Source organism: Ostrea edulis, chromosome 1 (genome assembly GCF_947568905.1).
Source record: "Ostrea edulis chromosome 1, xbOstEdul1.1, whole genome shotgun sequence".
NCBI lineage: Eukaryota > Metazoa > Mollusca > Bivalvia > Ostreida > Ostreidae > Ostrea > Ostrea edulis.
In genome coordinates, this window is record NC_079164.1 from 25,911,462 (window position 1) to 26,054,316 (window position 142,855).

At 35.0% G+C, this 142,855-nt stretch overlaps 4 protein-coding genes and 5 long non-coding RNA genes across 18 annotated transcripts; 5 read left to right on the forward strand and 4 right to left on the reverse strand.

Annotated features, from left to right (window-relative positions):
• Window positions 1-6,117: 6,117 nt before the first annotated feature.
• LOC130046823 (uncharacterized) lies at window positions 6,118-14,600 on the forward strand. Its single transcript, XM_056140006.1, has 6 exons — window positions 6,118-6,233; window positions 7,956-8,005; window positions 8,157-8,408; window positions 13,250-13,373; window positions 13,478-13,509; window positions 13,615-14,600. Exons 1-6 carry the CDS (start codon window positions 6,154-6,156, stop codon window positions 14,259-14,261), a joined length of 1,185 nt encoding a protein of 394 aa, XP_055995981.1. The 5' UTR covers window positions 6,118-6,153; the 3' UTR covers window positions 14,262-14,600.
• Window positions 14,601-23,514: 8,914 nt separating this feature from the next.
• On the reverse strand, window positions 23,515-24,640 carry LOC130046885 (uncharacterized). The gene is made up of 3 exons (XR_008795972.1): window positions 24,487-24,640; window positions 23,858-23,984; window positions 23,515-23,648 (listed from the first exon to the last, which is right to left on the reverse strand). It is a non-coding gene; the product is annotated as an uncharacterized LOC130046885 (long non-coding RNA).
• Window positions 24,641-30,220: 5,580 nt separating this feature from the next.
• Window positions 30,221-35,586, reverse strand: LOC130046943 (uncharacterized). Its single transcript, XR_008796049.1, has 4 exons — window positions 35,463-35,586; window positions 33,561-33,620; window positions 31,792-31,927; window positions 30,221-30,557 (listed from the first exon to the last, which is right to left on the reverse strand). It is a non-coding gene; the product is annotated as an uncharacterized LOC130046943 (long non-coding RNA).
• A 5,444-nt stretch (window positions 35,587-41,030) lies between these two features.
• Window positions 41,031-43,039, forward strand: LOC130047000 (uncharacterized). The gene is made up of 3 exons (XR_008796124.1): window positions 41,031-41,155; window positions 41,967-42,016; window positions 42,168-43,039. It is a non-coding gene; the product is annotated as an uncharacterized LOC130047000 (long non-coding RNA).
• An 849-nt stretch (window positions 43,040-43,888) lies between these two features.
• On the forward strand, window positions 43,889-50,290 carry LOC125674321 (uncharacterized). Of its 6 annotated transcripts, none has more exons than XM_056142003.1 (3): window positions 43,931-44,899; window positions 45,790-48,092; window positions 48,302-50,290. In XM_056142003.1, the coding sequence occupies exons 2-3, from the start codon at window positions 46,655-46,657 to the stop codon at window positions 49,297-49,299; spliced, it is 2,436 nt and encodes an 811-aa protein (XP_055997978.1). In that variant the 5' UTR covers window positions 43,931-44,899; window positions 45,790-46,654; the 3' UTR covers window positions 49,300-50,290. The 6 variants fall into 6 exon arrangements, with proteins under 6 accessions (XP_055999095.1, XP_055999476.1, XP_055997978.1 ...); XM_056141654.1 differs by having other exon boundaries at window positions 43,931-44,233; XM_056142759.1 differs by having other exon boundaries at window positions 44,062-44,899; window positions 45,790-46,135.
• Window positions 50,291-50,407: 117 nt separating this feature from the next.
• On the forward strand, window positions 50,408-67,391 carry LOC125672632 (uncharacterized). Of its 5 annotated transcripts, XM_056144106.1 has the most exons (8): window positions 50,408-50,766; window positions 51,183-51,275; window positions 51,407-51,509; window positions 61,803-61,852; window positions 62,004-62,255; window positions 65,999-66,122; window positions 66,227-66,258; window positions 66,364-67,391. In XM_056144106.1, exons 3-8 carry the CDS (start codon window positions 51,421-51,423, stop codon window positions 67,014-67,016), a joined length of 1,200 nt encoding a protein of 399 aa, XP_056000081.1. In that variant the 5' UTR covers window positions 50,408-50,766; window positions 51,183-51,275; window positions 51,407-51,420; the 3' UTR covers window positions 67,017-67,391. The 5 variants fall into 5 exon arrangements, with proteins under 5 accessions (XP_056000081.1, XP_056001254.1, XP_056000509.1 ...); XM_056145279.1 differs by lacking the exons at window positions 50,408-50,766; window positions 51,183-51,275 and adding an exon at window positions 60,812-61,203 and having other exon boundaries at window positions 51,415-51,534; XM_056144534.1 differs by lacking the exons at window positions 50,408-50,766; window positions 51,183-51,275 and adding an exon at window positions 60,812-61,203 and having other exon boundaries at window positions 51,445-52,287.
• Window positions 67,392-84,163: 16,772 nt separating this feature from the next.
• On the reverse strand, window positions 84,164-91,129 carry LOC130049027 (uncharacterized). Its single transcript, XR_008797609.1, has 6 exons — window positions 90,771-91,129; window positions 89,903-90,546; window positions 89,512-89,800; window positions 88,822-88,941; window positions 87,907-87,975; window positions 84,164-84,370 (listed from the first exon to the last, which is right to left on the reverse strand). It is a non-coding gene; the product is annotated as an uncharacterized LOC130049027 (long non-coding RNA).
• A 7,089-nt stretch (window positions 91,130-98,218) lies between these two features.
• LOC130049186 (uncharacterized) lies at window positions 98,219-103,595 on the reverse strand. The gene is made up of 4 exons (XR_008797753.1): window positions 103,471-103,595; window positions 101,569-101,628; window positions 99,800-99,935; window positions 98,219-98,555 (listed from the first exon to the last, which is right to left on the reverse strand). It is a non-coding gene; the product is annotated as an uncharacterized LOC130049186 (long non-coding RNA).
• A 9,484-nt stretch (window positions 103,596-113,079) lies between these two features.
• Window positions 113,080-118,973, forward strand: LOC125672634 (uncharacterized). Its single transcript, XM_056147048.1, has 6 exons — window positions 113,080-113,342; window positions 113,992-114,041; window positions 114,186-114,437; window positions 117,581-117,704; window positions 117,809-117,840; window positions 117,946-118,973. The coding sequence occupies exons 1-6, from the start codon at window positions 113,263-113,265 to the stop codon at window positions 118,596-118,598; spliced, it is 1,191 nt and encodes a 396-aa protein (XP_056003023.1). The 5' UTR covers window positions 113,080-113,262; the 3' UTR covers window positions 118,599-118,973.
• The last annotated feature ends 23,882 nt before the right edge of the window (window positions 118,974-142,855 follow it).

Below are 142,855 nucleotides of genomic sequence, written 5' to 3' on the forward strand. Positions count from 1 at the left end.
TGTTTTTCACACAATGATTTTGACTGCGGATTGCTCCGTTCATCTGATATAGCCCTAGGGCTCATGGCGGGTGTGACCGATCGACAGGGAATGTTTACTACTCCTAGGCACCTGGTCCCATTTCTGATATGTCCAGTGGTCCATGCTTGCCCTACACTTAATTATATATTTTTAAATGGGAATTATGGGGATGATCATTGTTCGTTATTTTCACCTTTTCATTTGGTAAAGTAAAGAAAAACAACTTGATTATTCTCCGTTTGACTTTTGACTGACAATGTAAAGGCGATAATTCAAATTACTGGTGATAATATGTGTAGTAATCTTTATCGTACCACACCTACTGTGGCACGGACCTCGGTTTTTGCGGTTTCATCCGAAGGACCGCCCCATTCAGTCGCCTCTTATGACAAGCAAGGGGGCACCGAGGACCTATTCTAACCCGGATAATATATATATATATATATATATATATATATATATATATATATATATATATATAAAAGCACTGAAAAGGCCATGACACTGTTGCTTATTTAAAACTCAAATTTTCGACGCAACCCGCGTCTTTATCAAGAGACATATATTACATAAACAAATAACACGCAAAAACGACAAGTATCGATAAACTACATTGGTGACAAGAGTGATACACTATTGTACTGAGTGATAAAAATGGTGGTGGCTTTTTTTTTTTTGAGTTTTAAATAACCAACAGTGTCGTGGCCTTTTCAGTGCTTTTATAAATTTCTTTACTGGCCTTGTATCTTCTCAGATCCGACACTTTAAGAAAGTAGGGTGTTGTTGGGTTTTTGTGCTTTTATATATATATATATATATATATATATATATATATATATATATATAATACATGAAATAGAGTCTCAGTAATCGGATACTAATATTTTATATATATATATATATATATATATATATATATATATATATTAGTATACATAATGATCATTCATTTTGCGTACATTTTATCAAAAGTTGATTTAATTGTGTTGTATGGTTGCATTCCTTTTCTTACCCTTGTAAAGTGCCTTAGAGTAATTTGTTTGATATAAGATTGATTAATTGATTGATTGTATCTTGCTTAACGTCTCGCTCGAGAATTTTTCACTCATATGGAGACGTCACCCAGACCGGTGAAGGGCTTCAAATGTAGGCCTATGCTCGACACTTACGGCCATTGAGCAGTGAGGGTTCTTTAGCGTGCCACACTTACTGTGACACGGGGCATCCGTTTTTAAGGTCATCTCCGAGGACCCGGACATTGCCGAGCGTTTGGCGATGGAACTATCACTACCCGTTTTAACGACTTGGGTCTGTCGCGGCCGGGATTCGAATGAATGAATGCGGGGCGAACGCTCTAACCTCTCGGCCACCGTGGCGGTTTTTATATAAGACGATACATAACTGTTATTATTATTATACTATCATTATCAATATTATCATATCAAGGAAACCGATAGGATTCATAACTCCGAGCACATATATTATTAAATCATATTATTAAATCACTTCATGTCATATCAGTATTAACAATTTGATGCACATTTTCTCAAGACTTTGATAAACAGGAGCAAACATCCTTAAGAATGGATTCTTCTCAGATTTAGCAGAGCCTTGAGATATGGGATATTTTGCATGCCAAAGATATAGAATCTGTTTGAAGCACAATTTAAAAGAACTGCGTGTCTTTGGTGTTTTTTTTGTTTTTTGTTTTTTTGAAGAATAGGTCGAGGTCAAAGTCTTCTCATACCAGAGGAATTTGAAATTCAGCTAGTGCTAATGTAACGAGGACCGTTACAGATGTTTGCTCAAATGTCACCATCTGTCAAGTGGAACATTTAATTTCAGTAATTTTAATTGAATCGTTTGATAAACAATTATATGCAGGAAGTATGACATTCATTCTATGTCCTTCATTCAGATGAGAACTAAAGAGGTTAAAACATTTTCCAAACAAAACTAAATGACTGTACATCCGCGTGTTTGTCAAAACATTTGACCATGTACATCAGTGAAGAATCTCGATATATGTTAATGGTATAATTTTGAAACCAATTCATTGAAACGAAAGGGAGTTATAAACGTTATACTCTGATTAGAACAGTAGATGGCGTGAAGGAATAGTTGGGAGGAATTAATTTCTATTGATTGTATTTAGTCATACTTTCCAGTGAGAAGAATCATTTCATTAAGGAGGTGTCATGGGCTAGTCAGGCCTTGCCTGTTTCTATGTCGTACACGCGTATTTTAAGATAGATATGAGTATTGTTATACATGTAGGAATGAATGACACGTGTTTTTATCAAGCTTTATAAGCTATACACTTGATGCAAATTATGCAAGTTAACATGATTGGTATACAAAGTAATCAAATTACTTTCCTATCTATCAATTTCCGAACAGTCCCATTTAAAAACATTTATAATCACGTAACGTCACAAGCGACGCAAAGGCGTGAACGGCGTGCAGGCTGTTGGTGGAAACTTTCAGCGATAAAAGAAAGAAGTCAGTCATGAAGGGAATTAAACTTCATGTTTTAAAGAAAATCATTTTAATACCATAATTGCCTATTTTTTAAATGTTATGTTTCTAACAATACTTTTCTCGCCCACTTTCACCATAAACGTCAATCATTCATAAAATGTTAGGTAGGAAGACTATATTTGACACAAGTCTATGCATATACATAATGAATATGGAGCTGTGCGTATTGAATGATGTGCGTATTAAATCAATTATTGCTCTTATCAATTTATTATGCGCAATAATTTATTTGTTATCCGCAACAATTGAATTACTATGGGCAATAATTGAATGTTTTTCAGTACTTAAATGTGTTTCAATAATTGAATCCAATTACTGCCCTCATCAATAAAATTGATGTGCGCATCAATGGGGTGAAATTATTGCTCGCAAAATTTAATTTAGAGCTCGATATAATTGATTTTATGATCTCTTTAATCTAGCTGAAGATATATTTAATTTGTATAAAGAATTAATACTCATATCAAGTTTTTCTCGATCCAGATCAAGGAACAAAAGTAAATATGCTTACTATTTTTGGCAGGAAAAATAATCACTATTCAAAACAAATATCTCGTATAATGTACATGTGCAAGAAATTGTTATTTTCTGACAACGTTGTTAGTCATTGAAAATAATTTTTATACACAATTTATATTGAAAGGAGGGAATGTATACCTTTAACAAATATATAAGATACTGTTATTCATAGGGAAATTTAAAAATTCACATTGAAGTGGAAAACGTCTTGTGACAAAACGTTGCGTCATATCTATGAAGCAGAATTCAAAAACTTTTAGGGAGAAGAAAAACCTCTTGTTGTGGACTTCAATTCGACATTTAGATATATCGAGGATTTATTATATCTTAACAGTGATAATTTTCATTCATATGTCGATTCAATATATCCCAGTGAACTCGAAATAAACGACACCACAGAGTCGTCCAGTTCTGCTTCATACTTAAATATTTTATTGAAAGTAAATATCAACGACAAACTAACAACTTAACTTTATGACAAACGGGATGATTTCAACTTCTACATCGTCAATCCATATTGATGTAGTAATTTTCCATTTTCACCCGCATACGGTATTTACATCTCTCAACTGATTCGATACGCAAGAGCTTGTTTTCCGTATGGTCAATCTTTAAATCGAGGCAGGCTACTGACAAACAAGTTGATGGTGCAGGGGTTCCAATAGTCTCGTTTAGAATCAGCATTTCGCAAATATTATGATCGTTATCATGATCAAGTTTCCCAATACAACCTACAATGTATCATAGGGTCACATGCTGTCTTACGTGTTTCATGTCGATTGTTAGGCCGTTCTTGGCACACTGATTTTGACTACGGATAACTCGTTTACCTGATCAAGATATAGGGCTCATGGCGGGTGTGCCCGGTCGACAGGGGATGCTTACTCCTCCTAGGCACCTGATCCCACCTCTGGTGTGTCCAAGGGTCCGTGTTTGCTCAACCCTCTATTTTGTATTTCTTATAGCAGTTATGAGATTGATCACTGTTCGTTATCTTCACCTTTCATCTAAAGACATCTTTCAATGCTTCTATTTACTTAATCAAGTGCTTATACTGGGTACCTACATATGCATGTAATTAAAAATAAAGGAAAATTAAAATCAAATCTGATATATACATCATTTATCTTATGACCGTACTATCAAAGATTAAGAGGCACTCCTTTTGCGTAGACCTGTTTTTACGCGCTATACTGATCAAATTGCCTGGTGCGATATAGAAAGAGTTAAGGTTACTCCGTATTCGCAGTTTTGTCTGATACAAAATTGGAAAGTGTATTTATTTCCATTTATTAGAGTTAAAACTAATAAATTATCAAATAAAATATATAGGTCACCACACTTTTAAGATGCGAGACATAGATAAACAGAATCATATATCACCGTCAGAAAGTTGCAATTTTCTACGGTGTGATCAAAATTTCATAAAAACTATTTGTGACGATATCATAGGATTCCTAACAATTTCCTGAAACTGTTTCTTCACAAAAAATATACAAAATGTCTGTAAAAAATAATAAAGGAAATCTATCGCATAATAGACTTGATATAGAAATCAATGAAAAGAGTTATATCCCCTGGATTCAATATTTTGCAACATGAACAGTGATCAATCTCATAACTCCTATAAGCAAAACAAAATAGATAGTTGGGCAAACACGGACCCTGGACACACTATAATTTGGAGTTCTGAAATAGTTTGTTTTTAACAAGATTTTTTAAAATACCTATCGGGAAAGACTCTAGCAAAAAATTCTGTTCCTATCATGCATAAATCTGAATAAATCATTGATTTAATTTGCAAAATCTGATGACATCAAAGGAGAGTTGAATTACTATTATTATTGTTGAACTGAATATATCCCGTATTAAATAATTGTTCTCTCTCTCTCTCTCTCTCTCTCTCTCTCTCAAAAAGACGTATTGCGCGCATCAGTAGGGCAATAATTCAAATATTGTGCTCATCAGTTGAATAGATGCGCAAATTAATTGAGCTATTGTTCTCTTCAATTAAATTATAACACATATGAATTGAATTGTTGATATAATCAGTTCATTAGAAGAGAGGAACAATTCAATTATAGCGCGTATCAATTCAACAGAATAATTAATGTTAATTCAACAGAATTTTTAATTCCATCAACAATTCAATTAAATTCGATTATTTAGATTTCATGATATCATTAATTATTTGAATAATTAAAGATATCTTCAATTAGAGTTTATGTTAATTTGGTGTCCCATATATGAAAGGCATTTGATATATTTGAAATTTACATGTATATGTATACTAGCTTGAAAATACGGATGTATATTTAATTGCTGTTATAAAATTTAGAAATTCATTTCAAAATTAAGGATTATATCCCTCATACATAGCTCTTATTCTTGTACGAATTTGGCTCCACTGTTTTGGCATGCTGTTTTTGGCTATATTTAGCTCTAAACTTCATAGTTATTTCGGATTTCAAACATTTCGGTTGAGCATCACTGAAGAGACATTATTTGTCGAAATGCGCATCTGGTGCATCAAAATTGGTACCGTATAAGTTTTACATGCAATATATCTTTGTATATTGTTTCCCAACATGATTAATTCAAAGTCCTTCAAATGACAGAGTTCATCATTTTTGGGTGCAAATATGTGTCGGCTTGTAAGATATCCTTTTTAAACAATAAAGGTTTTCTTTGCACCTCTATTAACCTGTGTATTGAAACCACGGGTTTAAACGCCTACCATATAAATATCATTTATTGTAGAAATACCCCAGTCCTTGGAGATGGACACGTTTTATGGCCAATAATTATATATTTCCTCGTTTCAATGTGAAGAATAAAATGCGGAAACCTTTCATCCTGAAAATCTAATATGAGACGATGATACAAAGAAAAGCACATGTAGGTTATCCAATCCCCCTCAACAGGGACAAAAATAGCCTTCGATTCGTATACATGTTAAACAAGATTGATGTACATCACGCATAGAGGAAGTATTTCATAATGTAATTGAAAATTGATAAACGTGATATCAAATGCGGCAAGCATCACAATTCTTGATGACCCGATTGAACGATGATTACCACTTATTTGATACTAATCAGTTTCTTTACAATATGTACTGAAAGTACGGAAAATTGTCCTGATCAGAATTGGTAAGATTTCTCTTTTTGTACTTTGGCAGTAGTCAATTTGTCGATGTCTTGCAGGTAACAATAACACTTTTGTGTTAGAAAGGTGCCCCGTAGTCTTATGTGTAGCATCCTTGATAAATTCTTATCTAATGTACTCGTCTATAGAGACGGACAGACAACTTAAAATTAATCTGTTGTATTTAGATTTAGACCCTGAGAGACTCTTTTGATGTATTTCCCTGGTGGGAATTACCTTATGTATTTTTATGGGGGCTGTGGGGCTCTTATCGGGTACAGTTTTCTAAGCGGTTGAAAGATTCTTATTCTAGGAGTATTTACTTGGACAAAAGAATTGTAACAGTACTGAGTATCGTTTCATTGGATACGTCCATACATGTATATCAAAGGATATGTTAACGCAAAGTACCACACTTATATATATATATATATATATATATATATATATATATATATATATATAGTTCATTGTGGACACATCGTAAGAAAAGAGGGGAAAAAAAGAGTTATATTACTGGCTTTTCGGTAACTGTTAATCTGTTCATTATGGAGCGCCAAATTAACATAAACTCAAATAATTGAAGATATCTTCAATTATTTGAAGATATCATCAATTCAATTATTGCTCTCTTTAATTGAATTAATGCGCGCATTAAATCAATTATTGCTCTCATCAAATGAATTAATGCGCGCTTCAATTCAATTATTGCTCTCATCAATTGAGTTAATGCGCGCATCAATTGAATTAATGAGAGCAATAATTGATTTAATGCGCGCATGAATTCAATTATTGCTCTCTTCAATTCAATTGATGCGCGCATTAATTCAATTAATGAAAGCAATAATAGATTTGATGCGCGCATTAATTCAATTATTGCTGTCTTCAATTCATTTGATGGTAGCATCAATTTAGAAGAAATTTAGAAGAAATATTGCTCGCAATAATTAATTTAGAGCTCGGTATAAATAATTTGATGATCTCTTTAATTCAATTGAAGATATGTTTTAATCATTTACAATGCTTCTGTATAAGGAATTAATGCGCGCATCAATTCTTTTAAAGAGAACAACAATTCAATTAAAGATATCATTAATTCAATTGTGGATATGTTGAATTGAAGATATCTTTAATTATATAGTTGCTCTCTCTAAAAGAATTATTGCTCTCTTCAAATGAATTAAAGATATCATTAATTCAATTGAAGAGAGCAATAATTGAATTAATGCGCGCATTAAATCAATTATTGCTCTCATCAAATGAATCAATGAGCGCATCAATTCAATTATTGCTCTCATCAATTGATTTAATGCGCGCATTATATCAATTATTGCTCTCTTCAATTGAATTGTAGCGTGCATCAATTCAATTGTTGATATCATTTATTCATTTGAAGAGATCATTAATTCAATTAAAGTACGCATCAAATCAGCTGAAGAATTAATGCTCTCATCAATTCAATTAATCCGCGCAATAATTCAAAATAATTATTTGAAGAGATCTTTAATTAAATTGTTGCGTGCATCAAATGAATTGATATCTTCAAATAATTGAAGATATCTTCAATTATTTGAGTTTATGTTAATTTGGCGCTCCATAGTTCATAGCTATATAGGAAGACAAAATGCATGTAATTTTGTATACTTTGAAAACATGAGATTAGCTATATACAATTTACTTTCTTAACGCTTGCATCTATGTACATGTAATGATGAATTATATTTTAGGCCAGGCTGTAATGACAATTGCAAAGCTACAGAAAAAAAGAGTTGTGAACGTACGTCATTACTACTTAGTAGAATGTTTGAATTCTTAACACAAATAATGTACAGACTGTATATGAGATACTGATTTCTATGCAATAAAACGTCATGTAGTACCACTTTTATTCCTGCCTCGTTTTGATGTTTTCATTTCAACCTTTTCAGCGTGCGAAGTCGGTAAATTTGGTAAAAATTGTTCAGAGCCATGTCCACCGGACCGTCACGGAAAGAAATGTTATTATGTGTGTAACTGTACAGAGGGAGAAGTTTGTGATAGACGGTACGGCTGTATGGAGAACACAACGGACGTCATCGCGGGGATAACTACGTACAAATACGTACAAGTAACATCAAAGGATTCTCTCAGTACAACTGCACCAAAGTCTAAATATTTCCAAACATCAAACTCTCCTGAAGGTGAGTTTAAATGCTATTTACATGCACCACGTTTCTCAGGAATACATAACTTTTCGTGCTAGCTCAGTAACAATTCACTTGCCTCCTATCTTGTTTCTACACACAGACACACACAGAGAGAGAGAGAGAGAGAGAGAGAAAGAGAGAGAGAGAGAGAGAGAGAGAATAAATAAAATGGGTACACTGTACATTACCCACAGGCACTTGGAGACATGGATCATGATCATTCCATCATCAAATCAATTATTGCTTTCATCAATTGAATTGATGCGCGTAGCAATTCAATTACTGCGAACAATGATTGAAGCAAAGCGCACATCAATTCAATTAATATGAGCAATAATTGATTTGATACACTCTGTATAACCATTCTTAAGAGATGTAAGTTGTTCCACTTGGTGTATGACGGACTTTCCTTTAAGAAGGAATACGTGTAACACACTAGAGAAATCTGGTATAGATGGCAAGTGGAGAATTTGTACAATAATATTTTGAAATTGAAAAGTTTTGAATTTATTTAATTTGGTTAAAAAATAAAAAGTGATATGGAAATTTAAAAAAACAACGACACATAAACTCGAACGCACGAACTACAGATCAGTAGTGGGCACGTTCACTTACCCAGCTATGCAATTCGATTTAAAAGGAATATGCATGTATTACTAATATTTATATTTTTCAAAAGGACGTTAGTCATTATAACGATGCATTATTCCTCGTTAACTCGGATCTAGTTCAGCGTGAATTCAAAATGGATTAAGTAACACATACCACTAATACTTATAGTTGATATTTTACTTAATTATTCAAATGTGGACAGATTTTTAACATTATACAGATTGCACAATTAAATTCAAATATTGTAAATAAAGCAACTAATATTGAATACACCGGTGACGGTCGCGATAGTTAAATGTATATACATGTAATATGTATATATATATATATATATATATATATATATGTGTGTGTGTGTGTGTGTGTGTGTGTGTGTGTGTGTGTGTGTGTGTGTGTGTGTGTGTGTGTGTGTGTGTGTGTGTGTGTAAAAAATAAAAAAAGATACACGAAAACGTTTAGTAAAGCTTTAGCGCTTTCATTTCAAATCTTCAGAAGCTTCTGAATATTTGAAATGAAAGCGCTAAAAAGCTTTACTAAACGTCTTCGTGTATCTTTTTTATTTTTTACCTATACTTTTACCGATCATTGCCAAAAGAAATTATTATCTATCTATCTATCTATATCTAAATATATATATATATATATATATATATATATATATATATTAAAAGAAATAGAATAAACAGTACACAAAGTTAAAAATTTAACGCAAGCGCTTTCATTTTATAATCCTCAGGCGTTACATTTTAAAATAGTTTTGAAATGGTTTGACGTCATAAAGGCGTCCTAACAAATTTGTTTGTAAGGAACTCTAATGTTACACCTATCGTTCGGCAACTCAACGACCTACTAAAAACAGATGAAAAAATGGGGAAAATTATGAAGAAATATACTTTTATCAACAGCAAGAGACAACCGAAAAATCTTAGGAGACTGTTATGTAAATCTAATTTTCAGGAAAAGTCCAACAAAAAATTTTTCACCGTTACCAAATGTGACGATCGGCGATGCGGAACGTGCCCATACTTAAGGGAAGGAAGTTCGTTCGAATTTAACAACAAGGAATTTACGGTAAATTCAGATATGACGTGCTCCACCAAAAATTTAATTTATGTTATAACATGTGCTGGCTGTGGAAAACATTATATCGGTGAAACTGGAACTACTCTGCGAACTCGTATACGAGTTCATAAACAACACATTTCAGCACCCGAATACAGAAAAATTAAAGTTAGTGAACATATAGATGTGTGTGGCCACGGACAATTCAATGTATTTCCGTTTTATAAACTGTATACAGAAAATACTATTTCCCGACGAGAAAAAGAAAGACACTTTATTAAGACTTTAAAACCGGCTCTCAATAGCTTACTGTAAAATATGTTTACTGTTATTATCTATGACGTCATAATATGCTTAACGTAAAATCCTTTTCCCTTCATTCGTTTATGACGTCGTTATGTACGTGAAATGTTAGGACGCCTTTATGACGTCAAACCATTTCAAAACTATTTTAAAATGTAACGCCTGAGGATTATAAAATGAAAGCGCTTGCGTTAAATTTTTAACTTTGTGTACTGTTTATTCTATTTCTTTTAATATTTTATACCGGACACTGTGATTTTTTTTAAAAACACAATTTGGATATATATATATATATATATATATATGCATGCAGATCTAGAGTCGTAGGTCCGAACCTCGCTTGTACATTGTCCGTATCAACTTTAGGAAATGAAAATAGGCAGTAAATAGACATTTGAATGTGAGAATCAATGGCCTTTGGACGAAAACCTTTATTTTAAGAAAGAAGATTAGTCGTGTCGCGATAGGCGTTAACACGATAAAGATCCCCTACTGTTACAACCCTGGGCGCCAAGCATCTCTAAACTGTAGTACGTAAAACTGGTTTAGTCTCAAAATTAGTGCAAATAAAAACAAAATTGCATAGAATCAAAATTGAATTGAAGGAGCACTTCATGAGGTTAAGTTCAGACTAGGTCTTTGCGTGATTAGTTTCCAAAGTTTCTCAATAGTCTTGTTTACTGTAAATGTTTAAGTTCAGGCCAAATCCTTACGCAATTAGGGGGAGATTCTGCATTCATTTTTTTTTTTTAAAGATTTCGTGTTGCTGGGTCATTTTAAATCTGTACATAATCTCCCTCTTGACCTTGAATAAAAACTTTTGGATATAAAAGTGTTACGATTTTATATTGGTAACATGAATATTATATTTCTAAACAAAAAGACTGCATTTGTTTTAAAATATTCATTCGTCATAAGGGACATTGCCTTATTTTGTCGAGACACGTACGGTGTATGATGCTATATTGTGCCCATGCACCGTATATAGATCGAAACGTTTCTCCTTCATCTATTTTTTATACAGCTGTTGTTTCTTGTGTGCAAGGTTTTTTTTACCAAGTAGATTCATCATCTATTGTGTCGATTTGAGATTGGTACTAAACTACATATATACGATTTGGTATTTCATTTTGGCTCAATTGTATCGTGGTACTATCCCTTGTTTTTATCTCGTGTCTTAGAAATGTTGTTTCCAGTTGGAACTTGAATTACCCAGAACCAAAATCATAAATTATTACTGCATCACGTCCAAAGCTGTACCGTGATACATTAATTAGAATTGATCGTTTTGGTTCCGGTTATTTCAACGTTTCCACCGGAACTATAAAAAAAAATACGAAATTCAGAGTTCCGCGTTCTATCATAATAGTGGTTCCAACATGTTTTTCTGTCACTTTTCAACAAATGCAAGCTTTATAGAGCGCCAAATTAACGTAAACTGAAATAATTAAAAGATATACATAATTATTTTAAGATATAAATTCACACTATAATTGAATTGGTGTGTGTATCAAATCAAGTTTGCTCTCATCAATTGAATTGATGCCCGCATCAATTCAATAACTGAATTTAATGCTCCCATCAATTCAATTGATGAGAGCAATAATTGATTTGATGCGAGCATTCATTCAATTGGTTAGCTAGCAATAATTCATTTGATGCACACATTACAGGGGCGGATCCAGGAATTCTGGTTACGGGGGGGGCGTCACTTTATGAGGCAGTGGGTGCAAGGCGAAGCCCTGGTGGGGGTCCAGGTGGCGAAGCCCCCGGAAGCTCCTGGATTTTACAGATTTTATGGGGCTTGAAATATTTCTCCTATTAAGTCATTTGTACTATTTTCTATCATTTTAATAAGATGAAATTAATAAAAATTACCAAAATTTTAAGGGTTTTTTGGAAAAAAATAAGTTCTCCCAATAAAGTAATTCAAGAAATCAAAGGATTTTGTCATTTATTTCTCCGGGAGTGGAAGAAATTATTGCTTCTTTTATCGTTTAGTACATTTTCCGAAACAAGATACCGCGATTTACCTTAAATTTGAAAATTTTAGGGGCGCGCGCGCCGGCTGCGCCCCTCTAAATCCGCCACTACATTATTAAATTCAATTATGTCTCTCATCAATGCAATCGAATTGAAGATCTAATTATATAGTTGCTCTTCTTAAAAGAATTATTGCGAGCAGCAATTGAATTAATGGTATCAATTCATTGGAAGACAGCAATAATTCAATTATTACTCACATTAATTGAATTTATATGCGCCACCATTCAATTAAATAGAGCAATAAATCAATAATTGCTCACATTAATTCAATTTTTGTCAGCAATAATTGATTTCTTGCTCTCTTGAACTCTAGAGCGCATCAATTCAATTTTTGATATCATCGATTTATTTGAAGAGGGCAATAATTCAAATATAGCGCTCATCAATTTAACAGAATAATTAATCTTATCAGCAATTTAATTAATGCGCGCAATAATTCAAAACTGAAGATATCATTAATTATTTGGATCTTTATTTAGATTATTGCGCGCATCAAATGAATTAATGACATCTTCAAATAATTAAAGATATTTTCAATATATTTGAGTTGATGTTAATTTGGCGCTCCTAAAGGATTATGTTACTGTTACTTTTTCCTCAAAATTGTAAACCGGAAACAATGATTATGGGTATTACGTTAGGGTCGGTGACATCACCCGAAACTAAAACTATATATACATGTATATACGCCATCAGACTAATCTCCAAACCAAGATTAGGACCGCTCCAAACCACACTTGTGATATGATTTATTTATTAAAAATTAGGGCCCTCTTGGGCATAAGTTTAGGAGACCCCTTTCTTTTTTGAAGGAACAGGAACGCGAAGAAGTGACGATGCTGATGCTGTGAGTAGCCGCGCGGTCATCATCACCGGAAGCTGCCTCATAGTCATCTGTATACTTTCAGTAATAGCGTATTTATGCTATTCAAAAAGGTAAACAATTACATTTCAAATAGTACCTATATAATAAAGCATTTGTACGTCCAATATTCAGTTACTTCTTAAAATGTTTACAGTATTCAATGGATTCTTTACAGCCGAAAAGCAGGATTAGTGCGACACAGAAAAAGTAAGTGATTTGCATACATAATTTTGATCCTAAGTTTGGTCCATGTAGTCTAGATCTAGAGATTAATAGATGACGTATAGATTTCCAAAATGAAATGTATTTTAGAGAGTGACAGATCTGGGAATTGGACAGACGGCAATATATCTCAGAATGCAGGTTTGGGGGATGATGAGTGCATATACAGTCAAGTGAATTCTGTACACATCCAGGAACTCCCACTTCCCTGCCTCCCGTCAGCTGCCCTAGACCCGCTCTATGGTCACGCAGATGATGCAATTTATAATACTCTTTCTCTCAAACTAAAACTTGACAACAAGGTCCTGGATCCTGAATGTGATCATGTACCAAAACCCCCTGATTCTGTGTCAGTTACACAAGTTCACATTGTATACGAAGAGCCCAGTCCATTTGTTCCTTATGACTTGGGTCTCGAGTCGAACTCTTTAGTGAAAACGACGGTTAGTGGATATACAGATAATTACCTTCAATGTGTGGATATACCATCGCTGAAGAGAAATCGGAACACCTCGGGGATTGACATTAGTGGAGAAAATGAGGAAACGAAACATTCTGAGTGCTTAAAAAGTGAAATTGTCGGTGAAGAAATAAAGTCCTTTGCTGTAAAATCAAATACTGAAAATCACTCCTTTCGTGGTTCCCTCGAGGAAGACGCGCCTGGCATGGTTGCAGATAATTATTATATAATATCGAAAGTCGAAGCTGAGAATCACCAGTCATTTTCAAAACCCTAAAAGACTTCCCTTCTCGGGGGTTGGAAAAAAGCGAAATAAAAATCAACATGGACAAGTCAGACCAAGAAAAAAGAATACCACGAATAGAAAATATTGAATATGGCTGTCGGTCGGTAGTACAAATGTATACATGTATATATATTTCTTTAAAAAGATGAAAATTCGTACAGCACAATGATAATAATAAAGAAAAACACACAAAAACAAATATTTACATTTCCAGTGTTCTTTTATTATCAAATAATCATAAATTTACTAAGATTGTATGCCCAAGCAGTTTGCGTGGTTGCACGATGTCTGATATTCATCCTTTAGGCAATATATGAAGGCAGCGATAAGCATTTGTACCCATCGCGTGTGTGCGAAAGTATGTTTTGCGTCTCACTGTGCGTAAGAGTTCCGCAAAGGGAAAGAACTATTGGACAACTCGGAAATTGTGTATTGAAATGATGGTCATTTTCTTACGAATGTACGTATGAATCTTGATAAATATACGAGGGCGAGTCAATAAGTAACCAACCTATCCCATTTCCGATTGACCGAAACGGTCCCGATTTTCTTTGTTTCAATACATGTTTTATACCAGGGTACAAAATTGCACGTGTATCGAGTCATTCTTATATTAAGATATTGAATGCCAAACATGGCTAGTGATGCAAAGGCATGCTTTTCATCTAAAGTTGAGTACCGTGCTATAATTTGGTACTTGTATTTAAAAGGTAAAACAGGCAAAAAAATACACGTCAGCGATTTACCCGATGTTTATGGGACTTCTGCGCCATCTTGTGCTCAGGTTAAATTCTGGGTAGGGGAATTCAAACGCGGTAGAACGTCTTTAGAAGATGAAGCCAGGTCTGGACGCCCACTGAATGCTATCGACGAGGACATGTGTAAAAAAAAAAACAAAAAAAAAACAGTTCCGGATCCTGTATACTCTGATAGGTGAATTCATGTGGAAGAAATAGCGCAGGCATTAGGCATTTGACATGGTAGCGTTTCAACAATCTCGTACATGATCATTTAGGTATGCGCAAGCTAACAACCCGTTGGGTCCCCAAATCCCTTAACGATGGGCAAATGGCAACCAGAGCATCTATATGCAGCGCCTTGTTGAAGCGTTTTAGGTCAAAAGATGATTTTCTTTTACGTCTGGTGACTGTAGATGAGACTTGGGTTCATTTCTATGAGACAGAGAATAAAGCTTAGAGTCGTCAGTGGGTAGGGCCTGGATCCCCAAGGCCAAAAAAGTTCAAGACGCAACCATATGTTGGCAAGTTGATAGCCACAGTATTTTGGGACGCAAAGGGCATTATTATGTTCGACTTTTTACCCAAGAGAAGTACAATAACATGAGTGTACTATGCAAACTTGCTAGACCAGCGGAGAACCGCCATCCGTGAAAAACGCCGAGGTAAACTCTCTAAAGGTGTTTTGCTGCAACAGGAAAACGCGAGAGTCCACACTTGCAAAGTTGCAATGGATGCTGTAAAGCGAAACGAGTATGAATTAATACCACAGCCTGCCTATTCACCTGACCTAGCTCCTAGCGACTTCTTCCTACTCCCAAACTTGAAAAAGGATATCCGTGGACGTCATTTCCGGTCTGACGAAGAAGTAGTGATGGCACTTGAAGAGTGGGTCAATGGAAAGGACCCTGACTTTTCAGTTCTGGGGCTATGGCATCTGAACACCGTTGGTCTAAGTGCATCACACTAGAGGACAATTGCATCGAAAAAGAAGATGTGAGTTTCAACCGAAAATAAGTTAGGGTGGTTACTTGTTGACTCGCCCTCGTAGTACGACTATCTTAACGGCTGGGAATATTCCGACAGAAATGAAAGTAAAATATAGATATAAAAGAATAAATTCATTTTTGAAAATACATGAGGGTATGAACAGCAAGACTTCACGCCAGCATGCTTTTTGCCCTTAAATTCATGAAGTATCGCAGTAAAATGAAATTTATTTCTTAAGAAAATCGCACGGAGAGGCCCTACGTCGATACTAGATGCAATAATGTAGCCCTGTCTGACTTTGAAGGGGGACTACAACTCCTTAGGATCTCCGTAATGGTGCAGATGCGAGGGTGATTCACTCAAGTAATTTTTTTCTCAATCATTCTAAACATTTTAAAACAATTTCGATATATTTCAATTTCTTGGTTCATATTATGAGCCATGTTTGAAGGAAGTTGAACTTCCGGTTGTCAATTTATTTGCATATACGGCATGCGCATATAAAATAGTGTTTCCATCAGTGCACGAGTATTGAGGAGAAAGCGATTTCATCGGTATTGGAAAGGTTTAAAATGTTATATCAAGTTTAAAAAAACAACTAAGAGCAGGGTGTAAATTTTTCAAATGATTTTCCTTTCTTTATCGGAATGGCTCGAGTAACTACATTTTCATGCTGTTTTTTTTTTAACCTACGAGATCTCGCTATAACAAGCATGGCGGAGCAGACGAAGAATTTTGCATGTTGTGCATGATATTTAATGGGGGGGGGTGTCTTTATTAGACATGCCCAAGGGCAAAGTTGGTACTCTTCTTAGGGTGTTGCTATAAACGTGGAACGGAAAACACTATAGAACGGAATTTTTAGAATTTGAATGATTAATGTACTTAATATAACACAAAACTTGGAAAAATGTGCTTTCTATTGATCAAAATCAAAATTTTAGGAATTTGTTTACTAGCGGTAAACAATTTTATCTTAAAATTATGCACCATAAATTGATTACCTAATTAAAACGTCTGTATAAGGGTTTATAAAGAATTTTAAGACAATTTTGAAATTTCGGCGAATGGAAATTATAATCCCCCCCCCCCCCATCTCGTGGCAAAACGATTTTAACGCACATGTATTCACTCTTGCATGTAGTGACCACAGCACTCCATAGGCCACTTCTGGCAGTTTTTTCTAACTAAATACTAATATCTTATCATTTAATTACTTCAGTAATAATTAGATGACCTTTCAATTCAATTCAAACATAAATTCTCTGTTAGCCTTTTAGCATCTTCACAATTCAAGGGTTATTAATTCGTTGCCTTGCACGGCCTTTTTGCTATATATTATGAAATAAATTTTTAATTCCTTAAGGATATGTGCTACACCAGCGAAATTTGATATGGATGAAAAGTGGAGAATATACAACAGTATTTTGAAATTGAAAACTTTCAAAATTACTTTATTTAGTCCAAAAATGCAGTTTTAGTTGAAAGCAATCTGGAAAAATTTTAAAACCCCTGCTGGACTCGAACACACGATCTACAGTTCAGCAGCCGACGTGCTTTTTTCTTCTTCTCTTTTTGCTAACCTACTGAGCTACTTGCTGATATTTATATTTCCATCCATGTTTTAAAAGAAAGTCAGCTATTATGACTATGGAGAATACCTCCTTAAACTTCACCTTAATTTTCATTGGTTCTGTTTCAGTCTTCTTTTTCCCCGCTGTACCTCTTCGGGTTCAACACTAATCTGCAGGATACCGGTACATGCAGGAACTATCGATCCCAAAATGAGGCAAAGCTTTCATTCATACCGGACTTGTTCGCCTTTAAATTTGATGTGTGATACATAAATGTATAATATACCAGATATAGAACTAAATTCAAATTCAATTATATTAAAAATACTTAGTTCGATTAAAAGCAAGTTCGATTTAAAAAGACTGAGAGAAATTGTTGAAAAATCATATATGTTTTCCAATGCTGTTTTCGTGGTGGGGATGGGGTGGGGTGGGGTGGGGATGTCTCTTATTTATTGGATCATCTTCGCTAGCCAAGGGTGACGCTCCACGGTGTTTCTCTTTCATCAAGAGAAAAGAGAAACACCGTGGAGCGTCATCCTTGGCTAGCGAAGTTGTCATTGGATAGGCTCGTGAATTAGTTTCTTAAAGTGGCAGCCAGGATAAGGTAATACAATTTGAAAAGGGTTGAATCATTCAAGTCTTTCTCAGTATATTCATTCTATTTCTTTTATTTGTGAAACAACATACTGTCACAATCGAGGGATGGGTGGCCGGAAAAATGACAAAGCTGGTAAAACGAAGTGGTATCCACAGCCACTTGCTTAATATTGTTTTTATAATAATTCTAATATATATATATATTATATATAACAGTGAAATCTGACGATGACTTCCCATTTTCTTTGTAATTTCTACTTTCTTTTTTCATAATAAGCCTTTTGATTTGACAAAATACTGACTTTCTCATTACATTATTGCATACGCTAATTAGTCTGGTCCCCGCCCCCGCCACTCATTGATCATTCGTTATTAATCGGGGCTGGGACCAGACTAGTTCTAATGTTAAATTGTTATATCAAGTTTCGAAGGAAAAGGAGTTCATAGCCCGACAACTCAAAAGAGCGAAGTGGGAAACTTATCTCAGTGAAACTATTTCAGGAAAATGTTAGGAATTTTACTATATGAACGCATCATTATGCACAAAAGAAACAAAATTAATTGATTTTCAATACCGTATTATATGTTATATAGTTACAAACTCTTTCCTTCACAAACTTACACTTGTAGACAATGACTTGTGTTCATTTTGCAAAAGCGAAAGAGAAACAGTCACTAATACTTTTTATGACTGTGCGTATGTATCTGCCTTCTGTAGAGATTTTGTGGAATGGTACAATGCACTTGAAAAAGATTATAAAATCACAAAAAGAAGTGTGTTACTAGGCAATATTGATGGAAGCTGTTTGGAAAATTTTCTTCTTTTGTTAGCAAAAAAGCACATTTATTACTCCAGATCACAGGGCTCAAAACCCAAATTTTCAGATGCAATTGATTTGTTTAAATACTATAAAATTTAGAAAAATATTGTCAAAATGTATTTCATAGCAAATCCAAAATGCTTGGTAAATGGGCATTGTATGATAATATAATGGACAAATAGTTTGTTGAAAATCACTATACATTTATATGAAAAATAAAATAATTACCTTTATCTTTGAATTTGCATGTGTATATATGTATTTTTATGTGTGTATTTATATTTATGTGTGTGTATGTATATATTATACATGTATACATTATATATACAATTCATTGTTATTGTTGATTTAGAAGGTGCACGGAGTAATTGCAAATGTGAATGAGCGAGTGTAGATTACACTTTGTATGTATAAATGTGTTGAAAATACAAAATAAAACATTAAAAAAACAAAGGAGCACAGTTCGTGCCCAGGGGATTTCCAACAGACTGTTGGAAGACCTGATCACCAAAGACCACGAAGATTTTGTCAATGAGGAACTCCAGCATATTTTTTATTTCAACTTCAGAGTACCTGTGTATGAAATCAAAGTGGCGTTTAACAAAATATTTTTGGGATGACTGATCACTAATTAGGAATATTTGCGTTTTCCATTTTTAGCTCACCTGAACCGAAGGTTCAAGTGAGCTTTTCTGATCGCTTTTTGTCCGTCGTCTGTCTGTCCGTTAAACTTTTCACATTTTCGACTTCTTCTCCAGAACCACTGGGCCAATTTCAACCAAACATGGCCAAAAGCATCCTTAAGTGAAGGGCTTTCAAGTTTGTTCAAATGAAGGGCCATGTCCCTTTCAAAGGGGAGATAATCACAAAAATGCAAAAATAGGGTGGGGTCATTTAAAAATCTTCTTCTCAAGAACCACTGGGCCAGAAGAGCTGAAATTTACCTGAAAGCTTCCTGACATATTGCAGATTCAAGTTTGTTCAAATCATGGCCCCCGGTGGTAGGATGGGGACACAAGGGGGGATCAAAGTTTTACATACAAATATATAGGGGAAAACTTTAAAAATCTTCTTCTCAAGAACCACTAATCCAGAAAAGCTGAGATTTACATGAAAGCTTCCTGACATAATGCAGATTCAAGTTTGTTCAAATCATGGGCCCCTGGGGTTGGATGGGGGCCACAATAGGGGATCAAAGGTTTACATACAAATATATAGGAAAAATCTTTAAAAATCTTCCTCTCAAGAACCACTAAGCCAGAAAAGCTGAGATTTACATGAAAGCTCCCTGACATAATGCAAATTCAAGTTTGTTCAAATCATGGGCTCCGGGGGTTGGATGCCCGGGGCCACAAGGGGGATCAAAGTTTTACATACAAATATATAGGAAAAATCTTTTTCTCAAGAACCTTTGAGCCAGAAAAGCTGATTTTTACATGAAAACTTTCTGACATAGTGCTGATTCAAGTTTGTTCAAATCATGGCCCCCGGGGATAGGATGGGGCCCCAAGGGGGGATCAAAGTTTTGCACACAAATATATAGGGAAAAACTTTAAAAATCTTCTTCTCAAGAAGCATTAAGCCAGAAAAGCTGAGATTTATATGACAGCTTCCTGACATAATGCAGATTCAAGTTTGTTCAAATCATGGGCCCCGGGGGTTGGATGGGGCCACAATAGGGGATCAAAGTTTTACATACAAATATATAGGAAAATCTTTAAAAATCTTCTTCTCAAGAACCACTGAGCCAGAAAAGCTGATTTTTACATGAAAACTTTCTGACATAGTGCAGATTCAAGTTTGTTCAAATCATTGCCCCCAGGGGTAGGATGGGGCCACAAGGGGGATCAAAGTTTTACATACAAATATATAGGAAAAATCTTTTTCTCAAGAACCTTTGAGCCAGAAAAGCTGATTTTTACATGAAAACTTTCTGACATAGTGCTGATTCAAGTTTGTTCAAATCATGGCCCCCGGGGGTAGGTTGGGGCCACAAGGGGGATCAAAGTTTTACATACAAATATATAGGGAAAAACTTTAAAAATCTTCTTCTCAATAACCACTAAGCCAGAAAAGCTGAGATTTACATGAAAGCTTCCTGACATAATGCAGATTCAAGTTTCTTCAAATCATGGGCCCCGGGGGTTGGATGGGGCCATAATAGGGGATCAAAGTTTTACATACAAATATATAGGAAAAATCTTCTTCTCAAGAACTACTGAGCCAGAAAAACTGATTTTTACATGAAAACTTTCTGACATAGTGCAGATTCAAGTTTGTTCAAATCATGGCCCCCGGGGGTAGGATGGGGCCACAAGGGGGATCAAAGTTTTACATACAAATATATAGTTAAAATCTTTTTCTCAATAACCACTGAGTCAGAAAAGCTGATATTTACAAGAAAACTTTCTGACATAGTGCAGATTCAAGTTTGTTCAAAACATGGCCCCCGGGGGTTAGGATGGGGTCAAAAGTGGGGGGTCAAAGTTTTAAATACAAATATAGGAAAAAGCTTTAAAAATCTTCTTCTCAAGAACCATTGTGCCAAAGAAGTTGACATTTACATGAAAACTTTCTGACATAGTGTAGATTCAAGTTTGCAAAGGGTAGTTTGGGCCATAATAGGGACTAAGGTTTTACATGCAAATATATATGGGAAGTCTTCAGATATGGGCCAAGGTGACTCAGGTGAGCGATGTGGCCCATGGCACTCTTGTTGTTGATAAAGCAACTATCTATGATGTCATAAAGTCTAGTCTTTAATTTATCGCGAGGAATGATCGTGTATAGAGTTGAAAAGTCGTACGTTTTGATGTTGATTTGAGAAAAGTTTTGTGATTTCAAGTTTACTAAAAGTTCTTTGGAAGTTTTTTTAGAATACACATTTGATTTACACCACATCGGGCATCTGTAGTTGCACAGTACGTTTGAGTAGAATAAATATTGATAACATGAACCCATTTCAGTCCAGAGTAGTTTAAGTTAATCTGACTGAAAATTGTAGTCTGAACGCAATGCAGATTAAATATTGTGTGTTAAGTTTACTCGTGTTATGCCAATCCCAGTTTGAACCGCCCTAAGTAACACTATGCGCATAATGACCAATGATTTTCTTGATTGAAAAGAAATGTCAATTTAAACCAGACACAGTTGATCAGTCTCCATACAATTGTAGATGGATGGTCGTATAATCACTCATTACATCGAGTCATATGAAATGCAAAACATTTTGTATATGGCATTATTAAATATCTCAATCCAACTCCTGTGTAACGACCATGGGTGATTGTTTCTTTATGATAATTCAGACAATATCGTACATGTACCACATATCATCCGTCTACTGATTTGTTTATTTATCTAGAAGATCAAGAGACGACAACAGTGCTGAGAAATAGTGTAGCGCCATTAAAGCCATTAAGGATGTTCAACGCTGTTATTATTGCCTTAGTAGCCTCATTGGTTTTAGTGGTTATGCTGAGCATTTCCTGCATATGTATTGTAGTAAGGTAATAATAATTATCTATTATAATATCAGTTGTTGTGTCACAATATCTCTGTCTATTGTAATTAAACTTTAATCTCTCTTTTTATGCCCCCCCCCTACTTGAAGATTCAGGGGCACATATTTTTGGTTTGTCTGTCTGTGTGTCTGCAAAACTTTAACACTAAACTTTTGAATAGATGCTAATAGATCTTTCATATGTTACATGTGTAATGTATTCCTGGTGACATAACCTTTCTTTGGTTATCAAGGGATTTGACCTCATGATCGTTTGACTTGCTTTTGAGTAATTTACACCAAAGCCATAACTTTTAAATGTTTAGTAATATGTCTTTTATATTCCACATGTACATTTCTTTTGAAAAGACCTTTCTTTAAGTAGCATTTTTTTTTATACTTCATGACCTTGACCTTTTACCTACTTTTGAAATGTTAATCTTCGTCATAACTTTTAAAAAGGTTGGGCTAAGGCTTTCCTATTTCACATGTACGTGTCTTCTTTGTAATAATAGTTTTCGTTTCTGAGTTTGTAATCTTGACCTTGGGGTTTGACATACTTTTGAAAAACTTTAACCTTGGCCCTTATCAGCTACGTCGCAATTCGGGTGCATCAGTGTTTTACAAGCACAGATTGTTTCATTGTGTGATTGTATGACTGAAATTTAGGTTTAACAAAAGCCTTCAGAAATTTAAGATAATAATCGATTCATATGGAGGACAAGTTGTAAAAGTGACAAACATCAAATGTCAATGTATTTTTAAAAAGACTCTAGGGATTTGAAATTTTGGGAAGGTCACCCAACAGGAAAATAAGATTTAGCAACGCATAGATACATTGTACATGTATTTATTTTCACTATATTTTTTTTAGTGCTGTAATAACAACGCATAGATACATGTATTTATTTTTACTGTATTTGTCTGTATACGAAACTCGAAAAGGGGTACAAAAACAGCTACGAGTAAGTGTCCTAATGTTTTTATTATCGTTGAAATAACGGCGTGCCACTTCGCTTGATGGAATGTGCAAATTTCAATCACTGATTGGCCGTGTAGTTTCAGTAAAGTTGGCTTGGATGACCACGTTATGCCATTCTTTCAATGAAGCCGCACCTAAACATTTGCAGGATGATCAAGCTGTTATGCTGTTACTGAAATGATTGCATTATTGAAATAAAACTCACTGCAGTCATTGTTACCATAAACTAATGGACAACAAGATCAAAAATCTAGTATGGAACACGTAATGTCAATTGACGCGAAATCAAAGAAGTAGGCTCGCAAATTCAGCGCTAAAATTTTTGAAACTTTCCAAACTCATTGATGATTGATATCATCAATAACATTAAAAGTCACCAACCTTTATCTCTTTATGACGTCACAATCCTATTATGTTGTATTATGACAAAATCATCTGCGACACTATTCTCTGTGTTTGGGATAGTGTAAATATGCTATATTATTCGCCAACTTCCGATTCAAATTGGCTGATAAGATAAAGAGCAAATATCAATTATGTAATAATCAACAAAACATTTTTAAATCTGTGACTGAGTAGATATCATATAGATTGTTGAATATTCGCAATATGTATCTATTCATAACAAAGTCTCGCAATTTCGCCCCGTTTCTAAGAAAGACTCTAATATTTCTATAAATTGTAGAGACACAATGTAAAACTTATACGGTACCAATTTTGATGCACCAGATGCGCATTTCGACAAATATGAGAATTTATGAAATTCCAAATTGATGGAATTGAAGTTATGCCACTCGCAAAATAAATCTTTAAAATAGATAAAGTTTTTGATTTTAAAAATACAACTTTGTAATACGGATTAATACTGTATATTTGTAAAATTATCATAATGATAAATATGTATCATGAATAAAGAGTGTCATCAATTCTAACTATCGTTCAGAAACAAAGAACAGCGAAGAGATGTCTGAGACCGCGGAACAAAATCCAGATTTCCATTCGTACCTTACCATCAGCGAAATATCCTTTCGTCTGTATGCCGATGTTCACTATGACGAAGCGGAGGAAAGGAAGAGCTTAACATCAGTATCATTACACAGTAAGGGATACGATACCAGCGTCAGTTATAAAAGTGGAGGATCCGATTATTATCTAACACCGACAGTAAAGACTGTCAAAAAAGACACAACCGGTTGTCAGTCATCTGTAACACCGACAGTAAAGACTGCCCAAAAAGATACAACCGGTAGTCAGTCATCTGGCGATTATGACGATACCATCACAAATTGTTCAGAAACCTGTATCTGAAGATTAAATACAGATTGCTATCAGAGAAACATAAGGCATGTTCGATGTAATTAAAGCATGAGATGTCTCTTTTAACGTTTACCGTTAATTCCCAGCTCTTTCCCTGCCTACATTTTACATAATTTGCGAAATGCTGATTTTAAACGAGACTGTTGAAACAATGCATTGTAACATCAAAATATTTGTCGTTAGTCTACCTCGATTTAAAAAACCTGATTATACGCATAACATGGTCTTGAGTATCGAATCAGTTGAGAGACATGAGCACCATATGTAGGTGATGATGAAATATTGTTATATGAATATGGTAAGTTGACGATAGAGAAGCTGACATCATATGTTTCCCATTTACCATAAAATTGAGTTGTTAGTTTACTGTTAATATATATGTTCAACAACCTAATTTTGATGCAAATCATCAAATTGGCCACTAAAATTTCAAAATATTCTAAACTAGTTCCAAGAAACACGAAAATTGTAAGATGAAATATTTTACACAAAATCAAGAAACAATCAAATTGAGTACTCACTTTAAAAAAGCATTAACTAATACGTGTGTAACGTGTGTTCAGCAGAGGGTCGATATTTATCAGTGGACACGTACGCGGTTACACCTGGGATTTCGCAGTACATATGTTTTACAAAAATGTATGTTGTCCACAAAGCAAGAAATGAACTTATTCAATAAATTTACGGTGGTTATTCAACAGGGATTTCATTTAACATAACCCTTCAATTCCTTAAATCCAAAGTCCCCGGACAATTGGCTTTTACCAATGGTTCAGGCAAGCGACCTGATGTCTCGTACCAGCTGATGTCTCCAGCTCACTTTGACACTGGGTACAGACTTTTTCAGACTTTATTGCCAAGTGTCAAAGCTACGATGGTTAATCACCTAGCCAACCTACACTATAAGGCTAATTCAGCCCTAACGTAGCCTTTTACTTTTAAAGGATCGGCTTTTCAGCGTCTTTTGAAGACTTCTCTGCACCGCTGTAGAGATCAGACAAACTGATCTGCGGTCGACCAATATATAAATAGCATTTGCCCAACCTATTTCACTGCAAGGGAAACATGTTATCACCATGACAAAACCCCACACCACCCGATTTTCTTTGATGGGTATAACCTGATTCACCGCACATGTAATATCATTTATGTAAGAGCACTTCAGATTTTTCAACAACAACAAATTAAAGGTGCATGAAATATCCATATTTAGCTTTCAATATTGGATGTGTCCGGAATTGTAGTAGAACTTAAAATAAATCATTTTCAAATCAACCGATGCGCTTCGAACTATTATAAAACTGACAAGTGCCTCAGAATGTCTATTGAGGAAGTTTACAAAATACATATGAAAAATACGGACGTTTTCTAAGTCTGTTTATGAATAAGATGCCAGACACAGGAAGCAAACATGGTTATCAAACATGATTGGATGAAGTTTGAAAAGTGAAACATTATCTATTCTCAAATCATATAAGAGCATCGTGTGTATGTGAAAATTCTATTAGTTTTACACAAGATATTTTATTATCAAAATGCAGTTAAGCTCTCTTGTTCTCATCAGGACGAAATGGGGACTTAAATGCGACCAACATATTTTTTCCACGCCCCTCTAAATTGAAATCCACAATTTGCCCTTGCTCATTGGAAAATTTGCATTGAAAATGCTTAAATTCACCCTCATGATGGTAAGCAGATTGAGTAAATGAATATTATTAGATTTTGAGTTTCAATAGATTGCAGAACCAAACTTGCTTCACAAATGTGCTGAATGTGTCATAGAATGAAATGGCAAGACATACCCCGTATATATGTCACATGATGATGGCAATATTACTCGCTGGACTAGCTATACTGCGCATGTCTGCAACTCTGATTGCACCTCGTGGATCTTAAGCAAAGCAATAACCGAATATACATGCATATAAATATTTGCGGCTGTAACATATTGAAACCAACAAAAATTATTCTAATCAATTCATTTATTTACTTACATTGTGATATCTGGAATGTTATAATGAGTTGCTTCTATATTTTATACACTGTCATTCCGGGGAGTACTTGTTGTACAACCTCCGTATAAAATCGTTAATTCATAATATTTATTTAATAATGAATAAAAATGAAACGTATTAATTGAAATAATAAAAACTTACATGTATATTTATATATATATCTCTAAAAATCTTTAATCAGACCTTTTATGGTATATCAGTGTGTATATTTTTACCAAAACAACAGAGGATCGTAAGATAATACGAAACTGGAGGAAATTACTGATCTCTGCTATATATGTCTCTGGTCAGCTGGAACGAATACAAATTCTTCGTGTAACCTATTTTGTTCCTTTATTACCTTTGGTTTACTAATCCCAGAACGATAAATGGTATGTACTTTGTTTTGATGTGTCTCAGAGATTTCAATATTTGTCTTACCTCAATCCATTCTGACAAGGAGCTAAGCTCTTCTTTTTATATTTACCTTATCGTCTGGCATTATCTTCGATATAATTCATACCAGAGATGAAGTTCTGTTGTGAACAGAAGAATCGGAGCTATGAAAGATGAAGATTTAAGACCTTTTAAAACAAGTGAATTCAGTTCGTCGTTTTCAACTTTGTCGATGTCACCAGTAATGACATGTCCAGCTAAACCAACGTTGAAAGAAGAACATGTAGATGGATTACATTTAAGATTATCTTAAGTTTGTAATTAAAAAGTTTGGATGCGATAATAGAAGTATATTTACAGGATATGAATTTTGAAATGATACAATATATGATTTTTTTGATGACGAAGAATCTTGTTTATGCTAAAGGCATATATACCTTTGTTATAACATTCAAGCTGAAGGAACTGACATCATTATTCGGAAGGATATTCATTTTGTAACCTGCGGTGATTTAAAGAGCTGGTAATGGGCAACATCTATAATCTTAGAATTCCAATCTGTATTCTAGTGTTGAAAAATCCAAGTATGGACTAGTTTTGGCTTCCTGAAATAACGTAATCAAGACTGTCAATGCGAATATGACGTGGACCTAATTGTTTCTTGACAAAAGGTAAAAGTAAATAAAGTGATATTTTGTAAATACTTGGACTTTTGTATGAACGAAATTCATGACTATGGCTTTGTGTATATCAACGAATCACATTTACGTTATTTGCATTTAGACTAGTCAGATTCCCAACATTACCTACGTTGCAGTAGCATGTCAAGAACGGCCTGACAATTGGTTTGAAACACGTCAGACAACATTCGACCTAACTACACGTTGTATTTGTAGATTAACATCATTGTAACGATCATAGAATATGCTAAATGCTAACTTTGAACCAAACCTTGGAAAACCTTGTAACATCATCTTACTTGTCAGTAGCCTGCATCGATTTAAAAAACAGATCATACCCAAAACATGTCCATGCGTATCGAATCAGTCGAGAGATATGAACACGATTTGCAGGTGGCAATGGAATATTGCTACATAAATATAGGAAGTTAGCGATGTTAAAGCTGCAGTAACCTCGTTTGTCATAAAGTGGAGTTATTAGTTTGCCGTTAACATCTATGTTAAATAACATCTCTAAGTACGATTCTGACATGGGAGACTCTGTAGTGTCTTTTATTTCCAGTTCACTGAGATATATCGAATTAGTCATAGATAAAACGTCACTGAAATATCTATATGTCGATTTGAAGGCCACAGCAAGAATTCTTTCTTCTCGTATGCAAGGTTTATGATATAATAATCATATAGTTGGTCACACCTCTCGTAATCAAACATTTGTGAATCAGATTAGTCACTGTGGTATATAAAATACATAGCCTGTGTGCCAGTTCATAAGTATGCCCAGCATTTAGACCATCATGACAGTGAATGACTGAATGTGCCGTTATGTAAGCATTAAATGTTTTAAAATAAGAAATATCAGGACTAAAGTTAGTAAAGATATTTCTATATTTAGTCGTTTGTCTTACCAAATACTTACTTTTAATGCAATACTCCTAGTATTTCTTTTATTGATAACTATAACTATAACTATATATGTTTGGCACGCTCTTTTTGGCTATATTTAGATCTTAAACTTCATAGTTATTTCGGATTTCAAACATTTCGGTTGAGCATCACTGAAGAGACATTATTTGTCGAAATGCGCATCTGGTGCATCAAAATTGGTATCGTATAAGTTTTACATTATGACCCCTGGGTCGAGGCCTCTGCTGGTGGACTGTTAGTCCCCGAGGGTCTCTACAGCCCAGTAGCTAAGTACTTCGTTACTAGCTTGAAAATATGGATGTATATTTAATTGCTGTTATAAAATTTAGAAATTCATTTCAAAATTAAGGATTATCTCCCTCATGCATAGCTCTTATCCTTGGACGAATTTGGCTCCACTTGTTTGGCACGCTGTTTTTGGCTATATTTAGATCTTAAACTTCATAGTTATTTCGGATTTCAAACATTTCGGTTGAGCATCACTGAAGAGACATTATTTGTCGAAATGCGCATCTGGTGCATCAAAATTGGTACCGTATAAGTTTTACACACACACACACACACACACACACACACACACACACATATATATATATATATATATATATATATATATATATATATATATATATATAGTTTGTGAAAAAGAATTCGGTATTTGATACAGTAAATACATCCAATAATAAAAGTAAAGTAACACAACTCGAATAACATTTCACTGTTAGCGCTTTCGGCTTTAATGCCTCTTCAGACAGTTATAAAATGAAATAATATTGCTAAGTAACGTCAACATATCACGACGTAAGTAATTGTCCTATGTGACATCATAATAAATTACACTGGTAGCTGTATAATACACAGAATATTAGACAATACTTGGAAATCAATTACAGAGTTCAGTTCAATGTAGTTTGAATTTTAAACATTTATTTCCTATTAAGTTTGGGATTAAACAATTTTATAAAGTATTCCTCCTTTGTAACTATATATATATTACTATATATTACTAATTATATATGTATAACTTTTATACTTAAGGTGGCTCACTACACTCAGAAACGGTCTCTCAAATCAGTACGAATTGATTTAATTATAAAAGATATGATGATATACAATATGTATATATGCCAAAAATATACAAATCTGGATAAAAACACGATTTCCAAAAAAATAATTTCAACACACATGAATAAAAGACTCTGGGGTATTTGAACTCGAGATCTCTGGTCCACCAGCCCAATGCTTTAACCACTGACCTACGATGATAGACAAACAAATTGTTCGATACAAATGATTTCACAAAACATTTAAATCATCATCTTGTGACGTGGTGTCACACAGAGTATAAATTTTAGTGAAGTGAGCTACCTTACTACCATCATTAAGAAGAAGAAGATCCTTAATTTCACAAGATTCCTCAAAGAACACAATGCATTCGTTCGTGTTTATTGTGTCATTTCATGTTTCACAAAGGTCTGGCATAAACAGTTTCTTCAAAGAATTAAACGGTACAAGGTAGTCTTGTGAGACTGAAACCATCTGTTCACTGTGGCCTCTCACAACAGGTGACCAGCAAGGTAGATATGACTGATAAATATCATCGGGTACCTTTCATATCAATAGACACGTCTAAATATCTTTAGCTCATTTATTCATAATGCTACAGAATATTTATAAAGTCAATTGCATTCCACCAACATTGAGTGGCGTCCCCTGATGTTACATGTTTTGTCTCTGATTTCAACTGTTCACGTGTAGTTCTGCTATCTATAAAGAAACAAACGATTAGTCGTGCTTGTTCTTTAAAAACATAGTTATTTATTAGGATATACTGCAAACGTTGCATAAAATCTTCCCATCAAACAGAATTTCCAGTCGAACTATCCTTATCACGATCCTACGTGTATCACATTCATGAGGAAATGGCTATCATTACAATTAATAAAGATATCAAAGGCAACAGCATTGAATATATATATATATATATATATATATATATATATATATATATATATATATATATTATATTATATATATATATATATATATATTCCCTGGTGGAGAAACTCAAACACTCACAACCAAACATATTTCAATAAGTGAACTGCCGTAAAATGGCTGAAATATTACCAACACTGCGTAAAACCTCAGTCAATTAATCTATATATGTCTAAACATGTCTCTGTAAATTTCCTCACAGTTTGGTATCACGTGTTTTGTATTTATTGATAAATCAATTGGTAATATTGATACCATATAATAACAAATGATTTTACTCTGTGAAGCATTCTTCAATTTTCATTTTAAGGAAGGCAAAGATAACGAACAGTCATCAATCTCATAACTTTTTATAAGCAATACAACACAGAGAGTTGGGCAAACACGGACCCCTGGATATACCAGAGGTGGGATCAGGTGTCTAGGAGGAGTTAGCATCCCCTGACGATCCGACGTGAGCCCTATTTCTTGATCAGGTAAACGGAGTTATCCGTAGTCAAAATCGGGATGCCAAGAACGGCCTAACAATCGGTGTGAAACACGTCAGACAGCATTTCATCCAATGATAGGTTGTGTTGGCAAACTAAATCGTTATAACGACTATAAAATTTCCGAACTGCTGACTTTAAACGAGACTATTGAAACCCCTGCATCATCAACTTGTTTGTCAGTAGCCTGCCTCGATTGAAATACTTACCATACACAGAACAAGCTCTTGCGTATCGAATCAGTTGAAAGATGTAAACACCATATGTAAGTGATAATGGAATATTGCTACATAATTATGGGAAGTTGACGATGGAGAAGTTGAAATCATTATTGTTAGGAAACAACACTAAAAAACTGAAAATTTTAGAATGAAATTTGAGTCCCTGTATTAAATATGATTTAAAATATACATCGGAAAGCTTGCTTTGTAAGACATTAAGCAAATGAAACGTTTTGAAACATTTCTTCATATATCTGTACACAGATGAAAGACTTCTGGATTCAGCTTTCTTACCTTTTCCTGAGAAAGTGTATCAGAAGTATAAGGAAGATGGATACGACGACTATGAGCTCTGTAACCAGTATAACGAATACGTTCATTCCATTCTTTGACGAATATTCATCATAAATCACTATGGTACTGTTGCCTTCTGTGTCGATAGAAAATATTTTTGAGTCAGATGAGCATGCATGTTCATTGGACGACCGACTATCAGAGAAGAATGAAAACATTCTTTAATGAATTTGGCAAACTTATTTTTGACTATCTTTCCCTCGCTACATGTGTGTGCCACGCTTTCTTTCAGATTATTACAAGTTACTAAAACAAACTTTACAGAAAATATTAAATATGATAATTTCTCATGGTTGTATCAACAATTTGCATTTGAATAGTCGGGCATTCCCTGTGTATCCCTGTGTATTCCAAATAATCAAAACTACAGATTTATGCTAGATAACTCACAACTTGCAATCATTTACATTTTGGAAGTAAATTGTAGAAATCGATATAACTAATTTTTAAAATAATTCATTTGTACATGTTCGTATATCCTAGGAAACTATGAAATCCACAAACGATCAGCAAAGTGAAACAGACAGTGAATTATCTCCCTTTGGCAATGTAATTGTTAACATAGATCAGTGCAAATATCGGGATTAATATGTGCATTGATTATATAGCGCTAACAACAACAGAAATAACTATACATGTTGTGGATAGTCATGAAGACTTTTGAGCTCCTAATTCAATTAAGATATGACAAATCGTATAGCCTGTTGATATGGGTACATACGGAGACATATATAGTGAGCAGCCATTTAAGGCGATTGTTAAAGGACTTCTATGTAACTAAATCGATTAAGATACTATATCGGGTATAAATTGAATATCCAATCAAGTGTCAATAGCAATGATACTGGTTTATGAAACGTAGACAATCAAGTGACTGGCATATTAATCCCAGTGGTTGAAGAAAGGTGAAGATAACGAACATTGATCAATCTCATAACTCCTATAAATGTGAAGATAACGAACAGTGATCAATCTCATAACTCCTATAAAGGTGAAGATAACGAACAGTGATCAATCTCATAACTCCTATAAGCAATACAAAAGAGTTGAGCAAACACGGACACCTGGACACACCAGAGGTGGGAGTAAGCATCCCCTGTTGACCGGTCACACCTGCCGTGAGCCCTATGTCTTGATCAGGTAAACGGAGTTATCCGTAATCAAAATCAGCGTGCCAAGAACGGCTTAACAATCAGTATGAAAAACATCAGACAGCTTGACCCAATTATAGGTTGTAAAGAGAAATGGCATATACAACTGGCAGATACAAGTGACTTACTGACAAGATGTATATGCAAGTGGGTTAGGTAAGTGGTATATGCAAGTGGCAAGCTAAAGTTGTTATAGGCAGGTGGCAAGAGGTAAGGCCAGTGGCTATAAACAGTCATAAATCTGACAAGTGCCAGCTGTACATAGGAGTTAAATGTTACACACGAGGCAGGTGTAAAGAATGTTGTATATATTGCAATTTTTTGTACCTCTTGTATTTGGTTAAACACCAAACAGGTGTTAATTATGTATATATCTTTTGCGACTAGTTGTACCTCTTGCAATTAGAGAGATAAACTCCAGATAGGTGAAATTGGTCAGATTCATCATTGTTCATCAAAACTCGGATGAACCGGGCACGAGCCTAGATTGTCTGCAAACGCCCGGTACGTTACAAAAGTAAATATATGTGTAGATGTACTTGATTCCGCTATACATACGTATGTTGGCCCCATTAGTTGTCATCTTCTTTTACACACGAGACAGCAAGCAGTCCAAACCTGAAAAATCTCAATATGCAATATAGTAAAACTATGGCATGTCTTTATATTCCTAGTGAAAGGTGAAGATGAAAGATGAATACATGATAAAACATAGAAGTATGTGTTTCTATATTGTTTTGTCTAATATATATTCATTTTGTTTTTAAATCATTCATGAAGGATTGTCACAATCTGGAGGTAAAATACCACAAATTAGATCTATGATTGGCGCTCAGCGCCGTGGCAGTGGGAGCTCTTTATCGTGTCAATGCCTACCGTGATACGGAACCTTGGTTTTTGAAGGTCACATTCGAGAGACCCTTGGTTATCGTAGCCAGGCACTTGACAAAGAAACAGTCACTATCGAAGCTAATCTCTGGGGTTGGAATTGGTTTCCGGGATCGAGAGAACTCGGGGTTTCCTAATTATATTCCTACATCATCATCAGGAGGCGTTTGTATGAAAGAGGCGTATAGGTCTGAGATGGTGGTCATATGCCATTGTATAATTGACGTATGATAAAAATTATTAAATACTGATTAAAATTTCTCAAAACTAAAAATTGTATTCTGTAGTCCATGTATGATGAAATGTTTTTCCCCAATCATAATACCTGCATGCATTAATGGCGGTGTCAAGTTAGCGTTTATTATTGTCGAAAGGATTTGGTGATGTATGGTTTAACCACTATGTTGATAATGAAGTTTTATTTTCAGAATGTCTTAAACAGCGGTTAACTGACAACGTAATGCAGTCACGTGATGAATTTTTGATAATTCATCTACATATATTCTGTATATCAACACCTTATTGATAATGCTAGCATTCAGTTTTATCTGACAAAATCTATTCCGGAAAACAAGAATCATACGCGTAGCCATGTCCCCCACCGCCGGAAAAAAAGTTGAAGCACAAAAATTCCATAACTCCTGTAAAATTTCTCGAATCAAAATGATGGCGCAATATGATCAATTGTACATATGGTGACTAACAATCGTACAAAATTGGAACAAAATCCGTACAGCGGTCTCTGAGGAGTTGCGTCCACAAAGTGTTCCAATAGTGTAGCATGTACAAATTCAACAAAGTCCCATACCTCCTGTAAAATTTGTAGAATTAAAATGGCGGTGCAATATGGTGACTAATAATCCTACAAAATTTGAACAAAATCGTTTAGCACTTTCAGAGGAGTTGCATCCACAAAGTCAAGTGAGACGGACGGACGGACGCACGGACACCGGTATTTCTGTGTCTCTTTCCGCGTTGCGGTGGTGAACAGTTAGCTTATGGACATTCTAAGAATTGCAGTTTTAAAACATGTTTAAAATATGCGTGTGTGGGTTGATATGTTTTGTTCCACCAATTTGTAGACATTTATCTTATTTATCTATGCTGTGAATATCTTCACGTCTTCCTCGTTCATATGAGAGAACTATAGACATTTTAATATTATCTAATCAAAAAGAAGCAAACGTGCATACTCTTCTACTTTGATCATACCAATCAGTTAGGAGATTTGATATAAAACAACGATATCAATTTCAAAAGATTTAAAATTTATATCGAAAAGGATTTACCCGGGGAGATTAGGGTTAGAATAGGTCCTCAGTACCCCTTGCTTGTCGTAAGAGGCGACCAAATGGGCCGGTCCTTCGGATGAGAACGCAAAAAAAAACTAGGCCCCGTGTCACAGTAGGTGTGGCACGATTAAAATCTCTCCCTGCTCAAAAACTGCAAGCGCCGAGCATAGCCCTAGATTTTGCAGCCCTTCACCGGCAATGGTGACGTCTCCATATGAGTGAAATATTCTCGAGAGGGACATTGAACAATATTCAATCAATTAATCAAACAGACACTCACCCAGTAAACTCAGAACCTGTGACTTCAGAACATACCGGTAGTTTGTTAAGGTTGATGAATAACATCCATGCAATAAACCTTAAAACACACTTTGTCGGCGTCTATGGTTTTTTTTTATATTTCCTATCAGAAACAGGAAAAACGCAATTTAATTTGTGTCGTGTTGAAAGTTGTCAGTCCTTCACGTCTGAAATATCTTCCTCTCATGCCAAACATTGCTGTACACTGTGCCGCACAATTACAAGGGAGAAAACGCAACAGTATAGCCACATTGCGTACGTCTATTTGATATAACTTCTGTTGAAAGAAGAAACAGGTTTGAAGTGTGTCGGGGACAATCAATTTCATCGAAAAACATTTGATACAATATCTGCTGCTGTAACGTACATAAAATCATTTTATTTATACTTCACAACTAAAATATATTGAATTAGAAAAAACACAGAGTTTATAAAATATGGATAAACCCAGTGGGAGGGAGAGAAAGAAGTTTAGTGGGGAGATTCTTAAACTTCTTGTCTATAACTTCTTTCTCTTTCACCTTTTCGCCACTAATTTGCATCAAACTGATCGCACCGGCTATACGTATTCGATGCCGGTTTTAATTTTAATCTACTGAGGCTACATTCAGTTTGCGGAAAGCATGGTCAGAGTAGTAAGCCTGTTATATTTGACTTACTTGACTTATTTCCTTCTATCCCTGTAGAGAATAGTGAACAATTCCTCTCCATTCTGCCCTTTCTGCTATCCTGCTTGTCTCTGTCCAGATCTTGAATCCAAATTAATTTCAGCCTGTTATATGTATAGGTATTATAACCGTTGCAGTGCATATGGGTAGTAAACTGGCATGCAATACGCTTCAGTACCCAAATGAAATGCAATTTATTACTATTCAGAGGAGGGGGAGAGGACTACCCCCCATATCCGCCCCCTCATTTTGCCGCAAAAGTTGTCACGATAAAGAATCCTCACTGTCACGGCCCCAAGTGACGTGCATAGGTCTAACTTTGTGGTACTTCACCCAGCGATGTCTCTACAGGAGTGAACAATTTCTCGACGTAAAACAAAGAAAAACTTTCTACAATGTGTATTGGTTATAGATTTTGACAATGAAAATATACGTTTATTTGTTTTAGATGATCAATTCGAACCCTTGGGGATCCGGGTAAGAGTAGGTCCTCAGTACCCCTTGCTTGTCGAAGGGGCGACTAAATGGGGCGGTGTCACAACAGGTGTGGCACGATAGAGACCCCTCCCTGCTCAAAGGCTGTAAGCGCCAAGCATAGGCCTAAATTTTGCAGCCCTTCAACGGCAATGGTGACGTCTCCATATGATTATGAGTGAAAGATCCTCGAGAGGGACGTTAAACAATATTTAATGAATCAATCAATTCAAAAACATTAAAATTTCAAAGGTTATTTTTATTTTGGGAAACCAGGATATATCTCAAGTGACAATAACAGCACGCATATTTAAAGAAAATCGCATGTTTAAGAAATGAGTGATTCCAAAGTTAGAAATAATTTGCCCAAAGTCATTTCAATTAAAGAGGGTTAGATAGTTTGTCTGATTGGTTACTTTAAGTATTCACACAGATACTTTGATACATTACACCGGAGGATCTGTCTGATCTGTAAGCTATGGATATTTCTGCTACAGACTATTTATACAATTGTCTATTAGTAGAGCAATGAACCATTTCCTGCTTGTTAACATATACTTGTAGATCTATATCTTGGATGTTTTAACCATGTTTTATGAACTATTCTAATAGATATTCAGCTATTATTAAGCTATGGATATTTCTGCTACAGACTAGTTATCTTATTGTCTGTTAGTAGAGCAATAAACCATTTTCTGCTTGTTAATACATACTTATAGATCTATATCTTGAAAGTTTTTGAACCATGTTTTATGAAATATTGAAATATATATTTATTACTATACAGTAAGATATACAGTGTGTGGTACTTTTGATTCCAGGTAAATCGATAACATAACTACTTTTTAGCAAACTGTGTAGTCAATATCTGCAAGAGTTATCTTTCTTTTTCTGTTCCAAGCACGGCGCCGCGTTGGGAGATTATTATATCCCCCGCAACAAGTTGTGGGGGGGGGTATATTGGAATCGGGTTGTCCGTCTGTCTGTCCGTCCGTCCGTCCGTCCGTCTGTAGACGCAATGGTTTCCGGGCTCTAAAGCATTATCCTTTCCATCAACAGTCATCATATCATACATATGGACTACCCATGGGATGAAGATGTTCCCTATCGATTTTGGGGTCAAAAGGTCAAAGGTCAAGCGCACTGGAAATCGAAGTAGCAATATGGTTTCCGGGCTCTAAAGCGTTATCCTTTCCACCTACAGTCACCATATCATACATATGGACTAGCCATGATATGAAGATGCTCCCTATTGATTTTGGGGTCAAAAGGTCAAAGGTCAAGCGCACTGGACATCGAAGTAGCAATATGGTTTCCATTTAAATTTGTTAATGGCTTTTTTCATCGCATGGAGATGTTGTGTTCCTAGATACCTTTTGGATCATAATACTGAAGTTTTACCTATTACCAACACCCTTTGGGAGATTGGGGTAAGCGGGGGTTATTCTTGGTGAGCATTGCTCACAGTACCTCTTGTTTCATTTGTACATAGAGAGCGTCATTATCGCGGAAGCCTGAAAATGTTTAGAATATACGGGTGCATGCAGTTAGAAGATAACACCGACGAAGCATAAATACAGTAAGGGAGTGATTGTAATGGTTTTAGTGGATGAGAAATTATATATATACTGGTCGACAAGGGATGCTTACTGCTCCTAGGCACCTGATCCCACCTCTGATGTGTTCAGGGGTCCGTGTTTGCCCAACTATCTATTTTGTATTGCTTATGGGATATATGAAATTGTTCGCTGTTCCTTGTCTTCGCCTTTCATGCATGTACTTCTTCACTTTCTCTATCAGCTGACCGGAGAAGAGCGCATGTGACGTCACAGCACCACGTGACTACCTGATGAACGAAATGTTTTTCCATGGTCGTTATAACGATCTAGTTCGTCAATACAACCTTGCATTGGGTCAAATGCTGTCTGACGTGTTTCATACCAATTGTTAAGCCGTTCTTGGCACACTGATTTTGACTGCAGATAACTCCGATTACCTGATCAGGATATAGGGCTCACGGCGGGTGTGACCGGTCAAGAAGGAATGCTTACTCCTCCTGGGCACCTGATCCCACCTCTGGTGTGTCCAGGGATCCGTGTTTGCCCAACTATCTATTTTGTATTGCTTATTGGAGTTATGAGATTGATCACTGTTCGTTATCTTCACCTTGCATTGATCATTATTCGTTATCTTCATCTTTCATCAAAAGATATCTTTCAATGCTTCTATTTACTTAAATATGTGCTTATACCGGGTACCTACATATGCATGTAATTAAAAATAAAGCAAACTTAAAATCAAATCTGAAAAATACATCTTTTATCTTATGACCGCTCTATCAAAGATTAAGAGGCACTCCTTTTGCGTAGACCTGTTTTTACGCGCTATACCGATCAAACTGCCTGGTGCGATATAGGAAGAGTTAAGGTAACTACATGCTCGCAGTTTTGTCTGATACAAGTTTGAAAAGTGTATTTATTTCCATTTATTAGAGTTAATAGGTCACCACACTTTTTAAGATGCGAGACATACATGTAAGGTGAAGATAACATAAACAGAATCATATATCACCGTCAAAAAGTTGCTATTTTCTTTAAATAATGTTATCAAAATTTCATTAAAACTGGTTCTGATGATATCATAGGATTCCTAACAATTTCCTGAAACTGTTTCTTCACATAAAAATATACAAAATGTCTGTAAAAAAATATATAAAGGAAATCTATCGCATAAAATACTTGATATAGAAATCAATGAAAAGAGTTATATCCCTTGGATTCAATATTTTTTTTAACATTCAAGGTGAAGATAACGAAGTGATCAATCTCATAACTCCTATAAGCAATACAAAATAGATAGTTGGGCAAACACGGACCCCTGGACACACCAGAGGTGGGATCAGGTGCCTAGGAGGAGTAATCATCCCCTGTTGACCGGTCACACCCGCCGTGAGCCCTATATCCTGATCAGGTAACCGGAGTTATCCGCAGTCAAAATCAGTGTGCCAAGAACGGCTAAACAATCGGTATGAAACACGTCAGACAGCATTTGACCCAATGCGAGGTTGTCCTGACAAAGTAGATCGTTATAACGACCATAGAATTTGCAAAATGCTGACTTCAATCGAGACTGTTGAAATCCCTGTACCATCAACTTGTTTGTCAGTAACTTACCTCGATTTAAAAACTGACTATACGCAGAACAAGCTCTTGCATGAATGGTGAAGATAACGAACAGTGATCAATCTCATAACTCCTAATAGCAATACAAAATAGATAGTTGGACAAACACGAACCCCTTGACACACCATAATTTGGACTTCTGAAATAGTTTATTTTTAACAAGATTTTTTTTACAATACCTATCGGAAAAGACTCTAACAAAACATTATGTTCCTATCATGCATAAATCTGAATAAATCATTGACTTTGCAAAATCTGATGATATCAAGTGAGGGTGAAATTACTGTTGAACTGAATATATCTAGTATTAAATAATCTCTCTCTCTCTCTCTCTCTCTCTCTCTCTCTCTCTCTCTCTCTCTCTCGCAAAAAGACGTATTGCGCGCATCAGTAGGGCAATAATTCAAATATTGTGTTCATTAGTTGAATAATGAGCAAATTAATTGAGCTATTGTTCTCTTCAATTAAATTATAACACATATGAATTGAATTGTTGATATAATCAGTTCACTAGAAGAGAGCAACAATTCAATCATAGCGCGTATCAATTCAACAGAATAATTAATGTTAATTCAGCAGAATAATTAATTCTATCAACAATTCAATTAAATGCGATTATTAAATTTTATGATATCATTAATTATTTGATTAATTAAAGATATCTTCAATTAGAGTTCATGTTAATTTAGTGTACCATATATGAAAGGCATTTGATATCATATTTGAAGTCTACATGTATATGTATATATTTACATCCAATATATCTTTGTATATTGTTTCCCAACATGATTAATTCAAAGTCCTTCAAATGACAGAGTTCATCATGTTTGGGTGCAATTATGTGTGAGCTTGTAAGATATCCTTTTTAAACATTAAAGGTTTTCTGTACACCTCTCTTAACCCGTGTATGGTAACCACGGATTTGAACGCCTACCATATAAATATCATTTTTTGCAGAAATACACCAGTCCTTGGAGATGGACACGTTTTATGGCCAATAATTATCAATTTCCTCGTTTCAATGTGAAAAATAAAATGGGGAAACCTTTCATCCTGAAAATCTAATATGAGACGATGATACAAAGAAAAGCACATGTGGGTTATCCAATCCCCCTCAACAGGGACAAAAATAGCCTTCGATTCGTATACATGTTAAACAAGATTGATGTACATCACACATAGAGGAAGTATTTCATAATGTATTTGAAAATTGATAAACGTGATATCAAATGCAGCAAGCATCACAATTCTTGATGACCCGATTGAAAGATGATTACCACTTATTTGATACTAATCAGTTTCTTTACAATATGTACTGAAAGTACGGACGATTGTCATGATCAGTATTGGTAAGATTTCTCTTTTTGTACTTTGACAGTAGTCAATTTGTCGATGTCTTGCAGGTAACAATAACACTTTTGTGTTAGAGAGGTGTCCCGTAGTCTTATGTGTAGCATCCATGATAAATTCTTATCTAATGTACTCGTCTATACAGACGGACAGATAACTTAAAATTAATCTGTTGTATTTAGATTTAGACCCTGAGAGACTCTTTTGATGTATTTCCCTGGGAATTACCGTATGTAATTTTATGGGGGGGATGGCTGTAGGGCTCTTATCGGGTGTATTTTTGTGGGCGGTTGAAAGATTCTTATTCTAGGAGTATTTACTTGGACAAAACAACTCTAACAGTACTGAGTATCGTTTCATTGGATACGTTCATACATGTATATCAAAGGATATGTTAACGCATCTATCTATCTATTTATCTATCTATCTATCTATCTATCTATCTATCTATCTATCTATCTATATATCTATCTATATATATCTATCTATCTATTTATCTATCTATCTATCTATTTATCTATATCTATCTATCTATCTATCTATCTATCTATCTATATATATATATATACATGTATATATATATGCATATCTTCATAGTTCATTGAATTGTGGACACATCGTAGAAAAAAGGAATTATATTACTGGCATTTCGGTAACTGTTAATCTGTCCATAGCTAAGTGTACATGTATATAGGAAGACAAAATGCATGTAATTGTGTATACTTTGAGAGTATGAGATGTGTCCTTTAATAGCTATATACTTTCTTAACGCTTGTATCTATGTACATGTAATGATGAATTATATTTTAGGCCAGGCTGTAATGACAATTGCAGAGCTACAGAAGACAAGAGTTGTGAACGTATGTCGTTACTACTTAGTAGAATGTTTGAATTCTTAACACAAATAATGTACAGACTGTATATGAGATACTGATTTCTAAGCAATAAAACGTCATGTAGTACCACTTTTATTCCTGCCTCGTTTTGATGTTTTCATTTCAACCTTTTCAGCGTGCAAAGTCGGTACATTTGGTGTAAATTGTTCAGAGTCATGTTCAGCTGGCTATTACGGAGAGAGATGTTATAAAGTGTGTAACTGTACAGAAGGAGAGGTTTGTGATAGACGGTACGGCTGTGTGGAGAACAGAACGGACGACATCGCGGGGATAACTACGTACAAATACGTACAAGTAACATCAAAGGATTCTCTCAGTACAAGTGCACCGAGGTCTAAATATTCCCAAACGTCAAACTCTCCTGAAGGTGAATTTAAATGCTATTTACATTCGCCACTTTTCTCAGTAATACGTAACGTTTCATGATATTTGAAGTACAATTCACTTGTTTCTACAAAAAAAAATTGGTTTGTACATTACGAGGTTTAGGGCTTAGAGTCAGCATAATTTAATTCAGATTCTCTATTTCCTTAAGCTATACAACTCATCGGTTATAAATACAAAATATTTACAAATATATACAAATAAGAAGTGGGCGGCGAGTAGACACACAGATCCATACAATGTACATGTACATCCCATAATCCCTGGTTGTGGCAAGTAAAAATGTAAAATCAGCTCCTATATAGGGCAGAATGTTATATAAAAAAAAAAAAAACACGCGTGCGCCATGTTAATATAAACCGAACTAATTCGAAGATATCTTTAATCATTTGAAAATAACATCAATCGCGTTCAATAATTGAATTGATACGGGTATCAAATCAAATCAATTACTGTGGAATTATTGCTCGCAAAATTTAATTTGGAGCTTGATATAAATCATTTGACGATCTCGTTAGTTTAATTGAGGATATATTTAATTACTTTCAACGATTTTATGTATGGAATTAATGTGCGCCATGATTCCTTTAAAGAGAGCATCAATTCAATTCAATTCAAGAGATAATTAATTCAAGTGTGTAAATTGTGAATTAAAGATATCTCTAATTAGATAGTCACTCTCTCTAAAAGAATTATTGCACACATCAATTCAATTACTGATACCATTCATTCAATTGATTAACTGATTGTATCTTGTATAACGTCCCTCTCGAGAATTTTTCACTCATATGGAGACGTCACCAAGACCGGTAAAGGGCTTCAAATTTAGGCCTATGCTCGGGGATTACGGCCATTGAGGAGTGAGTGCTCTTTAGCGTGCCACACCTACTGTGACATGAGACATCCGTATTTAACGTCATCTTGGAACCCCGACCTTCCGTATGTGGTGCGAACGATCTACCTCTAGACCACCGTGGCGGTTTCATTCAATTAAAGAGAACGATAATTCAATTATTGCGCGCATTGATTGAATCGAGTTATTGGGGCGGTCCTTCAGATGAGACCGCAAAAACCCAGGCCCCATGCCCTAAATTTTGCAACCCTTCACCGGCAATTGTGACGTCTCCATGTGAGTGAAATATTCCCGTTAAGCAATACAACCAGCCAATGGAATTGATGCGTGTATTAACTGAATTACTGCTCTCTTAATTGAATTACAGCATACACCAATTCAACTGTCTATCGTCTATTCATTTGAAGAGAGCAACAATGCAATTATAGCACGTATCAGTTCATCAGAATAATTAATGCTATCAACAATTCAATCAATGCACGCAATGATATAATTAATCATTTGAAGAGATTACTCGAATGGATGCTCACATCAAATAAAGTGATGATATACTCAAATGATTAAAGATATCTTCAGTTATTTGAGTTTGTTAATCTGGTGCGCCATAAGCAACTCTACACCCTGAAGAAGGATAATATATGCAATTTATGTAATAAATGATTTTATGCTGACAACTGTACGTACCATATGATTGTTTACCCATGGTGAACCTCAATTATTTACCAATACAGAACCCCGTATGTTACCCCTTAGCGATACTTCATTTTGATTGGCTAAGAGATAGCGTCCCTTTTGTGAAAGATAATCCTGATAGAAGTCGAAGATCACAGAGAATATTTTTATTGCAAAAGTTTTGTTTTCGCCGATTTATTACGGTTTAAGAGTTGCTGCATCGTTTGAGGTTTGCAGTTCTACGCTATGTGAGCGGAACAGGACTTCTACAGGTAAAAAATGACATAAAACTGAGATTTGTTTTGTTTCACGCACAGCCGAGTGTGACCGCCATACTGAACTCTGTCTTTGTTTACAAACATGGCGAAAGTTTTAGTGGTTGGCCACAGTTTCATACGTCGTCTCGAACGATCATTGGGGCAAATTGAAGGATGTATCAATAATTTGGGATTAGATTCATCTTTATGTACAGTGTATTTCTATGGAATTAGCGGTGGAAAGTTAGATACACTGGAAGTTGACTCTTTGTTATTTGAGAAGCTACGGGCATACAGACCGGACATTATCGTGATTCAGCTAGGTGGGAATGATATGTCCATTAAAGCAGTCAGACCAGAAGTCTTTGCATGCAGACTAGTAGACTGGGTTCAATCTTTGACTGAACAATTTTGCTTCATAAAAAACATTGTGGTTTGGGAACTTTTTATTCGCACTAAACCAAGACAGGTTAGTGTTGAATTATACGAGTTTAAGCGAGGCATTGTGAATCAAATGTTAAAGGACATGTTGGAAGACCATCCTAACCTCACATTTTGGCGTCATTTGCGGCTGATGCAAAGTCCCTTGGCTATTTTAAGTGGGGACGGTGTTCACCTCTCTGTGATAGGGACAAAGAAGTTTTATAGGAGCCTTAGATTAGCCGTTCTTCATGCTATACGGTATTTCTTTAATATTTGATATTTGTATTGCTCTTGTGAATGGGTCAATAATCAGATTGATGTTGGTGCAATATATATTTTGCATATATACAATTAGGTTGTATAGTGTTTGAATATTCAGATTGATGTTGGTTCACTAGTACATTTATGCATATATACAATATATGTTGTGTGGCATTTGAATACATTCTGGATTGCTGGGTTTACTTAACCCAGTTCTATGTGAGCTAATACATTGAGAATAACTAGTGCACTTTGACACAGTTCTTTTGTTTTCTATAGTAAAACTACTACTATACAAGTGTCACATTTACATCTACAATCAAAAGTTGAACATTAATTATCAAAAATGATAATAATATTTACCTACTTAAGTTTATGCCTTGTCTATACACTGGTAACTTGGTCAGTGACGTGCTGAATAAACAGTTTGTTCATGCTGGGCAGTTGCATATGTGATATTATTTGATGCCTATTAAAGGTTTATGATTTGTTTAGCATGGTTCAGGAGTCCTGGGCATGTATTGTTGCATATATGATATAGTTTGATGTCTATTAAAGGGTTTATGATTTGTTTAGCAAGCTCCAAGAGTCCTGGGCTTGTACAGTTACAGTTTATTTGGCATGGTATGAATTTATCATGTTATATACAGTATGGGTATACTGGTACTTTCAGATTTAAGCCTTGTAAGAGGTTGTAGCACTGTATACAGTCAAATAGATGTCAGGTTCACTTCTGAACAAGAATTTATTTCTGAAAATATGTAGTTATATAAAAATTAGCAGGTTAAATTACCTGTACCCTAATTAATGGCATGCAGATATATGCATGTATAGTAGCAATTTAATATTATTTTAGCATGTGCTTAATGAACATTTTGTTATTGTAGATCTTAATCATGGGCCCAAAGAAGAAGTCCGCTGGCACTGAGCCTCCAGCTAAGCGGAGAAGGACTGCGCAAAATGGCAATGCTACAAACATTCTAAGTGCAAGTGACACTACAAATAGTGATATAATTCAATCCTTAACTAAAAACATTACAAGTAATATTATGGCAGAATTACAGAAGGTCGGAGTTCTTCCTACACAGAATCCACAAGTGGAGCAAGCAGGAGGTCCAGATCAAGACAAGCAGCAACGATTTGAAAGAAATACCAGTGGTACAATGCTGCAAGGTGAACAGATACCTGCATCAGCAGTTTTGGATTTGGAAAGACAGCTACCAAATACACAGGGTAATCAATCCGAATATAAACCTTTGGGGAGACCCCTTCACACTTATGTTACGACAAAACTCAAAGAGAAGATTCTATCAAATGAGTTTGTGCAAATGAGTGATATTTTAGATCCTCCCACAGAGCTTGAGTTTGTTGACTTTCATTTGTCAGTGAAAGACAAAGGAAAAGTTGGGCTATCTTCTAACAAGAAGAAGAAATTTGTCACTATTGAGGAGTGGACTGATGCTTTTAATATCTTTAGTTCAGTTTTAAGACAGGGCAACCCAGATGATCGAGATCTTCCAGAGTCGTTATCAGTGTACATGCACTTGATTCGATCTATTCAGAAAGATGGGGGGGACTGGTTTCATTATGATGTAACATTTAGGAAGGCCAGACAAGGGGACTTGACAATGTCTTGGAGGCATGTCGATCAAGTGTTATATAGTCGTGCCCTTATGAAAAAGTTAGGGGGTCCAATCATTCATAGCCAGAATACAAAAAACCAGCTTTTTCGTCCCCATTGTTTCAGATACAATGATGGGAAGTCCTGCAACAGTCAGTGTACATACCCACACATATACTCTACCTGTTTCAAACCCCACCCCAAAACCCAATGTTGGAGGGGCCGTGACAAAAAGTCTGCAAGTGGGTCACAGCCTCCCAAAAAAGACTGAGTGTCTCTCCCAACTACCCACTCCTGTAAACCCTGCAAAACTAGCTCAATATTTAATTGGATATGACAAGACAAAAACTAAATATCTACTAGAGGGGTTTAGAAATGGTTTTCATCTAGAATTTGAAGGAAAAAGGGGGTTTCAGCTCAGTTCAAACCTTAAATCTTCTCTTGAAAATAAGGAGGTTGTTACTAAAAACATTGCTAAGGAATTAAAGGAAGGTCGCATAGCAGGTCCATTCTCTGAACTACCATTTAAGTCCTTAAAGATTTCTCCTCTAGGTATAGTACCTAAGAAATCACCTAATCAATTTAGAATGATACATCACTTGTCTTATCCCACGAAACAGGAAGGTTCAGTAAATGCAGGAATCTCTGATGACTCAGCTGCAGTCCACTATGCTGGAATCAATGATGCTGTAGGTTTTATTAAAGAACTTGGTATAGATGCATTTTGTTGCAAGACAGATATTCGGTCCGCATTTAGAATCCTTCCAGTATCTCCAAAGGACTATGAGCTATTAGGTTTTATGTGGGAGGGTAAATACTACTATGATAGATGTTTACCAATGGGTTGCAGAACTAGTTGCAAGATTTTTGAAGAATTTAGCTCAGCAATAGAATGGATTGCAAGAAATAAGTTAGGAATGAATGCTGTGGTTCACATATTAGATGATTTTCTGTTCATTGAAAGATCTAAATTTTCATGTCTCCAGAAATTCAACGAGTTTCTCGATGTTTGTGGGGATATTGGTATTCCACTTGCAGCAGATAAGACTGTGCTTCCTACGCAGGTTATTGAGTTTGTTGGAATTGAACTTGACGTTAGGCTCAGAGAAACTAGGTTACCTTTGGATAAGATTGAGAAATGCACACGGTTACTTCATTCATTTATGAGTAAGGATAGGTGTACGATTAAGGAAATGCAATCATTGATAGGTACGTTGAACTTCGCTTGCTCAGTCATTCTGCCAGGTCGTGCATTCCTCAGACGCTTTATCAATCTTTTGATGAATGTTTCAAAGCATCAAAAATTCATTACAATAAGTAGAGAATGTAAGGACGACATGTCTATGTGGCTAGCTTTTCTAGAGTGTTATAATGGAAAAACAATGTTTTTAGATGAAAACTTTCTGTCTAGCAACACTTTACAATTACATACCGATGCGGCACAGTCAAAGGGTTTTGCAGGAATTTATAAAACGCAATGGTTTTATGGTAGTTTCCCAGAAGACTGGAAGAAATTGAATATCATGACATTAGAGTTTTATCCGATAGTTATTGCAGTCAATTTGTGGGGTAGGTTATTTGCTAATCACTCTATTTTGTTCTTCACGGACAATGAAGCCTTAGTGTCAGTGATCAATAGGCAAACAAGTAAAGATTCAGTAGTAGTACAGATGGTCAGATATCTGGTTCTTCAGTGTTTACATTATAATATCATATTTAGAGCAAAACATATCCCTGGAAAACACAATAAACTGGCAGATAGTCTTTCTCGGTTGCAGGTTCGAGAGTTTCAGGAGCTGGCACCACATACTCAACCAGAACCATCAGTGGTACCAGAAGCTCTGATGCCTCAAAACTTTTGGAATACATTGAGCAACTTACAAAAGCAGCCATAGCACCATCCACTAAGGCTACGTATAATAGAGCTTGGAGGACGCTACTGTCTTTTTGTAGTAAATATGGAATGTCTTGTGAACTACCCCTGAGCACTTCGCTGGTGGCTCTCTTTGTAGCTCATCTTTTCTCCGACTCTTTTTCCCCTAGGTCCATTTCAACATATTTATCAGCCCTTGCTTATGTTCACAAAGTGCTAAATTACCAAGACCCAACGCAAGCATTTGTTATACAGAAATTAGTTGCAGGGGCATATCGTTTGGGCAATACCTTTGATATACGTTTACCCATCACACCTCATATTTTAAACAATCTGCTTTCGTGTATACCACAAGTCATTCATGAGGAATACAAAAGAAAAATGTTTCGAGCTATGTTCTTATTTGCATTTTATGCATTTGCACGCATTGGGGAAATAGTAAGTTCAGATGGACATACAGATGATGTCATTCAGCTTTCAGATGTTACTTTCACTCGGGGGGCAGAAAAATTTAATCAGGTCAATGTCTGCTTTAGGAAGTTTAAACATAATTCTTCAGGTCAGCCTAAGTACATTTCATTCTCACATGGACCATGCCAAATTTCTGCCATCGATTCCCTTGTTCAGTATTTGAATGTTAGGAAAAACAATGAAGGTCCACTTTTCATTTTAAATGGGGGTTTACAGCTGACAAGGAGTGTATTTAATAAGACCCTACAAAAATGTTTGCTTTGCTGTGGCTTGGATAGTACACGTTACAAAGGTCACAGTTTTAGGATAGGTGCTGCTACGGTGGCTGCACAGAATGGTTGCACAGATGCGCAAATTAGATCAGTGGGACGCTGGCATTCAAATGCATTTCAGAAATATATCCGATCAAATAACATACCTAGCAATAAGTAATAGTAAATTTTGTCAGAACCCTTGTTTGGCCTAGGATTGTGTATACCTGCTGGGGCCGGTATATGCATTGGTACAATATGACACTTCTATTTAACCATGTTACTAGCTTGGGCCAGTAACTAGTGCAGTTTTCATGTACGGATTAACATTCTTTTACGTGTTACCTGCTGGGGCCGGTAATGCAGTTGAAGTTCATTATATGTATATCATCATACTGTTGAATTATGTTTTGAGTTATGATCTTTTAAGAGTTAACCTGCTTCAACTGGTAATATTATTAAAATTAAATTGTATGTACATATCAAAGGTTCGCATGTTATCTGCTGGGGCCGGTAACATTATTTTTCTTAAGATTAGTTTAAAATACATGTACATTTTATATTATATCACAATAGCCAAGATCTTTGGTACAATGTGCTTTTTACCGGATAAGGTTATGGATAGTTTTTAGGTTTCTTCTAACTTGTTAATGGATGATGTGCTGGCAATGGCTTTGGTGGGGTCGTTTCAAAGACCATGATTGGCATGATCTTTTCAACTTGTGGGTAATGGACCCCACCTTTGCCCATTATTGGATTGTTGTTAAATATTAACAATATAACTTCTTATTTGTTAGTCCCATATACATGTTACCTTGATTATTATTTGTTTTCTTGACTTACATGGAATGCCAGTAATAGATATGTATTTTATATGTGTAAATTTTACTTCGGTCTGTCAGTTTTTCTGGAAAAATTCAGGGTAATTGTAAATTTAAGTATGTCCATTGTCTAAAGAGAAAGTAAGCTTTTGTATATTTATGTTTTGAATTGCTCGAGTGCAATTTTGTTATTTCTTTTGTATTTGTTTTATTCACATGTGTATTGGATAGTTGCATGTAGTCCTAGGAATATTTTTTGGTAGTTATTTTTTCTATTTGTTCCAATTACATGTTTGAATTGTTGATCAAGATTTATTTGATCAATAAATTTCTTTTCAACATAAAAAAAAATTCAGACAGTTATAAAGTATATTTTATTAATATATTTTATAACTGTCTGAAGAGGCATTAAAGCCGAAAGCGCTAACAGTGAAATGTTATTCGAGTTTTGTGTTTCTTGACTTTTATTATTGGATATATATATATATATATATATATATATATATATATATATATATATATGTTATCTATATCTATATATATATCTATGTTATCTATATATATATTCTATATATATATATCACTGTAATTTTAGTTTCGGTTATCTCACGTCTCCACCGGAACTATAAAAAAAATACAGAATTTATAGTTCCATGTAATCATAATACCTTACGTTGTACGCAAAATGTTTTTGTTGTTTTAATGCTCCAAAAACAATGTATTCCGTCAACGGGAGAAAATTCATGGAGGGTCCTATTTACGGAGAAACTATCAACGAGTTGTTGGGACCAGACACAATTGAAATACTTCGAGAGGCAGGAGTTTCGGTATTTATTGAGTGCTAGTGCTTGAAATAGCTGATCAAAGTTTAATATGAAACTAGTCATATTACATACTGTCTAGATTTCTCATTATATATAATTATGTAAGTACTCTCTCCTGAAGGTGTGTAAAGTTTCATGTCAGTGTAAAAAAAAGAAAAACAGAAAACCCGATTGGTATCTATTCATAGTTCCATAATTGACTGCTTTCGATGCATTTCTAAGCACCATTTTTAAATTTTATTTACTATTATTATAACATTTTATCTTTATTGAAAATCCACACCTTTTGTTTGCATTGGTTTTTGTGACGAGGAACATGGATATTTTGATATGAGTTTCCAAGATTAAGTTGTAAATAGTTATCGTATAAAATGCTGTTACGGTCATTAGCTTTTACTTTCATTTTCATTTGCCTCCAGATATGTAGATCAGTGTTCAATGTCGATGTTTTAAAGGAGAAACTTAGCAAAGGGGTTGCTGAAGTTTTTAATGATGATATATTCCGTCCAATGGTAAGCCAGCAATGACATTTTGAGATATTTATTCAAAATTGATTGATGACTACTGTATTAATTATTTATTTTCATGTGCATGTCATTGACTTTATATATCATTTCCTACAACTCCATATCTCATATTGTAGTGTCTCAGAAAAGAATGGCCAAATCAACTCGGGAGCAAATGACTTGCGAGACACCATCTAACAATACAAGTGAAGCAGTTATGAGGAACAAAAGGACTAAAAAGTCTCTGTTTTCTGATCAGGCTATAGTAATGAAGATAAAATGTTTTCACAAAATATAACATGTTAATATCAATAGACTACTGTCTTTACCAATAGTGTAGTTTAGGTTTAAGTATAATATAGTAAAAACAGGATGTGTTGCAATATGTCTGTCCCACCTGGTCTGTAAATCGGCAAGTGCAATTTGGGCAGTAATCCGTCAACAGAATGTTTATGTGGTCGAGGGTAAAACACCTGACTGATAATTTTGCACTGTATGTACAGTATGGTATGGTACAGAGATTTCAATAGTATTGTTTAAAGTCAGCATTTCGAAAATTATATGGTCATTATAGCTATCTAATTTGTCAATACAACTTATCATTAGGTTAAATGCTGTCTAACGTGTTTCATACCGATTGTTATAACGTTTTTGGCACACTGATTTTGAGTGCGGATAACTCCGTTTTCGCGATCAGGATATAGGGCTAACTGCTTGTGTGACCAGTTGGCAGAGGTTGCTTACTCCTCCTAGGCACCTGATTCCACCTCTGGTGTGTCCAGGGGTCCGTGTTTGCCCAACTATCTAATTTGTATTGCTTATAGGAGTTATGAGATTGATCATTTTTCCATATGTGATATGTATATTTATTTATTTATTCATTTTGTATAGGATCTTCCATAGTTTGTAATTTGATATATGATTTCAACCAGTTGTGTAACTTCTATCCCCGAGTTGTGGCGAGCTGGATATAAATCATGTCAAACCACAAACCATGGAAGATTTTTTTCACATTAAGGTAACCCCCCCCCCACCTGTTAATCATTTACGATACTGCATTGCTGGAAATTTTGCTATTGCTTCTTGATATTTTGTAAAACCACCCTACATAAAATTGAAGTTTTATGTAATAGGCGATATCCACTGAATAAAGGAGTAAACATGTGATGTATGTGGGTGTGAATGCGTGTGTTATTCATAGGGAAAAATTGACACTGTACTGAGTTTGAGGCGACATTCAGTTTGCGGAAAGCGTGGTCGGAGACTGAGTGCAGTAAGCCTGTTATATTTGACTTACTTGATTTACTTCCTTCTTATCCTGTGGAAAATAAGGTCGCGAAAAATTCCACTCCATTCTGTTCTTCGTTCTGCTATCCTGCTTCCCTCTGTCCAGGTCTTAGCCTAGTATTATATTTGTATGATTGTATTATAACTGTTGCAGTGCATATGGGTAGTAAACTGGCATGCATTACGCTTCAATACCCAAAATGAAATGCAATTTATTACTATTCTGGGACAGGGGAGGGAGGGGGAGAGGGCTACCACAATGTCCGCCCCCTCATGTCGCCACGGGAGTTCTCACGATAAAGAAACCTCACTGCCACGGCCCCGAGTGACGTGCATAGGTTTAACTTTGTGGTACTTCACCCAGCGGCGTCTCTACAGGAGTGAACAATTTCTCGACGTAAAACAAACAAAAAGTTTTTACAATTTGTATTCGTTATAAATTTTGACAATGAAAATATACGTTTATTTGATTTAGATGATCAATTCGAAAACAGACTCCAAAACATTAAGATTTCAATGGTTATCTTTATTTTAGGAAACCAGGATATATTTTGAAAATAGAAACTAAGACTTTAAACGTCACAATAAGAGCACTCATATTAAAACAAATTGCATGTTTAAGAAATGAGTGATTCCAAGGTTAGAAATAATTTCCCCAAAGTTATTTCAATTAAAGAGGGTTAGATAGTTTGTTTTATTAGTTACTAAGTATTCACACAGATACATTGATACATTACACCGGAGGATCTGTTTGGTACAAATATAGTTGATCGGATTATACTTCGTAGTAAGGAGATCACAGTTTTCCATAATGAAATAGTAAGCTATGAGTATTTCTGCTACAGACGAGTTATCCAATTGTCTATTAGTAGAGCAATAAACCATTTTCTGCTTGTTAATACATACTTATATATCTATATCTTGAAAGTTTTTTAACCATGTTTTATGAAATATTGAAATATATATTTATTACTATACAGTAAGATATACAGTTTGTGGTACTTTTGATTCCAGGTAAATAGGTAAATCGGGGTTTATTTCTAAAATCGTATTGTAGCTATTTATCGCAGTATTTCGGCGAAGTAAGTATTAGAATTAATCCCTATATGCATAAGGAAAACAAATTGTATATGATTTAATGAACTTTGGAAACATGCGATATGTCCTTTAAATATTGTGCAAGAGCTTTTAGCCAATGCAAATCCCGCTACTAGTCAAACCATGGAAACCCGGATACTAGCATCATATTATAGAATGACTCGTCCAATTTCAGTGTGGGAGAATCTAAAGTACACGTGGATATCTTATGTTTATCAAGGAAACCGTAAAACGTATCATCTAATTTGTGTTAGTAGAATACTTAATCCTTTTGATTAATTAGCAAGCTATAATTAACAGTACAATCTCTTACATTTCACTTTTCATGTAAGAAGGGGCAATATGTCACAAATTTAACATCATAGAAAATATACACGTTCATAATATTTTAGGAGTTCCTAATATTTCAGGAATTCCTAATATTTTAGGAATTTAACAGCTTTGGTTTACAACCAGAATATGCCCCCAAAATATAATATATTAACCCATACGTCCATTTTTGTGCATTAATTCTCATAACGTCAACATCATGACGTAAGAATCATGACGTTATATAGTTTTAATGCTGAAAAACCAACACCAAGTTTAAACGACTGTAAAACGAAATCTAGAAAAGATATTGTTATAAAATAAATTGTTCTATAACCTATCAATCTTTGAGCATCAACTGTGAAAGTATCATTTATTTTGGCGAAAGGGCCAATTTTAGTACTTTATGGCTTTAGTTCTTTCTGTCAAAACTGTACAACCTGTGATATATTGATCATTCATTTATTAGGAACCTCATGGGACATAATTACTGTACAAAAGCCTTTGAAAATTTGACTTGTAAATCTTCTAACGTTGTCTTTGCAATTGAATGTAATATTTGTGGGTTTATCTATGTCGAGGAAACTAAGGGGTCATTAAATAAAAGAATACCAGGACACAGGTTTTAAATCAATAATGGTGGTAATCAACATCCCTAGATGCCGGAGTTCCCCATTCACAATATCTTCGTCGTCTTTGGTGATCAAGTCTTCAAACAGTCAGTTGGAATTCCCATGGGCACGAATTGTGCTCTTTTATCAGTTGACCTATTTTTATATTCTTATTTAAGATTTTATTCATGTATCTTGCTGTGGCCTTCAACTCGACATTTAGATATACATGTATATCGACATTTAATATCTTAAAAATACATATTTTCATTCATAAGTTGATTTCACATATCCCAGTAAACTGAAAATAAGACACCACAGAGTCTTCCACATATGCTACATACATGGATATTTTTATATTGAACATAGATGTTAACGGCAAACTAACAACTCAATTTTATGACAAACGGGAAATCATCAGCTTCTCCATCGTCACTTCCTATTTTTGTGTAGCAATATGCCATTATCACTTGCTTATGGTGTTTATGTCTTTCGACTGATTCGATATACAAGAACATGTGCGCATTGTCAGTTTTTAAATCGATGCAGGATACTTGCAAATAAGTTGATGTTACAACAGTCTCGTTTAAAGTCAGCATTTCGCAATTTTTATGGTCATTATAACGATCTAATTTAACGATACAACCTACCATTGGATCAAGTGCTGTCTGACGTGTTTCATACCAATTGTTAGGCTGTTTTTCACACAATGATTTTGACTGCGGATTGCTCCGTTCATCTGATATAGCCCTAGGGCTCATGGCGGGTGTGACCGATCGACAGGGAATGTTTATTACTCCTAGGCACCTGGTCCCATTTCTGATATGTCCAGTGGTCCATGCTTGCCCTACATTTAATTATATATTTTTAAATGGGAATTATGGGAATGATCATTGTTCGTTATTTTCACCTTTTCATTTGGTAGAGTAAAGAAAAACAACTTGATTATTCTCCGTTTGACTTTTGACTGACAATGTAAAGGCGATAATTCAAATTACTGGTGATAATATGTGTAGTAATCTTTATCGTACCACACCTACTGTGGCACGGACCTCGGTTTTTGCGGTTTCATCCGAAGGACCGCCCCATTTAGTCGCCTCTTATGACAAGCAAGGGGGCACCGAGGACCTATTCTAACCCGGATCCCCACGATATTACACACACACACACACACACACATATATATATATATATATATATATATATATATATATATAAAAGCACTGAAAAGGCCACGACACTGTTGCTTATTTAAAACTCAAATTTTCGACGCAACCCGCGTCTTTATCAAGAGACATATATTACATAAACAAATAACACACAAAAACGACAAGTATCGATAAACTACATTGGTGACAAGAGTGATACACTATTGTACTGAGTGATAAAAATGGTGGTGGTTTGTTTTTTTGAGTTTTAAATAACCAACAGTGTCGTGGCCTTTTCAGTGCTTTTATAAATTTCTTTACTGGCCTTGTATCTTCTCAGATCCGACACTTTAAGAAAGTAGGGTGTTGTTGGGTTTTTGTGCTTTTATATATATATATAATACATGAAATAGAGTCTCAGTAATCGGATACTAATATTATATATATATATATATATATATATATATATATATATTAGTATACATAATGATCATTCATTTTGCGTACATTTTATCAAAAGTTGATTTAATTGTGTTGTATTGTTGCATTCCTTTTCTTACCCTTGTAAAGTGCCTTAGAGTAATTTGTTTGATATAAGATTGATTAATTGATTGATTGTATCTTGCTTAACGTCTCGCTCGAGAATTTTTCACTCATATGGAGACGTCACAAATACCGGTGAAGGGCTTCAAATTTAGGCCTATGCTCGACACTTCCGGCCATTGAGCAGTGAGGGTTCTTTAGCGTGCCACACTTACTGTGACACGGGACATCCGTTTTTAAGGTCATCTCCGAGGACCCGGACATTGCCGAGCGTTTGGCGATGGAACTATCACTACCCGTTTTAACGACTTGGGTCTGTCGCGGCCGGGATTCGAATGAATGAATGTGGGGCGAACGCTCTAACCTCTCGGCCACCGTGGCGGTTTTTATATAAGACGATACATAACTGTTATTATTATTATACTATCATTATCAATATTATCATATCAAGGAAACCGATAGGATTCATAACTCCGAGCACATATATTATTAAATCATATTATTAAATCACTTCATGTCATATCAGTATTAACAATTTGATGCACATTTTCTCAAGACTTTGATAAACAGGAGCAAACATCCTTAAGAATGGATTCTTCTCAGATTTAGCAGAGCCTTGAGATATGGGATATGGGATATTTTGCATGCCAAAGATATAGAATCTGTTTGAAGCACAATTTAAAAGAAATGCGTGTCTTGGGTCTTTTTTTTTTTTGAAGAATAGGTCGAGGTCAAAGTCTTCTCATACCAGAGGAATTTGAAATTCAGCTAGTGCTAATGTAACGAGGACCGTTACAGATGTTTGCTCAAATGTCACCATCTGTCAAGTGGAACATTTAATTTCAGTAATTTTAATTGAATCGTTTGATAAACAATTATATGCAGGAAGTATGACATTCATTCTATGTCCTTCATTCAGATGAGAACTAAAGAGGTTAAAACATTTTCCAAACAAAACGAAATGACTGTACATTTGACCATGTACATCAGTGAAGAATCTCGATATATGTTAATGGTATAATTTTGAAACCAATTCATTGAAACGAAAGGGAGTTATAAACGTTATACTCTGATTAGAACAGTAGATGACGTGAAGGAATAGGTGGGAGGAATTAATTTCTATTGATTGTATTTAGTCATACTTTCCAGTGAGAAGAATCATTTCATTAAGGAGGTGTCATGGGCTAGTCAGGCCTTGCCTGTTTCTATGTCGTACACGCGTATTTTAAGATAGATATGAGTATTGTTATACATGTAGGAATGAATGACACGTGTTTTTATCAAGCTTTATAAGCTATACACTTGATGCAAATTATGCAAGTTAACATGATTGGTATACAAAGTAATCAAATTACTTTCCTATCTATCAATTTCCGAACAGTCCCATTTAAAAACATTTATAATCACGTAACGTCACAAGCGACTCAAAGGCGTGAACGGCGTGCAGGCTGTTGGTGGAAACTTTCAGCGATAAAAGAAAGAAGTCAGTCATGAAGGGAATTAAATTTCATGTTTTAAAGAAAATCATTTTAATACCATAATTGCCTATTTTTTAAATGTTATGTTTCTAACAATACTTTTCTCGCCCACTTTCACCATAAACGTGAATCATTCATAAAATGTTAGGTAGGAAGACTATATTTGACACAAGTCTATGCATATACATAATGAATATGGAGCTGTGCGTATTGAATGATACATGCGTATTAAATCAATTATTGCTCTTATCAATTTATTATGCGCAATAATTTATTTGTTATCCGCAACAATTGAATCACTATGGGCAATAATTGAATGTTTTTCAGTACTTAAATCTGTTTCAATAATTGAATCCAATTACTGCCCTCATTAATAAAATTGATGTGCGCATCAATGGGGTGAAATTATTGCTCGCAAAATTTAATTTAGAGCTCGATATAATTGATTTTATGATCTCTTTAATCTAGCTGAAGATATATTTAATTTGTATAAAGAATTAATACTCATATCAAGTTTTTCTCGATCCAGATCAAGGAACAAAAGTAAATATGCTTACTATTTTTGGCAGAAAAAATAATCACTATTCAAAACAAATATCACGTATAATGTACATGTGCAAGAAATTGTTATTTTCTGACAACGTTGTTAGTCATTGAAAATAATTTTTATTCACAATTTATATTGAAAGGAGGGAATGTATACCTTTCACAAATATATAAGATACTGTTATTCATAGGGAAATTTAAAAATTCACATTGAAGTGGAAAACGCCTTGTGACAAAACGTTGCGTCATATCTATGAAGCAGAATTCAAACACTTTTACGGGAGAAGAAAAACCTCTTGTTGTGGACTTCAATTCGACATTTAGATATATCGAGGATTTATTATATCTTAACAGTGATAATTTTCATTCATATGTCGATTCAATATATCCCAGTGAACTCGAAATAAACGACACCACAGAGTCGTCCACTTCTGCTTCATACTTAAATATTTTATTGAAAGTAGATATCAACGACAAACTAACAAGTTAACTTTATGACAAACGGGATGATTTCAACTTCTACATCGTCAACCCATATTTATGTAGTAATTTTCCATTTTCACCCGCATACGGTATTTACATCTCTCAACTGATTCGATACGCAAGAGCTTGTTTTCCGTATGGTCAATCTTTAAATCGAGGCAGGCTACTGACAAACAAGTTGATGGTTCAGGGGTTCCAATAGTCTCGTTTAGAATCAGCATTTCGCAAATATTATGATCGTTATCATGATCTAGTTTCCCAATACAACCTACAATGTATCATAGGGTCACATGCTGTCTTACGTGTTTCATGTCGATTGTTAGGCCGTTCTTGGCACACTGATTTTGACTACGGATAACTCGTTTACCTGATCAAGATATAGGGCTCACGGCGGGTGTGCCCGGTCGACAGGGGATGCTTACTTCTCCTAGGAACCTGATCCCACCTCTGGTGTGTCCAAGGGTCCGTGTTTGCTCAACCCTCTATTTTGTATTTCTTATAGCAGTTATGAGATTGATCACTGTTCGTTATCTTCACCTTTCATCTAAAGACATCTTTCAATGCTTCTATTTACTTAATCAAATGCTTATACTGGGTACCTACATATGCATGTAATTAAAAATAAAGGAAAATTAAAATCAAATCTGATATATACATCATTTATCTTATGACCGTACTATCAAAGAATAAGAGGCACTCCTTTTGCGTAGACCTGTTTTTACGCGCTATACCGATCAAACTGCCTGGTGCGATATAGGAAGAGTTAAGGTAACTCCATACTCGCAGTTTTGTCTGATCCAAGTTTGAAAAGTGTATTTATTTCCATTTATTATAGTTAAAACTAATAAATTATCAAATAAAATATATAGGTCACCACACTTTTTAAGATGCGAGACATAGATAAACAGAATCATATATCACCGTCAGAGAGTTGCAATTTTCTACGGTGTGATCAAAATTTCATAAAAACTATTTGTGTCGATATCATAGGATTCCTAATAATTTCCTGAAACTGTTTCTTCACAAAAAATATACAAAATGTCTGTAAAAAATAATAAAGGAAATCGATCGCATAATAGAATTGATATAGAAATCAATGAAAAGAGTTATATCCCCTGGATTCAATATTTTGCAACATGAACAGCGATCAATCTCATAACTCCTATAAGCAAAACAAAATAGATAGTTGGGCAAACACGGACCCTGGACACACTATAATTTGGACTTCTGAAATAGTTTGTTTTTAACAAGATTTTTTAAAATACCTATCGGGAAAGATTCTAGCACAAAATTATGTTCCTATCATGCATAAATCTGAATAAATCATTGATTTAATTTGCAAAATCTGATGACATCAAAGGAGAGTTGAATTACTATTATTACTGTTGAACTGAATATATCCCGTATTAAATAATTGTTCTCTCTCTCTCTCTCTCTCAAAAAAAAAAAAAAGACGTATTGCGCGCATCAATAGGGCAATAATTCAAATATTGTGCTCATTAGTTGAATAGATGTGCAAATTAATTGAGCTATTCCTCTCTTCAATTAAATTATAACACATATGAATTGAATTGTCGATATAATCAGTTCATTAGAAGAGAGGAACAATTCAATTATAGCGCGTATCAATTCAACAGAATAATTAATGTTAATTCAACAGAATAATTAATTCTATCAATAATTCAATTAAATTCGATTATTTAGATTTCATGATATCATTAATTATTTGAATAATTAAAGATATCTTCAATTAGAGTTTATGTTAATTTGGTGTCCCATATATGAAAGGCATTTGATATCATATTTAAAATTTACATGTATATGTATATATTTACATGCAATGTATCTTTGTATATTATTTCCCAACATGATTAATTCAAAGTCCTTCAAATGACAGAGTTCATCATTTTTGAGTGGAATTATGTGTGAGCTTGTAAGATATTCTTTTTAAACAATAAAGGTTTTCTGTGCACCTTTATTAACCTGTGTATTGAAACCATGGGTTTGAACATCTACCATATAAATATCATTTATTGTAGAAATGCATCAGTCCTTGGAGATGGACACGTTTCATGGCCAATAATTATCAATTTCCTTGTTTCAATGTGAAAAATAAAATGCGGAAACCTTTCATCCTGACAATCTAACATGAGACGATGATACAAAGAAAAGCACATGTGGGTTATCCAATCCCCCTCAACAGGGACAAAAATAGCCTTTGATTCGTATACATGTTAAACAAGATTGATGTACATCATTCATCGAGGAAGTATTTCATAATGTATTTGAAAATTGATAAACGTGATATCAAATGCGGCAAGCATCACAATTCTTGATGACCCGATTGAAAGATGATTACCACTTATTTGATACTAATCAGTTTCTTTACAATATGTACTGAAAGTACGGACGATTGTCTTGATCAGGAATGGTAAGATTTCTCTTTTTGTACTTTGACAGTAGTCAATTTGTCAATGTCTTGCAGGTAACAATAACACTTTTGTGTTAGAGAGGTGTCCCGTAGTCTTATGTGTAGCATCCTTGATAAATTCTTATCTAATGTACTCTTCTATAGGGATGGACATATAACCTAAATTTAATCTGTTGGCTGTAGGGCTCTTATCGGGTACAGTTTTCTAAGCGGTTGAAAGATTCTTATTCTAGGAGTATTTACTTGGACAAAAGAACTGTAACAGTACTGAGTATCGTTTCATTAGATACGTTCATACATGTATATCAAAGGATATGTTAACGCAAAGTACCACACTTATATATATATATATATATATATATATATATATATATATATATATATAGTTCATTGAATTGTGGACACATCGTAAGAAAAGAGGGGGGGGGAGAGTTATATTACTGGCATTTCGGTAACTGTTAATCTGTTCATAGCTATATAGGAAGACAAAATGCATGTAATTTTGTATACTTTGAAAACATGAGATGTGTCCTTTAATAGCTATATATACTTTCTTAACGCTTGTATCTATGTACATGTAATGATGAATTATATTTTAGGCCAAACTGTAAAGCCAATTGCAGAGCTACAGAAAAAAAGAGTTGTGAACGTACGTCATTACTACTTAGTAGAATGTTTGAATTCTTAACACAAATAATGTACAGACTGTATATGAGATACTGATTTCTATGCAATAAAACGTCATGTGGTACCACTTTTATTCCTGCCTCGTTTTGATGTTTTCATTTCAATCTTTTCAGCGTGCGAAGTCGGTACATTTGGTAAAAATTGTTCAGAGCCATGTTCAGCCGGCTATTACGGAGAGAAATGTTATAAAATGTGTAACTGTACAGAAGGAGAGGTTTGTGATAGACGGCACGGCTGTGTGGAGAACAGAACGGACGTCATCGCGGGGATAACTACGTACAAATACGTACAAGTAACATCAAAGGATTCTCTCAGTACAACTGCACCAAAGTCTAAATATTTCCAAACGTCAAACTCTCCTGAAGGTGAATTTAAATGCTTTTTACATGCACCACGTTTCTCAGTGATACATAACTTTTCGTGATAGCTCAGTTACAATTCACTTGCCTCCTATCTTGTTTCCACACACAGACACACACAGAGAGAGAGAGAGAGAGAGAGAGAGAGAGAGAGAGAGAGAGAGAGAGAATAAATAAAATGGGTACACTGTACATTACCCACAGGCACTTGGAGACATGGATCATGATCATTCCATCATCAAATCAATTATTGCTTTCATCAATTGAATTGATGCGCGTATCAATTCAATTACTGCGAACAATGATTGAAGCAATGCGCACATCAATTCAATTCATGTGAGCAATAATTGATTTGATACACTCCGTATAACCATTCTTAAGAGATGTAAGTTGTTCCGCTTGGTGTATGACGGACTTTCCTTAAAGAAGGAATACGTGTAACACACTAGAGAAATCTGATATAGATGGCAAGTGGAGGATTTGTACAATAATATTTTGAAATTGAAAAGTTTTGAATTTATTTAATTTGGTTAAAATATAAAAAGTGATATGGAAATTTAAAAAAAAACAACGACACATAAACTCTAACGCACGAACTACAGATCAGTACTGGGCACGTTCACTTACCCAGCTATACAATTCGATTTAAAAGGAATATGCATGTATTACTAATATTTATATTTTTCAAAAGGACGTTAGCATTATAACGGTGCATTATTCCTTGTTAACTCGGATCTAGTTCAGCGTGAATTCAAAATGGATTAAGTAACACATACCACTAATACTTATAGTTGATATTTTACTTAATTATTCAAATGTGGACAGATTTTTAACATTATACAGATTGCACAATTAAATTCAAATGTTGTAAATAAAACAACTAATATTGAATACACCGGTGACGGTCGCGATAGTTAAATGTATATACATGTAATGTGTGTGTGTGTGTGTGTGTGTGTGTGTGTGTGTGTGTGTGTGTGTGTGTGTGTGTGTGAAAAATAAAAAAGATACACGAAAACGTTTAGTAAAGCTTTAGCGCTTTCATTTCAAATCTTCAGAAGCTTCTGAAGATTTGAAATGAAAGCGCTAAAAAGCTTTACTAAACCTCTTCGTGTATCTTTTTTATTTTTTACCTATACTTTTACCGATCATTGCGAAAAGAAATTATTATCTATCTATAATCTATATCTAAATATATATATATATATATATGCATGCAGATCTAGAGTCGCAGGTCCGAGCCTCGCTTGTACATTGTCCGTATCAACTTTAGGAAATGAAAATAGGCAGTAAATAGACATTTGAATGTGAGAATCAATGGCCTTTGGACGAAAACCTTTATTTTAAGAAAGAAGATTAGTCGTGTCACGATAGGCGTTAACACGATAAAGATCCCCTACTGTTACAGCCCTGGGCGCCAAGCATATCTAAACTGTGGTACGTAAAACTGGTTTAGTCTCAAAATTAGTGCAAATAAAAACAAAATTGCATAGAATCAAAATTGAATTGAAGGAGCACTTCATAAGGTTAAGTTCAGACTAGGTCTTTGCGTGATTAGTTCCCAAAGGTTCTCAATAGTCTTGTTTACTGTAAATGTTTAAGTTCAGGCCAAATCCTTACGCAATTAGGGGGAGATTCTGCATTCATTTTTTTTTTTAAACTTTCGTGTTGCTGGGTCATTTTAAATCTTTACATAATCTCCCTCTTGACCTTGAATAAACACTTTTGGATATAAAAGTGTTACGATTTTATATTGGTAACATGAATATTATATTTCTAAACAAAAAGACTGCATTTGTTTTAAAATATTCATTCGTCATAAGGGACATTGCCTTATTTTGTCGAGACACGTACGGTGTATGATGCTATATTGTGCCCATGCACCGTGTATAGATCGAAACGTTTCTCCTTCATCTATTTTTTATACAGCTGTTGTTTCTTGTGTGCGAGGTTTTTTTTACTAAGTAGATTCATCATCTATTGTGTCGATTTGAGATTGGTACTAAACTACATATATACGATTTGGTATTTCATTTTGGCGCAATTGTATCGTGGTACTATCCTCAAAACAAGACTTGTTTTTATCTCGTGTCATAGAAATGTTGTTTCCAGTTGGAACTTGAATTACCCAGAACCAAAATCATAAATGATCACTGCATCACGTCCAAAGCTGTACCGTGATACATTAATTAGAATTGATCGTTTTAGTTCCGGTTATCTCAACGTTTCCACCGGAACTATAAAAAAAAAAAAACGAAATTCAGAGTTCCGCGTTCTATTATAATAGTGGTTCCAACATGTTTTTTCTGTCACTTTTCAACAAATGCAAGCTTTATAGAGCGCCAAATTAACATAAACTGAAATAATTAAAAGATATACTTAATCATTTTAAGATATAAATTCACACTATAATTGAATTGGTGTGTGTATCAATTCAAGTTTGCTCTCATCAATTGAAGTGATGCACGCATCAATTCAATAACTGAATTTAATGCTCCCATCAATTCAATTGATGAGAGCAATAATTGATTTGATGCGAGCATTCATTCAATTGGTTAGCTAGCAATACTTCATTTGATGCACACATTACAGGGGCGGATCCAGGAATTCTGGTTACGGGGGGCGTCACTTTATGAGGTAGTGGGTGCAAGGCGAAGCCCTGGTGGGGGTCCAGGTGGCAAAGCCCCCGGAAGCTCCTGGATTTTACAGATTTTATGGGGCTTGAAATATATCTCCTATTAAGTCATTTGTACTATTTTCTATCATTTTAATAAGGTGAAATTAATAAAAATGACCAAACTTTTAAGGGGTTTTTGGAAAATAATAACTTCTCCCAATAAAGTAATTCAAGAAATCAAAGGATTTTGTCATTTATTTCTCCGGGAGTGGAAGAATTTATTGCTTCTTTTATCGTTTAGTACATTTTCCGAACAAGATACCGCGATTTACCTTAAATTTGAAAATTTTAGGGGCGCGCGCGCCGGTTACGCCCCCTCTAAATCCGCCACTGCATTATTAAATTCAATTATGTCTCTCATCAATGCAATCGAATTGAAGATCTAATTATATAGTTGCTCTTCTTAAAAGAATTATTGCGAGCAGCAATTGAATTAATGGTATCAATTCAATGGAAGACAGCAATAATTCAATTATTACTCACATTATTTGAATTTATATGCGCCACCATTCAATTGAAGAGAGCAATAAATCAATTATTGCTCGCATTAATTCAATTTTTGTCAGCAATAATTGATTTCTTGCTCTCTTGAACTCTAGAGCGCATCAATTCAATTTTTGATATCATCGATTTATTTGAAGAGGGCAATAATTCAAATATACCGCTCATCAATTTAGCAGAATAATTAATCTTATCAGCAATTTAGTTAATGCGCGCAATAATTCAAAACTGAAGATATCATTAATTATTTGGATCTTTATCTAAATTGTTGCGCGCATCAAATGAATTAATGACATCTTCAAATAATTAAAGATATTTTCAATATATTTGAGTTGATGTTAATTTGTCGCTCCTAAAGGATTATGTTACTGTTACTTTTCCCTCAAAATTGTAAACCGGAAACAATGATTATGGGTATTACGTTAAGGTCGGTGACATCACCCGAAACTAAAACTATATATATATATACGCCATCAGACTAATCTCCAAACCACACTTGTGATATGATTTATTTATTTCAAATTAGGGCCCTCTTGGGCATAAGTTTAGGAGACCCCTTTCTTTTTTGAAGGAACAGGAACGCGAAGAAGTGACGAGGCTGATGCTGTGAGTAGCCGCGCGGTCATCATCACCGGAAGCTGCCTCATAGTCATCTGTATACTTTCAGTAATAGCGTATTTATGCTATTCAAAAAGGTAAACAATTACATTTCAAATAGCACCTATATAATAAAGCATTTGTACGTCCAATATTCAGTTACTTCTTAAAATGTTTACAGTATTCAATGGATTCTTTACAGCCGAAAAGCAGGATTAGTGCGACACAGAAGAAGTAAGTGATTTGCATACATAATTTTGATTCTAAGTTTGGTCCATGTAGTCTAGATCTAGAGATTTATAGATGACGTATAGATTTCCAAAATGAAATGTATTTTAGAGAGTGACAGATCTGGGAATTGGACAGACGGCAATATATCTCAGAATGCAGGTTTGGGGGATGATGAGTGCATATACAGTCAAGTGAATTCTGTACACATGCAGGAACTCCCACTTCCCTGCCTGCCGTCAGCTGCCCTAGACCCGCTCTATGGTCACGCAGATGATGCGATTTATAATACTCTTTCTCTCAAACTAAAACTTGACAACAAGGTCCTGGATCCTGAATGTGATCATGTACCAAAACCCCCTGATTCTGTGTCAGTTACACAAGTTCACAGTGTATACGAAGAGCCCAGTCCATTTGTTCCTTCTGACTTGGGTCTCGAGTCGAACTCTTTAGTGAAAACGACAGTTAGTGGATATACAGATAATTACCTTCAATGTGTGGATATACCATCGCTGAAGAGAAATCGGAACACCTCGGGGATTGACATTAGTGGAGAAAATGAGGAAACGAAACATTCTGAGTGCTCAAAAAGTGAAAACGTCGGTGAAGAAATAAAGTCCTTTGCATTTGCTGTAAAATCAAACACTGAAAATCACTCCTTTCGTGGTTCCCTCGAGGAAGACGCGCCTGGCATGGTTGCAGATAATTATTATATAATATCGAAAGTCGAAGTTGAGAATCACCAGTCATTTTCAAAACCCTAAAAGACTTCCGTTTTCGGGGGTTGGAAAAAAGCGAAATAAAAATCAACATGGACAAGTCAGACCGAGAAAAAAGAATTACCACGAATAGAAAATATCGAATATGGCTGTCGGTCGGTAGTACAAATGTATACATGCATATATATTTCTTTAAAAAGATGAAAATCCGTACAGCACAATGATAATAATAAAGAAAAACACACAAAAACAAATATTTACATTTCCAGTGTTCTTTACCAATAGGCAAGTTCCGAGATATCAGCTCTTCTGTGATGGAGGTACGTTCAGTATTCTGTTGAACGCTTGGGTGGGTACAAGATGTATACATATATTATAGACTAACCATGTTAATAAGAATAAAAGTACTCAAAGCGTAAATTTTGTTTGTATCAGCCATTGGTATACATTAAACTGACCATATGAAGAATAATATATTTATTTGAATTAGGCCATTAAATTTATTATTCATTTATTTTTTATTTCCTCTTCTGCACGAATGATACTTTATCAAAGAAAGATGGTGATTATCGATTTTTGTTTGAGCTATCTTATTATCAAATAATCATAAATTTACTAAGATTGTATGCCCCAGCAGTTTGAGTGGTTGCACGATGTCTGATAATCATCCTTTAGGCAATATATGAAGGCAGCGATGATCATTTGTACCCACCGCGTGTGCGCGAAAATGTTTTGCGTCTCACTGTGCGTAAAAGTTCCGCAAAGGGAAAGAATTATTGGACAACTCGGAAATTGCGTATTGAAATGATAGTCATTTTCTCATGAATGTGCGTATGAATCTTGATAAATATACGAGGGCGAGTCAATAAGTAACCAGCCTATCCCATTTCCGATTGACCGAAACGGTCCCGATTTTCTTTCTTTCAATACATGTTTTATACCAGGGTACAAAATTGCACGTGTATCGAGTCATTCTTATATTAAGATATTGAATGCCAAACATGGCTAGTGATGCAAAGGCATGCTTTTCATCTAAAGTTGAGTACCGTGCTATAATTCGGTACTTGTATTTAAAAGGTAAAACAGGCAAGGAAATACACGTCAGCGAGTTACCCGATGTTTATGGGTCTTCTGCGCCATCTTGTGCTCAGGTTAAATTCTGGGTAGGGGAATTCAAACGCGGTAGAACGTCTTTAGAAGATGAAGCCAGGTTTGGACGCCCACTGGATGTCATCGACGAGGACATGTGTAAAAAAAAAAAAAAAAAAAAAAAAAAAAAAAAAAAAGCTCCGGATCTTGTATACTCTGATAGGCGAATTCAGGTGGAAGAAATAGCGCAGGCATTAGGTATTTAACATGGTAGCGTTTCAACAATTTCGTACATGATCATTTAGGTATGCGCAAGCTAACAACCCGTTAGGTCCCCAAATCCCTTTAAGATGAGCAAATGGCAACCAGAGCATCTGTATGCAGCGCCTTGTTGAAGCGTTTTAGGTCAAAAGATGATTTTCTTTTGCGTCTGGTGACTGTAGATGAGACTTGGGTCCATTGCTATGAGCCAGAGAATAAAGCTTAGAGTCGTCAGTGGATAGGGCCTAGGTCCCTAAGGCCAAAAAAGTTCAAGACGCAACCATATGTTGGCAAGTTGATGGCCACAGTATTTTGGGACGCAAAAGGCGTTATTAAGTTCGACTTTTTACCCAAGAGAAGTACAATAACTGGAGTGTACTATGCAAACTTGCTAGACCAGCGGAGAACCGCCATCCGTGAAAAACGCCGAGGTAAACTCTCTAAAGGTGTTTTGCTGCAACAGGAAAACGCGAGAGTCCACACTTGCAAAGTTGCGATGGATGCTGTAAAGGGAAACGAGTATGAATTAATACCACATCCTGCCTATTCACCTGACCTAGCTCCCAGCGACTTCTTCCTACTCCCAAACTTGAAAAAGGATATCCGTGGACGTCATTTCCGGTCTGACGAAGAAATCGTGATGGCACTTGAGGAGTGGGTCAATGGAAAGGACCCTGACTTTTCAGTTCTGGGGTTATGGCATTTGAACACCGTTGGTCTAAGTGCAGCACACTAGAGGGCAATTGCATCGAAAAAAAGATGTGGGTCTCAACCGAAAATAAGTTAGGGTGGTTACTTATTGACTCGCCCTAGTAGTGCGACTATCTTAACGGCTGGGAATATTCCGACAGAAATGAAAGTAAAATGTAGATATAAAAGAATAAATTCATTTTTGAAAATACATGAGGGTGTGAACAGCAAGACTTCACGCCAGCATGCTTTTTGCCCTTAAATTTATGAAGTATCGCAGTAAAATGAAATTTATTTCTTAAGAAAATCGCACGGAGAGGCCCTACGTCGATACTAGATGCAATAATGTAGCCCTGTCTGACTTTGAAGGGGGGCTACAACTCCTTAGGATCTCCGTAATGGTGCAGATGCGAGGGTGATTCACTCAAGCAATTTTTTTTTAATCATTCTAAACATTTCAAAACAATTTCGATATATTTCAATTTCTTGGTTCATATTATGCGCCATGTTTGATGAAAGTTGAACTTCCGGTTGTCACTTTATTTGCATATATGGCATGCGCATATAAAAAGGTGTTTACATCAGTGCACGAGTATGGAGGAGAAAGCGATTTTATAAAAACGAAGAGCAGGATGTAAATTTTTCAAATGATTTTCCTTTCTTTATCGGAATGGCTCGAGTAACTACATTTTCATGCTGTTGTTTTTAACCTACGAGATCTCGCGATAACAAGCATGGCGGAGCAGACGAAGAATTTTGCATGTTGTACATGATATTTAATGGGGGGTGTCTTTATTAGACATGCCCAAGGGCAAAGTTGGTACTCTTCTTAGGGTGTTGCTATAAACGTGGAACGGAAAACACTATAGAACGGAATTTTTAGAATTTGAATGATTAATGTACTTGATATATCACAAAAATTGGGAAAATGTGCTTTTTATTGATCAAAATCAAAATTTTAGGAATTTGTTTACTAACGGTAAACAATTTTATCTTAAAACTATGCACCATAAATGGATTAGCTAATTAAAACGTTTGTATAAGAGTTTATAAAGAATTTTAAGACAATTTTGAAATTTCGGCGTTGACGAGCAACGACGAATGGAAATTATAATCCCCCCCCCATCTCGTGACAAAACGCCTTTAACGCACATGTATTCATTATTGCATGTAGTGACCACAGCACTCCATAGGCCACTTCTGGCAGTTTATTTCTAACTAAATACTAATATCTTATCATTTAATTACTTCTGTAATAATTAGATGACCTTTCAATTCCATTCAAACATAAATTCTCTGTTAGCCTTTTAGCATCTTCACAATTCAGGGGTTATTTTAAAATTCGTTACCTTGCACGGCCTTTTAGCTATATATTATGAAATAAATCTTTTAATTCCTTATGGAAGTATGCTACACCAGAGAAATTTGATATGGGTGAAAAGTGGAAAATTTGTAAATACAAAAGTATTTTGAAATTGAAAACTTTAAAATTTACTTTATTTAGTCCAAAAATGCAGTTTTAGTTGAAAACAATCTGGAAATTTTTTTAAAACCCCTGATGGACTCGATCACACGATCTACAGTTCAGCAACCGACGTGCTTTTTTTTCTTCTTCTCTTTTTGCAGCCGACGTGCTAACCTACTGAGCTACTTGCTGATATTTATATTTTCATCCATGTTTTAAAAGGAAGTCAGCCATTATGACTATGGAGAATACCTCCTTAAACTTCACCTTAATTTTCATTGGTTCTGTATGCAAGGTGAAGATAACGAACAGTGATCAATCTCATAACTCCTACAAGCAATACAAAATAGATAGTTGGGCAAACACGGACCCCTGGACACACCAGAGGTGGGATCAGGTGCCTAGGAGGAGTAAGCATCCCCTGTTGACAGGTCACACCCGCCGTGAGCCCTATATCCTGATCAGGTAAACGGAGTTATCCGCAGTCAAAATCAGTGTGCCAAGAACGGCTTAACAATCGGTATGAAACACGTCAGACAGCATTTGACCCAATGCGAGGTTGTATTGACGAACTAGATCGTTATAACGACCATAGAATTTGCGAAATGCTGACTTCAATCGAGACTGTTGAAATCCCTGTACCATCAACTTGTTTGTCAGTAGCTTACCTCGATTTAAAAACTGACTATACCCAGAACAAGCTCTTGCATGTCGAATCAGTTGAGATATATAAACACCATATGCAGGTGATAATGGAATATTGCTACATAAATGTGGGAAGCTGACGATGGAGAAGCTGAAATCATCCCGTTTGTCATACAGTTGAGTTGTTAGTTTGCCGTTAATGTCTACTTTCAATAAAATATCTAAGTATGAAGCAGAAGTGGGCGACTCTGTGGTGTCCTTTATTTCGAGCTCACAGGGATATATCAAATCGACATATGAATGAAAGCTATCATTGTTAATAGACAAAACGTCATCGATATATCTAAAAGTCGAATTGAAGGTCACAGCGAGAGATTTTTTCTTCTCACGTAGAAGTTTTTGAATAAATTCAAAAAAATGTATCAATCTTCTTTTTTCCCGCTGTACCTCTTCGGGTTCAACACTAATCTGCAGGATACCGGTGTAACCGTGGTGGCTGTCGCTGGTGACCAGGGTCGCTCTTAATAGAATATATAGGGAAAAGAACTACTCCAATCACTGGCTTCTGTGCATGCGTGGTGTTTAACGCGAAGCGGTGCCCCATTGGTTTTAAATCCATAGTAATAATAAACCCCCTTCTCAGTTTTCTGTTTCGTATGCACATCATAACTTGAAAGATACAAATTAACTTGTATTATCAAACTCCAAAATTGATATTTTAATGCATAAGATTTCTGAATCGATTTTCAAAGCATATTTACAATAGTGTTACCTCCATAACAATTCCTAAGTCATCTTTTATATTCTAATCACATGATAGCAGGTGTGAACAAGGCACAGATTGACCTCTTAAACTTGGATTAACGTGCAGGTGTAAACAATTACCTGTAAATAAAATAACACCAGGTTATTCTACCGTGACCAACCTTCGTAATCGTATAATTAAAGCATATTTACAATAGTACCACTCGCCCGACTTACGAACAATATTCAGCATTGTTTTATTATTCATTTATTTATTTTTCATAGTAATTTTCTTCTCTCACCCTCTTTTATTTCAAATATATTTTCTGATTATCTGAATTCAAATTATCTCCGATATGTGAACAACCACACATTTACTGTATACAACTCGGAGGTCTACTTTGGGTGTTTTTGTACAAAAGTGGAAGACTTTCCTATTACGAGACAATTGTTTTTGTGTTAAAATTTAACCAACTAGACTCTATATACAAAATAGCTGGGTCGTGTATAGGAACCAGCAGGCATGAGGGATTGTGCCATCCTTCTTATTCCCAATATAAAAAAAAGACAACAAAACTAACGTCTGGCGGCTTTTTTCTTCTTCTTTATTTACATAATATCTATTTATTTATTTTCAAGGTCAATGTAGATCTGTTCGCTTATGCCCCAACTATAATTGCTTACAAAGGACACGTTTCAGTTTCACGAAATTAGTTAAAATAGCATTCATGTTTGGTATACGGACAAAAAATCACAAGATAAACGTCACTGGACAGAAAGTCACAAAATATGAAGGAAAAGTCACAAAAATGACTTAGCAAACGAGACCCCATATATACTTTTAAGATAATAATAACAGGTGGTACCCAAATGCTCACTAAAGCTGTTGTTCAGACACCAGACATTTCTTGCAGTGGATAGGAGGTAGAAGGGAATACATGTCATCATTATTGGTGTTTGTTTTGCCACAATTAGCACTTTCAGTTCATTATTAGATGTTCATTATTGTGTCGCCTGCGTTACACGCAGTGGCGACATATAGGGATCACTATCCGTCGTCTTGCGTCGTCCTGCGTCGTCGTCTGGCGTCGTCGTCGTCAAAAAAAAATTCTGTCACAGTTTTCTCAAGAACCACATGGGGCAACTCCCTGATATTTGGCACAGAGCATCAGTATGGCCAACTGTATTGTGTAAGACATTTTCGAATCTGTCGCTTATCAACTTCCTGTTTGCCGGGACTTAGAATTTTTTACAGCAAAAAAATTTCTGTCACAGTTTTCTCAAGAACCACATGGGGCAACTCCCTGATATTTGGCACAGAGCATCAGTATGGCCAACTGTATTGTGTAAGACATTTTCGAATCTGTCGCTTATCAACTTCCTGTTTGCCGGGACTTAGAATTTTTTACAGCAAAAAAAATTTTTGCTGAAGATTTTATTTTATGATTAACTGAAGGACAGTATTTTTATGTACAAAAGGACAGTATTTGTAATTCCCATACTGAAGGACAGTATATGTGATTTCAGAACAGCACTAATTATGATTTTTCTTGAGAAACAGTAAATTGGATATATAAAAAGACAACAAGACTAAGCAGTAAACCCAACAGATAATTACTTATGGTTATTACCATTGTCTTCAAGAGCACAGTAACAGGTTGATACTTATTTTCAAACATATGTTTTCATTCAGTCTACATTTAATAAATATCTTAATTTCAAACAGATTCTCCCAAAAATTCCATTCCATAATAATGTCTCATCTTTCAATTTCAATTAAGTTATCGTTAAAGAATGTTTAGTAATTCTCAAAACCTTTAAAAGGAGTATTAAACTGACAAAAACCATTTGAATAATTTACTTTTTCAACATTATACGTGATATATTACATATAGAATGAACTAGCAGGCGACACATGTCTTCCGGGGAAGACTTAATACTGCGTTAGATAATAAGAAAGGAAAAATCATTAACTTGTTTATATAGCAATTATTATATGATAGTTCACTTACTTCTTGTTTTGACAATAATCAGGAGTGAAAGGAAGCCAACCATAATTCTGCCATCAGATTTTGTTTTGACAATCATTACATGTAATATGTAGTATACTAAACCAAATGATCATCCAGCTTATTTTTATTTTATCTAAATAAGAAATTTCTCTTTTTAAAAACCAAAATGATATTTTACAATAAATATGATAAAAGGAATATTAATTTTATAATTATTATGAAAATCTCATAGAAAATATAAATACTGCATATATATTTTCTTAAACTTTACAAAAAGAACAGATATGTTTTCAAATATAAATCAAAAATCAATAGTTTTTTTATTTTCTTATAAACTGTGACTTTTTGTCCTGTGACATTTTGTTCTACTATCATAAAATTCTAATTGTGACTTTTGGTCTTATTTTCTTATAAAACAGTGACTTTTTGTCCTGTGACATTTTGTCCTACTTTCATAAAATTTCTTGTAACTTTTTGCCCATGGTCATATTGGCCGTGACTTTTTGTAATTTGTAAAGTTGTAAATGGTTTGAAAGGTACATAATTTCTGCACAATGTATATATTAATTATGACTTTAAAAGTTGAAATATTTTCATGATCCTGGTTCTAATTAGGAACATTTATTTGAATCAGTTTTTATATCATAAAATTACAATTTTCTTGTATCAAATTCATGACAAGGAACTACGTAAAAATGAGCAGTACTTTGAGTGAATCTCACTCTTTGCAGTCAGCCAATAATATGATAGGACTGGCTTCACGAGTATGTACAATGTTTAATATCATCATGAAAGCTGCCGTCTTTGGATCGTCTTTTGTCTTGCGTCTCGGAAGATCTACCGAAGCAGACACGAGAATAAAATATTTTGGAGTTGGTGACATGACAGCAAAGGAGCCAAATCAAACCTGCCTGCAAAACCTGCTTCAGTTTGCCCGTGATCGAGTTTTCGTTCATCTCGGTGGAAACGACAATAGCGTTGACGGACAACCTAGGAAGGTGGCTGCAAACGTCCTACAACTGGTGCAGGTCCTAGAAGACAGCGGAGTTGGAACTGTTCTCGTGGGACAGATTCTAGACAGGGGTGGTAATTTCAAGAAGAGCCCCGGTCTGACAAGCGATATCTTCAGGAGGAAGAGGAACAGGATCAACACAATTCTGCGAGCAAAGCTCGGAAAAAGATTTATCTTACTTCGGCTGAAACATCCCCAGGACTTTGCGGCTGATGGTGTTCATATTTCCCAGGGAAACCTATGGAAATATGGCGCACAGATAAGGAGAGCTCTTCAGACGGAGTAAAGTTCGAGAAGAAAACTGGCCCTTTTAAGGGCCACAGAAATATTTCGAAAAGATGCCTCAAATAACATACATTCAGAGAGGCGAAATCTTCTTAAGATTCTAAACATATACTCCCTTATTACCAGCATACAGCCTCACCGAACTTTCCATCAAACACATAAAAATCCAAAAATCATTTGTTTTCAGTCTTATGGCCCGAAATATATGTATAAAATTGGCATATCTTTAAAAAATAAATAAATAGCCAAAGTAGAAATGTTATTGAAGAAAATAAAAACATATCCTATTGCAATTGGTTTACAAAATATTTCCAAGAGCATGTTTACAGCGATCAATACCATAATTCAAGCGTTCCATAATCATATCATTAAGTAAACCATTTGTTTCACTATATCGCAAAACACGCACCGTAATATAAATGTTAGCATAAATTAATTAAAATATGATACAATTACATTTAAAAGGCATCAATGCACTTTGTTACGTAGGACTTATATCTTATTGTATACAATTTCATAAATAACATTCATACAGTTAGGCGTAGTGCAGGAGTGTAAAATGCAGATGATATAATAATCACCATCAGTATTTCACAGACACTTAGGATGGGTTTTGAAAGGGAGGGTTGGCAGAAATATAATTCACAACTCTTACCTAAAATATAGCTGACAAGCCAATAAAAAGAATTTCATGAACACGAAAATTCGCTTTCGGTTTAATTTTTTGGAGGGGAGGGGGGTAAGTTCCGACTTTTCTGAAATGAAAAAAAAATGAATTATATTATACATTACGACATGAGTATTTGACTGCTCAGCGACAAAAAGAGGGAGAGTTGGGGAACCAGCCTGTCAACGAATATTTTCATTTTAAATTAAAAGTATCATTCGCAAAATATGCTCGGAGAAAAGGAAGCACATCCCCTAGGTATACGTTAGGAAAGTCACAAGACAAAAAGTCACAAAATCGGTAAGACAAGTCGGTAAGTCGCAGGACAAAAAGTGACAATGATGATTTTTGATCAGAGGCGGTTTTTCTTTTTAAAAAAAAAAGTAGGGACATTTATGGTTATATTTCTTGGTGCGAAAATGTCTTGGGCATTACATCCCTTATCAGTCATAATACTATCACATGGATCACAATTGTGGAGCAAAGAGCTGCATTCAGTAATCTCTCTGTCGCTTGCACTACCTCCATATGCACTTGACACAAAGGAAACTAGTCCACCAGGTGTTGCACCAACAAGAACTTTAGACGTGTTACGATTTTTATAAGAAGAAAAAGTTAACTGTTGTGCTTTCGAATTTGTTGGTTTTTTGATAGGACATTCTGTCCCGTCGATTATAACTCTAGTTTTAGGATACGACCTTTTAAATCCAGACGGGGTAAAATGGCGAACTAGTTCTTGTATGGGCTAGATACTTACTTGTCGCCATTGATGTGATAAGAAATTAATCCACGTAATTATGATATTTTGAACTTCTGTCTCCGATATGCCAAACATGCGCGATAGCGCAAAATTTGTGGTATTTCTTCTCAATTTCATCAGCGAAAGAAAAAATTGATTTGGAACATCCAACTTTACAACCTGGTTATACATGTAAATTAGGCAATATGCCACAGGACCCAAAGTGTGTAAAACAAAATAAAACTTGTTAATATCCTCTAAACCAGTGTAAAAATGTACACCAGCAGGATCATTGTCAAAATGTTCTATACTGAACATGGGTAGTTTAGTTGTTTGAGTTTCAGGGAGGGGGGGGGGGCTGGAGTCGTATTTCAGAATGACCGTTTCATATTTTGTCAGAACTGACTAGTGTATGGTCTGTAAAAGGTGCAAATAAGTGGCGGTTTGATTTGAACTAGATAATATAAGTGTAGTTTCAGAACTCGCGAGAAAAAAAAATTGGAAAAATAATTATTTTGAATTAATTATGAGCGTCGGTGACTGGAGTCGTACTTCAGAATGACCGTTTCATACTTTGTCAGCTGATCCAGCTGCTGGGTCACAGTGCAGTTCAATGGCATACACATCTGTATTGTATGCCTCAGTAACAAATATTTGCTCATGGTCTGCAGTTGATGTCAACCGTGTTATGTTTCAAGGCCATACCCTGCATACTAATCAATTAATTTCTTTACACAGGGATTTGCCAAACTCGGACCTTCGGCTAGCCATTGATGAATTGCCAACACAGCCAACCATCCTCATTGACAATTCATCCTTTTCTTTCCAGGTTGAAAAATCATGTCCAGCATTCTTTCTTTTTCAGGATTTTCAGTCGGAGTTTATTCCAGTCTGTTCTACGTTTTAAACCAATTTCGAACACTGCTTTTCTGTTACTATAATTCAGAAAAATATACTGACACCAACATATTTCAGTGGGGGGGGTCTTCTTTTTTGTTTTACCACACCCAAACATATAGAAGATGCGGTGGCTACAAATGAAGGGAAGAAAGAAAAAGAATTTCAGTCTAAAATGCATTAAAATGACCATTTTAAATCATTCTTTTTAAATGAGTTAACTTCCCCCCAACCCCACAGTAAGCTATAGATCTGCCACTGTATTTGAGTGCAACCTGATGTTATAATAGAACAGACGTAGCTCAAGAATTGCAAATTCATATGAAATTATGCTACTCTAAAGATTTCTTCGTAAAAAATGTATAATTCAAATCCAATAAAAAATTAACAGACTGATTGAAATGGATCACAGATTAAAATGTATCACAATAAGGGAAATTGGGATGTTTTGGAGAATTGACAAATTCAATACAGAAAGAATTAAAAGGATCAGTAAATGATGCCATAATACTTGCCCTTTGACCTCTAAATATCAGGGTTCTACCATATAGAGATTTAATGTAAGCTCGAGAATGTCCAATATATAGGATGTTTTCTATTCGTTTTTCACAGGGTAAATAATTCATATTGTTCATTCCAAATATAACTGATTATTGCATTAGTATACCTTTTTTCTAGTATGTTTTCAAAGAAATGAATTTAAACTAATTTCATGTGTTTTGAACTACGTGAAGTAAATTACTTTAATGGAGTGTGAACTCTTCATCTCCATTCTTAACAATAATTCATCATAAATTATCCACATTTTCGAATACTGAATATCTGATATCATCATTAAAAAACACTAGATATCTATAAATATGATGTTTACCTAGAAATGTAAACCTGAGTCGGTCAAAAACAGGCACCTATCTTTTAAGTCAGGTTAGTGTTACATAACTATGATAAGTTTATTGGATTCGCTAGTTATGCTTTGTGCTCATTTAATTACAAATGAAAATTAGTCATCGGGCATCGATTATTCTGACCACAAACTATGTCGAAAATCTGCTTTAAAATTCATAACTAATTGCGCAAAAAATTAAAACTAAATACCTAAGCATTTCAACACCTATATAAAAATACTTCATTGACATGGTTGATATGAAAAAGGTAATTGCTTTTCGATATTAAAAAACACAATAGAGGAAATTCGAGTCACACCTTTGTTTAGAATTAGACTGGTACAGTGGAACTCAACTATCGATCCCAAAATGAAGCAAACCTTTCATTTATATCGGACTTGTTCGCCTTTAAATTTGATGTGTGATACATAAATATATAATATACCAGATATAGAACTAAATTCAAATTCAATTATATTAAAAATATTTAGTTCGATTAAAAGGAAGTTCGATTCAAAAAGACAGAGAAATTGTTGAAAAATCATATATGTTTTCCAATGCTGTTTTCGTGGTGGGGGTGGGGTGGGGTGGGGGTGTCTCTTATTTATTGGATCATCTTCGTTAGCCAAGGGTGACGCTCCACGGTGTTTCTCTTTCATCAAGAGAAAAGAGAAACACCGTGGAGCGTCATCCTTAGCTAGCGAAGATGTCATTGGATAGGCTCGTTAATTAGTTTCTTAAAGTGGCAGCCAGAATAAGGTAATACAATTTGAAAGGGGTTGAATCATTCAAGTCTTTCTCAGTATATTCATTCTATTTCTTTTATTTGTGAAACAACATACTGTCACAATCGAGGGATGGGTGGCCGGAAAAATGACAAAGCTGGTAAAACGAAGTGGTATCCACAGCCACTTGCTTAATATTTTTTTATAATAATTCTAATATATATATATATATATTATATATATATATAACAGTGAAATCTGACGATGACTTCCCATTTTCTTTGTAATTTCTACTTTCTTTTTTCATAATAAGCCTTTTGATTTGACAAAATACTGACTTTCTCATTACATTATTGCATACGCTAATTAGTCTGGTCCCCGCCCCGCCACTCATCGATCATTCGTTATTAATCGGGGCTGGGACCAGACTAGTTCTAATGTTAAATTGTTATATCAAGTTTCGAAGGAAAAGGAGTTCATAGCCCGACAACTCAAAAGAGCGAAGTGGGAAACCTATCTCAGTGAAAATATTTCAGGAAAACGTTAGGAATTTTACTATATGAACGCATCATTATGCACAAAAGAAACAAAATTAATTTATTTTCAATACCATATTATATGTTGTATAGTTACAAACTCTTTCCTTCACAAACTTAAACTTGTAGACAATGATTGTGTTCATTTTACAAAAGCGAAAGAGAAACAGTCACTAATACTTGTTATGACTGTGCGTATGTATCTGCCTTCTGGAGAGATTTTGTGGAATGCTACAATGCACTTGAAAAAGATTATAAAATCACAAAAAGAAGTGTGTTACTAGGCAATATTGATGGAAGCTGTTTGGAAAATTTTCTTCTTTTGTTAGCAAAAAAGCGCATTTATTACTCCAGATCACAGGGCTCAAAACCCAAATTTTCAGATGCATTTGATTTGTTTAAATACTATAGAAATTTAGAAAAATATTTTCAAAATGTATTTCATAGCAAATCCAAAATGCTTGGTAAATTGGCATTGTATGATAATATAATGGACAACTAGTTTGTTGAAAATCACTATACATTTATATGAAAAATAAAATAATTACCTTTATCTTTGAATTTGCATGTGTATATATGTATTTTTATGTGTGTATTTATATTTATGTGTGTGTATGTATATATTATACATGTATACATTATATGTACAATTCATTGTTATTGTTGATTTAGAAGGTACACGGAGTAATTGCAAATGTGAATGAGCGAGTATAGATTACACTTTGTATGTATAAATGTGTTGAAAATACAAAAATAAAACATTAAAAAAACAAAGGAGCACAGTTCGTGCCCAGGGGATTTCCAACAGACTGTTGGAAGACCTCATCACCAAAGACCACGAAGATTTTGTCAATGAGGAACTCCAGCATATTTTTTAATTCAACTTCAGAGTACTTGTGTATGAAATCAGAGTGGCGTTTAACAAAATATTTTTGGGATGACTGATCACTAGATAGGAATATTTGCGTTTTCCATTTTTAGCTCACCTGAACCGAAGGTTCAAGTGAGCTTTCTGATCGATTTTTGTCCGTCGTCTGTCTGTCCGTCCGTCTGCCTGTCTGTCCGTCTGTCTGTTAAACTTTTCACATTTTCGACTTCTTCTCCAGAACCACTGGGCCAATTTCAACCAAACATGGCCAAAAGCATCCTTGAGTGAAGGGCTTTCAAGTTTGTTCAAATGAAGGGCCATGTCCCTTTTAAAGGGGAGATAATCACAAAAATGCAAAAATAGGGTGGGGTAATTTAAAAATCTTCTTCTCAAGAACAACTGGGCCAGAAGAGCTGAAATTTACCTGAAAGCTTCCTGACATATTTCAGATTCAAGTTTGTTCAAATCATGGCCCCCAGTGGTAGGATGAGGCCACAAGGGGGGATCAAAGTTTTACATACAAATATATAGGGGAAAACTTTAAAAATCTTCTCAAGAACCACTAAGCCAGAAAAGCTGAGATTTACATGAAAGCTTCCTGACATAATACAGATTCAAGTTTGTTCAAATCATGGGCCCCTGGGGTTGCATGGGGCCACAATAGGGGATCAAAGTTTTACATACAAATATATAGGAAAAATCTTTTAAAATCTTCTTCTCAAGAACCACCGAGTCAGAAAAGCTGATTTTTACATGAAAACTTTCTGACATAGTGCAGATTCAAGTTTGTTCAAATCATGGCCCCCGGGGATAGGATGGGGCCCCAAGGGGGATCAAAGTTTTGCATACAAATATATAGGGAAAAACTTTAAAAATCTTCTTCTCAAGAACCACTAAGCCAGAAAAGCTGAGATTTATACGAAAGCTTCCTGACATAATGTAGATTCAAGTTTGTTCAAATCATGGCCCCCGGGGGTAGGATGGGGCCACAAGGGGGATCAAAGTTTTACATACAAATATATAGTTAAAATCTTTTTCTCAATAACCACTGAGTCAGAAAAGCTGATATTTACAAGAAAACTTTCTGACATAGTGCAGATTCAAGTTTGTTCAAATCATGGCCCCCGGGGGTTAGGATGGGGCCACAAGTGGGGGATCAAAGTTTTACATACAAATATAGGAAAAAGCTTTAAAAATCTTCTTCTCAAGAACCATTGTGCCAAAGAAGTTGACATTTACATGAAAGCTTTCTGACATAGTGTAGATTCAAGTTTGCAAAGGGTAGTTTGGGCCATAATAGGGACTAAGGTTTTACATGCAAATATATATGGAAAGTCTTCAAATATGGGTCAAGGTGACTCAGGTGAGCGATGTGGCCCATGGGCCTCTTGTTGTTGATAAAGCAACTGTCTATGATGTCATAAAGTCTAGTCTTTAATTTATCGCGAGGAATGGTCGTGTATAGAGTTGAAAAATCGTACGTTTTGATGTTGATTTGAGAAAAGTTTTGTGATTTCAAGTTTACTGAAAGTTCTTTGGAAGTTTTTTTAGAATACACATTTGATTTACACCACATCGGGCATATGTAGTTGCACAGTACGTTTGAGTAGAATAAATATTGATAACATGAACCCATTTCAGTCCAGAGTAGTTTAAGTTAATCTTACTGAAAATTGTAGTCTGAACGCAATGCAGATTAAATATTGTGTGTTAAGTTTACTCATGTTATGCCAATCCCAGTTTGAACCGCCCTAAGTAACACGATACGCATAATGCCCAATGATTTTCTTCATTGAAAAGAAATGTCAATTTAAACCAGACACAGTTGATCAGTCTCCATACAATTGTAGATGGATGGTCGTATAATCACTCATTGCATCGAGCCATATGAAATGCAAAACATTTTGTATATGGCATTATTAAATATCTCAATCCAACTCCTGTGTAACGACCATGGGTGATTGTTTCTTTATGATAATTCAGACAATATCGTACATGTACCACATATCATCCGTCTACTGATTTGTTTATTTATCTAGAAGCTCAAGAGACGACAACAGTGCTGAGAAATAGTGCAGCGCCATTAAAGCCATTAACGATGTTCAACGCTGTTATTATTGCTTAGTAGCCTCATTGGTTTTAGTGGTTACGCTGAGCATTTCCTGCACATGTATTGTAGTAAGGTAATGATAATTATCTATTATAATATCAGTTGTTGTGTCACAATATCTCTGTCTATTGTAGTTAAACTTTTATCTCTCTTTTTATGCCTCCCCCCCTACTTGAAGATTCAGGGGCACATATTTTTGGTTTGTCTGTCTGTGTGTCTGCAAAACTTTAACACTAAGCTTTTGAATAGATGCTAATAGACCTTTCATATGTTACATGTGTAATGTATTCCTGGTGACATAACCTTTCTTTCGTTATCAAAGGACTTGACCTCGTGATCGTTTGACTTGCTTTTGAGTAATTTAGACCAAAGCCATAACTTTTAAATGTTTAGTAATATAGCTTTTATATTCCACATGTACATTTCTTTTGAAAAGACCTTTCTTTAAGTAGCATTTTTTTTATACCTCATGACCTTGACCTATTACCTGCTTTTGAAACTTTAACCTTGGTCATAACTTTTGAACGGGTTGGGCTAAGGCTTTGCTATTTCACATGTGTCTTCTTTGTAATAATAGTTTTCATTTCTGAGTTTGTAATCTTGACCTTGGGGTTTGACATACTTTTGAAAAACTTTAACTTTGGCCCTTATCATCTACGTCGCAATTCGGGTGCATCAGTGTTTTACAAGTACAGATTGTTTCATTGTGTGATTGTGTTACGATCTTGATATTTATTAATTTTACATGTTACTATCGACATGCTTTATCATCCCGAGTTTCCTCCATTGGTTGGGAACGTAGAGATAACAAAGTCTTTCATATCAAAGATTGACACATTAACAGGCACTTCCCATTAATGTATTATTGAAAATAACATACTAATTATGTTATTCCGACATTATGAAGCGTCGAATGATCCTCCAACTAACATAATCCCAATTCCCGCGGATCTCGCATTGTTTTGACTATAACGAGATCGCTTAGCACAATAAACTTCCGGTGCAGATCTAATTGCGGGAAAGGGGAGCGGATCGTACGTCATTTCTCTAGTAACGAAATACGATATAAACAGCGGTCGGCTGATCATCAGCAGCTTTTCGCTCAAGGCCTCAACTGACGAGGACAGAGAAAAAAAATGGAAATCCAAAGCAGATGGGTAATTAATTTATCCCAATTAATATTTTAGTATTGGGAACTGATGCCTGTTCAAATTTATTTATTAGTTTAACTACAGAAAATATATTAGGGTATTCCCACATTTGGGAAGAATTTTATATGGGATATTAAAATCCCATTCTTATTGATTTATGGGAATTATCTACTTTTATAATTTATTACCGCTTAGTAATCCATCTTTGACAATTTATTAAATAAAAGTTTATATAAAAATTTATTAAGTATTGTTACTTGTATTTCTATCTGATATACAGACTTGGGAGACCCACAAGTTACAATCACTGAATTTACCATAAAAAGTGTGAAACGTAACATTGGTGTCAGAAGTGGGATTGATTTATTTTTGAATCCCATACTCTGGTTAGATAGAAAACAAATACAATAAATTCAAATTCAGAAGACAATTTATTATATCCAATAAAACCATTTTTTTTCATATTTTTTTATATAAAGAAAGATGTCTAGAGAAAACAGCAATTTAGAAGATTCTGGAGAGGTAGTATTTAATCCCAGATCATATATGGGATCTCCTAATTTATCCAAAGATTATCATGTTCTATCTTCTCCCAAACAGGCATCAGCAACCCATCAATCTGAAAATATAAATGAGCAATTATTAGATGCATTGCAAAACATGAGCAAAGAATTTTTATTCATGAAACAAGATGTTGGGAAACAAATCAGTGAAGTGATGCAAGAATCCCAAAGATTACAATCAGAAATTGACAAACTCAAACATAAAGATGAACCAAACACCCAATCAATGAACGGGTATGGGGGATCTGACAGATATCCGACAATGGGCATGTCCCATGGAATGGGAGACGATATGTTCGGTCCCATAACAAACCATAGGGATTTAGAATTTAGAGATAAAAATGAAAACACTTGTACAGCTAGGCTAGCTCATGCAGCCTCTGTACCCAGAAATTCAGTTGGCATCAAACCCCAAACTTTTGACGGGAGTGATGACTTTGACGAATATTTAACGCAATTTAATATTCTTGCTAAACTTCATAACTGGGATCACCAGACGAAATCACTTTGTCTAGCAAGTAGTTTGACTGGTGGGGCTAGGGCAGTTTTGACTGAATTGAATGAATCCCAACGTTATGATTTCCATTCATTGGTTAGGGCCCTGAATACACGATATGGGTCGATAGAACGATCAGAAATGTATCGAGCCCAATTGAAGGGGTTAGTAAAGGGAAATAATGAATCAATTCCCGAACTTTCCCAATCAATAAAGAAATTGACACGAAGGGCATATCCAACAGCAGACCCGGCAGTAACTGACACATTAGCATTAGATTATTTTATAGATGCTCTGACAGATTCTGATATGCGCCTGCGTTTGCGGGAAATGAGACCAAGAAATATAAATGAAGCTGAGATACTAGCAATCAGATTCGAAACCCACAAACTAGCTGACGCCCAAAGGGCTCATTCAATTAACAATATAAAAGTTAGCCCAGAACAAGATATTGTTGGGGCTATCAAGAAAGCTATAGGGGATGATTTACAAGCCCTTACAAAAGAGATACAAAATTTTGTAAAGATAAATCAGGGACAACGAACCCAACTCAATAATCCCCCAAATCAACCTCCCTTTATGGGAAATAAACCCAATCACAAATGGGGTAACAACGACAACCGTTCAAGACAAAACTTCACCCACCATAAGAATCCAACAAACTACCACACGTCGGGTTCGGGGGTCGGAAGTCGACAGAGATATGGGTTAGACCCCAAGCAACATCATTAGATAATAAAGTAGACATATGCAAAGGAGTTAGTTCAGTCAAACTCAATGGAAAAATTGAAAATGAAATTAAATCCTCAATCAAGGATGATTCAAATGAAATCAGAATAAATGACATTATGAAAGTAGGGAGTGATGGAATCTATGTGGTTGGGAAAATAGAAAATAAAATGATACCCATGTTAGTGGATACTGGGGCTAGTGTGACAGTACTCAGCTCTAGTGTTGCCAAAAATTTGGGTAAAGATAAACTGACACCATCTTCTATCAACCTGACATCTGCAAATGAGCAAAATATTTTGGTTCAAGGGGAAATCCCCTTATGTATAAGCTTGGGAAATGTTACTGTTACCCACAATGTGTTGGTGGCAGATATCCGTAATGATTGTATATTAGGGATAGATTTTATGGCAACAAATGCATGTGACATATTGCTTAAGAAAAAGAAATTGAAAATTAAGGGTACAGAGATCCCTTGTTTTAATAGAGAAGAAATGAAAATCCCAGTTAGTAAAGTTACAATTTCTGAGGACATAGAAATACCTCCAAATAGTGAATTAGTAGCATCTGGGAAAGTGGAAAACCCATTATTTCTTGGAGAAATTGCTATTGTAGAGCCTACTACAAAATTTGTAGAGAAGCATGAAGTGCTTATTCCCAAAATTTTGGTTAAGGTTAATACCGGGGAAAATATCCCTATACGGTACACCAATTTGAATGATCAAAGTATAAAAATCTATAAAGGGACTGTTGTTGCCAATATTGAGAAAGTAGAGGAAATGTATGAATCATGTACACATTCCATCAATTCCCTTAACACCAACATCCAAAATGAAACCCATTAGCCAAAGCATTTAGAGCAAATTGTGGAAAAACTTCCAGATTACTTGGATTCAAAACAAAAAGGAAAATTCATAGCCTTACTTAAGGAATTTCAAAATAGTTTTTCTAAAGATTCCTCCGACATGGGTTTGACTGAACTAGTGGAACACACTATTAATACGGGAAATGCAAAACCCATAAAGCAACACCCTAGACAAATACCTCTCGCTAAATTTGAAGAAGCACAAAAAGAAATCAATGATATGCTGGATAAAAAGATAATTGAGTCATCTGACAGTCCATGGAGTTCTCCCATAGTCCTTGTTAGGAAAAAGGATGGGACAATCCGGTTCTGTATAGATTATAGAAAACTTAACGACATAACAGTTAAAGACAGTTATCCTATTCCCAGAATAGACACAACTTTAGATGCTTTATCTGGGTCAAAATGGTTTTCTACAGTTGACTTAAAAAGTGGGTACTGGCAAGTAAAAATGTCGTCAGAGGATAAACCCAAAACTGCATTTTCAATCCCTGGGGGTGGTCATTGGCAATTTTTAAACATGCCGTTTGGGCTATGCAATGCCGGTGCCACATTTGAAAGACTCATGGAAAAAGTTTTATCTAACTTATCATGGAAAATTTGTTTGGTGTATCTAGACGACATCATTATTCTTTCAAAAACTTTTGAAGAGCACATTGACAATCTTAGACAAGTTTTCACCAGACTTCAAGAAGCTAACTTGAAAATGAGTCCAAAGAAATGTACATTTTTACAAAAGGAAGTTTCGTTCCTTGGGCATATTGTAAATGAACATGGGATATCAACTGACCCATCAAAAATTGAAGCAGTGGAAAATTGGCCTATTCCCAAAAATGTTAGGGATGTAAGAAGTTTCCTCGGACTTTGTTCCTATTACAGGAAATTTGTACAAAAATGTGCAGATATTGCCAGACCTTTGCATAAATTGACAGAATCCCGACAAAAATTCTTATGGGAACCCAACTGTCAAGAAGCATTCGACAAACTTAAGAGAGCTCTCGTTAGCTCCAATATTTTGGCATTTCCAAAGGATGAAGGTTTGTTCATCCTGGATACGGACGCCTCCAATACAGGTTTAGGAGCGGTCCTTTCCCAAGAACAAGAAAGGGTTGTCAAGGTCATAAGCTATTTTAGCAAAACATTTAGTTCAGCTGAGAGGCACTATTGTGTAACCAGAAGAGAACTATTAGCAATAGTGAAATCAGTTAAACATTTCCATCATTATTTATATGGAAAACATTTCAAAGTCAGAACTGATCATGGGTCATTGACATGGTTATTAAACTTTAAAAACCCAGAAGGTCAGCTGGCACGGTGGTTCGAATCACTGTCCTCCTATGACTTTAAAATCGAACATCGAGCAGGTCGATCACACAACAATGCGGATGCCCTATCCCGTAGACCTTGTGTCGACCAAAATTGCAAACGTTGCATAAGAGCTGAGACAAAATATGGATCAGAAAATACTGACAGAATTAGTAATAAACAGGTTAGAGCCAAACCTGAATCATGCCAAGTGGTTACCCGCTCTGGGAATCAAAACGCCGCTTTGCCATCTACTTCTCAAAGCTCTACAAAACAATTATCATTTAAAGATAAAAATTTGAAAGAAATACAAGAAAATGACCCTGATATTAAGAAGGTCATAGAGTGGGTAAAATCCCAGAATAAACCTTTATGGGAAAATATATCAAATTTGAGTGAAGCTTGCAAATATTATTGGGTTAGGTTTGATTCCCTCATATGGCAAAATTACATCTTGTACCATAAATGGGAACATATAACCCCAAAACTGCAGGTGGTCCTTCCTGGTTCATTTGCTAGAGAAGTTTTGTTAGAAATCCACAGTGGAATTACTGGGGGACATTTAGGTTACAAAAAGACATTGTCAAAGGCCAGAGACAAATATTTTTGGTATAAAATGTCTTTCGATGTCAGAAATTACTGCAAAACGTGTGACATTTGTGCTTCACGGAAATCTCCGAATAAGTTGCCTAAAGCTCCATTACAAATTTATAATGTGGGAGTACCAATGGAACGTTGGGCACTAGATATATTGGGACCACTTCCCATCACCCACAAAAAAAATTCCTACTTGTTAGTTATTGGGGACTATTTCACAAAATGGATTGATGCAATCCCTATGAAAAACAAAAAGGCTACGACAATATCCCAAAAATTACTGCAACATATAATTCCTATATTTGGTGTACCAATGCAGTTGCACTCTGATCAGGGTTAGATGTTCGAGTCCATCATATTCAAAGAACTATGTAAACTACTGGGGATAGAGAAGACTCGAACAACACCCTACAGACCCCAATCTGACGGGATGATTGAAAGGGCTAATCGTACAATTGAAAATATGTTGTCAGCTTTTGTTGACAAAAATCAGAAAAATTGGGATGAATTAATACCTTTCCTTATGTTAGCATACAGATCCTCAGTTCACGAATCGACTGGGGTAAGCCCAAATAAAATGGTCTTTGGTCGACAAGTTGCACTCCCTATTGATCTTGTACTGGGGAGAACTAACCCTGAAAAAGGCAACACTTCAGAATATATACAAAATTTATCAGATAAAATAAATGTAATACACAACTTTGCAAGGGAAAATATTAAATTAAATTCCCAAAGCATGATAAGAGAGTATAATGCAAAAATCCAGCATAACCCCTATAAAATAGGAGATGCAGTATGGGTATACTATCCTAACCAAAACCTGGGTTTAGAACGCAAACTATCCAGACATTGGGCAGGACCATTCAGAATCAAAGATAAAATAAATGATGTCCTTTACAAAATTCAGAAACACCTTAGACATAAAGGGGAAGTAATCCACCATAATAGGTTGAAAATCTACAATGGGGAAAATATTCCCAAGTGGTTTCAAGCATAAAAATTCGACAAAGTATATATATATATTACGTCAAATACAGTATATATAGAGAAAATTTCAATTGACATGATTATATTGTTGTAGTATGATTACATATTGAATGTATCTATGACATAGTTCAAAATGAACTCACGACAAATATTTATATGTACCTCCACAGGTCCAACGTTTTAAATGCCTACTATGTAATGGAAGAGAATTTACAAACCAGATACATGCTGAACGCCATCTCACTGCCACGCATTCGGGATTTGGTTATCAATGTAACATCTGCCAATATATGCTAGGTCGCAAAGATCAGAAACATGGATGTACTGGATACCATCTCAAGATACTAAAGAAATCCAATATGAAGTATGGTGATGAGGAGAAGAAGGAGTTCGCTGATTTCCAAAGAAAGAGATCGAGCTTGGTTGGATCGTTCATGAAGGAAGTCACTCCAAATTTTCATGCAGCTCCTGGAGCCAAGAGAGCTTTGTACACTGAGCCAATTGAACCTAAAAAGAAACAAAAAATGGAGCAACCAACAAGTAAGGGAGATAACAGTGGAAAAGACAGAGCGCCTGAACAAAAAGAACAACCTAAACCTTCAGAATTACCTGCTCCAAAATCGAAAGTGACATCCAACCCAACAAATCCAGCTCCCACTACAGCAAAGAAAATCTATAAGTCTAAGTCTATTCTCTCTTCCATTTCCTCATCAAGCTCCAGCTCATCAGGTTCTTCTTCAACATCTAGCCACTCATCAATCAAAGAGACACAGATACAACAGCGAGAAGCAGAAGCCACAGGTCAACATCAAGATGTTTTGTCCATACATGCTCCAGAAGAGGATACGTATGAAATTAAGTCACCAAAACAGGTGCCTTCATATGTGCCCTCAAACCACATGGATGTGAAACTGAATGTCCTGAAGGAACAGCACTCGAGTCGGGTGATTCTAAACATTGGTGGAAGAAAGTTTGAAACCAGCAAACTGACTTTGTCTAGTGACCCATCATCCATTTTATCTTCCATGGTCCATCCAAATTCGCCATTCAAACCAAATGACAACACATATTTCATTGATCGAAATCCACGTTACTTTGACTTTATACTGGATTATTTACGTTCACCTGAGGCATTTCCACGTGTACTACCGACGGACTTAAACATTTTGCGACAGATTTATGTTGAGGCTAAGTATTTTGAACTCTCCGGGTTAGTAATGGCTGTGGAAAAGAAGAGTCAATCCCAGGAAGGTCTGTGGGAAGAAAAGTGAACAGTAGACAGTGGTAGAATGTACAAGAAAATGAACTAGCAGAGACAAGTTAATAACGATTTGAATATTATATTTATATTTGTTGTTATCTAAACGTGATATTTATTGTTATAAGATAATATGTTGACAATGCTTTGTTACAGTATATCTGTATTGTAAATATTTTAAAATGATTAACATGACAAAATAATTGAAAATATATTTACCTTTGACATCACTTGCTTCCTTTCCTTTCAATGGATTGATAAAGTTCCCATTCGAGGACGAATGCCTATTAGGAAGGGGGCAGTGTTACGATCTTGATATTTATTAATTTTACATGTTACTATCGACATGCTTTATCATCCCGAGTTTCCTCCATTGGTTGGGAACGTAGAAATAACAAAGTCTTTCATATCAAAGATTGACACATTAACATGCACTTCCCATTAATGTATTATTGAAAATAACATACTAATTATGTTATTCCGACATTATGAAGCGTCGAATGATCCTCCAACTAACATAATCCCAATTCCCGCGGATCTCGCATTGTTTTGACTATAACGAGATCGCTTAGCACAATAAACTTCCGGTGCAGATCTAATTGCGGGAAAGGGGAGCGGATCGTACGTCATTTCTCTAGTAACGAAATACGATATAAACAGCGGTCGGCTGATCAGCAGCAGCTTTTCGCTCAAGGCCTCAACTGACGAGGACAGAGAAAAAAAATGGAAATCCAAAGCAGATGGGTAATTAATTTATCCCAATTAATATTTTAGTATTGGGAACTGATGCCTGTTCAAATTTATTTATTAGTTTAACTACAGAAAATATATTAGGGTATTCCCACATTTGGGAAGAATTTTATATGGGATATTAAAATCCCATTCTTATTGATTTATGGGAATTATCTACTTTTATAATTTATTACCGCTTAGTAATCCATCTTTGACAATTTATTAAATAAAAGTTTATATAAAAATTTATTAAGTATTGTTACTTGTATTTCTATCTGATATACAGACTTGGGAGACCCACAAGTTACAATCACTGAATTTACCATAAAAAGTGTGAAACGTAACAATTGTATGACTGAAATTTAGGTTTAACAAAAGCCTTCAGAAATTTAAGATAATTATCGATTCATATGGAGGACAAGTTGTAAAAGTGACAAACATCAAATGTCAATGTATTTTTAAAAAGACTCTTGGGATTTGAAATTTTGGGAAGGTCACTCAACAGGAAAATAAAATTTAGCAACGCATAGATACATTGTACATGTATTTATTTTCACTATATTTTTTTTAGTGCTGTAATAACAACGCATAGATACATGTATTTATTTTTACTGTATTTGTCTGTAGACGAAACTCGAAAAGGGGGACAAAAACAGCTACGAGTAAGTGTCCTAATGTTTTTATTATCGTTGAAATAACGGCGTGCCACTTCGCTTGATGGAGTGTGCAAATTTCAATCACTGATTGGCCGTGTAGTTTTAGTAAAGTTAGCTTGGATGACCACGTTATGTCATTCTTTCAATGAAACCGCACCTAAACATTTGCAGGATGATCAAGCTGTCATGCTGTTACTAAAATGATTGCATTATTGAAATAAAACTCACTGCAGTCATTGTTACCATAAACTAATGAACAGCAAGATCAAAAATCTAGTATGGAACACGTAATGTCAATTGCCGCGAAATCAAAGAAGTAGGCTCGCAAATTCAGCGCTAAAATTTTTTAAACTTTCCAAACTCATTGATGATTGATATCATCAATAACATTAAAAGTCACCAACCTTTCTCTCTTTATGACGTCACAATCCTATTATGTTGTATTATGACAAAATCATCTGCGACACTATTCTTTGTGTATGGGATAGTGTAAATATGTTATATTATTCGCCAACTTCCGATTCAAATTTGCTGATAAGATAAAGAGCAATTATCAATTATGTAATAATCAACAAAACATTTTTAAATCTGTGACTGAGTAGATATCATATAGATTGTTGAACATTCGCAATATGTATCTATTCATAGCAAAGTCTCGCAATTTCGCCCCGTTTCTAAGAAAGACTCTAATATTTCTATAAATATGTAGAGACACAATATGAAAATTTATGAAATTCCAAATTGATGGAATTGAAGTTATGCCATTCGCAAAATAAATCTTTAAAATAGATAAAGTTTTTGATTTTAAAAATACAACTTTGTAATACGGATTAATACTGTATATTTGTAAAATCATCATAACGATAGATATGTATCATGAATAAAGAGTGTCATCAATTCTAACTATCGTTTAGAAGCAAAGAACAGTGAGGAGATGTCTGAGACCGCGGAACAAAATCCAGATTTCTACTCGTACCTTACCATCAGCGAAAGATCCTTTCGTTTGTATGCCGATGTTCACTATGACGAAGCGGAGGAAAGGAAGAGCTTAACATCAGTACCATTACACAGTAAAGGATGCGATACCAGCGTCAGTGATAAAAGTGGAGGATCCGATTATTATCCAACACCGACAGTAAAGACTGCCAAAAAAGATGCAACCGGTAGTCAGTCATCTGGCGATTATGACGATACCATTACAAAATGTTTAGAAACTTGTATCTGACGATTAAATAAAGATTGCAATCAAAGAAAATTAAGGCAGGTTTGATGTAATTAAAGCATGAAATGTCTCTTTTAACTTTTACCGTTGATTCCCAGCTCTTTCCCTGCCTACATTTTACAGAATTTGCGAAATGCTGATTTTAAACGAGACTGTTGAAACAATGCATTGTAACATTAAAATATTTGTCGTTAGTCTACGTCGATTTAAAAAAAACCTGATTATACGCATAACATGGTATTGCGTATCGAATCAGTTGAGAGACATGAACACCATATGTAGGTGATGATGAAATATTTTTATATGAATATGGTAAGTTGACGATAGAGAAGCTGACATCATATGTTTCCCATTTACCATAAAATTGAGTTGTTAGTTTACTGTTAATATATATGTTCAACAACCTAATTTTGATGCAAATCATCAAATTGGCCACTAAAATTTCAAAATATTCTAAACTACTTCCATGAAACACGAAAATTGTAAGATGAAATATTTTACACAAAATCAAGAAACAATTCAAATTCAGTACTCACTTTAAAAAAAGCATTAACTAATACGTGTGTAACGTGTGTTCAGCAGAGGGTCGATAATTATCAGTGGACACGTACGCGGTTACACCTGGGATTTCGCAGTACATATGTTTTACAAAAATGTATGTTGTCCACAAAGCAAGAAATGAACTTATTCAATAAATTTACGGTGGTTATTCAACAGGGATTTCATTTAACATAACCCTTCAATTCCTTAAATCCAAAGTCCCCGGACAATTGGCTTTTACCAATGGTTCAGGCAAGCGACCTGATGTCTCGTACCAGCTGATGTCTCCAGCTCACTTTGACACTGGGTACAGACTTTTTCAGACTTTATTGCCAAGTGTCAAAGCTACGATGGTTAATCAGCTAGCCAACCTACACCATAAGGCTAATTCAGCCCTAACGTAGCCTTTTACTTTTAAAGGATAGGCTTTTCAGCGTATTTCGAGGACTTCTCTGCACCGCTGCGGAGATCAGACAAACTGATCTGCGGTCGACCAATATATAAATAGCATTTGCCCAACCTATTTCACTGCAAGGGAAACATGTTATCACCATGACAAAACCCCACACCACCCGATTTTCTTTGATGGGTATGACCTGATTCACCGCACATGTAATATCATTTATGTAAGAGCACTTCAGATTTTTCAACAACAACAAATTAAAGGTGCATGAAATATCCATATTTAGCTTTCAATATTGGATGTGTCCGGAATTGTAGTAGAACTTAAAATAAATCATTTTCAAATCAACCGATGCGCTTCGAACTATTATAAAACTGACAAGTGCCTCAGCATGTCTATTGAGGAAGTTTACAAAATACATATGAAAAATACGGACGTTTTCTAAGTCTGTTTATGAATAAGATGCCAGACACAGGAAGCAAACATGGTTATCAAACATGATTGGATGAAGTTTGAAAAGTGAAACATTATTTATTCTCAAATCATATAAGAGCATCGTGTGTATGTGAAAATTCTATTAGTTTTACACAAGATATTTTATTATCAAAATGCAGTTAAGCTCTCTTGTTCTCATCAGGACGAAATGGGGACTTAAATGCGACCAACATATTTTTTCCACGCCCCTCTAAATTGAAATCCACAATTTGCCCTTGCTCATTGGAAAATTTGCATTGAAAATGCTTAAATTCACCATCATGATGGTAAGCAGATTGAATAAATGAATATTATTAGATTTTGAGTTTCAATAGATTGCAGAACCAAACTTGCTTCACAAATGTGCTGAATGTGTCATAGAATGAAATGGCAAGACATACCCCGTATATATGTCACATGATGATGGCAATATTACTCGCTGGACTAGCTATACTGCGCATGTCTGCAACTCTGATTGCACCTCGTGGATCTTAAGCAAAGCAATAACCGAATATACATGCATATAAATATTTGCGGCTGTAGCATATTGAAACCAACAAAAATTATTCTAATCAATTCATTTATTTACTTACATTGTGATATCTGGAATGTTATAATGAGTTGCTTCTATATTTTATACACTGTCATTCCGGGGAGTACTTGTTGTACAACCTCCGTATAAAATCGTTAATTCATAATATTTATTTAATAATGAATAATAATGAAACGTATTAATTGAAATAATAAAAACTTACATGTATATTTATATATATCTCTAAAAATCTTTAATCAGACCTTTTATGGTATATCAGTGTGTATATTTTTACCAAAACAACAGAGGATCGTAAGATAATACGAAACTGGAGGAAATTACTGATCTCTGCTATATATGTCTCTGGTCAGCTGGAACGAATACAAATTCTTCGTGTAACCTATTTTGTTCCTTTATTACCTTTGGTTTACTAATCCCAGAACGATAAATGGTATGTACTTTGTTTTTATGTGTCTCAGAGATTTCAATATTTGTCTTACCTCAATCCATTCAGACAAGGAGCTAAGCTCTTCTTTTTATATTTACCTTATCGTCTGGCATTATCTTCGATATAATTCATACCAGAGATGAAGTTCTGTTGTGAACAGAAAAATCGGAGCTATGAAAGATGAAGATTTAAGACCTTTTAAAACAAGTGAATTCAGTTCGTCGTTTTCAACTTTGTCGATGTCACCAGTAATGACATGTCCAGCTAAACCAACGTTGAAAGAAGAACATGTAGATGGATTACATTTAAGATTATCTTAAGTTTGTAATTAAAAAGTTTGGATGCGATAATAGAAGTATATTTACAGGATATGAATTTTGAAATGATACAATATATGATTTTTTTTATGACGAAGAATCTTGTTTATGCTAAAGGCATATATACCTTTGTTATAACATTCAAGCTGAAGGAACTGACGTCATTATTCGGAAGGATATTCATTTTGTAACCTGCGGTGATTTAAAGAGCTGGTAATGGGCAACATCTATAATCTTAGAATTCCAATCTGTATTCTAGTGTTGAAAAATCCAAGTATGGACTAGTTTTGGCTTCCTGAAATAACGTAATCAAGACTGTCAATGCGAATATGACGTGGACCTAATTGTTTCTTGACAACAGGTAAAAGTAAATAAAGTGATATTTTGTAAATACTTGGACTTTTGTATGAACGAAATTCATGACTATGGCTTTGTGTATATCAACGAATCACATTTATGTTATTTGCATTTAGACTAGTCAGATTCCCAACATTATCTACGTTGCAGTAGCATGTCAAGAACGGCCTGACAATTGGTTTGAAACACGTCAGACAACATTCGACCTAACTACACGTTGTATTTGTAGATTAACATCATTGTAACGATCATAGAATATGCTAATGCTAACTTTAAACCAAACCTTGGAAAACCTTGTAACATCATCTTACTTGTCAGTAGCCTGCATCGATTTAAAAAACAGATCATACCCAAAACATGTCCATGCGTATCGAATCAGTCGAGAGATATGAACACGATTTGCAGGTGGCAATGGAATATTGCTACATAAATATAGGAAGTTAGCGATGTTAAAGCTGAAGTAACCTCGTTTGTCATAAAGTGGAGTTGTTAGTTTGCCGTTAACATCTATGTTAAATAACATCTCTAAGTACGATTCTGACATGGGAGACTCTGTAGTGTCTTTTATTTCCAGTTCACTGAGATATATCGAATTAGTCATAGATAAAACGTCACTGAAATATCTATATGTCGATTTGAAGGCCACAGCAAGAATTCTTTCTTCTCGTATGCAAGGTTTATGATATAATAATCATATAGTTGGTCACACCTCTCGTAATCAAACATTTGTGAATCAGATTAGTCATTGTGGTATATAAAATACATAGCCTGTGTGCCAGTTCATAAGTATGCCCAGCATTTAGACCATCATGACAGTGAATGACTGAATGTGCCGTTATGTAAGCATTAAATGTTTTAAAATAAGAAATATCAGGACTAAAGTTAGTAAAGATATTTCTATATTTAGTCGTTTGTCTTACCAAATACTTACTTTTAAAGCAATACTCCTAGTATTTCTTTTATTGATAACTATAACTATATATGTTTGGCACGCTCTTTTTGGCTATATTTAGATCTTAAACTTCATAGTTATTTCGGATTTCAAACATTTCGGTTGAGCATCACTGAAGAGACATTATTTGTCGAAATGCGCATCTGGTGCATCAAAATTGGTACCGCATAAGTTTTACACACACACACACACACACATATATATATATATATATATATATATATATATATATATATATAGTTTGTGAAAAAGAATTCGGTATTTGATACAGTAAATACATCCAATAATAAAAGTAAAGTAACACAACTCGAATAACATTTCACTGTTAGCGCTTTCGGCTTTAATGCCTCTTCAGACAGTTATAAAATGAAATAATATTGCTAAGTAACGTCAACATATCACGACGTAAGTAATTGTCCTATGTGACATCATAATAAATTACACTGGTAGCTGTATAATACACAGAATATTAGACAATACTTGGAAATCAATTACAGAGTTCAGTTCAATGTAGTTTGAATTTTAAACATTTATTTCCTATTAAGTTTGGGATTAAACAATTTTATAAAGTATTCCTCCTTTGTAACTATATATATATTACTATATATTACTAATTATATATGTATAACTTTTATACTTAAGGTGGCTCACTACACTCAGAAACGGTCTCTCAAATCAGTACGAATTGATTTAATTATAAAAGATATGATGATATACAATATGTATATATGCCAAAAATATACAAATCTGGATAAAAACACGATTTCCAAAAAAATAATTTCAACACACATGAATAAAAGACTCTGGGGTATTTGAACTCGAGATCTCTGGTCCACCAGCCCAATGCTTTAACCACTGACCTACGATGATAGACAAACAAATTGTTCGATACAAATGATTTCACAAAACATTTAAATCATCATCTTGTGACGTGGTGTCACACAGAGTATAAATTTTAGTGAAGTGAGCTACCTTACTACCATCATTAAGAAGAAGAAGATCCTTAATTTCACAAGATTCCTCAAAGAACACAATGCATTCGTTCGTGTTTATTGTGTCATTTCATGTTTCACAAAGGTCTGGCATAAACAGTTTCTTCAAAGAATTAAACGGTACAAGGTAGTCTTGCGAGACTGAAACCATCTGTTCACTGTGGCCTCTCACAACAGGTGACCAGCAAGGTAGATATGACTGATAAATATCATCGGGTACCTTTCATATCAATAGACACGTCTAAATATCTTTAGCTCATTTATTCATAATGCTACAGAATATTTATAAAGTCAATTGCATTCCACCAACATTGAGTGTCGTCCCCTGATGTTACATGTTTTGTCTCTGATTTCAACTGTTCATGTGTAGTTCTGCTATCTATAAAGAAACAAACGATTAGTCGTGCTTGTTCTTTAAAAACATAGTTATTTATTAGCATTTACTGCAAACGTTGCATAAAATCTTCCCATCAAACAGAATTTCCAGTCGAACTATCCTTATCACGATCCTACGTGTATCACATTCATGAGGAAATGGCTATCATTACAATTAATAAAGATATCAAAGGCAACAGCATTGAATATATATATATATATATATTTATATATATATATATATATATATATATATTATATATATATATATATATATATATATATATATATATATTCCCTGGTGGAGAAACTCAAACACTCACAACCAAACATATTTCAATAAGTGAACTGCCGTAAAATGGCTGAAATATTACCAACACTGCGTAAAACCTCAGTCAATTAATCTATATATGTCTAAACATGTCTCTGTAAATTTCCTCACAGTTTGGTATCACGTGTTTTGTATTTATTGATAAATCAATTGGTAATATTGATACCATATATTAACAAATGATTTTACTCCGTGAAGCATTCTTCAATTTTCATTTTAAGGAAGGCAAAGATAACGAACAGTGATCAATCTCATAACTTTTTATAAGCAATACAACACAGAGAGTTGGGCAAACACGGACCCCTGGATATACCAGAGGTGGGATCAGGTGTCTAGGAGGAGTTAGCATCCCCTGACGATCCGACGTGAGCCCTATTTCTTGATCAGGTAAACGGAGTTATCCGTAGTCAAAATCGGGATGCCAAGAACGGCCTAACAATCGGTGTGAAACACGTCAGACAGCATTTCATCCAATGATAGGTTGTGTTGGCAAACTAAATCGTTATAACGACTATAAAATTTCCGAACTGCTGACTATTGAAAACGAGACTATTGAAACCCCTGCATCATCAACTTGTTTGTCAGTAGCCTGCCTCGATTGAAATACTTACCATACACAGAACAAGCTCTTGCGTATCGAATCAGTTGAAAGATGTAAACACCATATGTAAGTGATAATGGAATATTGCTACATAATTATGGGAAGTTGACGATGGAGAAGTTGAAATCATTATTGTTAGGAAACAACACTAAAAAACTGAAAATTTTAGAATGAAATTTGAGTCCCTGTATTAAATATGATTTAAAATATACATCGGAAAGCTTGCTTTGTAAGACATTAAGCAAATGAAACGTTTTGAAACATTTCTTCATATATCTGTACACAGATGAAAGACTTCTGGATTCAGCTTTCTTACCTTTTCCTGAGAAAGTGTATCAGAAGTATAAGGAAGATGGATACGACGACTATGAGCTCTGTAACCAGTATAACGAATACGTTCATTCCATTCTTTGACGAATATTCATCATAAATCACTATGGTACTGTTGCCTTCTGTGTCGATAGAAAATATTTTTGAGTCAGATGAGCATGCATGTTCATTGGACGACCGACTATCAGAGAAGAATGAAAACATTCTTTAATGAATTTGGCAAAATTATTTTTGACTATCTTTCCCTCGCTACATGTGTGTGCCACGCTTTCTTTCAGATTATTACAAGTTACTAAAACAAACTTTACAGAAAATATTAAATATGATAATTTCTCATGGTTGTATCAACAATTTGCATTTGAATAGTCGGGCATTCCCTGTGTATCCCTGTGTATTCCAAATAATCAAAACTACAGATTTATGCTAGATAACTCACAACTTGCAATCATTTACATTTTGGAAGTAAATTGTAGAAATCGATATAACTAATTTTTAAAATAATTCTTTTGTACATGTTCGTATATCCTAGGAAACTATGAAATCCACAAACGATCAGCAAAGTGAAACAGACAGTGAATTATCTCCCTTTGGCAATGTAATTGTTAACATAGATCAGTGCAAATATCGGGATTAATATGTGCATTGATTATATAGCGCTAACAACAACAGAAATAACTATACATGTTGTGGATAGTCATGAAGACTTTTGAGCTCCTAATTCAATTAAGATATGACAAATCGTATAGCCTGTTGATATGGGTACATACGGAGACATATATAGTGAGCAGCCATTTAAGGCGATTGTTAAAGGACTTCTATGTAACTAAATCGATTAAGATACTATATCGGGTATAAATTGAATATCCAATCAAGTGTCAATAGCAATGATACTGGTTTATGAAACGTAAACAATCAAGTGACTGGCATATTAATCCCAGTGGTTGAAGAAAGGTGAAGATAACGAACATTGATCAATCTCATAACTCCTATAAATGTGAAGATAACGAACAGTGATCAATCTCATAACTCCTATAAAGGTGAAGATAACGAACAGTGATCAATCTCATAACTCCTATAAGCAATACAAAAGAGTTGAGCAAACACGGACACCTGGACACACCAGAGGTGGGAGTAAGCATCCCCTGTTGACCGGTCACACCTGCCGTGAGCCCTATGTCTTGATCAGGTAAACGGAGTTATCCGTAATCAAAATCAGCGTGCCAAGAACGGCTTAACAATCAGTATGAAAAACATCAGACAGCTTGACCCAATTATAGGTTGTAAAGAGAAATGGCATATACAACTGGCAGATACAAGTGACTTACTGACAAGATGTATATGCAAGTGGGTTAGGTAAGTGGTATATGCAAGTGGCAAGTTAAAGTTGTTATAGGCAGGTGGCAAGAGGTAAGGCCAGTGGCTATAAACAGTCATAAATCTGACAAGTGCCAGCTGTACATAGGAGTTAAATGTTACACACGAGGCAGGTGTAAAGAATGTTGTATATATTGCAATTTTTTGTACCTCTTGTATTTGGTTAAACACCAAACAGGTGTTAATTATGTATATATCTTTTGCGACTAGTTGTACCTCTTGCAATTAGAGAGATAAACTCCAGATAGGTGAAATTGGTCAGATTCATCATTGTTCATCAAAACTCGGATGAACCGGGCACGAGCCTAGATTGTCTGCAAACGCCCGGCACGTTACAAAAGTAAATATATGTGTAGATGTACTTGATTCCGCTATACATACGTATGTTGGCCCCATTAGTTGTCATCTTCTTTTACACACGAGACAGCAAGCAGTCCAAACCTGAAAAATCTCAATATGCAATATAGTAAAACTATGGCATGTCTTTATATTCCTACTGAAAGGTGAAGATGAAAGATGAATACATGATAAAACATAGAAGTATGTGTTTCTCTATTGTTTTGTCTAATATATATTCATTTTGTTTTTAAATCATTCATGAAGGATTGTCACAATCTGGAGGTAAAATACCACAAATTAGACCTATGATTGGCGCTCAGCGCCGTGGCAGTGGGAGCTCTTTATCGTGTCAATGCCTACCGTGATACGGAACCTTTGTTTTTGAAGGTCACATTCGAGAGACCCTTGGTTATCGTAGCCAGGCACTTGACAAAGAAACAGTCAATATCGAAGCTAATCTCTGGGGTTGGAATTGGTTTCCGGGATCGAGAGAACTCGGGGTTTCCTAATTATATTCCTACATCATCATCAGGAGGCGTTTGAATGAAAGAGGCGTATAGGTCTGAGATGGTGGTCATATGCCATTGTATAATTGACGTATGATAAAAATTATTAAATACTGATTAAAATTTCTCAAAACTAAAAATTGTATTCTGTAGTCCATGTATGATGAAATGTTTTTCCCCAATCATAATACCTGCATGCATTAATGGCGGTGTCAAGTTAGCGTTTATTATTGTCGAAAGGATTTGGTGATGTATGGTTTAACCACTATGTTGATAATGAAGTTTTATTTTCAGAATGTCTTAAACAGCGGTTAACTGACAACGTAATGCAGTCACATGATGAATTTTTGATAATTCATCTACATATATTCTGTATATCAACACCTTATTGATAATGCTAGCATTCAGTTTTATCTGACAAAATCTATTCCGGAAAACAAGAATGATACGCGTAGCCATGTCCCCCACCGCCGGAAAAAAAGTTGAAGCACAAAAATTCCCTAACTCCTGTAAAATTTCTCGAATCAAAATGATGGCGCAATATGATCAATTGTACATATGGTGACTAACAATCGTACAAAATTGGAACAAAATCCGTACAGCGGTCTCTGAGGAGTTGCGTCCACAAAGTGTTCCAATAGTGTAGCATGTACAAATTCAACAAAGTCCCATACCTCCTGTAAAATTTGTAGAATTAAAATGGCGGTGCAATATGGTGACTAATAATCCTACAAAATTTGAACAAAATCGTTTAGCACTTTCAGAGGAGTTGCATCCACAAAGTCAAGTGAGACGGACGGACGGACGCACGGACACCGGTATTTCTGTGTCTCTTTCCGCGTTGCGGTGGTGAACAGTTAGCTTATGGACATTCTAAGAATTGCAGTTTTAAAACATGTTTAAAATATGCGTGTGTGGGTTGATATGTTTTGTTCCACCAATTTGTAGACATTTATCTTATTTATCTATGCTGTGAATATCTTCACGTCTTCCTCGTTCATATGAGAGAACTATAGACATTTTAATATTATCTAATCAAAAAGAAGCAAACGTGCATGCTCTTCTACTTTGATCATACCAATCAGTTAGGAGATTTGATATAAAACAACGATATCAATTTCAAAAGATTTAAAATCTATATCGAAAAGGATTTACCCGGGGAGATTAGGGTTAGAATAGGTCCTCAGTACCCCTTGCTTGTCGTAAGAGGCGACCAAATGGGCCGGTCCTTCGGATGAGAACGCAAAAAAAAACTAGGCCCCGTGTCACAGTAGGTGTGGCACGATTAAAATCTCTCCCTGCTCAAAAACTGCAAGCGCCGAGCATAGCCCTAGATTTTGCAGCCCTTCACCGCCAATGGTGACGTCTCCATATGAGTGAAATATTCTCGAGAGGGACGTTGAACAATATTCAATCAATTAATCAAACAGACACTCACCCAGTAAACTCAGAACCTGTGACTTCAGAACATACCGGTAGTTTGTTAAGGTTGATGAATAACATCCATGCAATAAACCTTAAAACACACTTTGTCGGCGTCTATGGGGTTTTTTTTATATTTCCTATCAGAAACAGGAAAAACGCAATTTAATTTGTGTCGTGTTGAAAGTTGTCAGTCCTTCACGTCTGAAATATCTTCCTCTCATGCCAAACATTGCTCTACACTGTGCCGCACAATTACAAGGGAGAAAACGCAACAGTATAGCCACATTGCGTACGTCTATTTGATATAACTTCTGTTGAAAGAAGAAACAGGTTTGAAGTGTGTCGGGGACAATCAATTTCATCGAAAAACATTTGATACAATATCTGCTGCTGTAACGTACATAAAATCATTTTATTTATACTTCACAACTAAAATATATTGAATTAGAAAAAACACAGAGTTTATAAAATATGGATAAACCCAGTGGGAGGGAGAGAAAGAAGTTTAGTGGGGAGATTCTTAAACTTCTTGTCTATAACTTCTTTCTCTTTCACCTTTTCGCCACTAATTTGCATCAAACTGATCGCACCGGCTATACGTATTCGATGCCGGTTTTAATTTTAATCTACTGAGGCTACATTCAGTTTGCGGAAAGCATGGTCAGAGTAGTAAGCCTGTTATATTTGACTTACTTGACTTATTTCCTTCTATCCCTGTAGAGAATAGTGAACAATTCCTCTCCATTCTGCCCTTTCTGCTATCCTGCTTGTCTCTGTCCAGGTCTTGAATCCAAATTAATTTCAGCCTGTTATATGTATAGGTATTATAACCGTTGCAGTGCATATGGGTAGTAAACTGGCATGCAATACGCTTCAGTACCCAAATGAAATGCAATTTATTACTATTCAGAGGAGGGGGAGAGGACTACCCCCCATATCCGCCCCCTCATTTCGCCGCGGAAGTTGTCACGATAAAGAATCCTCACTGTCACGGCCCCAAGTGACGTGCATAGGTCTAACTTTGTGGTACTTCACCCAGCGATGTCTCTACAGGAGTGAACAATTTCTCGACGTAAAACAAAGAAAAACTTTCTACAATGTGTATTGGTCATAGATTTTGACAATGAAAATATACGTTTATTTGTTTTAGATGATCAATTCGAACCCGTGGGGATCCGGGTAAGAGTAGGTCCTCAGTACCCCTTGCTTGTCGAAGGGGCGACTAAATGGGGCGGTGTCACAACAGGTGTGGCACGATAGAGACCCCTCCCTGCTCAAAGGCTGTAAGCGCCAAGCATAGGCCTAAATTTTGCAGCCCTTCAACGGCAATGGTGACGTCTCCATATGATTATGAGTGAAAGATCCTCGAGAGGGACGTTAAACAATATTTAATGAATCAATCAATTCAAAAACATTAAAATTTCAAAGGTTATTTTTATTTTGGGAAACCAGGATATATCTCAAGTGACAATAACAGCACGCATATTTAAAGAAAATCGCATGTTTAAGAAATGAGTGATTCCAAAGTTAGAAATAATTTGCCCAAAGTCATTTCAATTAAAGAGGGTTAGATAGTTTGTCTGATTGGTTACTTTAAGTATTCACACAGATACTTTGATACATTACACCGGAGGATCTGTCTGATCTGTAAGCTATGGATATTTCTGCTACAGACTATTTATACAATTGTCTATTAGTAGAGCAATGAACCATTTCCTGCTTGTTAACATATACTTGTAGATCTATATCTTGGATGTTTTAACCATGTTTTATGAACTATTCTAATAGATATTCAGCTATTATTAAGCTATGGATATTTCTGCTACAGACTAGTTATCTTATTGTCTGTTAGTAGAGCAATAAACCATTTTCTGCTTGTTAATACATACTTATAGATCTATATCTTGAAAGTTTTTGAACCATGTTTTATGAAATATATATTTATTACTATACAGTAAGATATACAGTGTGTGGTACTTTTGATTCCAGGTAAATCGATAACATAACTACTTTTTAGCAAACTGTGTAGTCAATATCTGCAAGAGTTATCTTTCTTTTTCTGTTCCAAGCACGGCGCCGCGTTGGGAGATTATTTCATTTGTACATAGAGAGCGTCATTATCGCAGAAGCCTGAAAATGTTTAGAATATACGTGTGCATGCAGTTAGAAGATAACACCGACGAAGCGTAAATACAGTAAGGGAGTGATTGTAATGGTATTAGTGGATGAGAAAATGTATATATACTGTCGACAAGGGATGCTTACTGCTCCTAGGCACCTAATCTCACCTCTGATGTGTCCAGGGGTCCGTGTTTGCCCAACTATCTATTTTGTATTGCTTATGGGATATATGAAATTGTTCGCTGTTCCTTGTCTTCGCCTTTCATGCATGTACTTCTTCACTTTCTCTATCAGATGACCGGAGAAGAGCGCATGTGACGTCACAGCACCACGTGACTACCTGATGAACGAAATGTTTGTCATGGTTGTTATAACGATCTAGTTCGTCAATACAACCTCGCATTGGGTCAAATGCTGTCTGACGTGTTTCATACCAATTGTTAAGCCGTTCTTGGCACACTGATTTTGACTGCGGATAACTCCGATTACCTGATCAGGATATAGGGCTCACGGCCGGTGTGACCGGTCAAGAAGGAATGCCTACTCCTCCTAGGCACCTGATCCCACCTCTGGTGTGTCCAGGGATCCGTGTTTGCCCAACTATTTATTTTGTATTGCTTATAGGTAACTCGGGGTTTATTTATAAAATCGTATTGTAGCTATTTATCGCAGTATTTCGACGAAATAAGTATTAGAATTAATCCCTATATGCATAAGGAAAACAAATTGTATATGATTTAATGAACTTTGGAAACATGCGATATGTCCTTTAAATACTGTGCAAGAGCTTTTAGGCAATGCAAATCCCGCTACTAGTCAAACCATGGAAACCTGGATACTAGCACCATATCATAGCATGACTTGTCCAATTTCAGTGTGGGAGAATCTAAAGTACGCGTGGATATCAAGGAAACAGTAAAACGTATCATCTAATTTGTGTTAGTAGAATACTTAATCCTTTTCATTAATTAATAAGCTATAATTAACAGTGCAATCTCTTACATTTCACTTTTCATGTAAGGAGGGGCAATATGTCACAAATTTAAACATCATAGAAAATATACACGTTCATAATATTTTAGGAGTTCCTAATATTTTAGGAATTTAACAGCTTTGGTTTACAACCAGAATATGCCCCCAAAATATAATATATTAACCCATACGTCCATTTTTGTGCATTAATTCTCATAACGTCAACATCATGACGTAAGAATCATGACGTTATATAGTTTTAATGCTGAAAAACCAACACCAAGTTTAAACGACTGTAAAACGAAATCTAGAAAAGATATTGTTATAAAATAAATTGTTCTATAACCTATCAATCTTTGAGCATCAACTGTGAAAGTATCATTTATTTTGGCGAAAGGGCCAATTTTAGTACTTTATGGCTTTAGTTCTTTCTGTCAAAACTGTACAACCTGTGATATATTGATCATTCATTTATTAGGAACCTCATGGGACATAATTACTGTACAAAAGCCTTTGAAAATTTAACTTGTAAATCTTCTAACGTTGTCTTTGCAATTGAATGTAATATTTGTGGGTTTATCTATGTCGAGGAAACTAAGGGGTCATTAAATAAAAGAATACCAGGACACAGGTTTTAAATCAATAATGGTGGTAATCAACATCCCTAGATGCCGGAGTTCCCCATTCACAATATCTTCGTCGTCTTTGGTGATCAAGTCTTCAAACAGTCAGTTGGAATTCCCATGGGCACGAATTGTGCTCTTTTATCAGTTGACCCATTTTTATATTCTTATTTAAGATTTTATTCATCTATCTTGCTGTGGCCTTCAACTCGACATTTAGATATACATGTATATCGACATTTTATATCTTAAAAATACATATTTTCATTCATAAGTTGATTTCACATATCCCAGTAAACTGAAAATAAGACACCACAGAGTCTTCCACATATGCTTCATACATGGATATTTTTATATTGAACATAGATGTTAACGGCAAACTAACAACTCAATTTTATGACAAACGGGAAATCGTCAGCTTCTCCATCGTCACTTCCCATTTTTGTGTAGCAATATGCCATTATCACCTGCATATGGTGTTTATGTCTTTCCACTGATTCGATATACAAGAACATGTGCGCATTGTCAGTTTTTAAATCGATGCAGGATACTTGCAAATAAGTTCATGTTACAACAGTCTCGTTTAAAGTCAGCATTTTGCAATTTTTATGATCATTATAACGATCTAATTTAACGATACAACCTACCATTGGATCAAATGCTGTCTGACGTGTTTCATACCAATTGTTAGGCTGTTTTTCACACAATGATTTTGACTGCGGATTGCTCCGTTCATCTGATATAGCCCTAGGGTTCATGGCGGGTGTGACCGATCGACAGGGAATGTTTACTACTCCTAAGCACCTGGTCCCATTTCTGATATGTCCAGTGGTCCATGCTTGCCCTACACTTAATTTTATATTTTTAAATAGGAATTCTGGGGATGATCACTGTTCGTTATTTTCACCTTTTCATTTGGTAGGGTAAAGAAAAACAACTTGATTATTCTCCGTTTGACTTTTGACTGACAATGTAATGGGGATAATTCAAATTACTGGTGATAATATGTGTAGTAATCTTTATCGTACCACACCTGCTGTGGCACAGACCTCGGTTTTTGCAGTTTCATCCGAAGGACCGTCCGATTTAGTCGCCTCTTATGACAAGCAAGGGGGCACTGAGGGCCTATTCTAACCCGGATCCCCACGAGATTATATATATATATATATATAAGTTGATTTAATTGTGTTGTATTGTTGCATTACTTTGCTTACCCTTGTAAAGTGCCTTAGAGTAATTTGTTTGATATAAGATTGATTAATTGATTGATTGTATATTGCTTAACGTCTCGCTCGAGAATTTTTCACTCATATGGAGACGTCACCCAGACCGGTAAAGGGCTTCAAAATTTAGGCCTATGCTCGACACTTACGGCCATTGAGCAATTAGGGTTCTTTAGCGTGCCACACCTACTGTGACACGGGAAATCCGTTTTTAAGGTCATCTCCGAAGACCCGGACATTGCCGAGCGTTTGACGATGGAACTATCACTACCTGTTTTAACGACTTGGGTCTGTCGCGGCCGGGATTCGAATGAATGAATGCGGGGCGAACGCTCTAACCTCTCTGCCACCGTGCCGGTTTTTATATAAGACGATACATAACTGTTATTATTATTATAGTATCATTATCAATATCATTATATCAAGGAAACCGATAGGATTCAGAACTCCGAGCACATATATTATTAAATCATATTATTAAATCACTTCATGTCATATCAGTATTAACAATTTGATGCACATTTTCTCAAGACTTTGATAAACAGGAGCAAACACCCTTAAGAATGGATTCTTCTCAGATTTATTAGAGTCTTGAGATATGGGATATTTTGCATGCCAAAGATATAGAATCTGCACATTTTTTGAAGCACAATATAAAAGAACTGCGTATTTTGGGTCTTGTTTTTTGTTTGTTTGAAGAATAGGTCGAGGTCAAAGTCTTCTCATACCAGAGGAATTTGAAATTCAGCTAGTGCTAATGTAACGAGGACCGTTACAGATGTTTTCTCAAATGTCACCATCTGTCAAGTGGAACATTTTATTTCAGTAATTTTAATTGAATCGTTTGATAGACAATTATATGCAGGAAGTATGACATTCATTCTATGTCCTTCATTCAGATGAGAGCTAAAGAGGTTAAAACATTTTGCAAACAAAGCTAATCGACTGTACATCTGCGTGTTTGTCAAAACGTTTGACATGTACATCAGTGAAGAATCTCGATATATTTTAATGGTATAATTTTGAAACCAATTCATTGAAAAGAAAGGGAGTTATCAACGTTATACTCTGATTAGAACAGTAGATGGCGTGAAGGAATAGTTGTGAGGAATTAATTTCTATTTGATTGTATTTAGTCATACTTTCCAGTGAGAAGAATCATTTCATTAAGGAGGTGTCATGGGCTAGTCAGGCCTTGCCTGTTTCTATGTCGTACACGCGTATTTTAAGATAGATATGAGTATTGTTATACATGTAGGAATGAATGACACGTGTTTTTATCAAGCTCTATAAGCTATACACTTGATGCAAATTATGCAATTTAACATGATTGGTATACAAAGTAATCAAATTGATTTCCGAACAGTCCCATTTAAAAACATTTATGATCACGTAACGTCACAAGCGACGCAAAAGCGTGAACGGCGTGCAGGCTGTTGGTGGAAACTTTCAGCGATAAAAGAAAGAAGTCAGTCATGAAGGGAATTAAATTTCATGTTTTAAAGAAAATCATTTTAATACCATAATTGCCTATTTTTTTAAATGTTATGTTTCTAACAATACTTTTCTCGCCCACTTTCACCATAAACGTCAATCATTCATAAAATGTTAGGTACGAAGACTATATTTGACACAAGTCTATGCATATACATAATGAATATGGAGCTGTGCGTATTGAATGATGTGCATATTAAATCAATTATTGCTCTTATTAATTTATTATGCGCAATAATTGATTTGTTATGCGCAACAATTGAATTACTATGGGCAATAATTGAATGTTTTTCAGTACTTAAATGTGTTTCAATAATTGAATCCAATTACTGCCCTCATTAATAAAATTGATGTGCGCATCAATGGGGTGAAATTATTGCTCGCAAAATTTAATTTAGAGCTCGATATAATTGATTTTATGATCTCTTTAATCTAGCTGAAGATAGATTTAATTTGTATAAAGAATTAATACTCATATCAAGTCTTTTCTCGATCCAGATCAAGGAACAAAAGTAAATATGCTTACTATTTTTGGCAGAAAAAATAATCACTATTTCAAACAAATATCACGTATAATGTACATGTGCAAGAAATTGTTATTTTCTGACAACGTTGTTAGTCATTGAAAATTATTTTTATGCACAATTTATATTGAAAGGAGGGAATGTATACCTTTCACAAATATATAAGATACTGTTATTCATAGGGAAATTTAAAAATTCACATTGAAGTGGAAAACGCCTTGTGACAAAACGTTGCGTCATATCTATGAAGCAGAATTCAAAAACTTTTACGGGAGAAGAAAAGCCTCTTGCTGTGGCCTTCAATTCGACATTTAGATATATCGAGGATTTATTATCTATTAACAGTGATAATTTTCATTCATATGTCGATTCAATATAGCCCAGTGAACTCGAAATAAACGACACCACAGAGTCGTCCACTTCTGCTTCATACTTAAATATTTTATTGAAAGTAGATATCAACGACAAACTAACACTCAACTTTATGACAAACGGGATGATTTCAACTTCTACATCGTCAACCCATATTTATGTAGTAATATTCCATTTTCACCCGCATACGGTATTTACATCTCTCAACTGATTCGATACGCAAGAGCTTGTTATGCTTATGGTCAATCTTTAAATCGAGGCAGGCTACTGACAAACAAGTTGATGGTGCAGGGGTTCCAATAGTCTCGTTTAGAATCAGCATTTCGCAAATATTATGATCGTTATCATGATCTAGTTTCCCAATACAACCTATCATTGGGTCAAGTGCTGTTTGGCGTGTTTCATGCCGATTGTTAGGCCGTTCTTGGCACACGGATTTTGACTACGGATAACTCGTTTACCTGATCAAGATATAGGGCTCACGGCGGGTGTGCCCGGTCGACAGTGGATGCTTACTCCTCCTAGGCACCTGATCCCACCTCTGGTATGTCCAAGGGTCCGTGTTTGCTCAACTCTTTATTTTGTATTTCTTATAGCAGTTATGAGATTGATCACTGTTCGTTATCTTCACCTTTCATCTAAAGACATCTTTCAATGCTTCTATTTACTTAATCAAGTGCTTATACTGGGTACCTACATATGCATGTAATTAAAAATAAAGGAAAATTAAAATCAAATCTAATATATACATCATTTATCTTATGACCGTACTATCAAAGATTAAGAGGCACTCCTTTTGCGAAGACCTGTTTTTACGCGCTATACCGATCAAACTGCCTGGTGCGATATAGGAAGAGTTAAGGTAACTCTATACTCGCAGTTTTGTCTGATACAAGTTTGAAAAGTGTATTTATTTCCATTTATTAGAGTTAAAACTAATAAATTATCAAATAAAATATATAGGTCACCACACTTTTTTAAGATGCGAGACATAGATAAACAGAATCATATATCACCGTCAGAAAGTTGCAATTTTCTTTAAACGGTGTGATCAAAATTTCATAAAAACTATTTATGACGATATCATAGGATTCATAACAATTTCCTGAAACTGTTTCTTCACAACAAATATACAAAATGTCTGTAAAATATAATAAAGGAAATCTATCGCATAATAGACTTGATATGGAAATCAATGAAAAGAGTTATATCCCCTGGATTCAATATTTTGCAACATGAACAGTGATCAATCTCATAACTCCTATAAGCAATACAAAATAGACAGTTGGGCAAACAAGGACCCTGGACACACTATAATTTGGACTTCTGAAATAGTTTGTTTTTAACAAGATTTTTTAAAATATCTATCGGAAAAGACTCTAACAAAAACTTATGTTCCTATCATGCATAAATCTGAATAAATCATTGATTTAATTTGCAAAATCTGCTGACATCAAAGGAGAGTTGAATTACTATTATTACTGTTGATCTGAATATATCCCGTATTAAATAATTGTTCTCTCTCTCTCTCTCTCTCTCTCTCTCTCTCTCTCTCTCTCTCTCTCTCTCTCTCAAAAAGAAGTATTGCGCGCATCAGTAGGGCAATAATTCAAATATTGTGCTCATTAGTTGAATAGATGCGCAAATTAATTGAGCTATTGTTCTCTTCAATTAAATTATAACACATATGAATTGAATTGTTGATATAATCAGTTCATTAGAAGAGAGGAACAATTCAATTATAGCGCGTATCAATTCAACAGAATAATTAATGTTAATTCAACAGAATAATTAATTCCATCTACAATTCAATTAAATTCGATTATTTCGATTTCATGATATCATTAATTATTTGAATAATTAAAGATATCTTCAATTAGAGTTTATGTTAATTTGGTGTCCCATATATGAAAGGCATTTGATATCATATTTGAAATCTACATGTATATGTATATATTTACATCCAATATATCTTTGTATATTGTTTTCCAACATGATTAATTCAAAGTCCTTCAAATGACAGAGTTCATCATTTTTGAGTGGAATTATGTGTGAGCTTGTAAGATATTCTTTTTAAACATTAAAGGTTTTCTGTGCACCTTTATTAACCTGTGTATTGAAACCATGGGTTTGAACGCCTACCATATAAATATCATTTATTGTAGAAATGCATCAGTCCCTGGAGATGGACACGTTTTATGGCCAATAATTATCAATTTCTCGTTTCAATGTGAAAAATAAAATGGGGAAACCTTTCATCCTGAAAATCTAATATGAGACGATGATACAAAGAAAAGCACATGTAGGTTATCCAATCCCCCTCAACAGGGACAAAAATAGCCTTCGATTCGTATACATGTTAAACAAGATTGATGTACATCATTCATCGAGGAAGTATTTCATAATGTATTTGAAAATTGATAAACGTGATATCAAATGCGGCAAGCATCACAATTCTTGATGACCCGATTGAAAGATGATTACCACTTATTTGATACTAATCAGTTTCTTTACAATATGTACTGAAAGTACGGACGATTGTCCTGATCAGAATTGGTAAGATTTCTCTTTTTGTACTTTGACAGTAGTCAATTTGTCGATGTCTTGCAGGTAACAATAACACTTTTGTGTTAGAGAGGTGTCCCGTAGTCTTATGTGTAGCATCCTTGATAAATACATCCGCAAGTTTCCTATCTGATGTACTCTTCTATAGGGATGGACATATAACCTAAATTAATCTGCTGTATTTAGATTTAGACCATGAGAGACTCTTTTGATGTATTTCCCTGGTGGGAATTACCTTATGTATTTTTATGGGGGCTGTAGGGCTCTTATCGGATACAGTTTTCTAAGCAGTTGAAAGATTCTTATTCTAGGAGTATTTACTTGGACAAAAGAATTGTAACAGTACTGAGTATCGTTTCATTGGATACGTTCATACATGTATATCAAAGGATATGTTAACACAAAGTACCACACTTATATATATATAGTTCATTGAATTGTGGAAACATCGTAAGAAAAGAGGGGGGAAAAAGAGTTATATTACTGGCATTTCGGTGACTGTTAATCTGTTCATAGCTATATAGGAAGACAAAATGCATGTAATTTTGTATACTTTGAAAACATGAGATGTGTCCTTTAATAGCTATATACTATCTTAACGCTTGTATCTATGTACATGTAATGATGAATTATATTTTAGGCCAGGCTGTAAGGACAATTGCAGAGCTACAGAAAACAAGAGTTGTGAACGTACGTCATTAGTAGAATGTTTGAATTCTTAACACAAATAATGTACAGACTGTATATGAGATACTGATTTCTATGCAATAAAACGTCATATAGTACCACTTTTATTCCTGCCTCGTTTTGATGTTTTCATTTCAACCTTTTCAGCGTGTGAAGACGGTACATTAGGTGTAAATTGTTCAGAGCCATGTTCAGCCGGCTATTACGGAGAGAGATGTTATAAAGTGTGTAACTGTACAGAAGGAGAGGTTTGTGATACACGGTACGGCTGTGTGGAGAACAGAACGGACGACATCGCGGGGATAACTACGTACAAATACGTGCAAGTAACATCAAAGGATTATCTCAGTACAACTGCACCAAAGTCTAAATATTTCCAAACATCAAACTCTCCTGAAGGTGAGTTTAAATGCTATTTACATGCACCACGTTTCTCAGTAATACATAGCTTTTCGTGATAGCTCAGTTACAATTCACTTGCCTCCTATCTTGTTTCCACACACAGACACACACACAGAGAGAGAGAGAGAGAGAGAGAGAGAGAATAAATAAAATGGGTACACTGTGCATTACCCACAGGCACTTGGAGACATGGATCATGATCATTCCATCATCAAATCAATTGCTTTCATCAATTGAATTGATGAGCGTAGCAATTCAATTACTGCGCACAATGATTGAAGCAATACACCGGTGACGGTCGCGATAGTTAAATGTATATACATGTAATATGTATATATATATATATATATATATATATATATATATATGGGGGGGGGTGTAAAAAATAAAAAAGATACACGAAAACGTTTAGTAAAGCTTTAGCGCTTTCATTTCAAATCTTCAGAAGCTTCTGAAGATTTGAAATGAAAGCGCTAAAAAGCTTTACTAAACCTCTTCGTGTATCTTTTTTATTTTTTACCTATACTTTTACCGATCATTGCGAAAAGAAATTATTATCTATCTATTTATCTATCTATCTATCTATCTATCTATCTATCTATCTATCTATATATATATATGCATGCAGATCTAGAGTCGTAGGTCCGAGCCTCGCTTGTACATTGTCCGTATCAACTTTAGGAAATGAAAATAGGCAGTAAATAGACATTTGAATGTGAGAATCAATGGCCTTTGGACGAAAACCTTTATTTTAAGAAGATTAGTCGTGTCACGATAGGCGTTAACACGATAAAGATCCCCTACTGTTACAGCCCTGGGCGCCAAGCATCTCTAAACTGTGGTACGTAAAACTGGTTTAGTCTCAAAATTAGTGCAAATAAAAACAAAATTGCATAGAATCAAAATTGAATTGAAGGAGCACTTCATAAGGTTAAGTTCAGACTAGGTCTTTGCGTGATTAGTTCCCAAAGTTTCTCAATAGTCTTGTTTACTGTAAATGTTTAAAATCTTACGCAATTAGGGGGAGATTCTGCATTCATTTTTTTTTTTAAACTTTCGTGTTGCTGGGTCATTTTAAATCTGTACATAATCTCCCTCTTGACCTTGAATAAACACTTTTGGATATAAAAGTGTTACGATTTTATATTGGTAACATGAATATTATATTTCTAAACAAAAAGACTGCATTTGTTTTAAAATATTCATTCGTCATAAGGGACATTGCCTTATTTTGTCGAGACACGTACGGTGTATGATGCTATATTGTGCCCATGCACCGTGTATAGATCGAAACGTTTCTCCTTCATCTATTTTTTATACAGCTGTTGTTTCTTGTGTGCGAGGTTTTTTTACGAAGTAGATTCATCGTCTATTGTGTCGATTTGAGATTGGTACTAAACTACATATATACGATTTGGTATTTCATTTTGGCGCAATTGTATCGTGGTACTATCCCCAAAACAAGACTTGTTTTTATCTCGTGTCATAGAAATGTTGTTTCCAGTTGGAACTTGAATTACCCAGAACCAAAATCATAAATGATCACTGCATCACGTACAAAGCTGTACCGTGATACATTAATTAGAATTGGTCGTTTTAGTTCCGGTTATCTCAACGTTTCCACCGGAACTATAAAAAAAAAATACGAAATTCAGAGTTCCGCGTTCTATTATAATAGTGGTTCCAACATGTTTTTCTGTCACTTTTCAACAAATGCAAGCTTTATAGAGCGCCAAATTAACATAAACTGAAATAATTAAAAGATATACTTAATCATTTTAAGATATAAATTCACACTATAATTGAATTGGTGTGTGTATCAATTCAAGTTTGCTCTCATCAATTGAAGTGATGCACGCATCAATTCAATAACTGAATTTAATGCTCCCATCAATTCAATTGATGAGAGCAATAATTGATTTGATGCGAGCATTCATTCAATTGGTTAGCTAGCAATAATTCATTTGATGCACACATTACAGGGGCGGATCCAGGAATTCTGGTTACGGGGGGCGTCACTTTATGAGGTAGTGGGTGCAAGGCGAAGCCCTGGTGGGGGTCCAGGTGGCAAAGCCCCCGGAAGCTCCTGGATTTTACAGATTTTATGGGGCTTGAAATATATCTCCTATTAAGTCATTTGTACTATTTTCTATCATTTTAATAAGGTGAAATTAATAAAAATGACCAAACTTTTAAGGGGTTTTTGGAAAAAAATAACTTCTCCCAATAAAGTAATTCAAGAAATCAAAGGATTTTGTCATTTATTTCTCCGGGAGTGGAAGAATTTATTGCTTCTTTTATCGTTTAGTACATTTTCCGAAACAAGATACCGCGATTTACCTTAAATTTGAAAATTTTAGGGGCGCGCGCGCCGGCTACGCCCCCTCTAAATCCGCCACTGCATTATTAAATTCAATTATGTCTCTCATCAATGCAATCGAATTGAAGATCTAATTATATAGTTGCTCTTCTTAAAAGAATTATTGCGAGCAGCAATTGAATTAATGGTATCAATTCAATGGAAGACAGCAATAATTCAATTATTACTCACATTATTTGAATTTATATGCGCCACCATTCAATTGAAGAGAGCAATAAATCAATTATTGCTCGCATTAATTCAATTTTTGTCAGCAATAATTGATTTCTTGCTCTCTTGAACTCTAGAGCGCATCAATTCAATTTTTGATATCATCGATTTATTTGAAGAGGGCAATAATTCAAATATACCGCTCATCAATTTAGCAGAATAATTAATCTTATCAGCAATTTAGTTAATGCGCGCAATAATTCAAAACTGAAGATATCATTAATTATTTGGATCTTTATCTAAATTGTTGCGCGCATCAAATGAATTAATGACATCTTCAAATAATTAAAGATATTTTCAATATATTTGAGTTGATGTTAATTTGTCGCTCCTAAAGGATTATGTTACTGTTACTTTTCCCTCAAAATTGTAAACCGGAAACAATGATTATGGGTATTACGTTAAGGTCGGTGACATCACCCGAAACTAAAACTATATATATATATACGCCATCAGACTAATCTCCAAACCACACTTGTGATATGATTTATTTATTTCAAATTAGGGCCCTCTTGGGCATAAGTTTAGGAGACCCCTTTCTTTTTTGAAGGAACAGGAACGCGAAGAAGTGACGAGGCTGATGCTGTGAGTAGCCGCGCGGTCATCATCACCGGAAGCTGCCTCATAGTCATCTGTATACTTTCAGTAATAGCGTATTTATGCTATTCAAAAAGGTAAACAATTACATTTCAAATAGCACCTATATAATAAAGCATTTGTACGTCCAATATTCAGTTACTTCTTAAAATGTTTACAGTATTCAATGGATTCTTTACAGCCGAAAAGCAGGATTAGTGCGACACAGAAGAAGTAAGTGATTTGCATACATAATTTTGATTCTAAGTTTGGTCCATGTAGTCTAGATCTAGAGATTTATAGATGACGTATAGATTTCCAAAATGAAATGTATTTTAGAGAGTGACAGATCTGGGAATTGGACAGACGGCAATATATCTCAGAATGCAGGTTTGGGGGATGATGAGTGCATATACAGTCAAGTGAATTCTGTACACATGCAGGAACTCCCACTTCCCTGCCTGCCGTCAGCTGCCCTAGACCCGCTCTATGGTCACGCAGATGATGCGATTTATAATACTCTTTCTCTCAAACTAAAACTTGACAACAAGGTCCTGGATCCTGAATGTGATCATGTACCAAAACCCCCTGATTCTGTGTCAGTTACACAAGTTCACAGTGTATACGAAGAGCCCAGTCCATTTGTTCCTTCTGACTTGGGTCTCGAGTCGAACTCTTTAGTGAAAACGACAGTTAGTGGATATACAGATAATTACCTTCAATGTGTGGATATACCATCGCTGAAGAGAAATCGGAACACCTCGGGGATTGACATTAGTGGAGAAAATGAGGAAACGAAACATTCTGAGTGCTCAAAAAGTGAAAACGTCGGTGAAGAAATAAAGTCCTTTGCATTTGCTGTAAAATCAAACACTGAAAATCACTCCTTTCGTGGTTCCCTCGAGGAAGACGCGCCTGGCATGGTTGCAGATAATTATTATATAATATCGAAAGTCGAAGTTGAGAATCACCAGTCATTTTCAAAACCCTAAAAGACTTCCGTTTTCGGGGGTTGGAAAAAAGCGAAATAAAAATCAACATGGACAAGTCAGACCGAGAAAAAAGAATTACCACGAATAGAAAATATCGAATATGGCTGTCGGTCGGTAGTACAAATGTATACATGCATATATATTTCTTTAAAAAGATGAAAATCCGTACAGCACAATGATAATAATAAAGAAAAACACACAAAAACAAATATTTACATTTCCAGTGTTCTTTACCAATAGGCAAGTTCCGAGATATCAGCTCTTCTGTGATGGAGGTACGTTCAGTATTCTGTTGAACGCTTGGGTGGGTACAAGATGTATACATATATTATAGACTAACCATGTTAATAAGAATAAAAGTACTCAAAGCGTAAATTTTGTTTGTATCAGCCATTGGTATACATTAAACTGACCATATGAAGAATAATATATTTATTTGAATTAGGCCATTAAATTTATTATTCATTTATTTTTTATTTCCTCTTCTGCACGAATGATACTTTATCAAAGAAAGATGGTGATTATCGATTTTTGTTTGAGCTATCTTATTATCAAATAATCATAAATTTACTAAGATTGTATGCCCCAGCAGTTTGAGTGGTTGCACGATGTCTGATAATCATCCTTTAGGCAATATATGAAGGCAGCGATGATCATTTGTACCCACCGCGTGTGCGCGAAAATATGTTTTGCGTCTCACTGTGCGTAAAAGTTCCGCAAAGGGAAAGAACTATTGGACAACTCGGAAATTGCGTATTGAAATGATAGTCATTTTCTCATGAATGTGCGTATGAATCTTGATAAATATACGAGGGCGAGTCAATAAGTAACCAGCCTATCCCATTTCCGATTGACCGAAACGGTCCCGATTTTCTTTGTTTCAATACATGTTTTATACCAGGGTACAAAATTGCACGTGTATCGAGTCATTCTTATATTAAGATATTGAATGCCAAACATGGCTAGTGATGCAAAGGCATGCTTTTCATCTAAAGTTGAATACCGTGCTATAATTCGGTACTTGTATTTAAAAGGTAAAACAGGCAAGGAAATACACGTCAGCGAGTTACCCGATGTTTATGGGTCTTCTGCGCCATCTTGTGCTCAGGTTAAATTCTGGGTAGGGGAATTCAAACGCGGTAGAACGTCTTTAGAAGATGAAGCTAGGTCTGGACGCCCACTGGATGTCATCGACGAGGACATGTGTAAAAAAAAAAAAAAAAAAAAAAAAAAAAAAAAAAAAAAGGTCCGGATCTTGTATACTCCGATAGGCGAATTCAGGTGGAAGAAATAGCGCAGGCATTAGGTATTTAACATGGTAGCGTTTCAACAATTTCGTACATGATCATTTAGGTATGCGCAAGCTAACAACCCGTTAGGTCCCCAAATCCCTTTAAGATGAGCAAATGGCAACCAGAGCATCTGTATGCAGCGCCTTGTTGAAGCGTTTTAGGTCAAAAGATGATTTTCTTTTGCGTCTGGTGACTGTAGATGAGACTTGGGTCCATTGCTATGAGCCAGAGAATAAAGCTTAGAGTCGTCAGTGGATAGGGCCTAGGTCCCTAAGGCCAAAAAAGTTCAAGACGCAACCATATGTTGGCAAGTTGATGGCCACAGTATTTTGGGACGCAAAAGGCGTTATTAAGTTCGACTTTTTACCCAAGAGAAGTACAATAACTGGAGTGTACTATGCAAACTTGCTAGACCAGCGGAGAACCGCCATCCGTGAAAAACGCCGAGGTAAACTCTCTAAAGGTGTTTTGCTGCAACAGGAAAACGCGAGAGTCCACACTTGCAAAGTTGCGATGGATGCTGTAAAGGGAAACGAGTATGAATTAATACCACATCCTGCCTATTCACCTGACCTAGCTCCCAGCGACTTCTTCCTACTCCCAAACTTGAAAAAGGATATCCGTGGACGTCATTTCCGGTCTGACGAAGAAATCGTGATGGCACTTGAGGAGTGGGTCAATGGAAAGGACCCTGACTTTTCAGTTCTGGGGTTATGGCATTTGAACACCGTTGGTCTAAGTGCAGCACACTAGAGGGCAATTGCATCGAAAAAAAGATGTGGGTCTCAACCGAAAATAAGTTAGGGTGGTTACTTATTGACTCGCCCTAGTAGTGCGACTATTTTAACGGCTGGAAATATTCCGACAGAAATGAAAGTAAAATGTAGATATAAAAGAATAAATTCATTTTTGAAAATACATGAGGGTGTGAACAGCAAGACTTCACGCCAGCATGCTTTTTGCCCTTAAATTTATGAAGTATCGCAGTAAAATGAAATTTATTTCTTAAGAAAATCGCACGGAGAGGCCCTACGTCGATACTAGATGCAATAATGTAGCCCTGTCTGACTTTGAAGGGGGGCTACAACTCCTTAGGATCTCCGTAATGGTGCAGATGCGAGGGTGATTCACTCAAGCAATTTTTTTTTAATCATTCTAAACATTTCAAAACAATTTCGATATATTTCAATTTCTTGGTTCATATTATGCGCCATGTTTGATGAAAGTTGAACTTCCGGTTGTCACTTTATTTGCATATATGGCATGCGCATATAAAAAGGTGTTTACATCAGTGCACGAGTATGGAGGAGAAAGCGATTTTATAAAAACGAAGAGCAGGATGTAAATTTTTCAAATGATTTTCCTTTCTTTATCGGAATGGCTCGAGTAACTACATTTTCATGCTGTTGTTTTTAACCTACGAGATCTCGCGATAACAAACATGGCGGAGCAGACGAAGAATTTTGCATGTTGTACATGATATTTAATGGGGGGTGTCTTTATTAGACATGCCCAAGGGCAAAGTTGGTACTCTTCTTAGGGTGTTGCTATAAACGTGGAACGGAAAACACTATAGAACGGAATTTTTAGAATTTGAATGATTAATGTACTTGATATATCACAAAAATTGGGAAAATGTGCTTTCTATTGATCAAAATCAAAATTTTAGGAATTTCTTTACTAACGGTAAACAATTTTATCTTAAAACTATGCACCATAAATTGATTAGCTAATTAAAACGTTTGTATAAGAGTTTATAAAGAATTTTAAGACAATTTTGAAATTTCGGCGTTGACGAGCAACGACGAATGGAAATTATAATCCCCCCCCCCCCCATCTCGTGACAAAACGCCTTTAACGCACATGTATCCATTATTGCATGTAGTGACCACAGCACTCCATAGGCCACTTCTGGCAGTTTATTTCTAACTAAATACTAATATCTTATCATTTAATTACTTCTGTAATAATTAGATGACCTTTCAATTCCATTCAAACATAAATTCTCTGTTAGCCTTTTAGCATCTTCACAATTCAGGGGTTATTTTAAAATTCGTTACCTTGCACGGCCTTTTAGCTATATATTATGAAATAAATCTTTTAATTCCTTAAGGAAGTATGCTACACCAGAGAAATTTGATATGGGTGAAAAGTGGAAAATTTGTAAATACAAAAGTATTTTGAAATTGAAAACTTTAAAATTTACTTTATTTAGTCCAAAAATGCAGTTTTAGTTGAAAACAATCTGGAAATTTTTTTTAAAACCCCTGCTGGACTCGATCACACGATCTACAGTTCAGCAACCGACGTGCTTTTTTTCTTCTTCTCTTTTTGCAGCCGACGTGCTAACCTACTGAGCTACTTGCTGATATTTATATTTTCATCCATGTTTTAAAAGGAAGTCAGCCATTATGACTATGGAGAATACCTCCTTAAACTTCACCTTAATTTTCATTGGTTCTGTATGCAAGGTGAAGATAACGAACAGTGATCAATCTCATAACTCCTACAAGCAATACAAAATAGATAGTTGGGCAAACACGGACCCCTGGACACACCAGAGGTGGGATCAGGTGCCTAGGAGGAGTAAGCATCCCCTGTTGACAGGTCACACCCGCCGTGAGCCCTATATCCTGATCAGGTAAACGGAGTTATCCGCAGTCAAAATCAGTGTGCCAAGAACGGCTTAACAATCGGTATGAAACACGTCAGACAGCATTTGACCCAATGCGAGGTTGTATTGATGAACTAGATCGTTATAACGACCATAGAATTTGCGAAATGCTGACTTCAATCGAGACTGTTGAAATCCCTGTACCATCAACTTGTTTGTCAGTAGCTTACCTCGATTTAAAAACTGACTATACCCAGAACAAGCTCTTGCATATCGAATCAGTTGAGATATATAAACACCATATGCAGGTGATAATGAAGTATTGTTACATAAATATGGGAAGTTGACGATGGAGAAGCCGAGGTCATCCCGTTTGTCATACAGATGAGTTGTCAGTTTGCCGTTAATGTCTACTTTCAATAAAATATCTAAGTATGAAGCAGAAGTGGGCGACTCTGTGGTGTCCTTTATTTCGAGCTCACAGGGATATATCAAATCGACATATGAATGAAAGCTATCATTGTTAATAGACAAAACGTCATCGATATATCTAAAAGTCGAATTGAAGGTCACAGCGAGAGATTTTTTCTTCTCACGTAGAAGTTTTTGAATAAATTCAAAAAAATGTATCAATCTTCTTTTTTCCCGCTGTACCTCTTCGGGTTCAACACTAATCTGCAGGATACCGGTGTAACCGTGGTGGCTGTCGCTGGTGACCAGGGTCGCTCTTAATAGAATATACAGGGAAAAGAACTACTCCAATCACCGGCTTCTGTGCATGCGTGGTGTTTAACGCGAAGCGGTGCCCCATTGGTTTTAAATCCATAGTAATAATAAACCCCCTTCTCAGTTTTCTGTTTCGTATGCACATCATAACTTGAAAGATACAAATTAACTTGTATTATCAAACTCCAAAATTGATATTTTAATGCATAAGATTTCTGAATCGATTTTCAAAGCATATTTACAATAGTGTTACCTCCATAACAATTCCTAAGTCATCTTTTATATTCTAATCACATGATAGCAGGTGTGAACAAGGCACAGGTTGACCTCTTAAACTTGGATTAACGTACAGGTGTAAACAATTACCTGTAAATAAAATAACACCAGGTTATTCTACCGTGACCAACTTTCGTAATCGTATAATTAAAGCATATTTACAATAGTACCACTCGCCCGACTTACGAACAATATTCAGCATTGTTTTATTATTCATTTATTTATTTTTCATAGTAATTTTCTTCTCTCACCCTCTTTTATTTCAAATATATTTTCTGATTATCTGAATTCAAATTATCTCCGATATGTGAACAACCACACATCTACTGTATACAACTCGGAGGTCTACTTTGGGTGTTTTTGTACAAAAGTGGAAGACTTTCCTATTACGAGACAATTGTTTTTGTGTTAAAATTTAACCAACTAGACTCTATATACAAATAGCTGGGTCGTGTATAGGAACCAGCAGGCATGAGGGATTGTGCCATCCTTCTTATTCCCAATAAAAAAAAAGACAACAAAACTAACGTTTGGCGGCTTTTTTCTTCTTCTTTATTTACATAATATCTATTTATTTATTTTCAAGGTCAATGTAGATCTGTTCGCTTATGCCCCAACTATAATTGCTTACAAAGGACACGTTTCAGTTTCACGAAATTAGTTAAAATAGCATTCATGTTTGATATACGGACAAAAAGTCACAGGATAAACGTCACTGGACAGAAAGTCACAAAATATGAAGGAAAAGTCACAAAAATTACTTAGCAAACGAGACCCCATATATACTTTTAAGATAATAATAACAGGTGGTACCCAAATGCTCACTAAAGCTGTTGTTCAGACACCAGACATTTCTTGCAGTGGATAGGAGGTAGAAGGGAATACATGTCATCATTATTGGTGTTTGTTTTGCCACAATTAGCACTTTCAGTTCATTATTAGATGTTCATTATTGTGTCGCCTGCGTTACACGCAGTGGCGACATATAGGGATCACTATCCGTCGTCTTGCGTCGTCCTGCGTCGTCGTCTGGCGTCGTCGTCGTCACAAAAAATTTCTGTCACAGTTTTCTCAAGAACCACATGGGGCAACTCCCTGATATTTGGCACAGAGCGTCAGTGTGGCCAACTGTATTGTGTAAGACATTTTCGAATCTGTCGCTTATCAACTTCCTGTTTGCCGGGACTTAGAATTTTTTACAGCAAAAAAATTTCTGTCACAGTTTTCTCAAGAACCACATGGGGCAACTCCCTGATATTTGGCACAGAGCATCAGTATGGCCAACTGTATTGTGTAAGACATTTTCGAATCTGTCGCTTATCAACTTCCTGTTTGCCGGGACTTAGAATTTTTTACAGCAAAAAAAAATTTTGCTGAAGATTTTATTTTATGATTAACTGAAGGACAATATTTTTATGTACAAAAGGACAGTATTTGTAATTCCCATACTGAAGGACAGTATATGTGATTTCAGAACAGCACTAATTATGATTTTTCTTGAGAAACAGTAAATTGGATATATAAAAAGACAACAAGACTAAGCAGTAAACCCAACAGATAATTACTTATGGTTATTACCATTGTCTTCAAGAGCACAGTAACAGGTTGATACTTATTTTCAAACATATGTTTTCATTCAGTCTACATTTAATAAATATCTTAATTTCAAACAGATTCTCCCAAAAATTCCATTCCATAATAATGTCTCATCTTTCAATTTCAATTAAGTTATCGTTAAAGAATGTTTAGTAATTCTCAAAACCTTTAAAAGGAGTATTAAACTGACAAAAACCATTTGAATAATTTACTTTTTCAACATTATACGTGATATATTACATATAGAATGAACTAGCAGGCGACACATGTCTTCCGGGGAAGACTTAATACTGCGTTAAATAATAAGAAAGGAAAAATCATTAACTTGTTTATATAGCAATTATTATATGATAGTTCACTTACTTCTTGTTTTGACAATAATCAGGAGTGAAAGGAAGCCAACCATAATTCTGCCATCAGGTTTTGTTTTGACAATCATTACATGTAATATGTAGTATACTAAACCAAATGATCATCCAGCTTATTTTTATTTTATCTAAATAAGAAATTTCTCTTTTTAAAAACCAAAATGATATTTTACAATAAATATGATAAAAGGAATATCAATTTTATAATTATTATGAAAATCTCATAGAAAATATAAATACTGCATATATATTTTCTTAAACTTTACAAAAAGAACAGATATGTTTTCAAATATAAATCAAAAATCAATAGTTTTTTATTTTCTTATAAACTGTGACTTTTTGTCCTGTGACATTTTGTTCTACTATCATAAAATTCTAATTGTGACTTTTGGTCTTATTTTCTTATAAAACAGTGACTTTTTGTCCTGTGACATTTTGTCCTACTTTCATAAAATTTCTTGTAACTTTTTGCCCATGGTCATATTGGCCGTGACTTTTTGTAATTTGTAAAGTTGTAAATGGTTTGAAAGGTACATAATTTCTGCACAATGTATATATTAATTATGACTTTAAAAGTTGAAATATTTTCATGATCCTGGTTCTAATTAGGAACATTTATTTGAATCAGTTTTTATATCATAAAATTACAATTTTCTTGTATCAAATTCATGACAAGGAACTACGTAAAAATGAGCAGTACTTTGAGTGAATCTCACTCTTTGCAGTCAGCCAATAATATGATAGGACTGGCTTCACGAGTATGTACAATGTTTAATATCATCATGAAAGCTGCCGTCTTTGGATCGTCTTTTGTCTTGCGTCTCGGAAGATCTACCGAAGCAGACACGAGAATAAAATATTTTGGAGTTGGTGACATGACAGCAAAGGAGCCAAATCAAACCTGCCTGCAAAACCTGCTTCAGTTTGCCCGTGATCGAGTTTTCGTTCATCTCGGTGGAAACGACAATAGCGTTGACGGACAACCTAGGAAGGTGGCTGCAAACGTTATTACCAGCATACAGCCTCACCGAACTTTCCATCAAACACATAAAAATCCAAAAATCATTTGTTTTCAGTCTTATGGCCCGAAATATATGTATAAAATTGGCATATCTTTAAAAAAAAAAATAAATAGCCAAAGTAGAAATGTTATTGAAGAAAATAAAAACATATCCTATTGCAATTGGTTTACAAAATATTTCCAAGAGCATGTTTACAGCGATCAATACCATAATTCAAGCGTTCCATAATCATATCATTAAGTAAACCATTTGTTTCACTATATCGCAAAACACGCACCATAATATAAATGTTAGCATAAATTAATTAAAATATGATACAATTACATTTAAAAGGCATCAATGCACTTTGTTACGTAGGACTTATATCTTATTGTATACAATTTCATAAATAACATTCATACAGTTAGGCGTAGTGCAGGAGTGTAAAATGCAGATGATATAATAATCACCATCAGTATTTCACAGACACTTAGGATGGGTTTTGAAAGGGAGGGTTGGCAGAAATATAATTCACAACTCTTATCTAAAATATAGCTGACAAGCCAATAAAAAGAATTTCATGAACACGAAAATTCGTTTTCGGTTTAATTTTTTGGAGGGGAGGGGGGTAAGTTCCGACTTTTCTGAAATGAAAAAAAAATGAATTATATTATACATTACGACATGAGTATTTGACTGCTCAGCGACAAAAAGAGGGAGGGTTGGGGAACCAGCCTGTCAACGAATATTTTCATTTTAAATTAAAAGTATAATTCGCAAAATATGCTCGGAGAAAAGGAAGCACATCCCCTAGGTATACGTTAGGAAAGTCACAAGACAAAAAGTCACAAAATCGGTAAGACAAGTCGGTAAGTCGCAGGACAAAAAGTGACAATGATGATTTTTGATCAGAGGCGGTTTTTCTTTTTTAAAAAAAAAGTAGGGACATTTATGGTTATATTTCTTGGTGCGAAAATGTCTTGGGCATTACATCCCTTATCAGCCATAATACTATCACATGGATCACAATTGTGGAGCAAAGAGCTGCATTCAGTAATCTCTCTGTCGCTTGCACTACCTCCATATGCACTTGACACAAAGGAAACTAGTCCACCAGGTGTTGCACCAACAAGAACTTTAGACGTGTTACGATTTTTATAAGAAGAAAAAGTTAACTGTTGTGCTTTCGAATTTGTTGGTTTTTTGATAGGACATTCTGTCCCGTCGATTATAACTCTAGTTTTAGGATACGACCTTTTAAATCCAGACGGGGTAAAATGGCGAACTAGTTCTTGTATGGGCTAGATACTTACTTGTCGCCATTGATGTGATAAGAAATTAATCCACGTAATTATGATATTTTGAACTTCTGTCTCCGATATGCCCAAACATGCGCGATAGCGCAAAATTTGTGGTATTTCTTCTCAATTTCATCAGCGAAAGAAAAAATTGATTTGGAACATCCAACTTTACAACCTGGTTATACATGTAAATTAGGCAATATGCCACAGGACCCAAAGTGTGTAAAACAAAATAAAACTTGTTAATATCCTCTAAACCAGTGTAAAAATGTACACCAGCAGGATCATTGTCAAAATGTTCTATACTGAACATGGGTAGTTTAGTTGTTTGAGTTTCAGGGAGGGGGGGGGGGGGTTGGAGTCGTATTTCAGAATGACCGTTTCATATTTTGTCAGAACTGACTAGTGTATGGTCTGTAAAAGGTGCAAATAAGTGGCGGTTTGATTTGAACTAGATAATATAAGTGTAGTTTCAGAACTCGCGAGAAAAAAAATTGGAAAAATAATTATTTTGAATTAATTATGAGCGTCGGTGACTGGAGTCGCACTTCAGAATGACCGTTTCATATTTTATCAGAACTGACTAGTGTATGGTCTGTGAAAGTTGTAAAAGGTGCAAATCGGTGGCGGTTTGATTTGAACTAGATAATCTAAGTGTAGTTTCAGAACTCGCGAGAAAAAAAAATGGGAAAAATAATTATGAGCGTCGGTGACTGGAGTCGCACTTCAGAATGACCGTTTCATATTTTGTCAGAACTGACTAGTGTATGGTCTGTAAAAGTTGTAAAAGTTGCAAATAGGTGGCGATTTGATTTGAACTGGATAATCTAAGTGTAGTTTCAGAATTCGGGAGGAAAAAATGGGGAAAATAATTATTTTTTGAATTAATTATGAGCGTCGGTGACTGGAGTCGCACTTCAGAATGACCGTTTCATATTTTGTCAGAACTGACTAGTGTATGGTCTGTAAAAGTTGCAAAAAGGTGCAAATAGGTGGCGGTTTGATTTGAACTAGATAATCTAAGTGCAGTTTTAGAACTCGGGAGAAAAAAAAGGGAAAAATAATTATTTTGAATTAATTATGAGCGTCAGTGACTGGAGTCGTACTTCAGAATGACCGTTTCATATTTTGTCAGCTGATCCAGCTGCTGGGTCACAGTGCAGTTCAATGGCATACACATCTGTATTGTATGCCTCAGTAACAAATATTTGCTCATGGTCTGCAGTTGATGTCAACCGTGTTATGTTTCAAGGCCATACCCTGCATACTAATCAATTAATTTCTTTACACAGGGATTTGCCAAACTCGGACCTTCGGCTAGCCATTGATGAATTGCCAACACAGGCAACCATCCTCATTGACAATTCACCCTTTTCTTTCCAGGTTGAAAAATCATGTCCAGCATTCTTTCTTTTTCAGGATTTTCAGTCGGAGTTTATTCCAGTCTGTTCTACGTTTTAAACCAATTTCGAACACTGCTTTTCTGTTACTATAATTCAGAAAAATATACTGACACCAACATATTTCAGTGGGGGGGGGGGTCTTCTTTTTTGTTTTACCACACCCAAACATATAAAAGATGCGGTGGCTACAAATGAAGGGAAGAAAGAAAAAGAATTTCAGTCTAAAATGCATTAAAATGACCATTTTAAATCATTCTTTTTAAATGAGTTAACTTCCCCCCAACCCCACAGTAAGCTATAGATCTGCCACTGTATTTGAGTGCAACCTGATGTTATAATAGAACAGACGTAGCTCAAGAATTGCAAATTCATATGAAATTATGCTACTCTAAAGATTTCTTCGTAAAAAATGTATAATTCAAATCCAATAAAAAATTAACAGACTGATTGAAATGGATCACAGATTAAAATGTATCACAATAAGGGAAATTGGGATGTTTTGGAGAATTGACAAATTCAATACAGAAAGAATTAAAAGGATCAGTAAATGATGCCATAATACTTGCCCTTTGACCTCTAAATATCAGGGCTCTACCATATAGAAATTTAATGTAAGCTCGAGAATGTCCAATATATAGGATGTTTTCTATTCGTTTTTCACAGGGTAAATAATTCATATTGTTCATTCCAAATATAACTGATTATTGCATTAGTATACCTTTTTTCTAGTATGTTTTCAAAGAAATGAATTTAAACTAATTTCATGTGTTTTGAACTACGTGAAGTAAATTACTTTAATGGAGTGTGAACTCTTCATCTCCATTCTTAACAATAATTCATCATAAATTATCCACATTTTCGAATACTGAATGTCTGATATCATCATTAAAAAACACTAGATATCTATAAATATGATGTTTACCTAGAAATGTAAACCTGAGTCGGTCAAAAACAGGCACCTATCTTTTAAGTCAGGTTAGTGTTACATAACTATGATAAGTTTATTGGATTGGCTAGTTGTGCTCATTTAATGACAAATGAAAATTAGTCATGGGGCATCGATTATTCTGACCACAAACTATGTCGAAAATCTGCTTTAAAATTCATAACTAATTGCGCAAAAAATTAAAACTAAATACCTAAGCATTTCAACACCTATATAAAAATACTTCATTGACATGGTTGATATGAAAAAGGTAATTGCTTTTCGATATTAAAAAACACAATAGAGGAAATTCGAGTCACACCTTTGTTTAGAATTAGACTGGTACAGTGGAACTATCGATCCCAAAATGAAGCAAACCTTTCATTTATACTGGACTTGTTCGCCTTTAAATTTGATGTGTGATACATAAATATATACTATACCAGATATAGAACTAAATTCAAATTCATTTATATTAAAAATATTTAGTTCGATTTTTAAAAGCAAGTTGGATTTAAAAACACTGAGAGAAATTGTTGAAAAATCATATATATTTTTCAATGCTGTTTTCGGGTGGGGGTGTCTCTTATTCATTGGATCATCTTCGTTAGCCAAGGGTGACGCTCCACGGTGTTTCTCTTTCATCAAGAGAAAAGAGAAACACCGTGGAGCGTCATCCTTGGCTAGCGAAGGCGCGTGAATTAGTTTCTTAAAGTGGCAGCCAGAATAAGGTAATAAAATTTGAAAGGGGTTGAATCATTCAAGTCTTTCTCAGTATATTCATTCTATTTCTTTTATTTGTGAAACAACATACTGTCACAATCGAGGGAGGGGTGGCCGGAAAAATGACAAAGCTGGTAAAACGGAGTGGTATCCACAGCCACTTGCTTAATATTTTTTATAATCATTCTAATATATATATACATGTATATATATATATATATATATATATATATATATATATATATATATTTTTTTACAGTGAAATCTGACGATGACTTCCCATTTTCTTTGTAATTTCTGCTTTCTTTTTTCATAATAAGCCTTTTGATACTGACTTTCTCATTACATTATTGCATGCGTCAATATTTCCCGGTTTCCGTTACGTTTCCGCTCCTCGTTTTAGCAACATCCCTCTTTTTAATATAAACAACATTGGAGACAATTACACGGAGCTTATTACACGTTATTCATAAAAATATTTTGCACCATTACGAAGATCCTATGGAATTGTAGCCCTCTCCTGAAAACTTCAGATTAAAAAAAATCGGAGAGGGTTACATTATTGCAGCTATCTCGATGTATCGAAATGATTGAGAATAGTGATGAACAGCGACACCAATTTCAACCAAGGCGACATCGAAATAAAACGTGGTATATAATGCCAACCAAGGCGACATCGAAATAACACGTGATGTATAATGCCAACCAAGACCACATCGAAATAAAACGTGGTATATAATGCCAACCAAGGCGACATCGAAATAACACGTGATGTATAATGCCAACCAAGGCGACATCGAAATAAAACGTGGTATATAATGCCAACCAAGGCGACATCGAAATAACACGTGATATATAATGCCAACCAAGGCGACATCGAAATAAAACGTGGTATATAATGCCAACCAAGGCGACATCGAAATAACACGTGGTATATAATGCCAACCAAGGCGACATCGAAATAACACGTGGTATATAATGCCAACCAAGGCGACATCGAAATAACACGTGGTATATAATGCCAACCAAGGCGACATCGAAATAACACGTGGTATATAATGCCAACCAAGGCGACATCGAAACCAAGAGGCCCACAGGCCTTATCGGTCACCTGAATACTAGTGAAAAAGTTTCACTACTTCCATGGGCTATAAAATCTAGAAAAAAAATTCTGTTCTGAATATCTAGGCTAAATTCTAATGTTCAGCAACAGTATAAAACAAAAAGTGTTCTTAAAACTTCACTGCCCTCAAAAGGGCATACACTGATTAAAGGCTTTAAATAATAGGTGTATTAACATTAAAACATCAAAATATATGACTAATTTAGACTCATCCTAAAGTTCAGGCCTGGGTTGTGAAATTCACCATTTTTTGTACATCCTTTTCTGCTATTTCTAAGTATGCATTTAGATTTTATACAATATCAGCAAACTTACACATAAATACTATATATATACTAAGTTTGGCCCCACCCTGGGGTCAAAACCCTTACTCTTGGGAAAATCAAATTTACACTTTTTGGTAAAAGACTAACTGCTCTATCCATTTAGTTTCAATTTAGTATCAAAAGCACTAAATAAAATGTTATTTAAGTGTTTTACACATGAACACTATATAACAAGTTTGGCCCCGCCTTGGGGTCAGAAACCTTACCCCGGGGGTCATGAAATTTACAATTCTGGTAGAGGCCTTCCTGCTCTACATCACTATGCATTTAGTTTTTCTTCAATGTGTGTGATCATTGAGAAGATTTTTGAAAATGTGTCATTTGGGGGCAGTTTTTGCAATGCCCAAAAGGCCCCAGGAGTGCAGGAATCCTACAGTTTACGATCTAGGTTCCCTTTGTTCCAAATACGTTTCATACCAAATTTGAAAACAATTAAAATGATGGTTATCAAGAAGAAGTTAAAAATGTGTATTGTTCACACATCTGATAACTGACCATTTTGGCCCCACCCTGATACCAAACCCCCTACCCCTGGGATCATCAAATTTACAATTTTGGTAAAGGACTACCTGTTCTTTCTAAATATCTCGGGGATCATGAAATTTACAATTTTGGTAGAAGCCTTCCTGCTCTACATCACTATGCATTTAGTTTTTCTTACATGTGTGTGGTTCTTGAGAAGAAGATTTTTGAAAAATTGTCAATTTTAGGCAGTTTTTGCCCCGCCCCTAAGGCCCCAGGGGTACAGGAATCCTGGAATTTACAATTTGTGTTTCCCTTGTTCCAAATATGTTTCATACCAAATTTGAAAAGAATTGGAATGATAGTTATCAAGAAGTTAAAAATGTTCAATTGTTAACGCACGACCGACGATGACGGACGAAAACCAATTGCAATAATTCACCTGAGTTTACTCAGGTGACCTAATAAAACGCGATATATAATGCCAACCAAGGCAACATCGAAATAAAACGTGATATATAATGCCAACAAAGGCGACATCGAAATAACACGTGATATATAATGTCAAACAAGGCGACATCGAAATAACACGTGATATATAATGCCAACCAAGGCGACATCGAAATAAAACGTGGTATATAATGCCAACCAAGGCGACATCGAAATAAAATGTGGTATATAATGCCAACCAAGGCGACATCGAAATAAAACGTGATATATAACGGAGCTCATCATGGTACATGTACATGTATATAATTATGTGCAATACAGACAGTAAATATAGACTGTGCAATATCATTTGTATTGATTGTATGAATATTATGGTGAAGATTTTGTGATTTCAGATGAAACTTCAAGATCATATACTTTTTATTAGGTAGGCACGATACGAGGGCCGTCGTGTTATGCTAAAAAAAAATAAACCACTTTAAGCAAACGAAAGGAAATATGATATTCTTGTATTGACATAATGAAATTGGAAGTTCTAAACATGACATTGGACAAGATTTCTAAAGAACAAATTCTATTTCTTTTATATCATAAATTGAACTCGTTTAAAACAATCCTCAACAGCAGTATTTTCATGGCCGACAATCACAGAAAATATCAACCCAAATACAAATTAACTGAAATTGATTTGTTAATAAATTCCTACAGATGCTTCACGCTAAAAATGGTGACATTGGCCTTGTAATTTTTAAAAATGTAAAATTGTTAACAAACGACGACGGACGAAAACCAACGGCAATTGGTCACCGGAGTGACCTAAAAAAATGTTTTCAAGGATGTGTTTAATCATAAGTCTTTTCAAAATGAATTTTCTACTAAATGGAAATATAAGAACTGAGAATGCAATCCTCAAAACCTTTATAATAATGTAAACTTTATTATTTTTTTTTCACTCTGCGCCGGGACATAAATCATAAATAAATCTAAATATATTAAATGGGAACGAATGAACTATTCAGTGGCGGACCCAGTTTTCAAAGGGTTGTATTAATTTTCAATTAATTAAATTTTTTTTGGGGGGGGGGGGGGGGCAAAATTATTGGGGCCCCTTTGCCGACGCCCCTGGAACATAAATGGAAGACTGTGTGCTGTCTTTTTATGGCAAGCCCTTTTACTATTTATTCATAAAATAAGATATATCTTTAAATAAGAGAGATATCTTTATTGGATAAAGAGATATCTCTGTAAGTTAGATAGATATCTTTTTACGCTAGGGAGATATCTCTTTTGTTTAAAGAGATATCTCTTTAAACAAAAGAGATATCTCTTTTGATTATAGATATCCCTTTAAGCAAATGAGATATCTCTTTACGCTTGGGAGATATCTCTTTCTCTTTAAGAGATACCTCTCAAAGCTAGAGAGATATCTCTCAGAGAGAAAGAGAGAGATATCTCTTTAATATAAAGAGATATCTCTTTAGAAGTTAAACATCTTTTGTCTGATTTATCATTTTTTAACTAACAGGAGACTTAGTAACCGCAACACTCCAATCCTAAATAGTGAGGACTCCTGGCAGTTAATTTTTAAACTAAATACTTGTATAGCTTAACATTTGGATTAAGAATGAGATGCCTTTTAATTCCATTCAAGTATAAATTCTGTGTTAGGTTTTATTATAAAATAAATTTGTTAATTCCTCTTACTGTTGGTAGTAAACTTCACCCTAGTTAACATTGGTTTTGTTCCAATCTTTCTTTCCTGCTGTATCTTTTAAGTTTCAACACTAATCCGCAGGATATAGGTAAATGTACGAACTTTCGCATAGATTCATCCCAAATGAGGCAAAACTTGTTTCTTCACCGGACTCGTTCGCTTTAAAATTTGATTTGATACATAATGTATATTGTACCAGGTGTAGAACTAAATTCAAATTCAGTTATCTTAAACATATGTAGTTCGATTAAAAGCACGTTCGATTTAAAAAAAAAAAAAAAAAAAAGGCTATGTTTAGGGAAAATTGTTCAAAGAATTATTTTATCTTTTACAATGTTGTTTTCGGGGGGAGGGGGGGTGTACCTTTTATTATCTCTCTAAGTGAAAGAGATATCTCTCTAAGTGAAAGAGATATCTTTTATTTAGAGAGATATCTCTTAAGATTAAGAAATATCTCTCATTTTGAAGAGATATCTCTTTAAAATAAGAGATATCTCTTTAATTCAAAGAGATATCTTATTTTTCGAATAAATAGTAAAAAGGCTTGCCATCTCTTTTACTTGGAGTTGACTAGGATATATGCTTCCTGGGATGAAAAGGTATAAACTTGGGTTGTTACCACACAGGGGCGTCGGCAAAGGGGCCCCAATAATTTTGCCCACCCCCACCCACCCACCCACCCACCCCCCAAAAATTAATTAATTGAAAATTAATACAAAATTAGAAGATTTGTAACGGCGATATCTACTCCTTGGAGCGGCGAGTATAATGGCGACCTGTGGTCAATGGAGCGACAAATATGGAAGCTATAATTGTTTACACAGATGCAAAATGGGATGTACATGTATGCATGTATTATACTTGTACCTGGCAGGTGTAAACAATAAAAGGGGCTATGTTGCTGTAAGTGCGGGTTTGCTACAAATTGTTCATTGTCTAATTGATTGGTCGATCGATGTTTGGAAGCTTTAGTGATTCTAGGTTGTACATGTAAGTCATTAAAAATTATCGAAAAATATTGAATTAAAGGAAAATGCTTAAAATTAGTTAAAATCAACGTCTAAAACAACTTGTTGAGATTTTTTTTCTACCTTTGTCACACATATTCCTGCATTTCATTTTTTTTTAAAATGGAGGGGCTAACAAATATTAAAAAACCTGTTTATCTTAATTTCCAAAGCGTTGTTTCGGCAAGAAGAATCCCGAACTGCGTCATTTCAACCCTTCTCTTGGTTTAAATGTTCCATACGTATGGTTACATTATGACGAAGTATCAAAATATTACATTTTATCTACTCGGGGACTCCGGGTTAGAATAGGTCCTCAGTACCCCTTGTTTGTCGTAAGAGGCAATGGGGCAGTCCTTCGGATGAGACCGCAAGAACCGAGGTCCCGTGTCACAGTAGGTGTGGCACGATAAAGATCCCTCCCTGCTCAAAAGCCGTAAGAGCCGAGCATAGGCCTAAATTTTGCAGCCCTTCACCGGCAGTGGTGACGTCTCCATATGAGTGAAAGATTCTCGAGAGGGACGTTAACAATATTCAATCAAATATTATGTATTTATTTACATGTATTGAAATCATCGGTTCTAATATTACACTAAATATGATATATAATGTGATAATATCTTTTTTAAATCTGAATATTGCAATGAAATGATTGAGAAATCAATGTTTCCAAAATGAAATTGTTATTCAATATTGCTTCATCAAATTTCTGGTGTCTGCAAATTAAGAGTTGCAGTTCAAAATTAATTAACATAATTCAGGTAATTTGGAATTTTGTTACATGATACTGGGGCCTGGCTTATTCAAGTATTATCATGTGATGTAGACCACGGTCTCTGCAAACGTCAATCAACCTAAGCTCTATTGTTAAAAGTCTGATTGAACGGAGGCTTATCATTGATCACCACAGGTAAAATTGGGGGGGGGGGGGGTAACTTAAAGTTGGGTCTCTCTCTCTCTCTCTCTCTCTCTCTCTCTCTCTCTCTCTCTCTCTCTCCCTTTATATATATAAAGCCGTGAAAAATTATAAAGAGAGAGGGGGGAGAGAGGGAGGGAGGGAGTTTATTAAAAAATATTTATAGAGAGAGAAATGTGTAAAACTGTAGCAATAATAAAGATAGATGAAATAATATGGCATGACAATAGTGTTGCATACGTATGATAATAATTACTCATTTAGTCAATGATTGAGAGTAAGGAGTAAGGGAGAGAGAAGGGGGGGGGAGGGGGGGGTAGACTAGCTATGTGTCAGCTTCTGTTTGGGATACCATCGTTACACAAACACTACGTCCACAGAAACCCTAAAGAGAGAGGGAGGAGGGGGGGGGGGAGGACTTCGTGTCAGCTTCTGTTTGAGATACCACCATTACACAAACACTACAGCCACAGAAATCCTACAGACGGCCCATATTGAGGGGTATCTTGATCATTCTTCATTTGGTTGTACATGTACACAGATCTACTTGGATTTATTCATTCTCTCGAAACATGGATATTTTACCTACTACATCCACGACACCGCGAACTCCCAGGAAACCAGGAAGTGCCCGGAAACGCTGGGTAATATTATATTTAGGAAATTATTTATATACGATATATGACAGTTTAATTAAAAGTTTTAAAAAGCACAGGTTTAGAAATGGGCTAAACCTGTTATCTGCAATACACAAATATGACCAAGTTTGAAGGTTTACGGGAAATAAAAATGCGGTATACATGTAGGTAGAAATTTTAATTTTTTTTTTTATTTTTTTTTTTTTGCACAAATCAAGACACTAAGCATAATTTGTGATAACCTGAGAAGTTTCCTGTGTATATCATAAAAATATACACAACAACCGATCTCTTGGCCAGGTAAATAACATTGACCATGGATAAGCTCCGCCCACATTCACTGATCCGTGGAGAAACCGTATGGTGTTTGTTTGGGGGTTTTTTTTAGGGGGGGGGGGTCTTTAAGGCATTGACAAAATAGAAAATGAATATCAAGATTCAGATGAAAATCTTAACTGAAGTCTAAATATGTTAGTTAGACCGAATGCGGGACGTTTCGTCCCAAGGGACGTTTCGACTTCAGACGTTTCGACCTCAGGGACGTTTCGACCTAAGACGTTTCGACCTAAGACGTTTCGACCACAAGACGTTTCGACCTCAAGACGTTTCGACCCAATAATATATTGGTCGAAACGTCTCACCTAATTTTTTAAATTGATATAACTGGGATTGTTTTATGTGTATTTATGAATTGATTTTGGAATGTCAGTATTATGTATCTATGATGTTAAATAAATATATTTCAATGTTTGCCACTTGCGTTGCTAGTTATGGGGATTTTGATTTACATAATGATTTTTGTAAAGTTTGAAAACAAATGCTTATTTCTTCATTGGAATTCATTATTATAATAATTAATTGTCGCTGTGACTACAAAGAGCCGCGTGCGGGATAACTGTGATCAAACGTGACAAAATTGGCGCTAATTGGTGGACTCGAAAGCGAAGCCTTTAAAAAATAATTAAGAGGCGGTGTTTGGCGTGGAGACGATAATGATGAGATCAATGTATACACATCCACATACATATGAAAGTCACCCCAAACAACCTTCGTTACACCCATAGTGTTTGACGATTCGAGATGTCTGGTAAGTTGAATTCATACTATTCTACTAAACACTTGTTTTCACATAAGCGTGAGATTTCCTCATTAAAAATAGGCTAAAACCGTCAGACGAAAAGAAACACAATTATCATCTATTGGATGGATACATATCTAGGGAATATATTCCCAAGTTTTCTGCAGCATTGCTTTAAAAATACTCTTGTTTTGAATTCAAACCCAATGTAATTTACGAGTCTTTGACACATACATGTACATTTTGTCCGTATAAATGAAGTATATAACTATATGTGGATTTGTCCGTATAAATGAAGTATATAACTATATGTGGAATAATTAATAAAATAATGAAATTAGCTACAAAACCTCTTTTAGAAAGAAATAAACTGATTCATTGAATTTATCATAGTGCAATAACTTAAATAAACTCCAATACGCAAGTTCTAGTATTTGTATTATACGAGACTGGATCTGTAATTTTCGAGACAAATATTGTAATATACGAGACTGGATCTGTAATTTTTTTTTTGAGACGTTATTTACTCTAGTTATAACAACTAATGTGTTTCTGAATTCTGTCAAATCTTACTTAAAACTACTAAAATTCGATTATATCTTCTTTCATTTTACATACATCGAATTTTAGCAGTTTTAATTAAACTTTCACGGAATTTAAAAAAAAGCTGTTATAAAAAGAGTACAAACCCCCTGCCCTTTCTGCTTCCATATTTATCTTCCCCAAGCTACTCCGCTGATATATATATTTACACAAGATCACACATTTTTGAATGGTGATATTGTGTTAGTTTTTCTATCAATACGTATTTCTGATACGAAATTATGCTGCCAGAATAAGATCGGTAAAGTTGGCTACTAGTAACCAGCTACTAGTAACTGGCTACTTAAAAAGAGAAAAGTTGGCTACTAGTAGCCAGCTACTTGAACCAGGAAAAGTTAGCTACTAGTAGCCAGTTACTAGTAACCAGCTACTAAAAGTAAGAAAAGTTAGCTACTCGTAGCCAGCTACTACAAAATATAAAAGTTATAATTACTGAGAGCTCGCTACCAGATAAAGGTTAATGTGTTTGGAAATTATTATCTATCAGATTTATTTCTAAAGAGGACGAGGAGTCGTATGAAATTTCATGCTCAATTATCCCCAATTACATAACGTTGCAATGCAAAATACAAATACACTTTTTCAACTGAGTGTTTACTTTAAAAGTGATACGGATTGAATTCAGACCTTCAATCATTTGATATACCATCCATTTTGAGATATCTGCTACTTTTACAATTTGATTCGAGTTACCCTGAAATTTCAACATAAATGTGAATACCGTAAGAAACTTTATGTTTGTATTCGATATCTGACGAATTTACGACTATACATATGGCAAGAAGTGATTGGTGGTGTTTTGGTACGCCACGAATTTTCAGATATCGCTCTTTAGGAAATCAGTTACTTATACATTTTGATTACCGGTAAAATGAAATTTCAAGATCCGTGTGAATACCATAAGGAACTCCGTATTTATATCATATATTTAACTAACTTACAACGATACGTATGGCGAGTAGTGATATTTGGGGTATCGTGATATGTCATCAATTTTCAGATATCACGCTTAAGGAAGTCAGCTACATATATCTTTTGATGGCAGGTAAACTGAAATTTCAAGTTTTTCGCAAATATCTTAAGGAACTCTGAGTTTATATTAGATATCTGACTAATATACAATTATCAAAGTGAAGAAGAGTGATATTAGGTATCTTGACATGCCATAAATTTCCAGATGTCACGCTTAAGGAAGTCAGCTACTTATACCTTTTGATTCCTGGTATCCTGAAATTTCAAGTTTTTCAAAAAATCTTGAAGAACTCCTTGTTTGTATTAGATATCTGACTAATTTTCAACTATCCATATGAAGTAGGATGGTATTAGGTATCTTGATATGCCATCAATTTTCAAATATCTTGCTTAAGGAAGTCAGCTACTTATACCATTTGATTCCAGGTAACCTGAAATTTCAAGTTTTTCATAAATATCTTAAAGAACTCCTTGCTTGTATTAGATATCTGACTAATTTTCAACTATCCATGTGAAGTGGGATGGTATTAGATATCTTGATATGCCATCAATTTTCAGATATCACCCTTAAGCAAGTCAGCTACTTATACCTTTTGATTCCAGGAAAGCTGAAATTTCAAGTTTTTCATAAATATCTTAAAGAAATATGTATTTGTATTAGATATCTGACTAATTTACAACTACTATCTACGTGAAGAAGTATTATATCAGGTATCTTGACATGCCAACAATTTTGAAATATCACCCTTAAGTAAGTCAGCTACTTATTTATTTTGATTCCAGGTAACCTGAAATTTCAAGCTTTTCCTAAATATCTTAAAGAACTCTGAATAATTTACAACTATCCATGTGAAGTGGAATGGTATTAGGTATCTTGATATGCCATCAATTTTTAGATATCATGCTTAAGGAAGTCAGCTACTTATACCTTTTGATTCCTGGTAACCTGAAATTTCAAGTTTTTCATAAATATCTTAAAGAACTCTGTATTTGTATTAGATATCTAACTAATTTACAACTATCTACGTGAAGAAGTATGATATTGGGTATCTTGATATGCCAACAATTTTTGGATATCATACTTAACGAAGTCAGCTACTTATACCTTTTGATTCCAGGTAACCTGAAATTTCAAGTTTTTCATAAATATCTTAAAGAACGCCTTGTTTGTATTAGATATCTGACTAATTTTCAACTACCCACGGGAAGTGGAGTGGTACTAGGTATCTTGATATGCCAACAATTTTCAGATATCACCCTTAAGCAAGTCAGCTACTTATACCTTATGATTCCAGGTAACCTGAAATTTCAAGTTTTTGATAAATATTTCCAGGAACTCTGTGTTTGTACTAGATATCGGACTAATTTACAATTATCCACGTGAAGAAGACTGATATTAGGGATCTTGATATGCCATCAATTTTCAGATATCTCCGTTAACAAACTTAGCTACTTATACCCTTTCAATCCTAGTAATCTAAAATTTCAAGTTTTCCGTACATATCTTAAAGAACTCTGCGTTTGTAATAAATATATCATTCATTTACCATCTCATATATGACAAGGAGGGATATTATGTATCTTAATATGCCATCAAATTTCAGATATCACGTTTAAGGAAGTCAGCTACTTATACTTTTGATTCCAGGTAACCTGAAATTTCAAGTTTTTCATAAATATCTTAAGGAACTCTGTGTTTGTATTAGATATCTGAATAATTTACAAATATCCACATGAATAGGAATAGTAGGTATATTGATATGCCATCAATTTTCAGATATCAACCAAAAAGAAGTCAGCTACTTATACCTTTTGATTACGTGTAGCCTAAAATTTCAGGCTTTTCGCAAATATCTTAAGGAACTCTGTCTTTGTTTTATAAATCTCATTAATTTACCATCTTACATACGACAAGGAGTGAAATTAAGTATCTTAATATACCACCAATTTTCAGATATCACGCTTAAGAAAGTCAGCTACTTATACCTTTTGATTCCAAGAAGCATAAAATTTAAAGGTTTTAGCAAATATTCTAAGGAAGTCTGTGTTTGTATTAGATATCGTATTAATATACCAGTAAATATATGACAAGGAGTCACATTAGGTATCTTGATATGCCATCAATTTTGAGATATCACGCTTAAGGAAGTCAGCTACTTATACCTTTTGATTGCAAGTAACCTAAAATTTCAAGTATTTCGTTAATATCTTAAGAAACTCTGCGTTTGTATTCGATATCTGACTAAGTTCCAACTATCCACGTGAAGAGGAGTGATATTAGGGATCTTGATATGCCATCAATTTTCAAATATCACAATTTAGGAAGTCAGCTACTTATACCTTTTTAATTCCTCGACACCTGAAATTTTAACTTTTTCATAAATATCTTAAGTAATTCTGCTTTTGTATTAGATATCTGACTAACTTACAACTATCCACATAAAGAAGAGTGATATTACGTTTCTTGATATACAATTGATTTTCAGATATCACCCTTAAGGAAGTCAGCTACTTATACTTTTTGATTCTAAGTAACTTGAAATTTGAAGTTTTCCGTAAATATCTTGAGGAACTCTGCATTTGTATGAGATATCTGACTAACTTACAACCATCTACGTGAAGAGGAGTGATATTAGGTATCTTGATACCTATTATCATACTTCTTCACGTGGATAGTAGTTTACTAGTCAGATATCTAACAGAAACACAGAGTTCCTTAAGCTATATACAAAACACATTAAAT

Coding starts and splice junctions, on each gene's coding strand:
- LOC125672632 (XM_056144106.1), top strand. CDS start 51,421: ATGGCCAAATCAACTCGGGAGCAAATGACTTGCGAGACACCATCTAAC. Junction 66,123..66,226: donor TATTTATGCTATTCAAAAAG/GTAAACAATTAC, acceptor GATTCTTTACAG/CCGAAAAGCAGGATTAGTGC. Junction 66,259..66,363: donor ATTAGTGCGACACAGAAGAA/GTAAGTGATTTG, acceptor AATGTATTTTAG/AGAGTGACAGATCTGGGAAT.
- LOC125674321 (XM_056142003.1), top strand. CDS start 46,655: ATGATGGGAAGTCCTGCAACAGTCAGTGTACATACCCACACATATACT. Junction 48,093..48,301: donor TATTGCAGTCAATTTGTGGG/GTAGGTTATTTG, acceptor TCTCGGTTGCAG/GTTCGAGAGTTTCAGGAGCT.
- LOC130046823 (XM_056140006.1), top strand. CDS start 6,154: ATGATTACCACTTATTTGATACTAATCAGTTTCTTTACAATATGTACT. Junction 8,006..8,156: donor AGAAAAAAAGAGTTGTGAAC/GTACGTCATTAC, acceptor CAACCTTTTCAG/CGTGCGAAGTCGGTAAATTT. Junction 8,409..13,249: donor AACATCAAACTCTCCTGAAG/GTGAGTTTAAAT, acceptor TCTTTTTTGAAG/GAACAGGAACGCGAAGAAGT.
- LOC125672634 (XM_056147048.1), top strand. CDS start 113,263: ATGATTACCACTTATTTGATACTAATCAGTTTCTTTACAATATGTACT. Junction 114,438..117,580: donor AACATCAAACTCTCCTGAAG/GTGAGTTTAAAT, acceptor TCTTTTTTGAAG/GAACAGGAACGCGAAGAAGT. Junction 117,841..117,945: donor ATTAGTGCGACACAGAAGAA/GTAAGTGATTTG, acceptor AATGTATTTTAG/AGAGTGACAGATCTGGGAAT.